The sequence below is a fragment of the Parambassis ranga genome, chromosome 10, assembly GCF_900634625.1.
Source record: "Parambassis ranga chromosome 10, fParRan2.1, whole genome shotgun sequence".
NCBI lineage: Eukaryota > Metazoa > Chordata > Actinopteri > Ambassidae > Parambassis > Parambassis ranga.
In genome coordinates this window covers 10271764-10381827 of record NC_041031.1, presented here as the reverse complement: position 1 = coordinate 10381827, position 110064 = coordinate 10271764, and the positions used below count along the sequence as shown (strand labels likewise).

The following is a 110064-nucleotide window of genomic DNA, read 5'->3' as shown; positions in this document are numbered from 1 at the left end:
TGCGTTAATGTCCCCTGAGGCCGGGGTTGAGCTCAGCCCTGCTCAAACCCCAGCCGAGCCCATCACAGTCAGCCCCTGACCACCACCACCGCCGCCGTCGCGGCCTCTCGCTCCAGCTCCTCCATCCATTATGCAGCCAGTAGTCTCCAGCTGCAGTGCACACATCTCTCTCTGTTCACCCCTACATTTACTTGTCTCACTGCGCCTACTCATTCCCTGTGTCGGGTGTAGTTGTTCACGCGCTTATTCAGACACTCAACCAGCCATGAGCCCTGCAGTCAGTAATCATCCTCGCATTCAGACAGGACACATAAAACTGCCAGCCATGTTCTCTGTTATTGAAGTGATAGACTGAATTAAGTTTTAATTGAATTTAGATACATCTTCATAATTGCTGACAATCATTACACAAGGTATTTACAGTCATTTATGAAATATTACAATTGGAATTTACAGAAACTTTGTACAAAATATGCCTGACTTCAATGCCTGGATAGTGGGGTCCTCATCGTTTCTGGAGAGCAAAACATTGACCCAAAAGTCACTGGTGTCTGGAAGTGCTTTAGTTTCAGCAAGTAGATGCTTTGAGAGTCCATTAAAAAGAAAGAAAAGAGAGAAAAGTCCCAAAAGTAGAGTCAGCAAAGTTGTGAATTGTGTTTTCTGTTTTTTTTCCCTTGGTTAAATTGCTCTTTTTCTTTTGTTTTTTTTTGTTTTTTTTTTAGTTGACTGAATTTAACATTTGTTCTGTGATTCAACTGCAAAAACAACAACAAAGACCCATTTAAATAGAATAAATCCGTAATATTTACACAGTATGTGAGTACTGATTTATAAAAATGAATTATCTCTTTTTCTTTAAACATGATTTATGTTTATCTACATTTTTTTTTCAAAACAGAAACCTAATCACAATGGAACGCATCATACTTCTATCATTCAATTCTACTGATAATGATGATTGTGGATTGCCATATTTATGCAGCAACTGTGGTTGCGATGAAACTCAGCTCATCAGAAAAAGTCCTTACGCCCAGCTTTAAAGCCATTCTCTGCCTCTGATTCTCCTCACAAGATGGCAGAAAGTATGGAGTCAAATGTTCTCCTCAAACAAAAAAAAGAAAAAGGTTACACGTGGTGAAATGGATTCTGTCAGCACAGCAAAAGCAAAACACAAACTTGGCCAAAGCATCCGTGTTCAAAGTTCTGCTCTTTCACCACATAATACGGGACCTTTAATAACAACTGAGGAAGCAGATTTTTTTTTTTGTTCAGCATTGGCATCGTTAAACCCCACGAGGATGAAGAGAGCGCCCGCTGCCGTCCACCAGTTGTCCTCCAGCGATGCTCAAACCGTCCACCCAGGTGGGCCGCCATGCTAAGCCAAAGCTGCGAACTTTAACTGACAGAATAGCCTCAACTAGTAAAACTAAATAATGCTTTGCGCTCCATCGTCAGCGTCATGACTGAGATGCAAATGAAATCAAACAGAAGCATGCTTTTAAAGGATGTTTTTGATATACAGTAATTATAGGAAAATAGACTATCAAGGATGACTCCTTTAAAATCATTTATAAAGCTTTCCTGGATGCAGACAGCTCAGCTACGAAGTAAATAGATACTAAACAAAAGAAATCCTTAAAGTATATGCAAACACAAGCATAAATATTTGATCCACAGAGAGTAAGCTACGAATGACAAATATTAGTGATATATTGAAATTCTGGAACAGGCACCGTTTCTGTCTCTTTAAAACTCTTTTTCGAGTGCTTGTCAGTCAGAGTGCTTTAAGGTGTTTCCCAAATCCGAAAAGAGTCACTGCTGACTGAAGTGTTGGGTGCTGCTGCAGTCCATCTAAAAGTCTCTGCATTCTCCTCACTACAACAAACCAGCTAAAAAAAGTTGGTGCACTGTTCATTTTCCATTCTCTCTTTCTCTCTCTCTCACACACACCATCTCTCTTTCTTGATTTCTCTCACCCCCCCCCCCTTCCCTCCCTCCCCCCACCTTCTTTTTACATGCCTGCCACAAAGCCGGCCACCGGACTCCGCCAGGTTTAATGGACGTAGTAGAGCCAGTAGACCACGTTGAAGAAGGAGAAGACAGTGGGGAAGATCATCCTGGACCACTTGTCAATAGAGTTCACGTCGGACAGGTCTGGGATATTCACCTTGAGCTGGGAGGCCCGTCTCCGTAGGCGTGACTTCTTCTGGGCATGGCGCTCCAGCGCGCTGTGGCCATAGTTCTGGCGGGCCATGGCTGCCCTGCGGTACTGCAGCGTGGAGCTATCATAGGCCAACATGGTGTTGCGGGGGTCTCCGGGGGCTCCCAGGCCCCGGGACAGATCCCCAGCACCACCCATCTCATTCTTCATCTCCAGGGTGGTGAAGAGGATGTTGTCATCAGGGGTCATCTGTGTGAAGGTGCAAAAACAGGTGGAGCCATGAGAAGTTACTGCCAAAGGGAAGTCGCAGCGTGTGCAGCACATGATGTCACTAACAGGGTAAAAATACTGATGAGGTGCTACAATGGGTAATGCAAATGAGTCAAAACTTGTCTTACTTACAGTGAAGAAAAAATTGAAAGCACTAAATAAATTATTGATCATCTGTCAATCAATATCTGAGTGATAATACAAGCACAAGACTATAAAATAACATTCCTTGGAAGAGCACAACGCACTCCACAAAACTAACTCTCATGGAGAAATCTTCATTGTCATCTCAGAATTTCAACCAGGGTGTGGTTAAAATTCTGTCGATTCACAAGACAAACTGAATAAAAAAAGGTAAAGCAAAGGAAAAAAATGTGACAGGAGAAGGTTGAGAGAAATAGTAAAGGACTTTGCAAAGATGGAGGAGAGGCTTAAAGGTTCAGGGGCAGGTCAGAAAAGACGTTGTGGGAAGTGAATTCGGATCAACATTTCTTCATCCATAGCCTGACTTCTGAGGAAAAACATCCCTGTAATCCAATCCCGTCCTGCTCTAAATGTCAGCTTGATGTATTTTGTTGTTTTTGAGTAAGCCATTCATCAGAAATGATTTCTTTCTCTAATCTGACCATCCAGTTTTTGTTCAGGTGCTTCATTTTAAGAGATGAATCAATTGTCTTAGTGATTGTACAGTCGTATCTGAATGAACTAGGATTATCTTAAAAGAAGCTACTGATGTTTTCTTTTCTCTTGCCATGTTTTGTCATTTCCCATTAATCCAGATGTTAAGATTAAATTAATGCCTGCAGAAATCAAACTGCTGAGCCATGTTTGTCAGGAAAATGCATGAAGAGCAAACCAAGAGAGGGAAAAAACACAATGGTGGGAGTGATGATCAAGGTTGCCTTAAAAATCTATAAAAAATCAAAGAAATGCACAAAAACTACAGCATTTTCCTCTGATCTGGTTTGATTCAGATTGATGACATTGTTAGTTTTGACTTTCAAAACCTCCAGTACCTTATTTCTTTGCTCGCCTAGTCCTAATGCGGCATCGTCCACAAAGATGGGATCCCACATCGAGTCATATGCGTCAATTTCCCTCTGTTTCATTCTGGCATACAGAGCATCATCTCTCTGAACTACATTTCCCACCAGCCACTGCAAGCATACAAAATCAGCACTGTTACTTCGGGGGAAATCGTAGCTTGCCACACTCAGAAGGAAAGGGTGTTTTATGTTTTTATGTTGCTGTTGTTCTCGCTAAGTTTAGCAGCTGAATAAAATTTAAAGAGAAGGCTTAGGCACCACAGCCAGTGATTTTTCCGAGGCTCCTTGCCCTTTGGGAGACACAGAAATATGGAGATAAAGTATAAGCCAGTCATTGCTTCTGCATTCACTCTTTCAGATCCTAGTCTGAGTAATAAAGTTGATACACAAGGCTAAACCAGTGAGAAATGGAGAGAGCTAGAGCAGGAGTAAAGAGTGCTGGTAAAGGACATCAAGCATTGATCACAGCATCACATTGACCTTGAGAGGAGAAAAAGTAATTTGCTCCCACAGAAACAAACACACACATTAAACCGACAGCACAGATACCTCTAGAGGAAGTTTCCCCGCACACGCACCTTGTTGGGGTCGGGTCGCAGTTTCTCATTATTGGCCATGGCTGCTTTTTCAGCCGCCTTCTTCTGTCGCTGGGGGCCCTGGCCGAAGAAGATGTAGTTGACGAAGGCGTACTCCAGCAGGGCCAAGAAGACAAATACAAAGCAGCCCATCAGGTACATGTCAATAGCCTTCACGTAGGGGATCTTAGGGAGCGTCTCTCTCAAGTGGGTGTTGATGGTGGTCATGGTCAGCACCGTAGTGATCCCTGGAGATCACATGAGTCACACATTTAGAGAGAACATTTTTACTATCATCTACATTGTAAAATAAGCATTGTATTATATTACCAGCAAGGCAATATCAGTCTGCCTGATACATATAATCCACAACTACTGAGTTAAGATGAAATCTTCCACACATATTCTAGGTCAACTTTGTTTATCATGACTTTTCTCCATCTAAAATACAATGATATTCATATTATCTGCTGAAGTTTACCCACACGTTTATGCAACATGCAATGATATGATGCTAAGAAAGTCTAGGAATAGGACCATGCACATTCTTCTGCAACAATGCTAAGCTAAGATGGTACACAAACACATAACTTTGGCATTGCTGTTAGCACATTAGCTTGTTGCCCTTTTTTCAGCACTTTACTCACTGGAAAACCTGTCATTGGTAGCTGTAGCCTTATTAACAGAGGTTAGCATGCTAAGATGATGAGCTCATCAACATTCCTGAGAGCACATTAGGATGCTGATGTTAGGAGGCATGTTGAATCAATCCCCTCTATAATAAAGTGTGATGTTCTAATTAAGTAACTGCTCGCTATTCAGCGTTATAAAAGGAGCAAACAACTAAATCACAGAGGGAACACAGGTGTTATTGTCCTACATCAACTGTGATCAGGTGCTCATCTTCAAAGAATAATAGTGTGCTCATATGAACATGACCATTCATGTTTAGACTAGCTGTGCTATATATTTATAGAACAAACTAGCCTGAAAGAATGTGAACAAAAAATCTGTGTTTCATAAGACGGTGGGAAATTCCACCTAATCATGTCTCCATATGGACACAGAACAAACTGTAGGCTATATAAAAAGGACCCCATTGCCACCGTAAACATCTGCTATTAGTCACAGCACGATTCACCTGTTTTTTTGACATGCACGCATTGTGTTTGATACATTAGTCATCTGCCTGCACAATCTGCATTTGGTCAGATTCACACGTATTATAAATAACCCAGCAGCCAGCAGTGTCACTGTAGCATGGAGGCTTATCTCTCATTGGCTGCACTCAGCTTGCTGCATGTTCTCAGGATGCTAAGAGCAGGCACATCCTAAAATCATGTTACCCTCTGAACTGGGCCTCCAACCTGCTTGTGTCCCACCTCGGAAAACAAATGGTGTGTGACAAGAACGACACACACACACATAAAGCTCAAAGCCGTTCCCTCAGCTGTGAGCATGCTAATTTGACATTGATGTAAAAAACTTGACGTGTGCTGTAAGGTGCGTTTAAGCAAATGTTGCCACTGTTCAAGCTGCTGTAATTTAGCTGCATTCCAATAATCTGGGATCTCCGGCCAGTGAGAGGCTCCGACAGACAGACAGACAGGCAGAGAGACAGAGACAGCACGCTTCAAGGTCGAGCTGCAGCGCTTCTCGCTCTGCATGAGTCATGCATATAGTCATCTCTGAACAACAGACATTTAGCCGGGCCTATCACACACTGTTATCACACACATGCTTAGAGCTAATGAGAAAAAAAGAGTAAACACAGGCAAAAGAAAGAATCAAAACATCAGGCTTGTTATAGACTGCCTATATCTGATATGTTAAAGGCTCAATGTATGATTATTGGCTCCCCCATGGTCTGCAATCATTTGGCTTTGGGTTATTTCTCGGGGTCACTGTTGAGCAGAGGTGAGGCGATCCTACCCAGGGCCACTCTGGCAGCTGATGCATCGTAGTTGATCCAGAAGGAGACCCAGGATAGGATGGTAATCAGGATGGAAGGCATGTATGTCTGCAGGATGAAGTAACCAATGTTCCTCTTCAGTTTGAAGCTGAGGGACAGGCGGGGGTAGGAACCTGAAGGAGGAAGAGGCAGTGAGAAAGTCAGACAGAAATAGAATTTTTTCAGTTATGCCAACTAAATTTCCCTTGACACTAGGGAGTCTCCTGTAAATGTCAATATGGGTGTTCTTTTCTGGATTTTAATGGTAAAACTCCTAACATAACCAGCTATGAAAATGCTATGCAGGAAACCAGTGACTACAAAGGTTGGTACCTGTTGAGAAGACCACGTTCTTGGAGATGAGTTTGTAGTCAACAATAGAGAACTGCGGCAGCTCTATTCTGTCCACGCCAGACACAGCACCGTCTCCACCTCGCCAGTAAAACTCAATATCATCTGTGGTGTATCCGTCTGCAGAGGAGAGAGACAGGACACTTAGAGACGCATTATCATTATCCAGAAATGGTCTATAATACATCACAGCATTTTGCAGTCAGTCTTTTTTAGGTCTCCACCATTGTAACTATTTCCTTCGTCCCCTACAAAATGTTAAGATCTCCCAGTTACCAAAACACTAAAAAGTTCTCTGCTCCCGTTCTTAACTGCGTCACAAACAAGTTATGTTCACAAATGTAGCTGCATGTTGGCTGATGGACTGCTGTCTTGTGCAGGTTTGTTGTCATAACTTACTTGCATCACCTCTAAAACTACAGCTCCAAGAAAGAAAACTGGTTTTAAAATGTGTTTGTGGGATTTATTTGAATAATAATGTGACATGTTTCTTCCTTCCCTGAAGCTTTGTTGGGTAAAGCAGAAAATTAATTTCTTCATAACTGCATACATAATACATGAATGGGCCCACCGTACAGGTGTTGCAGCAACATAAGAAAATGTCATTGAATATAAAAAGACTAATATGCATTCATGATTTGCAGCCTTCTCTGCTTAAAAATAAAAAAAAGTACAACAGGAATATTTGTTTGTTGCAGAGTGAAGGAAACCAGTGCAGCTGCAGCGAGCGGACGGTCGCAGCCTGTCTGCCTCTGCAGCATCTAAGACAAACAGGGATCAGCCATCTCCCTGCTCCGAGTCCTACTTTGTCTGCCTCACACTCAAAATAGAGGCAGTGACCTATTCAGATATGATGAATAATTAAACTGCAAGGCTTTGATTTTTTAAAAATTAACACAAAATTCTTTGTTGCTATGGTGCTGACATTCAAGGTGATGTTAGTCATGGCACTCACGTTGGGTTGTTATTGGTTGGACGGGCAGCCAGCTTCACCCACAGGCTTTTTTCACAGCAGACATTTTGATTTGTCATAGTAGGAGAAGCACAGGTGTTACTAATAATATCCGCAATGGATTCCTTCTGCATGAACCCGCATGTACACTGCCATCTTTCTTTGCATTATTCATCCCTGTGCTGCTCCTCTACATCCATGATAGTTGAAGCACTTTAAAAAGGGGAAATATGGTTCTACAACTACGACTGAGGTCCTGGGATTAACTCAAAATAAACTATAGCTTGTAATATTTGTACATTTTCTGCACAAATAAGCTGTTTTTGGGAGAGTTTCTGGATACTCAGAATCAGTTCTTTTGGCCTGTTGATACAAAGTGTAGCTTATTGCCATATTTCCTGTCTTCTTGACACTGCAACCTCACTTCTACTTCTAATCACATCCAAGCAACATGGAAATTACTTCTTGTTTTTCTTTCTGCGAGGCTGATTTTTATAGTTTCTTGTTGTCTGTTTTCATTAAGGCCAATAACATGTGCTATAAATCCAACAGCACAATTGTAATGCACATGTCAAATATGAACAGGGTGGAAAGCTGAACTTAAATCTAAAGAGAATAAAAGCAGCCATGTTTAAGTACAAAAAAAACAAGAAGCATAACAATGGCTACACATCAAAATTTGAACTCATGTATTTACAAAGAGCCACAACATGAATAAAAAAAGCATCAAAGGTAACTTGTCTGCTGGCATCATGGATGGTGGCTTCTGCACAAGCAAAACTGGACACACAAATCCAATCTGATTATTTACATTTAGCAGTGTCTTGCTTGATTGTCAGGATAAAATAGTCTGAATCCATAATGTGCTGGATGCTGAAACTGTATACCAGCAGCTTCACTAAGCTCTCAGTTCATATCTGCATTATCATCATAGCTGCTTTGCGCAACCCAGCATTACCCCAGTTAGAGCAGAGTCCATCATGCTGCTGTTTTTAAGTGGAACTCAGTTTAGTTCTGTTGAGCCGTGATGGGTCTGGGATCAGCGGGGTGTCAAGACATTCGGGGAAAGGCAGGTTTGATACGAAGACGTTTATGACCTGTGCGCAATTGGTCGATTAGTTTTTAGCTCCATTTGTTCCAGACCATTGTCCCTGTAGGTTTCTGTAAGGATGTCAGTGTGTTACATCACTGTGTTCACACTGCGCTGTCATATGAGTCTAGCAAGATTGACATGAAGAGATAGAGAGACATATGCATAATGCATATCAGTGTGTGTTGGCTTGGTGTTCGAGGTGTAGGACTCATTTCTCAGTGCAGCCCTGTATGTGAGACCAGTGGCCTGAGCTACAGCTGAGAGCTGCAGATGTAACAGGGATTCGGGGGCTTTAAGACTTGTGTCTGTTAAAAATGCATCAAGTTTATCAAGGGAAGTGAGAGTTCTCTGGGCTCATTAGTCTGAATAAAATAGCATGCTCTGGCATGAAGCGATTCCAGCGTTAAAACCGTTGCCAGTTAATCCATATGAGAGCAGATACTGCCTGGTGATCAAAACTGGAGCGGGGTGTGTGTGTGTGAGTGCATTTAGCATTGGGCTGCCTGAGAGAGAGGAGGAGAAGAAAAGAGCATATGAGTGATGGAGAGAGAGATAAAAAGGCTGGGAGAAAAAAGAAGAGGATGAGGCTGTGCAAAGAAAGGGGATGAGAAATGGAAAGAGAGAGCGATGAGGAGAGAGATGAAGAACATTATAGGAGAGAAGCAGTAGCGATGGGCGGTTCTGACCCACACTTTTTTTTCTGCTACTTAACGCTGCTGGCAAATAGTGTGATCAAAACCGGAAAGACTGAGCTCAACACCACATCCCAGCCCCATAATCCTTTTCTCCAGGGACCCAGATAAAACACGCAGAGGACCTCGCCTTTCTCTCTCATGTTCTTCCTCTCTGCCTCCCTCCCCTGGCTCGAGAGCACTGGATCACGTACAATTACAAACTCTGTGTGAAACAAGCTCTTTGTACTGTACAAACATGCAGGCAGTTTCAGGAGAAATCTGCACATAACATCTCAGCACAGCCCTGAAACACTGGGCCTAATCAGGCTCCTCCATACCTTGGGAAGCCACTGCAGTTGGAGTTGAATTAATTAGGCTGGATGTTATCAGTCACTGAGCCATTAGTGCTGTTCCTCTACTAGATGCATATCTCTTGATATCTCATCAGCCTTTCTCAGCATTTTACATCCACAGTTATCAAGCTTCCCTCTACCTCGGTGCCACTGGGCCGGCACACTGTTTTCAGAGCTGCGTGTGTACGTGGGTTCTGTTTAATTGTACATCCACATGTGGGTGTGAGAGCTGGTTGTCAAGGACAACGGTACTTACAGCTTTCGATCTCCAGGGTGCAGTTCTGCTCATCTAGAGGGTAGCGCCGCAGGTCCATCATGCAGGCGGCAGTCGTGGTGATCCTAGACAACGAGAGGGGTGAAGGATATGGGATTCATTAGAGAAACGCGGACAGCCACGGACAGCTCAGCTCATTTCATTTGACCTTCACCACAGCAGGATGATGACAAACCTGTGCAACCACAGAACACCTGACATAGAATCACAAACTGAGAGGATCAAAAGGAAAATGTCATCAAGTGTACGTATCAAGATAAAGTGTAATTCAGAAGGCTGATATTCTATTATATTTTGGTTTTGAAGTCCTAAAGAGGCATCTTTTGCTGACCCAAAGGTTTGATAATATATCTTACAAAGGCACAAGAGGCCACAATTCAGCCCTGCAGCCTGGTTTACTCTACTTCTAATGCAACTTTTAAGCTTTCAGCATTTTATCCCATTTTTTGCAGTTGTATTATCACAATAATTTACTAAGAAAAGCAAACACAGGCCGTAATTGTGCTGCACAAGTGGCAACCTCCTGGACTGTGAGACAAAGCAAATGTAGACTATTTATAGTTATATGTAGTTCCTCAAATGGCCACTGCAGCCTATCAGCAACTCAGTTCCCATTGACCTCTATGTTAAAAAATCCCAACATCACAGAGGACAAAAACATGTTTATAGTGAGCTCAGAGCTCAAACCTCAAAAATCATTGAGGGTTCCACCATCTTGTGCTATGTTCAAACAGGAAGTGGACGTAACTTCCAATAAAAACAACATTTGTATTGTGACAATACATTGACCACATGTAGTGTAACCATTGTATATTGAATAGATAAGGACATTTATTATTTAGATATTTAAAATATACAATCAGTGCTGCATGTAGTGTGGAACTGGGACACTGGTTAAAAAGGTTTAAAACAAATGCAGGCTTCAACCTCAGGTCACGTAGGCCTGTAATAAAGAGATACTCAGTGCGGGCCAGCCGCGTCCGACAGGTTCACTCAGAGTGACGCACTTCCTGTTATACATGACAAGTTGGCCGGGGCTGAGACGTGCTGGCACCCGACCGTGCCAAAACCCCCAAGGCTGTCTGAGGGAGACCGGACACACAATTCAACTACAAGGACTAACTCCAGCATCCAAGACTTAGGACGTAAGACAAACCACACACTCATGTGCACACACATGCACACTCATGATTGATAGAAAACATGCCAACATCATAGGACCATTAATAATTAATAATTAGCCAGTAAGTGAAGCATTAGTCGTAACTGAGGGTTTTCCTTGTCTTAGCTGGTTACTGTCAGTTTATCAATGTATTGCTTCTGTGATCCATTCAGTCATACATGACAATGAGAACGTCCAGTGAGCTCTCAGATTTGGAACAAACAGGAGAACCTAATGTTGTTTTAAATTTCAAAAAATTTAGTTAACAGATTTAAGAAAATGGAAGAAAGGGTTAATATAAACATATAAATGTATATATAAACATATAAATTTATGTTGCATGGCTGGCCAACAAACCATGAATTACACTGTATGTCAGGAATCATTAAACAGCAGGATGCTAGTCTGTTTCTGTGTAGGTCCAACAAACCTGAATATTTTCTGTCACTATAAATCCAGATATATCACTCTCTCAGGGTATATATAGTCAAATCCTGTAGCTGTTGATGAAAATATATACAGTACAACAAAAAATCTAAATAATTTCAAAGGTATAAGAGACTGCTTTGTCTTTAATAATTAAGACCAAAAGTTTATTTGAATTCTTTCCCATATAAGACATTGCAGATCCCCAGGGCCCAGTCTGGGATTGCATTTTTTCGAGATGCAGAGACTCACAGTCGTCTCTTCATCTCTCTGCCTCCTTTTCCCTGCTCTCTGGGCTCTTATGTAAGAGCCAGTTAGCAGGGCCATGGTGCACTGGGGGGATTAACACAGGAGTCTCATTTCTGTCCTAGTTTACCCCTTTTATGGTCACAACTTACTGTTTCCTTGCCAGGCAGGCACTCATCACTCACCATCTTCACCATCGCTAAATCATCGCGATGGCACAGAGGAAACACAGGGGAGAAGCAGAAATGAGGCCAAAATGGCAGGGGTAAAAATAACAGCCTATTTATAGCCCACCTACATCATCAGCAGAAGTCTCAAAGCTTTTTCGTCTGAGACTCTGCGTCGCTGATCGAGAACCGCATCTGCATCCCCTGGCCGAGCATACCCACCCTAAGACCGAATAAAAAGCTAATGATGAGCGAGGAGGAGAAACGAGTGAGGGTTTCTCTGTAGGATATCCCTCCCCATCGATGCCTCTCCTCCTCCTCTTCCTCCTCTTCGTCATCTCCACTGCTGCAAGAGTCTGCTGTGGACCTCTGCAGCAGCGGCACTCATCATAAAGCCAAGGCATGTTTGCTCTTCATCAACATCAACCCCTCTCTCTCATCCCAACCTGCCGGCGGAGAGGCCGTGCTCTAGCAGATCATGCAGATTCAAACACGCTACATTTGCTCTGCGTCGGAGCTAATAGGACATGGAGTTCTAAAAAAGGCTGTTTTTTTTGCCTGTTCCCTCACAGTTCAGCCCGTGCTCTCTCTCTCTCTCTCTCACTCTCACTCTCACTCTATGTGTGTCTGTGTGTGTGTGGACCCCCCCCCGGGCAGCCTGTGCACCTTTATTCCAAATGACCTTGTTTACGGACATAACACAACCACCACAAATTCCCAGACAGAATCTCATTTCGAGGGAGCATCACAGCATAGGCTCAATGCAGAGGGTGGTTTTCTGCAGGTAGCAAACCTGTGCAACACTATAATTAAACCTGACCTCCTATTACAAACACCCATTATAGTAAACGGTCCTTTCTCTGCTCAGGCACTGCTGGCAGATTTGAAGTTTTCTGCAATCACAACAAATGCTATTTATGTCAAGCATGTCTGACATACAAATGTGTCCATCACTTAGACCATGCTGCCTTAACAGTAACTTCAGACTGGTAACTTCGATGGTGATCTTGTGGATGGTATTGACAGGGAAACAAGGCCGCTTTCTCTCCTCATGGCCGTCATCTCCTGAATGGCAGAGTGGAGCACTCCTCATCTTGACAGAAAACGACGTCAGTCTCCATAGCACAACGGTACGTCCTCTCACAAAAGGATTTACAATATTCACAGGGAGAGGCGGGAGGAGAGTGAAGGGAAGGAGGAGGAGGAGGGAAAATCCTTATAATTTCTCCATTTTGAATGAAGTCTGACCTTCACGTCTCTCTTTCCTTCTCTTCCCTCCCCTCTCAGACTCTCTGTGAATTTGGAGCAACATGCATCAGGAGTCACGCACTGAATGTCTTTCCTCTCTTCCTGCATAAAATGAAAAGCTAAGTTGAGGTTTTTTTTCTTGTGTGTGTGTGTGTGTGTGTGTGTTTGTGTGTTTTGCTCACTGCCTGGGCAGTATCTGTGTTATTGGCTGAGCCTTTTCAGGGGCTGGGTAATTAGATCAGACTGCCTCTCCCCAAGAGTCAAGCCGAGCTCTAAAGTGACAGTTGGGAGCACTGTTGTAATTTTCTGCTCCTCCTGGTAATTGAAGACCAGGATTTGGCAGGATTGGGATGCACTATATATCCAGAGAATAAGGAGTAAACAACACCCTCGCCTTTCCTCCTCCACATGCACCCCAAAAATAACAGTCGCCCACTCACACACTCCCACCCACAGTCACAGATCCAGCACACACACACGCGCATACGCACACACACACACATCTCATGCTTCCAGCAAACTAAACAGCAGTCTAATCTCCTGGTGTTCCCCAGGTACAGAGTAAGCTAATTTCAGATAGTTCAGCACAAATCCATGTTCACCTTTGAGGCCAGTAATATGTTTACTCAAGTGTACAGTGACATATTTACAGAGACAAACAAGCAATGCAATTATTTACTAAAAATGATTTGTTTTCAAGCCAAAGCTAATTCTCCTCACAGCTACACACACACATGAATGAAGCAGGACTGATTCACCCAGGGGTCTTAGATCTGACCATCACTTTATTACTTCACTTTCAGATGTTACTTGGTTAGCCTTAGGCACAAATCTACTTGGTTTGGTTTAAGAAAATTCAAAGATAAAAATATCCCATCTGCATCCAGCTTCTCCACCATTTTCTTGGCAACCATCGTGGCACTGCTCGCCATGAGGGAGAGATACACCTGAAGTTATTTAATGCAATGTGAACCATTTGTTTCAATCTCCTTGAAAGGTCTACCACTCCAGATGTTTTCCTGCTGATGTAATAGGATACATGTGTTATCATCTACAAAAGATATGAACAGTATATAAAATGTGATTAAATTGTATGAAGTGCTTCTATTGTAAGTAGTAAAGGGCTGCTCACATGTTGCACTAATAATGATAAATCTTCAGCTTGATTCATGTTTTATTTCCTTTCACTGTTCTTGTTTAAATTTTCAATCTAAACCAGCACTGCTGACCTTTACACTGATGACAATGATGGAATGAATTCACATCCCGACAGATAACGGGCCGCGCTCTGACAGGAGGCGTGCTCACATACGTCTCGTTTCCCTGCTGAAGTCTGTGCGTCTCCACTCAGCGAGCCGTCTCCTCCACAGCCACTAAAGGCCTACTGTTGCAACCAGCCGGCCCCGTCTCTACAGGTATGTGTCAGTGTGCTCAGAGCGCGCAGGCATCTGGCCGGGCTGACTCTGACAGCAGCTTGTGTCTGGGTTTGCTAGCATCAAATAAAAACCTGGACCAAACCCACGAACCAAATCATGGAGGAGCCGGGAGGCACCGGCACTGACAAGGACAACGCATCTGAGGTAACAAGCACATCTCTCTGCAGCACGCACACCCTCAAATTTTACAGCACTTTTTACAGCTCCACAGTCCTTCATAGCTGTTTGGCTGTTACGCAAAAATATGTGTTAGGCTTATATAATGGAGTCAGAGTGCTTTAAATGACATTTTTCTACTGTTGAAACAAAACGTAGCGATGAATAATCTGGTGCAGTGCAGATATTTAAATTTTTTAAGCAGTCTTTGCGCAAAAAGGGCACCTCAGTCTGAAGAGAGAATAAATACTGCAACATCTTGAATTAGCAACAATAATATCCGTTTTAAACACACACACACACACTAATCACACACACACACTGGCATGAAAAGGGGATGACAGATCAGTGGAGGCACTGGCACAGTGATGGACGGGCTGTGCAGTCAAACGCGCAGCATCAGTACAAATACATTCAGTGTTTGTATTGAACTGCTACATTATTGATTACAAGTTATCAATTATGGATGACAGCCTCCTCAGAGGCATCGCAGTCCAGCACCACAAAGAGACGCCTTGTAGATGGGCTGAACCATTGTACACAATCAGACTCAGTTGGGCTGTTTGTACCACCCTGCTTCATTATTGATTGTAACCAATCAATTATTGATATTGATGATCATCAGGGGACATGAGAGGCTGCAATATGAAGGCTTATTTATTTCCTCCTGTACACATCTGGAGAAGGATGATGTGGCTGCAGAAGTTTTGCTATCAGTCTAAATCACTGATGAATAAAGAAACAAGCAATCAGACAAGCACAAGTGAGTTAACGGTGTAATCAGATTACTTAAGTCACAGAACCCCAGACTTTTGAAATCATCCTAAACCAAAGCAAGCAGCGACTGAAAGAGAGCAGCAGCACGCCACCGACACTTCATGGAAACTCAACTCAAACTGTCCTGGACAAAGTTTGTGGAGGTCTTTGTTGGACTTTCAAATATATAAAAAGATATATATATAATACAACAGCACTTTCTTATCTTTGAAGACTAGATAATCATGTTTTATCATAAAAGTTTTGCTTTTAAATCGTTAAAGTCTGTCTCATATAAAACACCTAATGAGTGTGTGAGCTGTTGAATGGTCCTATACAAACAATCCTGTATTGTCTGGACTGTTATATTGTCTTCCTTTAATAATCAGAATGTACTCCCATGTGTGGCCACATGATAAACCCCCAGAATAATAAAAAGAACAACTTCAACTCTTTCAGTTGGTCTGTGTTGAATTTAGTGGTGAATCTCTTCACAGTTGCCACCCCCCCACCCCACCCCCAATCAAAATTATCATTCAACTCACTCATCAACTCAGGTTCAGTCAAAAACACAAAAGAACTTAGAGTTCATTGAATAGGTTTAGTCAGATATGACTACATCACACCACCCAGGCCTTTTATTATGACATAATGCAGGGCAGCTTACCTGAGACCATAAAGAACCGTCCCGTCAGGGTGGAGCCGGATCATCCTGTTCTTGACTGTGACGCCGTGAACGAAGGACTTCTTGTCATTGAGGAAGTAGGTGTCAGGGACCCACAGCTGGTCGGCCACTCGGTTATCTAGAGTCAGGTTGTAAGCGATCTCAGAGTAGGACAGACGCTTGTCCCGCCACGCTTGCTGGAAGTACATGGTCAAGGTGTAGTCCTGTCAGACAGAGGAAGGAGTGGAAATCAATCATTTTTTCATGAAATCTATTGATTGCAGTGTTCATGTGCAGAATCTGTTTGTTTTCACTGCCAGCTGGGGAGCATCATCCGAACACGGCCGCGCAGACGTGTCACAGCACGCCATGCGGACGCTGCATAGTGAGAAGGTCAGCCAAAAGGTTGTCGGTGGTCTGAAAGGCCACAGCCTGGACTAGGGGCCATAGTGGCCAGGGTTTGGGGGGTTAATATTCAACTATCCTCGCTTAATTTCTGAAGCCATAACCGGAGGGGAACTTTCTCAGCTGGCTGACTATTGTCTCGCACTAAAAATATCTGCTTCCACTCCAACGCATGAAGCCACTTTCTGCTTTGCGGAGACAATGCTCCGCTTAATGCAAGTGCATTTCTGCAGCTGGGATTTCCTCCCTTTTACTGTCTGGTTCTGCATATTAAACAAGCAAGATCCAGGGGAAAGTTTTCCACATTTAACCTTGGTGAGGAGAAAACTGTATTTATATTGTACAGTTTGTTTTTACACGTGCACAGAAATGTGGCAGTAAACTGTACCTCCTCCTCCTCTCCTTCTCTCTCCCTCTCCTTTCTCTGCTTCTCACTCTTTAAAAAAAGACTTACACCCACACAGCCACAGTGAAACACAGCACTGCAGTCGGATCTGCTTGGTTAGTGTGTTGCAGTGCAATCACTGAGTGGGAAAACAAATTAGAAAATGTGGTCCGTGAAACTGGGCCCTTGAGCTTTTACTCCGAGCAGCCAACATCATCATCATCATCATCACTTATCACTGTGTTTCTGTGTTTCTAAGTCCATTGTTTCCTTCATCATCACTCACACTGCAAAGCAAATGGCTCCTTAACTCTTATCATTCATTGCATGCAGTGTGCGTAACCAAAACATTGTGTAAAAAGGGCATCTAAAAATACATGAGCTGCTGCCATGTTGATTTTTTTTCAGGAATGAAAAGTCGAGCGAGGACAGCTGCATCCTTATCCTGTTTTACAAGAGTTCCCACTGAACCTTCCTCTCACACTCGCTCCCTCTCTGTCTCATTATCAGCTTGTCGATCGGATATCTCTATCACCTTTGGGATTGTTAGCTGCTGCCTGTAGGCTCGGTGTGTATACATCACCCACTGGGGCAGCAGCTCCTGCAGTACGTCCCCATCTTTAGCACTGTCCTTTGCCACATAGATGAAGGAGCACAGAAAAAAAACAAGCAGCCAGGACAGAAGAGACTGTGACACCTGCCTGTAGTAACAGGACCGAAGCAGAAATGATTGACTATCATTTTCATTCACTGTGTGGGACTGATCCACCGATTATTAAAATAGGTTGGTGTGTCATTTTTCTATTCGGTCGACTAACTTGTGAAATGACTGATCATTTCAAGGCCCTCCATCTCTCACTAGTTCCTATGTTTCACCATTATGCAGAAAAATCTGATTGTGAATTTATCGGCTGACTGACACTTCTCTCTATTTAACACCTTGAGGATCTTTTTAGATATTTATTTATATTTAGAAGTATATTTCATGCAGATATTTTAACTTATTTCTAATTATAAAATGATAATTATAGTAATCAAAGCACAAGTGTTATTAATATTATTTGATTTATAATTATTATGTGTTTAAAAAAAGAAGAAGCTAGCTGGCCTCTGGCTTTTTTCTTTTCTGCTGTTGAACTAATACCCAGGAGACAGTAAATGCTTGTCGGGTCAAAGCCCCATGACAAATTATTATTTTACTGTCCACATCCAGGTTTCTGTGTGACATACAGTACTGATCAACTCGTTGCGTTTGCGTGGAGAATATTGTCACAAAGGCACCAACAATGCACAGATTAAATAACAAAACAAAAGACAGCAAAATAAGGAGGAATGTACCGGTGGTCCAGAGAAAAGCAGGAAGTCAGTTCAGAATACATGATCCTACAATAATTAATGGCTGTTGATGGGGACCACAACAACACAGCTATGTTTCAGGCTAGCACACCATGTCACGCTCTGCTGTGCTGAAATCATCGTCTTTACTGCAGAACGAACAACGTGCGCGCTGACGAGGTCATTTTCTTCAGGTGTGTCTGATTCTCAGTCATCAGCAGTCAAAACACATCATGCTAAAGCTTATAGTCAGCTACTGCATCATATTTTTTCTGTTCACATCATCGATTAATGTGTTTGATTTTTAAATCTCACCAACACTACCTGTGCATCACCACCTGCTGTGATCATTAATAAAGATCATTCTAACGTTATTATCTCTTATCTCTACAGCACGTCTGCATGTGTGCACTGTCTAATTGTGTATGTTTGGTGGTGGTAACTGTATAGATATTTGACAGAGACCACCTGGGCCTGCTCGCTGCCTCCCGGCTGTGCTGTAAATAAAAAAAAAAAAAAAGGCAGCATAATTACAGCCTCACAGATGGTGCTTGAATTGGACTTCACTTGAGCTTAGAGATGGACACAAAATACAGCTGCCTCTCTTCTCCCTCAGTACAGTCTGAGTTGTTGTTCAAAGAGAAAAATAAATCTGCAGCATAAACTACTGTACTGCAGGGGACCAATTCATGCAAAACAGCAGAGGAGAACATTTTCTCTCTCTCTTTAATAAGACATGTAAAATGTAATTAAGAGCAGACTCTCCTCCTTCACAAAGAGATGCTGGTAAACTCTATTGCAGGTGTCTGAATGATCTCATGCTGGAGAGCTGCTCTGCAAAGTGACCTTCAGCCTCCTCTTCACAAGCCCTCCTCAGAAACTCCATTAACATCTTACCGAGCATCAATGAGGGAGACATCTTGTGGAGAGCACCAACATTTTCTTTTTTTTTTTTAAAGGATGACAGTACTGAATATATAAAAGAGATGAGGATACAAACAAGGCTGGCTAACTTAAAAAACATCAAGGCTGGGAGCTCGCTGACAGTGTCTCGCTGCAGATATGTTTCTGGGCTAACAAACCCCCATTAAGAACCTGACAGAGTGACAAGGAGTACATTTGTGTTTCCCTGGCAAAATCTGACAGACTACGGCTGTTACAAGGCCTCCATTACAACTACATCAGCTGTCACAGGCGACATGGGAGGAAGCTGCACGTAGTCGGGCTTAATGCAATACAACAGGGTTTGTAAATTTAGATTTTGAAGAAACAGCTGACATTATGCAGTCGCTATTATTTTCTAGGAAACAATCTTGCCAGTAATTTTTATTTATTATTCAGGTTTATTTTATGTGCATTTAGTTGCGCAGCTTTCTCCAAAAGCCTTTTAAGACAAAAACATGGTCAAAATGACCCCAAACACAACAGAGTGTGTTACTGAATGACATTTTGGTCGACAAAATCAATATACATTTTTAAAAAATGTGCGTGCAAACAACACAATTTACACTTTTTTATGTAACACACATAATATTCAGTGTTTAATAAATATTATTTACTGCAATAATTAGCTGTGATACTAGAAACACAAAAGAAAGAGAAAACAGACCCCTGAAATGTTCATACGTGCACTTTTCCCTCATCTCCCTGCACGTCACAGCCACAGACAGACACCCACCATACAGAACATGCTCATTTTCACTAAAACTTAGTAAAAGCTGCTGATAACAACAAACTGTGCTACCATGAGACAAACCCACATCTGTGTGTGATAGAGCTTGTCTGCAGACACTGTTCTCCACTCGCTGCCTTCACGTCATCTGGATGAGCTCTCAGTGTTTCTGGTTAAGTTTGAGTTAAATATAAGAGTTCAAACGGGGAGGAGGGAGGGTTAAGTGCATTCTGAATGAGCTGCCAATCATACACATCCTGAGGGAAGTGACAACATGGATGCTTTTATGACTCTCTTTCCAATGGGTCATTTTTCAGCTACTTAGCTCAGTGGAGAAAGTGCCTGACAGAATCATTAAGAAAGCCATCAACATATTAAAGGCTTTTAATGGAGCTGTTTAAAGACAAACAGCTTTTTGCTCCCTGTTCGTGTCGTAATGACTGCAGATTATGACCAATATAAAGTTGGCTTGTAACTTGCAGTGGGACACTACAAGGGTAAGTGCTGATGATTACGCTGCAGATGAGGAAAAACAGCAAGTCACAAATCCATCAGGGATTTAACACAGAATGTAAACAAATAATCACTTTTTAAAGGTTCATCTTCATCATTTTAGCCATGCACCCAGCTTGTATATGAAAGACAGCTGCAGCATTAAGTGTTGTTCTTGTGCTGTAATTATGCTGCTGACCATATTAATCTGTTAGTCTGTGTGTCCACTCAGCATAACTAATGACATCGTTCTGGACAACCTGCGTTCTTCTCGTAAGCTTTTTAGAAAGCTCAGCAGAGCAAACAGAAGAGGCAAATAAAGCTGCAGCAGTGCAGGAAGCAGAGACAAAAAATATTTCCCTAAATAGTTTTTATGAAAACATATATGTGCAGTTTTTGCAAACAGAAACCTCACATCAGAAAACAGATGAGGAATCGCTGATTTTCTCCGTTTAGATTTAGAAACAGATTACAGATTTTTAATATGGCACACAAAAGGTGATGGATTTTTTTCAACATTTTCTGACACCTTATCAGCTTCATCAATCAAAAATGGATGTTTGTGAACACTACATAGAGAGAAGAAGAAGCTAAAACACGAATCCCACGATGTAACTAAACAACACTGCAGCATTTCATAGACTAAAAGGCAGCTGCACCCAGGTTGTAGACAAAATTCTCAATAGCTCATCATCAGCATTCAAAAAAAACAATATGCATAAAAAGGGGGGACAGAGCAACCTTCACCTGCATAATAATTCATAAAACCCTGAAAAAACTCCCTCGAAAAATATGCTTTATTTGCTTTTCCTTGACTTCCCTGGATCTACCAAAAAGAAAAAAGAAAAAGCTGCGTTGTCATGGCAACACTGAGTAAAAATAACACAAGCTTATTTTCCACAAGCTGAAAGTAAAATGGGACAGGATCAGTTTGGACAAACAAGATCAAAATGGTTGCTAATTCACAGACACAAGAAGCAGCATCTCTCACGCGGACGGGCTGCAAACGCTCAGGCCTGCGTTTCCTTCCCTTTGGTCATCGGCTCCACTTATCCGAGGGCAGATCAGCCCCCCCACCCCCCCTCTCAATCTCACGCAAAGAAACCAGTGTTTGTCGGGACAATGATCTTAATAAAGGGAACACTCACGCCCCACTAATTCCTCCATCCCAGAAGCCACTACAGCTGGTTTGTTTAAATCTTTTAATTCACAGGCAGCTAATTAACATTCAGAGAACAGTATTATAGTACAGGCAGTGCTTGTTAACAACCACCAACCTCAGGTATTTTACATGTAATTAACGAGCGGGGAAAAGAAAAGACGATGGATGAAAATACTCATTTACCTCCCTCCTTATTCCTGCCTCGCAGTGCATATACTCAACATATGGATTGCATGCTGAAGACATTATTATGCAGCACTGATGCAATGCTGAGACAACAGACTCAACTTGTATTTAATCAGCTGCACTGGCTGTGTGCAGAACTCTTTTTAATGCACCGTAACCTGGGTTCAGTTCCTGGATCTGTGATTTCAGCAAAAACAAACAGCATTATGCAAATCAGCTGCAGGCCGAGAGGGAGATGATTGATGGAGCAAGGACAGACAGACAGAGAAGAACAGGGGGGGGGGGGGCTCTCAGCCATGATATCATATCTGTGCCATATTTTGCACTAACCTCTGTGAGTCAGCAGAGCCCACCCAGCGAGGATGTGTGGTCACACCTCGGACTCGGAGGACACTTCCCTCTCAAAATAGCACATTTGTAATGTCATGCAGGCGAGGCTGCTACCGCGGTGCTGACTGACCTGCACACTTTTATTGCCCGACAACATGGCTGACCTTTGAGCCTGAACGGGCCAATGCTGTGGGTCACAAACAAAAAAGAATGAATCCACTATGGCATGTATGCATGTGGAGCTGGCCCGTTACATGAGAGTCAGAGAGAAACTACAAATCCCACAACATTCTCAAACGCTGCTCCAACAACCATCATGTCCTTCATGTCAGCGTAGAGCAAAAATGCCACAATGGCTTCAATCAGCCCGACCAAAATGCAGAGTTCATTCTCCACCAGAGGCATTTTTATCTTTAATTAGAGGAGCGAGCAGCTGTATCCTGCACACCACCACCACCACCACCACCACGACAGGCCTGCACACAAGCACTGATTTTAAATCCGGTCATATTTTTTCTACTTCATGCAGCAGATTCCTCCATTTTCCTTCAGGTTCATACACAGCCTTCATTTAGAATCAGGCATAACTGGGCTGGATCATATTCATTATCACACAGTATTTAAGAGAGTTTTGACATTATTAAGAGCCTGCAGAATAAAAACTAAATGTGACTTTGGGTTCATTTTCCATGCTTCTGTGTCATACTGCATGCTGTGTACAGCTGTAGATAGCAGTATTTTAACTATTTCTAGGAGATTTGACTGCTGTAAATACGCCATGATCCGCTCAGGTCAGCAGCTAAAAATGGGCAGGAGAAATTGTGATGATACTAGGCGGACCATTTACGGTTGACACATACCTAAACAGCACCTCTGTGACCCATTTTTCTGTTGCTTCAGACTACTATTAATGTCTCTGCATATTTTTGAAAGTGGAGAGCAAACTTGTTTCTCCAACGTGAAAACCAATCAGTCCTTGTCACCTCAAGTGTCGGATGTATTGTCACACAGAAGCATCTGGGATGTTATCATTGGAAACAGTTTGGAAATCACAGGCACTTACAAAAATACACAGGCCATCTGTCTATCAGGGGCTTCAGCCAATCAGATCACTTCTTGCTTTCGGAAGCATTCCTGTGAATGCTGGTAGTTACACTCCTGCTGCTGATCAGGCACAACCCAATGGCTTGAAGCCCGGCAAGATGGATGATCGTGTGATCTCCTGAGAATCCAGAGTTTTTTACAAGGTCAATTAAGGAATTACAGCAAATTTTTAGGTTTTAATTTAGAGGCATGGAACCAAATTAAAAACCTTCTTAGAAAAACAATTTTGACATTTTTTTAAGGTTGTATATTTAATAACTGTGAGATGGTGTCTAGCATATGCAGATTTTTTTCCAGCCTTAAGGCCGCTGCACAGTGAGGACGGATGGCTTATAGCCACACAGACTCTTGAGTCTGCACTTCCTTTTCTTTGGCTCCCACCAGTGTGAGCAGATATCATTAAAGGAGATGTTGAAACTGATCACCTTCACCTCTCTTCCACCCTGCTCTTCACCAGCTTCCCTACGTGTTGTTTTCTCTCTCAGCACTTTAATCTTAGAAGCAGCTGCCCCTGATGAGGGAACATCAAAGCGGGCCTGCACCAAGCACAGGTCACCAACTCCATCCCTGTGATCACGCCGCACGGTGATATTATTGATTTCTCTAAGATCAGTCTCGTCAACTGCTGTCATCCTCTATTGCACCAAAGAAAGCTGGACATGATAAAGACGGAGGAGGAGGAGATTCAAATGTGTTATATAAGATGCAGGAAGAATTTTTTTAGGTTACAACATGTGGAGGTTTACAAGGACACTGAGGTTTATTTAATTTCTGTCCAAAATCTGTCATGTCAGACGGATGCCTGTTCAGATCCAGCAAAAGAAAGCTCTTCCAAGAAAATGAGAGTGATGAATGCTCCCTCGTAGCCATGGGGAGTTGTATGACGTCAGTCGCCATTCAGTGTTTGTGCACAGTTTTGTGTTTTGTTACAGACTCACATGGATGTATGAAGAAGTGTTTTTTTCCAGATGAATGCTTGCATAGATGCCTAGTTCTTAAGTAAGATAACCCTTTGGAGCTAGGCAGAGGTGGATTACATGGCTGCTGAGCCCAGAGTCACAGCCAGGGATCCAGTCAAAGTGGTGGGAGGAAAGGATGGAGGAGAGAGAGTGCAAAAAAAAAGAGGAAGAGAGAAAGAGAGAGTGCGAAAAAGCCGTTGAGGGGTTTCTATTTCAAATCTCCCCGGACCCCCAAGGCACTTCCGTTCTGGCAGCATCCTCCACCAAAATAAACCATTTCCATCAAAAGAAGAAGGAGCTCTGACCACTCAGTGCTTCTCCTCGACCAAAACAAACTCACATATATCTGCTGAAAGCTCGTTCAGTACCATCAAGCTGTCCGTTCAAAGCCTAACAAGCAAAATTAAGCAGACATCCACTTTAAAAAATGCCTCAGTTAATAATAGAAAACACATCTCCTTCCATGTCCTACTGCCAAACTTGTTTTCCATGCTCTTATATAACATTTCTGTTATGTTGCTCCACAGAGAGGCTGATGTTCTCCTCAAACTGCTGACAATCCCACGAGATAAACCACTCATTTTACACCAGAAACAGAGTGTATTTAATGCACCTCAGCCTCAGTGTCCTGTGTGTTGCGGTGGGTCGGTCTGTCTGTCACACGGATCAATAGGTGGTGCTCTTGCGTGGGCTGAACTTTTCCCCCTGTCCTCTCCATAAGTGCACCATATGAAGTTCATCCGTGTGCAGAAAGAGCTCAAACCCCCCCATCTTGTTCTTTATTTGCAGACCTCTGTGACCATACATTTATTAATAACAAATTTCTGACGTCATCTGACAGTAAAGGAGGAGGTGGGGGGTTCGTTTGTGATTGGTCGCTGAATTAAAAGCCTAAAAAACCCAAATAGTGCCTGTTTAGAGGAGATGAGGGATGCTTTTAAACATTTTGTAACTGCAGCTGTGTGTGTGTGTGTGTGTGTGTGTGTGTGTTTGTCTACGAAAATTACACAACCGAAGCTTGACAACATGAAGCAGCGCAGATATACACTAGCAGCTCCTCCGTGCGCGCAGCCGGGGCTGTGCGTCCGAGTGCGCCAGTGAGTGTGTGTTTTGAATTCAAATGCAGCAACACACCAGAGCTGCAAATGCGGAGACTGAGAAGAGGATGGCGATGATGTACCCAAGTAAAATGTATTCACAAGATGCCTGAATCCCTCTCTCTCTCTCACACACACACACACACACACAGAAGTATTGCAGCCGTGCCAGCAACATTAAGCGAGGGCAAATGATGATAAAGATTCACCTACCATATTGACTTCAGACACCATATCTATGCTGGCTATGTCTATATTCATTCCCACGGCCACTGGCGCACCTGTGAAAGGAAGAGCAGACTTTAAGACGGGAGGAACGATTTATTCCCTCATCATGTAAATTTAACAAATTCGTGACGCGAGCACAGGTTCCTCTCTGCACCTACACAGCAGCATCATGATCCTGAGCAGAAATCCTCACGTCTGACACACAGATGAGCTTAAATGGCGCTAATTTCATTTATTTAGCGGAGTAATCAAACATTGATGAGCGGTATCGATCACGTTAAAAAGCCTCTCATCAAATGAAATATGCAAATCATTTCTCTTAGGCTAATTGGAAAGGCCTATTTGAGTGTGAAGGGATGATTATGTAAATTAAAGCAGATTTTGCGATTCATTAAACATGTATTGCACGTCAGGAGGGGCGTGAAAACATGACATTCCCGTTTTCAATTTTGCTCGTTACCTCCGAAATCTGGCCTCAACCGAATGTCGTATCCTTTCATCAGCCTGTCCACTGTCTCTTTTACCAGTGGCATATTGCTCGGATCTTTGATATCCTTGACGCTGGAGAGAAAAAGGCAGGTGCATCGCAAGAAAATAGCTTATTAACATCACATGCCAGGACACGCTTAAACAGATGGATGACATGCAAGTTAGACAACATAAAGGACATTACCTCTGAGCCCAGACGAAAGTCACCAATAAGGAAAAAGTCAAAATCCCAAAGTGGTTTTTCCTGATCCTCCCCATCGCCACTGTTTTTGAGGTGGTTTCGGGATGCGAGTGAGGAGAGCGCACATCCAACTTACTCCAGACAGTGCAGAGAAGCCAATGAGGGGCGCATGCGTGCAGCCAGCCCAAGATCAAAGAGTGGAGACTGATGATGGTGGATGAGCAGTTTCCATTGCAGTGAAAAATATTAAAGGGACATGTGAATGTGCGTAATGAAGAAACAAGCTTTTGCGCCAGAAGTGAAAAAAAACAATAACAGCAAATGTTAACGTTAGGCTTCTTTTATTCTTTACCTTTAAAACATGGCAGATAAGTTTGTCTATAACCTGACAAGGTCAAGCACTGGGCTGCGCTGTGATGGTCAAGTTAAGTTGAGAGCAAGTTTCTGTGCTGCTGAAAGAGGCTCCACCTCTTACATAGTTTACATACAAACATATTCCCCCAACAGTTATCCATTCTGCATACAAAAATACGTCATCCCCATCTGTGAGTACCATACCCCACTCTTCCCTGCAAAGTCTCCAGAGGATCTGCAGTAGCCTACCTATGGAAAAGCAAAGGGAACACCAGAGTGCAGAAAGGTGGGCTGGACAACACTCTACCCACAATTCATTTTCTCAGGTTTGAGCACATTTTCTGAAGCAGCGAGGAGGGATGCAAGCCCCCCTCTAAACAGTCTTTGATCTTGTTGTAGTGGGAGCTGTGCTTCTGTAGAGGGCAGGCTTCTGAAAGCATTGGTTCACTGTTGCATCACCACCAGTTACAGCCATCATAGATTATATCATCCACATCTTTTTGATGTGTTTCTTGGTTTGTGCGTCTGAACATCATGCATACTGCATGTGTGTGTGTGTGAGGGGTGTCTGTCTCTGGTCTGAGAGCTGTGTGTGTGTGTGTGTGTGTGCTATGGGTAGTAAAGTGATTGAGGCCCGTGAAGGGCAGCTCTTCAGTTACTGATCAGAACACAAGTGGGCAGTGGTCACAGCCTGTGAAATGAATAGGAGAATAAATGAGTTTCTGATTCATTTCCTCTGTCAGATGAAAGCAGAGTGAACGCTGAGACAGAGAGAGAGAGAGAGAGGGAGAGAGAGAGAGAGGGGAGGGTGAGGTGAGGCTGCCTGGATGATGAAGGTCTCTCAAGCTCCACGTGCCCTTTCCCAGGTCTTCTTAGTCCATGTCCCTGCAACACCAGAATACAGCAGAGAAAGCAAGAAAAAAAAAAGTGAGCCGAGCATACAGAAAGCTCTGTTTCCACATTCAGAGACGCTCTCTCTGCAGTATACCGAGCTGTTACTGTGCTGCCTGTCCTCTCTGTGCCTGCTTAAAAAGTGAGCGAGACAAAAGTAGAAGGAATAAATGTGATGCAGCTGTTCTCGTGTCCTCCCATCCCGCGTTTCTCTTTATTCTGCACAACGTTCTAAACAAAACAACCATAAAAATTCTCTGACAGGAACACGAGAAGCATGATGAGCAGATTTGCACTCCCCAGTGTTACATAACAGATCTCTCCCTCTCTCTCTCTCTCTCTCTCTCTCTCTCTGTCTTTTTGCACTGTGCTTCTCTTTCTCCTTCTTGGACATGGAGCTTTGTGTTCTATAAGTGGCTCACTTATAAGCAGGAAATTGAATAGCGACTGTCTTCATGTGGTGAATGTAAAGCTCTGGTTTGTGTTGTCATTAAAGCGACGGTGGGTCTCTTACACAAGAGAGAGAGAGGTTGAGCAGTTACAAAATTCTAACTGAGCATCCAGCCCCTTTTTTGTATTGTAAACCTATAATGATGATGATGATGATGATGATGATGATGATAACAGCCTCAGTGCTGCCGTCAATGCAGCAACAACGCCACCTAACATCATTCTCCTCTTTTTCTTTTTTCGCCTACAACTCCTGAGGCTGTTTCAGCATAAGAAATTATTGATGTCTTTACCGCCTAGATAAAAGTCTTTGATAAGAAATGTGGGTAGTTATTGTTGAATTGAAGCGCATCACAACATCAGAGTGAGGCAGAATCTTTGAGTCAGAAAGTAAGTATGCATATACATTCTCTCTCTACTCTTTGATGATTTTTCTGTAAGTCCCTCTCAGGCTGAACAGCTGTGTCTGCTGCCTCGTCACACGTGACTTAGACATTTGAGATGTAAACATGAAATTGGATTAGAAAGACATCAGAATAATTTTGTTAACAAATTTCATCTGATAATACATCTCCTATTTTTTTATTCCTTCCGATAGCTGCACAAAAATGAGAGGACTATTATGTCTTTACTAATGTTTGGAAAAGAAAGGGAAAATATATGAGTAGTGATTGATAAATCTGTGGCCTGGGGTAAAGTTAGAAGCTACTTTAAGTGTGAGGTTATTTCTGACTCAACATTGTCTCAGAAAATGGACAACATCCGCCTTTGTGCAGTCATCTGCTTCTTCTGTCTCAGTTACTTCTACCCATTAGGACATGATGGCAACACTGGAGGGATGACATGATCCCTCTTAAAGCACGATAAGGAAGTGGGAGAGAGAGAGAGAGAGCGTTGAAGTTGACCCCCTGTGAAGAAAGGCTGGGTATTGTCACCACTGACAAGATACAACTTATCGAATATGTCCGTGCATGTCCACTTGTCACCTCCATGGGTCCTGAGACAGTTACGGGTGAAAAAAAGATTCAGTGTGGGGTGCTGACAGGAGGAGTGCTATTCCACCAAGACAGCACTTCAGCCCACAAGTCCACAGCAGTGATGGCTGCCGTCAGGAATGTGAACTGCCGTATTCACCTGAATCTACACCCTCAGCCATTTTAACAGGGATGATGATGTCATCGCTGTTGTCGACCCACACTAAGAATTCTTCAGGCCACATATTTATCAATCATTGCTATTGTCTTTGTTTTTCATGAGTGTTGTTGATATTAAATGATTTAGAATATCACCACTTATCTTTTAAATACCTGGATTTCTCAGATGACCATGCACAGATAATATATAAGTGTGGGTTGTTACCTTGCACTCTCCATGGTGTCTTTGGCGAGGTAGATATACCAGTAGACGAGGTTGAAGAGGGCAAAGGCCAGAGGGAAGAGGATGCGGGCATACATGTCAATAGGGCTGGTGCCGGCCAGCTGTGGGATTGGAGGAAAAGCTGAGCCCTGCTGGAGGAAAATGGGAAGAGGCGGAGTATCTCCTAGGTCACTACGACACACAGAGTGGTTTCTCCTCTGTTTCAGGCCTTCCTGAGGGTTGCTGTCTGTCTGGTGGGAGGGAGGCAGGGATGATATGATAAAAAGAGGTGAGATGGGGTTAGTGTAGGTTTTGTGGTGATCACTGAAAGTAGAGAAACATCAGAAAAATCTTTTTTCGGTGGGATCTTTTACCCTGAAGATTTATACATGGTAATTTTTACATTCTTTAACATACAGGGCTGCAAGGAATGTTTGTTCCCACCGAAGCTTTTTCTCAATGGTGTGCCAACATCTCTATAAAAATGCAGGTAGTTTGCTGTATGCCTATAGGATGGTTAGGAGATTATACAGAGAAGAGCGCTAGAGTTCTTCTCTGTTCTCACACTGAAGCTATTTTTAAAGCATCTAACCATGAGCTGTACACGTGAGACAGATCCCAGGAGGATGCTGTGGTGGCTTACTGTATTAGCATAAAGCATATAGCCAAAGATGAGAGCCCTACAACAGCACGCATTACTATTTAATGTGTGGTGTGCCCTGAATGGAAGGAATGGGAGCGGCAGGGTGACTTCTCGCAAATGCACAGAAAAAGACCTGATCTGTGGCATGTTTTCTTTTCTGCATCTGAAGCTGCTGGCTCTCTGCTCATCATTAACATGGCTGCAGCAAACTTTCTGCAACACTTCAGGGACTCTGCACCTCCACTCATCATTATTAGTTATGTAGATGCATGAAAAGGTGATGCTGCTGAGCAGACTGTGCAAGTCAACACCTACAAACACACTAAATCAAATAAGATTGTGATATATAGAAAACCAACAATATTCTTTGTTTAGTAGCCTCTTCAGTAGAGCTGTGAGTCCTCCAAGGAAACATGTGAATTGTACAGAAATATATGGAAAATATGTTCAATGGAACAGAAAGGTTGTAAGATCCAGCAGACTGTTAGCTTAGCATAAAGCACTACGCACCATAGCTGTAATATTATAAATAATCATCAAGTCATAACTATAAAACAATGCACCAGCCTCAGAGACATATTGTTTTTCTAGTCTTCTAGTCACACCACAAATTGCTAGCTGACCTGGTTAAAGCAGGTATTAACACTCCACATCAGAACCCTTGAAACAACTGAACAATCTCTAATAAAGATTTTTGTGTTTTATGCTAGTAGTTAGCATCTAGCCTTTAGCTTCCAGCAGAGATGAGTAGTTTATAGCTACATAAAAAGGGCCCTCCTCCATGGATCCTGTCATGTTTCGCAGCATCACGTTGCCACAGGTCAAACAAAACACTAGCCAGGGCCGTTCTGATATGATGCAGTGGTATGTTAATGCTTGGAAGAACCAGCATTAAGGAGGCGTATTCAGCTGGATGCTGGATAACCTTACAAGCTATCTATAAAGCTCCTTTGAAGGGAAAATATGTGCATCATAATTGACATTCTATGTGCAAACTTACTGAAACTGCGTCATCATCATCGTCGCTGCCGGTGGCCAGCACCTCAAGTTTGTCTTGTCTTGCTTTCAGTTTCTTCAGACGGTTGGCCTGCAGCGTGGCGAAGTAGTTCACTGCTGCAAATTCGATGAGAGCCGATGCCACGAAGGCAAAGCACACAGCAATGAACCAATCCATGGCAGTGGCATAGGCTACTTTGGGCAAAGACTGCCTGGCACTGATGCTTAACGTGGTCATGGTGAGAACTGTGGTGATGCCTGAAGGAGAGCCAAGAATTTATGAATCACACATGCAGATGGAGATCATGTCAGAATAATTGGTGTGACAAGGGCCATACCAGCAACTGTGCGAGCAGGAACAGACTCTTTGTTGATCCAAAAAGATACTTGTGACAGGACAACAACCATTATTAGAGGAATATAGGTCTGTATGAGGTAGTATCCCAGCTTCCTCTGGAGGTGGAAATGGACCACCTGCACAGAGTAGTGACCTGCAAGATAAACAGCATGTGTAAAAACAGCAACCCAGAGGGACAGAGCAAGGTAACGCAGCATGAATGCCCTTGCCTGCCCTTGAAATAGAGAAGCTGCTGAAATAAAACACATATATTTAGATACATAGATGCTTTTCAGGCTGCTGACTGTAGGGTAGCATGTGAGAAGCAGGAAGAGAGGAGGGAGGATAGTAGGACAAACGGAAGCGGGAAGGAGCACAGCAGACTTTTGAAATTAGGATAACATCAGGAAGAGGAGGAAGGAGTGAGAGTGAGGTGGGGGCTGCAGGAGAGCATGCAGTGCCACACTGTCTAACACTGCCCTGCTCAGTCTAAACACAGGCATGCAGATATGCACAAATGAAAAACATGCTGCATCATGCACACACACACACTCAAATGTCCTCTCTCTCGCTCTCTGTTTCATAAATCCATCTGTGTTTTGCAGCCTGCCTCTTCCTTTCCCTCTATTCTGGGGATGTGCTGGGTTCACAGCAGGGAAGCACTTCCTCTGGTGAAACAAGAAAATGCACACACACACACACACACTTCTTCATCTTCATCCTTCCTCCACTCTGTGCATCCACTGGGCTTTAAACCCTGTAGTTCTTTTTAAGGCACACCATACGCATTAGGCCTCACCACTTAAGCATCTTAGATGGCTGCTCAAGGAAGTCTTTGCTTTTATATCATCCCACTGCAAGGGGAGTGCTGGACACTAGTGCAGAGTGTGACCTCTTTCTGCTCTACTAAGATTAATCAGCTCAGGAAGATTTTTTAATTAAAGTTTGCCTTTGACAGTAATAGAAGAAAAGAATGATGGCTAATGGTGAGCATTACCTGTGTTTGATTTGAATATCTCACTAGACAAAGTCTGTCCCACAAGATCGTACTGCAGAAGACTCATTGACTCTTTGGGACAGTCGACGGAAGCAATAGGCCCCTTCCTCCAGGTGAACATGATTTCACTGCTGGTATATGCATCTAAACCAAAAAAAAGCAATTAGAAACACACCTGAAACAACTTTAGGATGACTATACTATCATTATGACAGGACATTAGCATTCATCCTGTTTTTGGAACATGCTATACTCACAACTTCCAAACCTGAGAGGACAGGTATGTCCATCCATGGGGAAATCCATTAGCCTCATTGGACACTCTGCACTAATTGTAAGTCTAATAACAACAGAACACACAAATCAGTCTGCTGGGTTATTTTAAAGAGCAAATGCAACACCCGTGCTATCTAAAATCACCTCATAGTGTAGAGGACTGTTCCATTCTGCATGATACGGAAGAGCTTGTTGGGAGTGGTCATGTTGTGGGAAATTGACTTCTTTGAGTTTCTGAAGAAAGTGTCTGGAGTCCAGATCTTGTCCACCATGAGGTTATTTAGTCTCAGGATTTCAGTGGGGCCCTCGAATTTTAGCCGCTCATCCACCCACATCTGACGGAAGAACATGTCCATGGTGTACTCCTGATCCAAGAACATAATGTGTTAGTGGATTCAAAGGACCGGTGTGAAACTGTAGATTTAAATTTAGATCTGTGACCAAATGAAACACACCATTCATCAGCATGCATTATACTGGAGAGAGATATTTCAGCAGAGGATGAGAAGAAATGACGGAGCAATGATGGATGCCACTCATCGCAGATAATCATTAATCAATCCATTCAGCCATTCGCTCTGTCTGACATGTTGTCATATTGATTTAGAGGCCATCAATAATGGCGTTATAGGGCTGGTCAAACAGATTAAAGCTCATTAGATGGTCTCATGGCAGATTGCCCACAAGACTGGTCACTGAAGCACTATAATCTCACACAGTCAGCACAATTGTGGTTCTTTATAGTATCTTACCATCTCCACATCTGAAACAGGTCCAAAGCTGGTAACGAAGATATCGGTTTTCACCTCTGTAACACTCCCTGCAACAGTATTTTACAGCTGTACAGTGTATTTATACAGTAGCACAAAATAGTGTGCGAATTTAATATGTAAGGTTTTAATTTTAAAAATAAGGCTTTATGATGTCAAGTTTAAATTACCTCCAGAACCAGGGCGCAGTCGATTGTCATAACCATCCAGAAGTCTGTCCAAAATGCGAGTGATGTTGTCTGAGTATATCTTTTCATTTCCCCACACACTACCTAGACTGCAGAAAGAAAACACATTAAACTGCCGGCTAACTGTATTTCTGTTTAAGCACAACAACAAGACCCACCTTATAGCGCAGATAAAAGTAACCAAAGTCAATGTTCGGACAGCCATCTTTGGCATCAAGGATCACTTTTCCAGCCAGCCTCTCCAGCAATTCATACCAAAGGATCTTTTTTATGTGCCGTTAAAGTCACTGGCAGATATGCACAGGAGGCACTGAGGTGGGAGCATAATCTAATTAACAGATTAACAAATCCGCTCCATTTTTAGACAAACACTAGTGTAACTAGTCTGGTGTATCTGGTGTAACAAAATAAAGATAATAAAAACCAAAATAAAATGTTGAATCAATACAACACATTTAAATACAGTAGTGGTAAAGATAATGGATAAAACAAAAAGTCTATGCAGTGTTTAATGAGGTTTGCTTTTGTAGTTTGTGCTATGGAACAGCAGGTGGCGCGGCAACCACAGCGGTACAGAAAACCGGAAATGAACCCCACACCGAGAAGAAGAAGAAGAAGTTTAACCGAGAGGCATAAACATCACGGTAAGAGATAATATAAGCATTAAGCACAGTTGTATTTTTTTTTTCAAATACATTTAATGAGTGTTTTAAATTTTCCGTGCATAAATAATAATAGTAAATATTACCGACGTTGGGAATTGTTTGCATAACTTATCTGATAGCTGCAAGTTAAGTTAGCTAACGTTAGCCAACCTGTCAGCCGGTGAGAGGACGCAGCATGTCGGTGCACTTCGAGGAGAAGAGCGGTGTCGTCCCTTGCCAGACACCCTGGGGCTCCTGGTATCAGACCATGGAGGAAGTGTTCATCGAAGTCAATGTGCCCCATGGGACGACTGCGAAGGAAGTCAAGTGCCACTTGGGATCCAGCGACATAGAGCTGCACGTCAAAGGAAAGGAGATATTCAAGGTAATAATGCAGTGACTGGACAGTTCAGCCCGTCTTACAGCCGTGTCACTATCTTTTCTTTTCGTTTATCCAGGGAAAGCTGTATGGTACAACCGTGTCTGACGAGGCCACATGGACATTAGGTCGGTTGTATACCTCTAATTCTTTGACTTTCTACAGACTTTAATGTCCAAAATAATCCAGCTTCAACTGCCTCCTGCTTTTGTGTCTTTCTCTTTAGAAGATAAATGTCTGATCCAGATCATACTTATGAAGACCAACAGAGAGGCAGGGAACTGCTGGTCGTCCCTGCTGGAGGGGGAGTACTGTGCTAACGCCTGGGTCCAGGACCAGATGCAGAGGAAGCTCACACTGGAGAGGTTCCAGCGAGAGGTTAGTTTGATTTATGATCTCCTAATGAGACAGCAGACATGAAGGAGCATCAGCTACAACAACACTGCAGAATTATTAGTCCACTTTGTACCTTTTTTAAACATGAACAACTTTATGAAGGCTTTGTAAGTTTTAACTGATGGTTTTTGTTATAAGTCAATTCTAAACAACACATTTTTGAGCCACCATGCTGGGACACTGGCAACACAAGTCCTTTCTGTCAGTCTCAGGTGTTATATTAACCTCTGGGCAACACAAACACTTTGATCAGTGTTAATGTTCCGATAAATGGCAGCATATCAGCTAATGGTTTATTTTTCATGTTTTTTTTTTGTTAGAATCCTGGGTTTGACTTCAGCGGTGCAGAGATCTCTGGGAACTTTGCTGGTGGGGGTCCAGACTTTTCAAGTTCACAGAAGTGACCAATGATGAGTCGAGTGGTATTTGCTGGCAGCGTTACTGCCAAACTGGCATGCAGAGGACATCGAAAAAGATTTGCCTTCAAAGGAACTGAAACATTGGCGCAGCCTTAAAGACCTTTTGACCACTCTTCTCATCTGGACTGCCTCAGCCTGACAGGACTTACTTGGTTTTAGTCTGTTTTGGCAACTTGCTGTTTTATTATACAGTTTATGGAACTGGTTAATCTGGTTGTAAGAACATTTGAGACATGTTGTCTTTAAATAATGAGAGTGCACACTGCAATAGCTTTTCAATAATCTTTTATTGAAAGGTACAAGTACATAGGTTAAACAGATGGTGTAACTAGCCATTTTGATTTTTTTATTATTTTTCTCACTGTAAGAAACTTCACAGGGAAACTGGCAAAGAAAATGCATTACAGGTTCCAACCTACATCTTCACTGCAATGACCACTTTTTTGTGTTCTTAGCAAAACTGACAACTTAAATCTAGTCATACTTGTGGTGCTTCACTCTGTCACCACAAATGTTAAGAATAAGTGGAAACAACTCATCTGTAACCGTTGATGGTGGTTAGCCATACATGACAGTATCGTCACTCGCCTCACTTCACTGGTACAAACCAGAGCTCCATCGCCATTTCAAAATAAGAAAAAAGAAATCACCTTGGGTAGGAGTGTGCATTCAGGACAGCTTAGCAACCTAGGGTGGGAGTTAAGGATTTTGGGCCCGATTTCTTGGTTCCATTTTTGCTGTTCACAAAATCCTTCTCCCTCCTCTTCCACATGGTGGACTGAGGACCTAGGTGGTACTATACTTATTAGCTTAAAACCAGCAACCCGTTCCAGGAAATGCCAAACATCTTGGTACGGATTTAAACAAGAACATACTGTACACCTGTGCAAGCAACTCAACCAGGAAAGTAAAACTTAGCAGATTGACCCTTCTGACAAAGCATATCTCCCTGTGGGAAAGACAGCATACAGTGGACATGATCAACACATGATGACAGGACAGAAGCAGGAATATGTTTTAGCTTTTCCTTAAAGAAATCCATCAACACTGATGAAGATCTGTAAAGAAAATAAGTGTAGCTGTACATGGGCAACCATACTGCAAATCACCCAAAAGTTACATCTTGTCCAAGAACAAGAATATAACAGGGTGGACAGCTGGAATCATTCCCTGCATGTAAGGTCACCCATATGTACGGCAGGTTTTAAAAAGCTGACTCGGGTATGGTGGGAAGATGAGCGATCTTGTAGTAGCTGTGCTTCAGCTGACGTGCAGTTCTTCCCGAAATAGTCCAGCGAAGTCTCTGGCTGTTTGGCCTGGAGCACTTAGAGGTGGCATATTCAGCCAGGCATTTTCCAGCTAAATCGCGCACACAAATCAGGTCGCCATCTTTGATCTGCAGAGGACAGAAATAGTTCATCAGACAAATGCAGCAACACATTAGCCTCTGCTTACACTATCACTCACAAACATTCCTGTTATAATTATTCTGAAATACTATAATGAAGCAACACATTTTTAATTGAGACATACGTTCAGCTGTTGCTGGAGACTTTTTAGTGCCTCAGATATTTCATCCATGTGCTCAGGGTCATGTTGGTCCTGGGCCTCAAAACACAGGAGAGCCATGGCAAGCAGAGATGGCTGCACAGAAACAGGTACACACATTTGTCTGAGTAAGTATTCTAGAGAGAACAACTATGCAACGTGAAAGCCTTGAATTATCTACCTTTATTTTGGAGAAGACAAATGAGCAGTGACAGGCTTTCAGCTGTGCCTCCAGTCTCTCAAGGCTCAGTATCGTCTTGCTGCAAAAAGAAAATTCTTTTAGTGTCAAAACTGCAAATATGGATGAGAACATTCCTCGCTCAGATTAGACATCAACTTCACTCACTCAACTCAGCCACAAAACATGGAAACAAAATGTGTTTATATATTTTAAGGTACAACAACCACACTAACATTAATGTTTGTTTTTCAAAGTGGTGTCACATGTCTAAAACTCTACACACTGTTAAAACAGCCTGCTGGCCAAAAATATTTTTGGCTAGTGTTATCTTTCAAGTCAAATATGTTGAGTCACAGTTCAGCCCTGCAGGTCGATGTGACCGTCTGTCCTTACCTCTCTCCATCGAGCTGCTCCTGGATGTGACTATGAAAGAGGCGAAGAAAGCGGAGGGCTGTGGGGGCCTTCACCTTCCAGTAGAGTTTCTCCATAATGATCTTCTCCATCCTTATCATGTCAGACACTGTAAAGCGATTCTGACTGATGCGGATGAGGTCGTTGGCCAGAGGCACGTTGTTCTCCTCTTCAGAGGACTTCACGGCGATGTAGAAGCAGCACAAGCCCACACAGGACAGGTGTTTTGGCTGAATCTGTAGGACACAAGAATAAACATTTAGAATTAAACAGAATCGGCATGACAAGACGAAGTCACTGCTGTATTTACTAACCTTCATTACAGAAAGGAATCTGTCCAGCAAGCTGATGGCCAGTGAGAAGGTGTCTGAGCTGAATCCAAAGAACCTGGTCAGAGAGAGTAGGTCCTTCACTTCCAGCTCTCTCAGCCTGGTCGTCATCCTGAGGCCGTTGTCCTGAGAGGATTCAATCAACCTCAAGCCACTCAGCTTTGGTTGGTATCGGCCCTCCAGATCCATCAGGGCCTTCAGCTGGACAGCAAAGGGCTGTGCTACAGGTCCTGTCACTGTGTCAATCATCTGCACACAGACAATACAATCAGACCATTTAAACCCTAGTTCTATTATACAGAGAAAAAAGGTAAATCCCTAGCACCACAACGCTACAAAAACTAAGTATAACAATAGCTATTTAAACTTTCTCTAGAAATGTATAAAAGGTCTTTAGCTTTCATGGGCTAGCCCCCTATACAGACCATTAAAAAGTAAAATCTCACTTACTGAAGAACATTAGACATTTATGTTTACAAGAAATATTTTCTGCGAAATACATGAAGACTTAGTGGATCAGAAAAAAACTCATGTGAATGATAGTCAAAGAGTCATAGTTCAAATTCTAAATCAAACTCGTCAAACAATCCAGGCTCCTTAATTAATGTATTTACCAACAAAAATGATTGAGCATCAAGGCTGTATATTGCTCTGGAGTTCGTGAGACACAGGATACTTTACAAATTTCTAAGTTATCCAGTAACAAGCCTTCCAGCTGTCACTGAACTGGACTCAACTGGACTAGACTTGGAAGGCGAAACACGTCAGAGAAAGTCAGAGAAAACCCGATTGTATCAATACTTTGATTTAAGTTGTTTAAAACTGTGTGATTTACAAACGTGTGAGCCACAGTGTGTTTGAGATATGTTGTTATATAGTTTGGTGATATGAAGCCTCGAGTCTATTAACGGAGCAGGCCTGGGGCAGGACCTGCGTCATGTCGGGACATGTCCCTGCCATACACACAAATGGAGATCTACCACAGAGCCCGGTGACAGTGACACACTGGAGTAAAGGGAAACAGTTTACACCATATAACTACGTTAAATTCTACAAGACACGACTCTGTCAACAGTGTGTCCTTATCACTCAACGACATGAAGAAAAATGACAAACTAATCTTACGCTAACAGCGTAAATGTTAGCTACAGCCGCTAATGCTAGCTGAAGTCCGTTTCCATGTTTGGTGGCGTTATTTATTGTCCGGTGACTGACAGCCACACAACATCGACTTAATGTGTTATATTCCTCAATTCCACTTGTCCAACATGTGGTTACTGTACGTGAAATATTCAAAACCTTGGTTAACTTACCTTGGGTTAGTTACGTTGTCTTGAATGTGATGAAAAATAGCAGTTGGAAAAAAGTCTTCACACGCTTGAAATAAGCGAGTGAAAATAGGTTTAAAACACAAAAAAGTGTAAGTATGAATTTTCGCTTAAGAAAGTTTTAAGCATAGGTTTATTTCTGCCTATGCACACCCCCCTACCCTTGGTGTAAGGCGATGGGGAAAAGGACAGTTTACGCATTAAAGCGGGCATAAAACCAAGCCCTCGATTTAGCAAGCTGAGCGCTCATTGGTCAGCCTCTATGATGTCTCTCATTCTAGGATTCCAATTGGATGTTTTCCCAGGCATTCAGGTATAAGCCCCGCCTCCTCTAGGTTGGAAGACCAATCGTAGGTAAGGAGGCGGAACATGCCTAAAAGTTATTTAGGAGTTTTATGTAGTCTGTAAAATCATATTACTCTGCACTTTATTCTTGGTCCAACAATATGTAACAGAATACATATAATTTATCAACAGTTTTATTTTTTTAGTTAATTGAGGTTAGTTAAATAAATGCAAAAAAGGTGTAGACATATTTTTAATAAAGGCGACAAATAACACCAAAACTGCACATTTTGTAGAAAATTATACATGATCTCTTGAATATGCAATGTTTTATAGACTAGGTGTTACCACACAGTATTTTCCCTTGTGCAGTAATTGAGGCCAACTGGCAGGTTTCTGGAACAATCTGGAAGGAACCTGAACCTCCTAAGACCAGAGCTCACCACAAACAGCTTTGCAGTCTTTGCAATTTTGGTCTTCTCTGTCAAAATGTGCAATTATGGAGAGAGCAATACACAGAAAAGAACTCTTTATTACATCAGGTTTTACAAATCTGCAAGCGGGCCCACACAGACCCTCCATATAGATCGAATGATTCTGAATTTGTATATACATCCAGGGTTTTTGTGTAACAACAGGATATATAGTTTTTGCAGTTTTAACTATGAAATACTAATTTCTATACTTTTTTAAGCACAGTATAAGGGCAGACAAGTTAGTATGACAGGGCACATGGGTATATATATATATATATATATATATATTTATATTTATATATGATGAAAGATAACATTTGTTCTATGATCAATTTAAAGTGCTTCTAAATCATAACATGATTCACAATCCATACAATCTTTAACTGTATCATTACGTCAGTCTATACTCTCTAATTCACAGTGTAAGTTGGCGTCAGTCAGTAACTACAAGCATAACATGGCAGACAAAAAAAAAGTCCAAAAACTAAAACTTTGTAAGGATGAAGTTTAGGAGCCATGCACAAACCATGCTACAGGTTTAAAAGGACAAAGGTTAGCAGTAGACATGGAAGACTTCAGGTTGACTCACTTATCAAGGGATGTTTCATTTCTATAAAACGTTTATTCAACATATTAAAATAACACACTTGATTGTTAGTCTGATGTGGTAGAAAGTCTTCTAATTCAAATTCCTTCCTGAGGTTAAGGAGCACGCAGATGGGAGACTAAAGAAGCTATGAGAAGAAAAGAGAAATTATATCATTTATCTGAACAACTAGCAGTCAGTAAAGTTAGCAGACAAACCTAAAACACATGAGTACTAAATTTTAGTATAAAGCATTTTGTTATTATCCCGTTTGCTGTTATTCACTGAAGGCAAACAACACTGAAGACTAAAAAATGTTATGGTGTGTTATGAAGACTATGGCTGCATAGAATCATACAAATGGCTGATTTGATGAGGAACAATGGATCAGGTGACAGATGAAGTGATGCTCTGTTTTTTCACAACATCATTCTTTATTTGAATAGAAATAAAGGCAAAATATGGTATGCTAATTTCCTGACTCGCTGTAAATTAATAATATTCTTTATAACTTTGTACAGAATAGTGATTAGACAAACTATCTTACCTCAAAATTCCAACGCTTATATATATTATGTTTTTTATATACATTACCCACTGCCTGAGTAACTGCATGTTTAAATGCACACGCACATTTATTGTATATTAATATTATAAATAACATAATACCAAACAGTTCAGTCAGTAAGTGATCTGAAATGTCCTGAACCAGAGACTTTAAATTGATACTACAGATGAACACACATTCATGTCAGAAACATAAAATAACAGGAGCTACAAGTTATCAAAACAGTCCATGGATTTGTTATTATGTGTCTAGCACAGTCAGCATTAGGGACATAGGAATTAAACACACTGAGCAAAGCTACCTTTTTGATCCATAAGTACACAAAGGCTCGTTGCAGCCATCACATTATTCAAGCTCACATAGACGGGCCACACATACAGTGTCAGTAAGAAATGTCAGACATGACAGTCCCTTTTTCCCATGCTGACAGCAGACACATTCCTGGTTTCCCTGGATGTTTGATCCATACATCAACTGAAAGGGGAAAAGAAATGAGACAAAATATGGCAAAAGGAAAAAAATGAAGGGTGTGAAGAATGACAGAAATCAAAAGAATACTATGAAGGAAGGAGAAAGGAAACTATATTTTGACATAGACCATTTATACTTTTGAGGTACAAGTGACCATGTTGACACAAGGGTGAGAGTGGGAGAGGAAGGAGGGGAATCTAACTGATATTCGGCAGATGACGCCCTTGATTTGCATAGTCAGTCACAAGGTATCCACGCTCTAAAGCACACCCTGGTTTTTCACCTGTTTTACTCTAAATGATCCTCTACACAATAAAAATAATGCTGTGTCAAATAAGACATATTGATCAAGAACAAGCAGGGTGATTTTTGACTCTTGCCCCCTGCTGGCCGTTAGACGTAATGCCAGCATAAGGCACTTCTTTGACTTGTTAACATATAATGTTCAAAGATGTGTCAATACCAGTAACTAATAACATGTTTCTTTTCTATCCTAGAAGTCTTTGCATGCCAAATTTAGAGTATTACACATTCTTCAAATTGTATATTTGAGCACATTTTAAGTAATAAATAATAAATGCAGGTACTATTTTTCTGCTAAAAGGATGGGAAAACATCCTTACATATGTTTATGTATTTATGTATGTATGCTTTTATATTATGACCAGCCAGGTGTGGCGTTCCCACATTGTCACCCACACAGGAGGATGTCTAAACTACTATAATCTGCCATTAATGGTGATCCATACCGTGTGTCTGAGTTCTGAGCGTACATAATTCATCATGACATATAATGTTTCCACCTGCAAAAATGATTACAGTTCTATGTGGGATGTCTGTGTATCATCGGTGAGACCATTCGAATGTAAACAGGAGTGCCCCTGCCTGAGATACAGTCTGGCAGGTCAGCCTGCAGAGACATAAGCATCAGGCTGTGTCATGCAAGCTGTGACCCTTCCTACGGTGTCTGGGCACACAGTGTCAGTCTGAATCTGTCCCTGTATCAGTTTCTGAGCCAACATGGCTTCTGGGAAGACATCACTATCTTCATTAATCACATTGTACAGCTCCCCCCTTATCCAATCAACACCACATGGACTGGTTAGGACAGTACACGTCGTTGTACATTACAATACAATGTACATAAAGTGTGACATTTAACAGGTTATCCCTGGATAGCTTTAGACACCTTTAAAAGAACAGCAATATACAAAAGACAACTTACTTCTTCTTGTCTTTGTCCTTCTTGAATGGCTGTGAGCAACCTTGCAGTGCCTGTCCCATCAGTGTCTCAGCTGCAACCTTTCTTCTGTTGAAGGCATTCATCTCTTCTTCCAGCTCTCGTCTTTTCTCCTCCAGATTTTTCTTTTCTTCCTGGTGCATCCGTTTGAGCTGCTCAAACCGCTCATGAAGCTAAAAATAATGAAAGGGATCGATGTGAGATATACTGTATGTATCAACAAGGATTAGGATGGTTTGAATCTTCACCTCTTTTTCTTTTTCCTTCAGCTCAGCTTCTGTCTCCTTGACTTTGTTGACAAACATCTGTCTCATTTCTTCTTCTTTGCGCTGCAGGTCCACAAGGAACTCCTTCCTCTTGGCTTCGTAGGTCTCCTGAAGGCTGAAGATCAAATTTAAGACCATGTTAAGCTCACTTTACTGTGCTGCTACATAACAGTAACACCCAGGAGCCAACAGCAGCAGCAGTTTGTAACGTCATACTTACTGTAGCTGTCTCAGATTGAAGAGTTAATGCTCTGTAACATGGGAGGTAATTGACAAGTTTGTGGCTAATTTTTAGTTTTTTCAGTTTTATCATTTTAGCACATAGTTTTATATCAATTTCCTTTTCTGATTTCCCTTTTCTTTTTCTCATACTAAACGTTTCAATTCTTAATGTGTGCATTAAGAACAGCAGCCTCTCTATCTCTATCTCAAGTCAAAACAAATGTAAGCAGTTATGCGTTTCCCTGGGTTATTTTCTCTGTGGACACAGACATGGTTGATCTGGGTGGGATTAGCATTATGGAGCATGTCACAGTGACCTAACCTACAGTGGAGGAAATAATCTACTATAAATAAAAAAAATCCCTTCCCATCAGTAGAGAACCACAGGATTTAGGTCTTAAACACAAATAAACTGCCGTTAAAGCCAGAGTCTCTTTTTTAGTTTCACTCATGTGAATTGCTAAAATGCATTACATCACTGCTATTCCTAATTTCACCTGAACGACTGGCTGTCAGGGCCTGTGTCCTTGAAGCCCATCTCTTCCAGCTTGCAGCGACGGTACAGCTCATAGTGTCGAGCGTGCGTTTGCTCCCGGAGATCTTCCATGTTGACGCGCAGCAGCATCTCCCTCAGCTTCACAAAATCACAATGGTTTTCATTCTCCACTGAAGAAAAGTAGAACACAACAGTGATCATTTTACCTTTTGCACTTACTGAAAATACTAAAATAACCTATCTTTGCACAAAAAACCAGAGAATCATTTAATCATGTATGTTTATGTGGCTTTTTAGCAGACTCACCCTGCACCGATCCCCAGGGGTAAAGCCTTGCTTTCACCATCTTATTTCCAACCTTAACGTTGTCTAAGCTTCCAACCACAGCAAAGGGTAGATGAGTCTGTAAGACAGAGCTGCTGTTGTCACTCTGCTATTATGTGCCATAATATCTCATACATGATATCACATATGTTTCTCTCTTATGGTGACTCACATTCATGGAAGAGTTGATCTCTGCAACAGCCTCGTCCTCTGTGGGAAACTGATAAATCTGCACTCCATTGCTGACCAGCTCACTCATAACCTTGATCTTTAATTTGTCCAGTTCACTCCTGGATACAGTGTCTGCCTTTGCAATAACAGGGATGACGTTCACCTGAGAGAAGAATCATTAGGATGAGACTGAGGAACAAATAACTGCTGAAACACAAACAAATGTGTCTCTTATCACCTTGCTATCCAGTTTCTTCATTGTGACAAGGTCCAGGGATTTTAGGGAATGTCCAGTGGGAGCGATGAAGTACAGGCAGATGTGGATTCTTGTGTCATGGTAGTTAAACAAGGACCGTTTTATTTTTAACTCCTCTTCAAGATACTTCTCAAACTGGGTGTCAATATACTCAAGAATGGGCTTATAGCTGCAAAGAAACAATAAAGTACTGTTATTTTTCTGTCACACTACTTTTCTTGCTGATTGAGATACATGCTGGTAACAAACCCTGTGTTCTACAGCTTTGCAGCCAAGAATGCTTAATTTAATACTCCCTGCTGGTGGATCACGCCAATGGCTATTGAAAATAGATTGGTTCTACCAGTCATTCCATTATTGGCCCTCTTCCTCCTCCCATTTCACATGCCAATAACAGAATCATTCTCAATTCTACCAACAGAAAATGTATTGGCTTATGTATAGAGAAAGAGGGGAAAACGTTAAAAAATTACATCTAATCCACAGTATAATTAAATGTCCCCAGTGTGCAGCCTGGCCAGCCATCAAAATTCTTCTTCTATTGTATACCATGTCAGGTGTTGGTATAATGGAGCTGGATTTTCAGAGGGCAGTACCAACAGATATAGATCAACTGGACAGACACACAGCCAGTCAGTGAAGCAAAGCATGTGACATAGGCAACCAACCACACTAGTATCAACAAAGAAATCCACAAAGGCATGCAGTGCAGTAGGTATACTGGTGAATGACTGCTGTGGTTTATAAAAAAAACTCTAAGGTGCTATTAGCAATTCTGCAAATATGTTTGAAGGCAAACAGCAAGTGATCATATAAAGCCCACTTTATTTTGATAAACACTGGCTGTAAAAGGGAGGGATTCCAGACACATTGCAGAGAGAGAATGTTCATGAAGAGGATGGGTATAGTTGGTCAGACTGCCCAGAGAGGGTGGTTTACAAATGGGCATGCTCAGTAGAAGCTGACAGCATTTTAATTCTATGCAAAAAAAATCAAACAGACTGTACCTTTCTTCCTTATTGATCTGGTCTCCAAACCCCACAGTGTGCACAACAGTCAGCTTGAGGTTGACATTGCTCTCCTGCAGGTCATAAGTTTGCGGCCGTAGCTGCACCTCTTGCTCATAGTGGCTGGCTTCCTCATTTTCAAATATTGTATTGAAAAGAGTGTTCATCAGTGTTGACTTGCCGATGCCTGTCTCACCTTCAAAAGGAGAGAAAATGACGCAGAAAGAAGATGCAGTGACATATTAATGCTCCAATGCTCCAGTCTAAATGAATGTAATGTTCACAGCATTAACGATTCACCTGTTTTCAGACGTACCTACGCAGAGGATGTTGAAGCAGAATCCCTGTGCAACTGATTTGCTCACTAGCTGATCAGGAAGGCTGTCAAACCCCACATGGCCACCGAGCTCCAGGTTTCGCTTTTCTTCATTCTGAGGTACAACGTTTGGAAACACACACACACACACACAGATACCAACTAATTAGTCATTTAATTGGTGCTACTCTATTCTGGTTAGCTTGGGAATCCACATCAATAGGTGCATTTGTGACGTCAATCCAGTATATCAAATAAGTGAATTATGTCAAACCTGACAGATTGATTCTGATTCTTGGATCACATCTTTCCTGTTTCTGTTAAACAGTGAGAGTGAAACGTCCTTCTGTCACATCCCATCCCTTCATTCTGCTTTTAAGCTTAAAAGCATTCTGTGCAAATGAGGTCATCTCTCTCTTCCACTTAACGGTCCAATCTATAAAAAGGTTCTGACTGAATATCTCCAACCACATTCATCCAGCATTGACACACATGAGAATTACTTTAATAATACAGCACTGATATCACATTAGGTATATTGTAAAGTTTTAGAAAGAGAGGGGGAAGAGAGCAATCACCTAAACTAAGTAACTTCAAGACAGTGATGGTCTATGACAATAAACCATGAACCATCACTTAACAAAGGGTTTGTTTTACTAATGAACAGTGCGTCATGTTACAGTTTTGAAAGTCAGCAAATGGATGTTGGACGATTTTATACATGACTTCTTGCCTTGTCATTTGTAGCATGAACTTATTCTAATAAAATTATTTAGACTTGATCCAGGGTTCTTAGATGTTATGTTGTTGCCTCTGCTCTTCGTGTGCATTGATATATTGCTGAAAATAGACTGTCACTGTATAATATGTATGTTGCTTTGGCTGGATAAGCTGGCATGCTGAGTGGTAGTTCCTCTTATACCAGATTCACCCTGGGATGCTGGCATCTTGAAAAAGGCTCAACATGAAGACTGAGATGTGTTCAATGCAACAATCATCCGTTTCTCTCTCTCACACACACACATACAAAGAGCTCTTTATCTGGATGTTATTTCACAGGGTGGGAGGATATCCAAGCTGCTGGCTGCACTGGTACCCATAACCCCCCTTCCCAGTCAGACACACACATTTAACTCAACAAAGTCTGTCATCCTTTACAGTGCAACATGAGGACAGGGAACCAGACAATAGGCATGTGATGCATTTTGTCACAATTACACTTCTGCTGAACGTTGAGGAGCCACCAGTGCTACTTATGTTTATCCTCTTAACTTAGTCTGCTGCTGCCTGCTGTCCTGTTTTTCATTCAAGTGCTCCTCCCGTGCCGTTAATTCAGCATGCGCACACTGAACACCTGTCAGAGATGCTGACATGATGGTAAACAGTAATGATGCGCGGACTCCATGCTGTTTAAAGCTGGATGCTGAAGTGCGCTCTTTCGTCAAAGGCTGCGCATCTAAACGGGCCGATGAGACGTGCTTTTCATCCGGATAGCTATCTGTGAAATCGTCTTCATCTCGATTCATTACACATAACGAGCGTTCTCATCACCGCAGCGAGCCTGCTGCATTCTCGACACAGCGTCACCCAGATCCTTCAGACACCTGAATCAGCGAGCATGTCTACTCTGAAGACACCCGACCATGAGTCACTGCAGGCCCGCACACACAATAACATCATACTTACTGCGAAAACATCTACCTCATTGGCCGCCATCGTCACAAGTGGCTGCGTGCAGGAATTATCTGTGCTCAGCCAGACCTGCTCTCCACATCACACACAATCCTCTCAATATGGCTACTTGGAGGCAACACCCCCTCGGTGCTGGAGGGCGACATTACAACAGCCTCCGTCCCAAACTCTACCTCTGTGCGAGATGTTATAGTTTAGTTTTTTAAATGAGAAATATTTTAAGATAAGACAAGACTTTTTTTATTAATTTTTTTCCAGGTTATACATTTATTTATTTTTTTCTTACCATTGGCTTTCCCCTGAAAAAAAGCATGAATTACTTTCTTTTTTTACATAAACTATCACTGTTATGCAATAATATAAATGTGAGGATTAGTTAATATATTGCTGTATAACAAGTAACACTTCTGAAAGCATCATGGCAAAAAAATAAGTTTAGACCGAGTAAAACGATTGATAATGCAACGCAGGAGAATACAAGTTTATAGACGAGCTTCCAAGTTCCAAGAACTGGTGTGTGAGGTATCAAACAGTTCAACGAGTCAAAGAACAGGGCTGGCAGAGGTAGAAGGCAAAACATTTGCAAGGATGTGGGAAAAAAAGCTGGTGTAAGATGTGTCTAAATACCCCAGAAGATCTGCCAAGACACTAGTGAATGATTTAGCCAAGCCAGGCATTGAAGTATCAGAAAAGACAGTCAGCAGAGTCCTTCACAGACTCTGAGAAAAACTTCACTTCTGCAGAAAGGACACCTCCGAGCCAGACTGAAGTATCAACATTATTGACTGGCCTGCACAAAGCCCTGACTTAAATCTGTGGAGTTTACTAAAGACCAGGGTCTATGCCAGGGGACCACCAAATCTGGAGGAGCTTATATGAGATTGGCCAAAGAAGAATGGGCTCTAGGATTCCTCAGGAGACGTGCCTCAGACTTCTTAGAAACTACACCAACATAAAAATGCCACCAAAAAACATTAAAAGAACATGATGTGACATTTCATCACACGCATTTTCTTCATGCTCATCAACATCAAATGGTCAAAATCATGAAATAGGAAATATCCACAGATAATGTGGAACCACAGCAACATATGTGTTGCAAGAAAAGCAGTTAAAAGTTGTAATTTAATTAAAGTTAAGTTAAAATAAATTAAAGAAATTACATTTAATCCTATGGACATATATTTTTTTAGATATAACTGTATGTACATGCTTTCAACATATAATGTCCTTAAAACTAACCAGCTACAACACATTATGGTAAATCAGTTTCAATGATGTGTGTAAGCTGAATAAAAAAATATATCTTTATGTTGTAATGCTGCAATATTTATTTGTAAACACATTAAAGGGGTGGTCTTTGTGTGCTTATACTTATCCAAAGTAACAGTGCTATTTTATTTAACAGACCAACAAAGAGCCTGAATGATGAGTGTCATTATAAATGTATTGTCTGGAGAGCGCCGGAAGCTGCAGGTTGGAGAGGGACAGAGAGGGGAGTCGGCAGACACAGAGATTATCCCGCGGGCTTCTCTCAGCTATTCGCAACATCTTTTTCAGATTTTTTTTTTTAAAGATGGCTTTAACGCAAGAAGCTGTTTTGTCTTTTTTACTGGAGCACGGAGGCAAAGTGAAGAACTCGGAGCTGCTCAACAATTTCAGGAGCCACATCAACTGCAGCGATCCCGTGGAAAAGCAGCACAATAGAGATCTGTTCAAGAAGTTGGTGAACAGCGTCGCTGTGGTCAAACAGATCGACGAGGTGAAGTTTGTAGTCGTTAGAAAAAGATACCAGGACTTTGTTAAAGAAGTGGGGTATGATTTGTCGCAGAAGACACACGCGGAGGACAGCTTTTCCAGCCAAAACACGAGCTTTTCGTGCACATCTCCGAATCGAGCCGACTCAGCCAGACTGATGTGCGCAGACATCGAAAACAATAACGTGTGCTACCCATCCAGCATCAATGGCAATTTTTATAGTGAAGTCCAGCAGAAAAACGGGGTGCATTCACGGCACGTTAACAGTGCGGACACAACCACGGTTAAAGTCCTAAATATCTCTGGAGAGCAGGCAAGCGGAGCGGGGAGGTCTGGAGCTGTGTTCGCTGTCATAGCTGTAAAATCCCCACCGAGAGAGTCTGCAGCAGCAGCAGCAGCAGCGCAGGACGGGTTACATTCCCCACTGCATCAACACAAAACGTCACACAAACCAATCCGTAAAGAAACCAAACTTTCCACACACTCATCAAACTTTTCCGCATGCAAGAAAGACGCATTAAGAGAGTCACGGTGCTGGAAAAACAGACAGACAGAGGTCATGCACCCTCCGGTCATGAGGCCCCACAACAAGACCACAAGACAAGCAGATGATGGCAGATACTCTGAGTCTGTGCCTTTGGAGCCTTTAGCTCATGAGTGGCTGGTTAAATGTGCTGCTGGACTGTGGGGACAAGTCCATGCTTTGCTGCTGCGGGACTCCCGCTTAGCACAGAAAAAGGACTTCATGTCAGGCTTCACTGCACTGCACTGGGCTGCCAAGGAGGGCAACACCGAGATGATACAGAAACTCATGGACATCTCCCACAAAAGAGGCATATGTGTGAACATCAACAGCAAAGCACACGGGGGATACACGCCTCTGCACATCGCAGCCATACACGGCCACACTGAAGCAATGCTCCTACTTGTGCAAAGTTATGGGGCCTGCGTGAATGAAAGGGATCATGATGGCAAGAAGGCCTTTCACTATGTGGGAAAAGGTGTGCCGGCTGACATCAGAGCACTTCTGGGAGGAGTGCAGCACAAGGAGAAGACAGAAGAGGACTACAGAGAGCAAACAAAAGGCTTCAACACAATTAGTAAACTGTTTCAGCCTCACACAGGAAAGAAACAAAGAGCAGGAACTAAGTGTGCACCTGACTGGTAAAAGCAACACTGTTTCTACAGAACAATACTATTACAAACACATCTACCATTACTAATGCATTCCTATACCTTAATTAAACATGTGTACTTATTGCAGCAGTACAGTGTATCACTGTTGGATGTGCTATTTATGAATGTAGTTGTTTTTCCTCTTTAGTGGAATTTTATTGTATTTTGGTGGATTTTGTGCCTATATGTAACTTATTTTTCTTACTAATCCCATCTGTGAAACTCATGCATCTATTTCATTACCTTATGTTTACAAGTAACTTCTTAATTCCGGACCTTTAAGTATGAGGAACTATGAATATGGACCACACCTGGGAAACAGCTGCTACCACACCTGTGTGAAACATGTCAGTGTGTTGCTCTTCACTGTAGATTGTATTGAATATGTAACCAGATCATACAATTTTAATTAGGTCAGATACTTGAAGGAAAGTAACTGTTGAGATAGCATTCAGTGCATTGATTAGTATTTTGAAAATGCAATTTCAACTTTTGTGCACAGAGCAGAGTTAATGGAGAACTATGTGGGGTCATTAATGCAAAGCAGAGAGGCAACTATAGTGGAATGTTTCCTTTATCATTTTCATTGTAAACTTGAGGTCATAAAGAATGAGAAAGGCCTCCCTCTGTAGGACAACATGGCCCCATTTCTGGACTGCTGGTGAAGAACAGGCAGGCCCCCAAAAAACTCTAAAGTAATTAGTCTATTTATTCGAACACAAATTCATTCAATCCCTTGGTCATTAATGAATGGAGATTTAGTATCATTTGATTAACATTATTAACAATAACATCATAAATCTGACATAATATTAACAAAATACTTTTTATCTAAAGAAATAAACTTATGCTAAAACATATTAAACTACATTGTATCGCCCTAGTTTTTGTCGTTATGAATAAATGATGGCTTGAACTTTTTTCTTCCTGATCAGACTGACATGAAAACACTTTCTGTGCAGTACAAAAACACTAATGTCATCCTTAACCGACCCAGAGGAAAAAACAATCCCCGATGACATGAACAGAGGAGGAGATCAAACAATGAAGCCTTTGGAAAAAACCATGCCAGAACAATGTCCTTTGTCTAGTTATAGGAAAAAAGAAGCTGCCTGCATTATGACAAAGGACTGCAACACCACAAAAACACATTGCACCGAACTGTGTGTTTTAATCCAAAGCTAGTACAAAAGTACAACATACACAGAAATGTACCACTGAAAGGCCAAATATCAAAGCCTGTCTCAGTCCTCTATCACTTCCCCTTACAAATAGAAATGTAGTGCACATGATAAAACTCTCTGCATGTATAGAACTTAAATGTAAATAACATAGTCTGGTTTATAATAGATTTACATAAGAAGATGTGTAACAATGTGGTCTCGTCAAATACTCTCTGAGCAGATAGGAAGAAGGATTAAGAAGAGAAGTGATAATGGAATAAAACTTTCTGATCTTGTCACTACATGACCTACGACCTAGAAGTCATAACTTCACATGTTCAGGGCTAAAGTTCATCCGTTTACTCCCCATTTGATTTCATTCAGTTTTCATGTAAAGGTTTGCATGGCATCCTAAAATATTGCTTATGGAAAAAAAACTTACATGCAAGTCAAAGACATAGAGATATACTTCCATACAGAATGTACCGGTTGTAGAAATAAAACCAGATATGTGTCATGACTGGACATGGGTCCATCCATGCTGCTTTATTTCTGTTGCTATGTTCAAAGAAAATAGATAACACAGCCCAATGATGAATACTGTTTGTTAGAGTAGAATTTCTGCCCTCTAGTGGCCTTCTTCACTTTGTTTGGTTATTTGAACAAGACCACATCAATATATACATACCACATTCCTCATTATATCGGGAAATTTATGAAACTGTCAATGTATCCTGTTTAAATGAATTCTATATGAATTGAACCCATACAACGTGTAGTTAAATTAGCAGCTACGACCAAATCACCGCTCTAAACATGCTAACTCTTACTCAGCGTTAGCATAGATAATCTTAAACTTAGCTAGCTTTACCTTCAGGACTGGGTCATACAGCTCGCTGTAGTTCAGTGTCAACAACCCAGACTAGCTACTAGTTAGCTTAAGGACTAGGACAAGCATCATATTTCTTTCAGCTCTACTTTCATTTCATTTTTAAAGTTTTATAAAACAAAAACTTTCTTCGTAAAAACTTGCAATAACGGCCTCCAAACCCGGAAGTCAGGTGGAATATCCTTCAAAATAAAAGTTCTAAACACATTCCTTTTTTGTTTGTTAACACTCCAAATAGAGCTGTGCAATAAAAATAAAAAAAAATTCTATATATTACACCAAGTTTACGTAACATTTTGGGGGTTTGTTTGGTTTCAGACACACTCGGATTTTAATACAACCGGAAATTCATTTCAATATCCTGTGTTTACAAAACTAGACCGAACAAATGCTTCCTTATTTGATGAGTGTCAGGGATAGTGTGGTATGTAACTGTATGTCATTAACCATCCACATTCCCTGTTATGATTCTGATATGATCTGAATAAAGACCTAAGCCCTGCGCTGGAGCTCTTTACCTGACAAAGGAATATGAGTGCTGGGGTTGATTGGCACCACCTGCGCGTGTTGATCGGCGGCGGCACGTGCTTGCCTTAGTTGACCTCGAGCTGTAAAGGCAGAGTCTTTCTTACTTTTGACGGGTTTCGCTGTTTATAATGGAAAAACAATCGCTGATGTCAGCCTGTTGTTTTCGCGCTGTTGTGTTACTGCTGCTGGTCACCTGCAGCTCCCCGATACTTAGGTCTTCTGTGGCTGCCTCCAGTGCGCTGCACGGCCCGGGGGACCTCACCTATCCGTACGGCAGCAGCATCTTCTCGCCGCTGCTCAAAGCCCTGTCGGAGCACAGAGGGTCGAGGTGGAACCCGGGCCTGAAGAAGAAAATGAAACCCGAGCCCAGGTACATGAAGTACCTGACGGAGGTTTACAAGAAGTCATCCAGGGTGCAAAGGAGTGTGGACGGGGGTAAAGGCTGCAACACTGTCCGACTGATCAAGCCACAAGATGAGTGTTTCGCACAAAATCATAAAGGTGAGCCAGTGACACACAGACACCATTCACACCTGCTGACAGTGACAGTGAACGGTGCATGGCTGCACAATGCAGTGGGGCTCTGGATTAAGATAGATTAATAATCTACACACTACCATTGCAATCATTGTCACCTAGTTTTAACATACTAAGTCATGTTCAGTGTCAGTGGTCCATTTAGAATCTAAATCTAAATTTAAAACTACTTAAATATGTCAAAGCCTACACGTCTTTTTTGGCCGATTAGTCTTATCAGGAGAGTCATTCTTTGTTTGTGACTCTGAATTGCAATGGTGCCTGATGTTTTCATATATTCTCCTTCAGAAAGTTTTACACTGGATTTGTCCTACAGCCTTGATCAAGTGAGAAGAAAAGAGCAGCTTCTGAAGTCGGCCCTGCTGTACCATTTTGACCGTGACCATTCAGCCCTTGTCAACTCTGTGTGTTACCTGAGCATTAAGGAGGAGGAGCAGTCGAACCAGTGTAAACTGTGTCCTGGGGTTCACCTCATGAACTTCACAGCCAGCATGGACAGAAAGAGTCAGAGGAACTGGATAGAAGTTGACGTAACCTCTTTTCTGCAACCTCTCCTAAAGTTGCAGAAGAATGTACACCTGCTTGTCAACATTACCTGCCCAGACGAACAAAGAGCAAGGGGCAATGAGCACAAAGTCCCGCTGGAGTTGACCCTGAGGTCCCCTCCACTGCTTCTGTATCTCAGTGACACCAGCAAAATAGCCCAAAGAAATGCCAAAGCAGGTCAAAGCCCCTCCAAAGCGTCAAACACATTTCAGAAGCAGATGGTTTTAAAACCAGAGCAGAGAACTGTGAGGAGGAGGAGATGGAAGAGGCAATCTCCAAAGGGCAAACGAAATGATAAAAGCCTGGATATCCACCTCCCTGAGCTTCTTCCGAGCTCTGAATTCCCAACGAGCGACTGCGCCCTGTATGATTTCAGAGTGCGGTTCAGTCAGCTCAAACTGGATCACTGGATAGTTTTTCCACCAAAGTACAACCCCAGGTACTGCAGAGGCATCTGCCCCAGGACCATGGGCTTCATTTACGGCTCGCCTGTCCACACCATGGTGCAAAACATCATCTATGAGAAGCTCGACTCCTCTGTGCCCAGGCCGTCTTGCATCCCATCCCACTACAGTCCCCTCAGTGTCATGATCTTTGAAGAGGACGGCTCCTATGTCTACAAGGAGTTTGAAGACATGGTTGCCACCAGGTGCACGTGTCGCTAAGCAAGTCACCAACATGTCTTTCTTTCTTTCTTGTTTACAGGCTGAATACTATCACCAAAAAAAAGAAACCCCACATTACCACTACTCACGGGTGGACAACTATTCTGACCAGGCTCAGTGATTTCATGAATTTATAAAATTGTTCTGCATGAAAGAAGTTTGATCTGGAGCAGGTGTGTTTACTTAAACAAAGTATTTCATCATAATATAGAAGTGTGACATTTCTGTATTTTTTGTTAAGGCATGACAAAAATGGGTGCCTGTCCTTCAGCTTACTGCTTGCAACATAGAAGAGAATCTAACACACTTAAAGAAGAAAATGAGTGATGTATTGTTTATTTTTAAGTTAGTTTTTGTTAACTTATTTTGGGAGGGTAGTCTGTCATTATTCTTTAATTTAGCACACTGGCCAAATTTTTAAGTAGCCCTGTTCTGGACAAAAAAGAAAAAGAAACGAAAGCAGTCACAAACTCTTATCAAACCTTTTACATATCGTTTTATTCCTGGGGATTACAGGCGGCTATCTAAGTGACAGTTGTCTTCATGATATCCAGAATGAAAGTTGTCAAGGTTTCGGTGTGTATTTATTACTTCTGGTCACTGAGTGACTGCATACGTGTAAACCAACTGCGTGCTTATGTATTTGTACTGGTTGAATGTGACTAAATACATGTCATGTCTATTTATGCAAATTGAATGAATTCACTGTGTGTCTGTGCTCAGCTTAAGAATATTCAAAAGAATGAAAACGTGTAGACATTCTTTGGAAAGTTGGAAGAATAAAAAAAGCATGCATAAATATAGTCTTTATCTGCATACAATAAATATTTAGAGCATAGGCAGGAGCCCTGCCACATTATGCTTTGCATGTATAATTAGTACTAAAGTTCATTTTTTTTTTAAAAAGAGTTGGAAAACAGTACCACATTGCTAAAACCACATTAGATACGTTCCTATACGCACCCCACAATACCTGAAGACCAATGCATATCCTGTGGACTTTAAATAGGAAAAAGAGCCATCTCCTCTCAGCGTCATTGTACTCCGGTCCAACAGGGGGCGGTAAAGCCTTCTGCCTGAATAAAAAGAAGGAGACCGGAACTTCTGTTAGGAAGCGTTGTCCTGACGCAGAACGGTGAGTGTCAATGTCACAAATGTAACGGTGTTTTTATTCTTTTACTGTGTTGTAGAATTCACATTTGTAACGTATCGTTGTATTATGTAATGTGACTGAGCCTCTTTGAGCCTCCTTTGATGAAACCACCCCGTAAAAATGCCGGTTTAAGGGGACGTTTCAAGGTCTGTTTGTACCTTAGCAGCTAGCCTACCGATGCTAGTCGATAAAGCTAACATTTAGCACACTAGCCCTGCTCATCGTTGCTAATTTTATCGACTAAGTTTATCTTATGTCCTTGTTGTGATTTATACATACACACATTATAGGTGATCTGGAACATTCTTGGGTTTTTGCTCTTTGTCGTGTCAATATAAATAACTGCATTAATGGCGTTTTGCGGTCATATATCGGCAGGGTAACAGCTTTAAATGCAGACAAAGGTACTTAATGTACATATATAGTCGCACACACATTGAGTGGCTGGACATCTCCTAGGAGGAGCTGGAGAAGAGGAGTTCTGTGCATCTCTTCTGCTCGCTTTTTTTGCCATTACATCAAACTACATGAAGTGTGGGATGGATGGAAAATAAAGAGGAAGGTTTTATATTGTGTGTCTGTTGGATACATTTTCCAACTAATCAACTAATTGTCTTATTGTTGTTTCAGATCAGCTCTCTGGTGAACATGGGGCGCCACTTTGGAGACTTGGCTAAGATCAGGCACATAATCACATACAGTATATCCCCATTTGAGCAGAGGGCTTTCCCTAACTACTTCTCAAAGGGAATTCCCAATGTGTGGAGACGGTTCAGATCCTCTGTCTTCAAAGTTGCCCCTCGTAAGTTTTTACATTACTGCACAGTAATTTAATTAAGGTTACTTTAAAATAATGTGCTGAATTACTGAACTGGTGGTGCTTATGTGTTCCTTTCTTTTTGCAGCAATGATTGTCATGTACCTGACCTACACCTGGGGCAACAGTGTCCATCAGCAGAGCAAGAGGAAAAATCCTGCAGACTATGAGAATGATGAATAAACTTCTGCCACCTGTCTAAAAGCTCCCCTCTGTTAATTTTGCTTCTGTATGTTTAACCAATAAAGATGAAAAATATTTATGTGAAATCAGTATTGATTGATTCAATTGGTTAATTTGTCTTGTTTACATCTGAATAAGATGAAATGGGGTAATGATAAGTTAGGAGATGAGTTATCTTGATACATGCACGCTTTGATCAATCCTACATGATTATGAAGAAGAAGTTTTAAAGTCAATAACATTTGTGGTAAGTTAGTTTTTTATTGAGTAAAAATAAAAGCAATCTCTTCTGGTGTTGCTACTGTCTTTGAGGGTCCCCTTTGGACAATCCTTGAGACTGGGAGGCAACAAATGACTGTGAGAAGGTCAAAGGAAACATTGTGGTTTAATCTTTTTTTGTGTGCTGTCATAAAGTGTGTACAAGACTCATGATAACCATTATAGACGAATGGTAACTATGAGCATGTACCTGCAGTAGATGATAATGGAGGTAGCTCATGTTAATGGGACTTCCTGGTTCTGCAGTGACGTGTCTGGGCTGTAGATGGCGCGCGCAGAACGTCTCTGCAGTGGATGCTATTGGTCGGTGCGTGGACCGAGAGAAAATTCCTGAACGCTCTCACGCATCAACCGGCGTACCGCATGCTGCCGCTGCTCAGATTCATGGAACAAGAACAAGGGTGGATCACCGTCCGCTGACTGGAAGCCACTGTAGCTGTTGCCGCTGCTGTCATTTTAACGCTGAACTGTATTTCTGCTCTTCCTCTACATTATATTGTGTTAAGTTAGCCTGTAAGGATGTCAGTTGTAGGCTTTGACGTCGGGTTTATGAACTGCTATGTAGCAGTAGCCAGAGCCGGAGGGATTGAAACAGTCGCTAATGAATACAGCGATCGATGTACACCGTAAGTACGATCAGGCAAATCATTGCGTATCGGCCTTGTCTATGTTTCTATTGCTGATAGTGGATATAGACTGTGAATAAATCCACTTTTGATGCATCTTTATAATGAGTGAAGCTAACGTTGCTACCTAGCTTGTTAGCACGCTAATCGATTTCACAACAGGAAACAGCATGTGAGTGCTAAAGCTAATGCTAGTTGAAACGAAATCGTTGTAGTTTAAAGTAGTCCTGGTACCACTCTGCACAATAAATTGTTTCCTGTATAGTCTTAATACCGTAGTATCGTCGAGAATGTGTACAGACACATAATAGTCTTTCCCAGTCAGGTGATGGATGTTTTACTGCAGGCGTGAATGAGCGCATGATGGGAGGAGGCCGGATCCTGGCTGTCAAAACGCCTTGATCATTCCTTTGTACTTCATTTTCAGTCTCATAATTCAGAGGAGAGTCGGATAAAGAAGAAAACAATACATATTTATAATGATTAAAAATCACATATTCTCAAATTGGTCATCATCACCATTTTTATTTCTGCTTTATCTCAACTTTTATGAGGCTGCACCACACAAATATGTGGGTTTGGAATTAGGTTGATTTGTGTTTTCTGTTTGTAGAGCATGTGTTTCTTTTGGACCCCGGAATCGGTCTATTGGTGCAGCTGCAAAAAGCCAGGTATGTTTAAGCTGCATGTTTACTAACCTCTTTCTTGTTACTGAACAGGTTTCTTTGACCTGTTTCTACAGTGCACTTGACATTTGCACCTCCTGTTTGTGTGATAACAGAATTTTTTTTTTTTTTTGGTCCTTTTCTATGATCAACAGGTCGTCACAAACTGCAAGAACACAGTCCAAGGGTTCAAGAGATTTCATGGCAGGGCTTTTTCAGATCCATATGTGCAGTGCCTCAAAAACAGCCTGGTCTATGATATTGCACAGATGCCCACAGGAACAACAGGCATAAAGGTAACAAGGGAATTTTAAATGCTCTATCAAATTAGGTATAACTGTCTGTTTGCCAGAAATTGAGTTTTAAGATCAACTTTCTAAAAAAAACCACAGATGAACAGTAACATTTGTGGTGAACAAATAACAGATTTAATTCAAACTGAGCACCTGATTTGATTGATTTAGCTGATCATCATATTACATTACAGTAATTTTGTACAACATGCTATAGAGGTCATATAGGGTGATGTAATAATGTGACATTTTACTATTAAAGGTGATGTACATGGAGGAGGAGAAGGTGTTCAGCATTGAACAGGTCACTGCCATGCTGCTGACCAAGCTGAAGGAGACGGCCGAGAATGCTCTGAAGAAGCCCGTGGCTGATTGTGTCGTGTCTGTAAGTGTGCAGTCTTTAAAGACATAAAGCCCCTACACACCCTCACAGTTGGCTTCAGCCTGATTAGACCTGTCCTGCCCATGTGCCAAGTTAGCAAGTTACCCTTGGTGACTGGAGAGAGATAATAAATATAGCCTTTAGGTGCAAGATAACATGTATGGAATTGGCCGAGCTCTCCTAGTCACATGACTTTTGATTGTGAATGAGTATAGATGTGCTGTAATTCAGTCACCCTTGGACTGTGGTATGTGACATTGTGACTGTATTCAGTGATATTTTAGATTTTCCCTTCGCAGGCAATATGTTGCTTTGAATAATATTGTTGTTGGCAGTTGCACACTGGCGTTTCCATGTCTTTTATGGGTGTTTCGATGCTATGTAGTAAGTGAAGTACAGCTATAATATGTTGAGATTGATTGCACTGCTAATATCGGTTCACCTTTTCTTTTAAAGCATAATGAAAACATATAGTAATACATCAGCACCGAGGTTACAGAGTTGTACATGTGTACAGGCCTTTAACAAGCCAATACACTGTTCCTTGGTGACAGCACAATATGAATGCTGATTGGCTGAAGTGTTAGCTTGAAACTACTACTACTATGTAGATGTTCTCACTTTAAAGGAGCGGTCTATTTGAAATGTCCTTTTGTTGTACCCAGGTCCCCTGCTACTACACTGATGCTGAGAGGAGATCAGTTGTCGATGCTGCGCAGATTGCTGGACTCAACTGCCTGAGGCTCATGAATGAAACCACTGCAGGTCTGTACATGGTTTTTGTGGGCAGGGCACGGGCAAGAATGAGCATCTTTTGCTTACTTGGGAACACTTGCAGATGCATTCAAAGCGTATTTACTTATTTAACATGTAACATATTTTTCTGCAGTTGCGTTGGCCTATGGAATCTACAAACAGGATCTGCCTGCTCCTGAGGAGAAAGCTAGGAATGTGGTGTTTGTGGACCTGGGCCACTCCGGGTACCAGACATCAGTGTGTGCCTTTAATAAGGGCAAACTCAAAGTGCGTAGCTAAATCAACACAGTGCACATTCTTGATCAGTCTATGATTGGCTTTTTAAAATAGCACAATAATCTCTGGTTCCCTGTTGTTCAGGTCCTTGCTACCGCCTGTGACTCAGAGTTGGGGGGAAAGGACTTTGATGAGGTACTGGTCAAATATTTCTGTGAGGAATTTGGCAAGAAGTACAAGGTTGATGTCAAGTCGAAGCCCAGGGCTCTGGTCAGACTCTTCCAGGAGTGTGAAAAACTGAAAAAACTGATGAGTGCCAACTCCTCTGACCTGCCGCTTAACATCGAGTGCTTCATGAATGACATTGATGTCTCTGGAAAAATGAACAGGTAGATGACTAAAGATCTAATTTTGTAATCTTTATTTATATGTACTATGTGTTACTTCTGAAGCTTAAATGCTCATTTACAACTTTTCTCATCCAAGGGGTCAGTTTGAAGAGATGTGTGCAGATATTTTGCTTCGTGTAGAGCCGCCATTGCAGACTCTGTTGGAACAGGCCAGTAAGTATAATTGTTGAGCAATCTATTTATTATACCATTTTATTTGATATGGTGTGCAAAATGTATTTTAACTGTGTTTTCTTATGATTTTGTTTTTCCTATTAAGAACTGAAAAAGGAAGACATCTATGCTGTTGAGATAGTGGGTGGAGCTTCCAGGATCCCAGCCGTCAAAGAGAGAATCAGCAAATTCTTCGGGAAGGAGTTAAGCACCACACTGAATGCTGACGAAGCAGTGGCCAGAGGATGTGCTCTGCAGGTATGACACACTTGTTTTCAAGCTGGACTCCAAGTCCTGCTTTAGTAAACCAGAAAATAACTACTTGTTAGGCCTGGATAAAACATTTCTGGAAATTTTAAGAAGAAATGTTTTTTTTTATTCTGCCTTTTGCCCTTATTGACGCAATGTTATTTTTCCCCCTACAGTGTGCAATACTCTCTCCGGCCTTCAAAGTCCGTGAATTCTCCATAACAGATGTTGTTCCGTATCCCATCTCTCTCAAGTGGCATTCTGCTGCAGAGGAAGGTGTGAGGTAATAAAAATAACCTTTACTTTCTTTGGTCTCAATTATTAAGTATTAGGGAGATGCTATTTGGACCCAGGTGTCAGAAGCAATGTGTGTCTGGCACTAGCGTATTATAAGAGCAATAAAGAAGTAAGTCTGATCATTTGGATGTGATGTTCATTTCTTGCAGTGATTGTGAAGTATTTCCCAAAAACCACGCAGCACCTTTCTCCAAAGTGCTGACCTTCTACCGGAAGGAGCCTTTCTCTTTGGAGGCTTACTACGGTTTCCCCAATGAGCTGCCTTATCCTGATCCCACTATTGGTAAGAAACTACACCAACCTCGTATCAGACAGAAAGATTTCAAAGCAATATTTTTAAAAAGTCTTGCTGGGAGAAGTTAGACCCACATTTGTCCCAGATTTGTGAATGTGTCCACAGTATCCAGGGACTTGCAACTAAAACAGAGACAGTCGCTTAGTAAACATCTCCTGATTCACAGAGTCTGTTCCATATTTGGGGCTTTGTTTTATTTTATAACCAGGAGACACAGGCATGAATTTCAACAGAGTTGCACTGTGACCAGACATACACTGATTACATCATTTGCCCACCCATCACTGCGAATTTGTGAAATTTGAATTGTGTCCTCAACGCTGAGTCAGGTGACAGACATTACTTTCATAAATTAAGTTATTTAGTTCCTGGAAACTTGACTGAGGACTACAAGAACAACCCATTATTCTATCGATTCAACCCTCGGGCTGGTTAATATGTAATCACACTGCTACAACCTTCAGAAGCAGTTTTGAATCCATTTTTGTAAATACTGTTTTTCCCTTTTGTCCAACAGGTCAGTTTGTCATCCAAAAAGTTGTCCCACAGGCATCTGGTGAGAGCTCCAAGGTCAAGGTCAAGGTGCGCGTGAACATCCATGGCATCTTCAGTGTGTCCAGCGCCTCTCTGGTTGAAGTGCAAAAGTCTGACGAGACAGAGGAACCCATGGAAACGGAACAAGCCAATGACAAAGATGGAGAGGTACAGCAAGGCTAAACATGTGAGAGGATCACTGCATACACTGAAGATAAGATGGCTGCTAACATTCTTATTGTTCCTCAACAGAGCAAGATGCAGACTGATCAGGAAGAGCAGCAGAATCAGGGAGAAGTTCAGAAAGAAAAAGAAGAAAAGACACCAGAAGAGATGGAGGTAAGCTGCTCCATTTGTGTGTTTGAGCTTTATTAGGAGTAACATAGCCTGCAGTACGTACTCTCTCAGGCCAATTCCTAATGCTGTAATTGTGTATGTCTTGAAATAGACTACAACAGAAGAGGGTAAAGGTGAGAAGAAGTCCGACCAGCCCCCACAAGCCAAAAAGCCCAAAGTCAAAACTAAAGTGCTGGAGCTTCCAATTGAAAACAGTCCACAATGGCAGCTAGCAGACGACATGCTGAATCTCTTTGTAGAAAACGAGGTAACGGAACTGAATTTGCCACATGCTGGAATTACTACATCTATCAGCTTTGATGTTTAGTGGTTACAGTTGCTGTTTGCACTCTCTTCAGGGTAAGATGATTATGCAGGACAAGCTGGAGAAGGAGAGGAATGACGCCAAGAATAATGTGGAGGAGTACGTGTACGACATGCGGGACAAACTGCACGGGATCCTGGAGAAGTTTGTCAGTGAATCTGTGAGTAAACAACCACGTGTATCAAAGGTGTAAAGCTAGCTTTTTTTCTTTTCTTTTTTTACATTTTGTGAAATTACTTCTGTATTTTCAGGACCGCGATGCTTTGTCATTAAAACTGGAGGACACTGAAAACTGGCTGTATGAAGATGGAGAGGACCAACCCAAACAGGTGTACCTTGACAAGCTGGCAGAGTTAAAGGTAATTATTGCTTTCAACATTTTTTCCTTTGTCATTGATTTGTTGATGTATTATTATGTCTCTAACCACCGTTTGTACTGTGTGCTCTGCAGAAACTTGGCCAGCCTATCCAGGAGAGGTATACAGAGGCTGAACAGAGACCCAAAGCGTTTGAGGAGCTGGGGAAACAAATTCAGCAGTACATGAAATTTGTTGAAGCCTACAAAATGAAGGTGAAAGGACTTTGAAGGCATCATCAATCAGTCAATAAAAGTCTGACTGTCTGCAGTTATTGTTAACCCTGCATTTTCTGCTTCTCTTTAATTCCCAGGATGAGCAGTATGACCATTTAGATGAGGCAGATGTCACCAAAGTGGATAAACTGACCGTTGAAACGATGATGTGGATGAACAGTGCCATGAACCAGCAGAGCAAGCAGAGCCTGACAGTGGACCCTTCTTTCAAAGTCAAAGACATCAAAGAAAAAACAAGGGTATGTGTTTTGTTGGCCATTGTACGTGTCTCGTGACAGCTAGTGGGAAATCGGCCCCAAATATCATGACCTTACCTCATGTTGTATTCATTGTGTCTCCATTTACAGGAGCTGTTCTCAGCCTGTAACCTCATCGTGACCAAGCCCAAGCCCAAGGTAGAGCTTCCCAAGGAGGAAACGCCTGCGGAGCAGAATGGGCCTGTCAATGGACAGGAGAAACCCCAGGAGGAAACTGCAGACAAGGGAACGAAGGAGAACACAGGCAATCCCACCTCAGAATCTACAGAAAACAAGCCTGACATGGACCTTGATTAAAGCAGCCAAACCCCTCCTCAAGCAAAGCCGAACAGGAGCTAATTGTTTCAGACTGAGATGCAGCCTGGCTGTATATCAGAGCCAGTGAAGTGTTTCATGAACTGCACTCCACAGTGAAAAAGCAAGCGCGGTGTTAAAAGCTCACCGAGTTCTGCTCCTGGTGGTGTCTCTGTCTGATGACATAGCATGCCCTCTCTCTTTCTGGATGAAATAAATCAAAAGCCAGCTGCAATAATTCTGTTTGACAGTGAGCGCTGTACACATAATGGTATTTATTTCTGTTGTGTGCTCTGTAAGTGTTCTGGTCTGTGTCACAATATGGTTTTAATAAAGGTATTGAAAATTACCTGTGGTGTTTATTACCTATAAATGTTTTATTACTTTTAAGAATAATTGGAGACGGTGTCACACATACAGTCTGGATATGCACCCAGCTCAGTTGGGTCTATATGCAATTTAAAGTTATATTATACATAATTAGTTATTAACAGGTTTTCCTGTGTTTAGATCTACCATCATTTATGGTGTCAGGGGCTACATGGTTGGGTAAAATAGAGTGTAACAGGAATGTTATATTTTTGTACACCAACAAGGAAGTTGGCATCTTCTGGGTTTCCTTGACAAAGAGTCAATGTTGATCACCAGCTGCATACTCTTCAAACTCACATACACATTATTATTGCAGTTTCACAACGCAAACACTAGGGGGCACATCAACCTGAAATAGTCCAACCAGGACTAAAAAACAGGCATATCATTATTTAAAGTTTATTAGATTAAGTTCTGATAGTAGCGTCGGTTTTAAAAACTTTGTTTTATTTTTTTTTTCAGTGTCGAATGCACATCTGATGATAACTTTCAAATGAAGTGCAACCTCTGTTTTACATGATGTGGTAAATAATAATCGAATCTATTTAAATTATATTAAATTATCAAAAATGCAGTAGAGGGTGCACTCGGCATAGCCCAACCAATCACAATCACTCAATCTCCTATTTCCGATGGTGTCTTGAACACAGCGTCAGCTCCAGCTGACGTCACCTCTGCGTGGTGAGAGAGTGAGCGCTGTTTGCATGGGTCACATGATCCGTCCGGATCCTGTCTGCTCCGACTACAGACTGCAGCTATCCTGAGGCAGAGGAGCAGTCTTTGTGTGTGTTTTCCAGGACAGTAACAGTGTGTTTTTTAGCACAGCGGTGAGTATACAGGCTTTTGTTAGCTCGTTCAGCCTCAGGCGTTCCCAGAGGTCCAGTTTTATTGTTGTGGGATGATAGCTTGATGAGTCTAAAGTCTGACTTGAGGTGTGTTTTCTCCAGAGTTGCTTCGAGGCTGCAGACATTCGTGTGAAATCCGCGTTTGTGTTTTTCTCCAGTAAAATGAAGCTGATCATTCTGAACGACTACGACCAGGTCAGCGAATGGGCTGCAAAGTACATCAGAAACAGGATCCTGCTGTTCAGACCTGGACCCGACAGATACTTCACCCTGGGGCTGCCCACAGGTAAGGCAAAGATGCACTAGTGTATCATCATCATCATCATCATCATCATTATTATTAGTTATATGTTGGTTTTTGTTTGTATGTTTTTATTTGTTTTTTCCCAGATTTCACTTCACATTCAAAATGAGTAGTTACCGCTGTAGTAAAAGTACAATGTGACCTGTGCATAGAAATGAATGAAGTACTGTACTAGTTTATAAATATAAATAATGTCTCAGAAACAGCGTAGTTGGTCTTTATTCTCTTTTTGCTTGTCTCCAGGAAGCACTCCTTTAGGTTGCTACAAGAAGCTTATTGAGTACTACAAGAATGGAGAAATCTCATTTCAGTATGTGAAGACTTTCAACATGGATGAATATGTAGGTTAGTCTTTATACCTTTTTAAAAAATATCTCGGCATAAACATTGTAGAATTCTTGAAAGCTGTGAAAATAATCGTAAATTCCCTTTATAGGGCTTCCCAGAGATCACCCAGAGAGCTACCATTCCTTCATGTGGAATAACTTTTTTAAGCACGTAGACATAAAGGCAGAGAACACTCACATCCTGGATGGCAACGCCGCCGACCTGCAAGCAGAGTGTGAAGCCTTTGAGGAGAAGATAACTGCTGCCGGAGGAATCGAGCTGTTTGTCGGAGGTCAGAGAGAGAGTTGTAAATGATTTCATGAATTCATGGTTCATTTAAACAAAAGTGCATTCAAAACCTCCACCTCCTGTTCATTGTTAGGTATCGGACCTGATGGCCACATTGCCTTTAATGAGCCTGGTTCAAGCCTGGTGTCTAGGACCAGGGTGAAGACCCTGGCCAAGGACACTATCATGGCTAACGCCCGATTCTTTGATGGAGATCTCTCAAAGGTGCCCACCATGGCTCTGACTGTTGGAGTGGGCACTGTCATGGATGCCAAAGAGGTTAGTGTGTCTTTTTTGGCGTGTTTATGTGCATTTTACTTTACAGAGTTAAACTAAGTGCTCAGTCACACATTGCTGTTCCTCTCAGGTCATGATTCTCATCACTGGAGCACACAAGGCGTTCGCACTGTACAAAGCTATCGAGGAAGGTGTGAATCACATGTGGACGGTGTCAGCGTTCCAGCAGCACCGGCAGACCGTGTTTGTATGTGATGAAGATGCCACACTGGAACTGCGGGTTAAAACTGTTAAATACTTCAAAGGTGAGACTGAATGCACGCAGCTCATAACCTGAGCTAAATATGTGTACAATAGGCCTGAATCAGAATCAGAAATACTTTATTAATTCAAATAAAACAAGCTGCTCTTTTCACAGGGATGATGTATGTGCACAACAAACTGGTGGAGCAGCTACCTCCACAGCTGAAGAACAACTGAGGAGATCATGAGGCATTCTCAGAAATCCACTTTCTAATAATGATTCCGGGTTTGTAGTGGAGATCAAGCAGAGCTTGGAGTTACCCACACATACTTTTTCCTGAGATGATTAAGTGCTGTTACTGCACAGGCTGTCGGGTTTTCGTACAGCCGTCTTTGTAATTTGCTCTTTGTAATAAAGTGAGTTTAATTTTTCTATGTTGATGTGGTTTCAGTCTCCAGTCACATGACAACACGGAACAAATCGTGTTGCCTTCAAGTGCATCTCGTAAACTTTTGAAGTTGGAAGGGAAAATGATTACATAGGCTACCTAATTACAGCATTGGCATTCCTGCACTTTACTAGAATATATTGCTGTTTACAACTTGTACTTTTACAAAATAACATTTGTAGCATTAAACATTTGCTTCACTTTAAAAAATGAAATGCAAAATCTATGAAGAACAGCATGACACTGTGTACACATGTGGCTAATGCTAAGTAATACAATTCTTCATGAACAGCCAGTCACCTATTCGAGTCTGTTTTTTAAGCACAGCCGCATTCAAGTCGCATTTCTGCTGGTAACTAAATAAAGCTGATGCCTCTGTGATTCTGAATAAATTTGCCCAGAGCCTAAACTACTTGCAAGAACATTGCAAAGTTTCCGACTGCACCTGAAGGCAGCATCAGCGCTGCTACTGAAGTCTGTTGAGGGAGAAGGAAGGAGATGGCCGACTAGGAGGCAACCTTATGGTAGTTGGCCTGCGAAATTAATTTTAAACATATTTTTACCGCTGAAGCAGGAAGAGGACGTTTTAAATATTCGGTTCCTCTTCTACAATGGCAGAACAAAACAGTAACGTCAGATATCAAGAGGTAGGTAACAGGTTGTCGACTCGCTAAAACGTAGCTAACAGCTAGCTGCTGCTCAGTCAGCTAATACTAGTCAACATTAGCCTGTCACTGAGTGGAAAACAACAAGCTAATCCGACATTTGTTTTACGGGCGGGGCGGAGGTGGCGATAAATATCACATGAACCTAAATGTATCGCACGTATAATCACATATATTTGTTAGTTAAAACAGCGGTGAGTTCGGTTTGTTTAGCCGCTAGTTACTCGCAACGTTAGCTAGTCCTGTGCAGCTGTCCAGCCTTGATCAGGTCTACCTGACCGTTCATACCACTGACCTGACCTGTCCTGCCTGTGAGACCTAAAGTCCAGATATAGATCAAGACCATAATACTAATGCTAAGGTGCAGCTTGCACCGCTATAATTATATGCACATGTGCAAAAACTGTGACTTTAAATTAATTTGGAACATATTTAGAAGTTACTGTTCATGATGTATGTTCTTGTCCTTTTACTAGTGCCTAGCACATGAAGGAAACTACTCTCACACTGATGTCACAACCTTGTAAATCCAATGTTTATATAATTTTGTCTCTTAATATAATCTAGTATATGTCATGTATTAACAATATTGCTCCCTTAGTCAAGTGTCTGCTTCTCACATTATATATATTATAATTAACACATCTTCAGGGAAAACACTGGAGTTTGACCCAGGTTATGTTGTCGTTTATTACAATTTCATCAGCTGGTGAATGAGGAGGAGCCAGCTCAGCCTTCCCAGGAGGGTTCTGCCCAGGACGCACCACCTCCCTACAGCAGCATCGCTGCAGCAAATGCAGGTTAGGGAGCTCCACAGCTTTGACTTCCAAGTCTGTTTTTAATAATTTAAATGCATCACAGAGGCACTGCATGTGAAATATCAATCAAAAAGTAAAGGTATGCAAAAAGGTTTGCATACAAATGCAGTGGTATTATCCTTGCAAAGTACATAGAAAGTCCATTCCTGCAAAAACCACTGCCTTTGCAGATTATTTTGATGTTTGTGATATAATGCTAAATACCTCAGATCCTATGAGCTATTGTAGCTCTGCATAATAATACATTTAATCATCAGATAAATATTTAAAGCAAGATATTGCAAGGATTAGGAGTTGATGTTGTTTCATATAAATACTTTTTTTACATGAATAAGTGTCCTCTTGTCTGATTTATCTTACACTGTTAGGCATAGTCTTATATTGTGGAGCAGAGTAGCTTCTGGGCGAGCATGTTTCTAATCTCGCCTCTTAAGAGGGTAAAGGTCAACATGTTGTGTAAGTGGGTGCAGCCTTGAGCTCTTCTATTGATCTGTTTCACTGCTGTTAGTGTTTCAACTACACAAAGGAGGGTTACTGGATGGCAGCCAAACACCCCAGATAGAGGTCTTGGCTTGTATGTTGAGAACATAAACAGTAATGGACACTTATACAGCTAATGTCTTTCTTCCGTTGTAACTCATTCCTCTCTGTGTGGGTTTTTTTTTTAAATCTCAGCTGCTGCTGTTCTTTTTTGAAGGAAGTGGAGGGAGATATTTGTCAGCAGTCTTGTAAAACTTGTGACAGCTGGTAAAGCATTGAAAAACAGCTACTTTCACTTCTGCTCTTAACTGTCTTCAGTTACAGCTTTAACTTTATCCTTAGCCAAAATGTTTCAAATGCTTTATCTTTAGCAAAAAAATGCTCTGAAACAAAAACAAATTAGAAAAGAGAACCGGAAAGACCAGCAGCAGAGTGCTCTGCATATTACGCTGTCAGTCTGAGAAGATGTGAAATCTGCATAGTTTGAAAGCGTCCTTCATCTTTAATAATATGCATTAGGAGAATGACCTCTCTCCTTGTATATAGAGTAATTTTCTTGTTACGTCCACAGCTTTCTTTGAATACAAGGAAGATGGAGGACGACTTCCCAACCCTCCATCCTACAGTGTTGCCACCACTTTGCCCTCCTATGATGAAGCTGAGAGAAGCAAAGCGGAGGCTGCCATCCCCCTGGTCACTGGAAGAGTCACGGTACCTGTCACATTCTTACCATTGACTCAAAGTCATGTGTAACACATTAAAGCGAATAGAGAATACAAGTTTTTTTTTTTTTTTATTTCTGCATCTTTATGTTTTGCAGGAGGAAGATTTTGTGGCCAGAGATGACTTTGAAGATGCTGACCAGCTGCGAATAGGGAATGATGGCATCTTCATGCTCACCTTCTTCAGTAAGTCACAGTTCAACATCTCCTCAGCCATAATAAGAGTAAACCTGTTTTTCTGGGGACACAGAATGTGAACACATTATAATTATGTTATTAATCACTTTCAACAGTGGCATTCCTCTTCAACTGGATTGGCTTCTTCTTGTCGTTCTGTTTGACCACGTCTGCTGCCGGGCGATATGGGGCCATCTCAGGCTTTGGCCTGTCCCTAATCAAATGGGTGCTCATTGTCAGGGTAAGAGCTCCTCACTGAATATGGAGCTTAACCCCTTCAACCATTGTGTTACTGTAATATGCTTCAACATGAGGACTAAATTAATTGAGTGTTTGGAATCAGTGTGCAGCTCTTTACAGCCAATATCTTATCGATCAATATCTGTCTGTGCAGTTTTCTACCTATTTCCCTGGTTATTTTGATGGCCAGTACTGGCTGTGGTGGGTGTTCCTGGCACTGGGTGAGTGAGCAACATTATATAAATAAAGCAGCATATTCCTCCTGGCTCATTATCCTCTGTTGGATGATCGTTCCTTTAACCATCATTTCTTTGTATTCCAGGCTTCATGCTGTTCATTAGAGGCTTCGTTAACTACTCCAGAGTGCGCAAACTGGCCGATCCCACTTACGCCACTCTTCCTCGAACAAGAGTACTCTTCATCTATTAGAGGTAAGATGCAGTTTAGTTATGGTCACCTTGTAAGGCAGGTGTCACACTGGAGACTCCAGTTATAATAAAGGATGAGACAAAGGCAAATCTGTCAGGGTCATCATCACTTCTTTTGAGTCTTTATCATACCGATTCATGGCTCAGTGCTGAATGTTCAGCTAAGGCCACTCATACTGTCTTCTAACAAAATGTCTACACAGTACATATCGAATTATTCCATACAAGGACACAGGGAGTCGGAGCCTGTCCCAGCTGTAATTAGGTGACCTGAACAGGCTGTCAGTCTATCAAAGAGATAGACAATCATTCACACTCACACCTACAGCTAATTTATATAATCAACCTTCACATTCACATGTTTTAACTGTGTGAGGAAGCCGAGGCACTTGCAGTAATAATGTGCTGGATTTTAGTAATTACAGTTAACATAAAAATCCAGACAAATGCACTTCCTAGGAAAGCTCTTCGGTCTTGGCCGTGGTGAAGAGTTTGGAATCTGGATTGATTGATATCTTCTGTGGACAGGTGTCTTATATACAGGTAACGAGAGGGCAGCTCCTTACCTGTATAAATACACCTGGGAGACAGAAGTCTGGCTGAATGACATAGGATCAAATACTTATTTCATTCATGAAAATGAGAATTAATTCATAACTTGTTTGAAATGCATTTTTCCGGATTGTTTGTCGTTCTCTCTATCACTGTTCAAATAAACCTACCATTGAAATTATAGACTGATTATTAACTGTACCTCACAGCAGAACATCTGCTTCACATTGGACACTAGAATTTGCTATTTTTTGATAGGTTATGTTGTAACTTGCATTATTATTGAGACATCTAAAGAGTTTCATGCTCACCACGAGACACTCTCAAACACATCAGTCTGCATTGCTAGGTCCTGTAAGTCACCTCAGCATAATAAGGGTATGCAGATAAAATACTGTTAGCTGGGTCTCCACATGACATCTACTTACACAGATAGTAACTGACATTTATAATGCCTTAAGTTAGAACTGACGTGTGGTATAATTCTTAATGTGATTTGTATCCTTCCTTGACAAACCTGCAGGGTGTGAAAGGACTGCACACGAAGGAGCAAAGTTTCAGATTAAAGCGAAGACACTTCAACAGGAATCGGCCAGACAAGTTCTAGATGAAGACAAGTCAAGGCGGTAAAATATTCAGGAATTATATCACTTGTTTTGTTTTGTTTTGAAACATTATTAATGGAAAATGGTAATAGTCCCTCAGTGTACTCATTAGTGGCAAATGTTAAGTGCTATTTACATCTGTCTGTAATGTATAAGTAATGCCTTATATCATTTGATGGTAGCGTCCAAGCATGTGTCTGCCCTTTGAGGTCAATAGATAAGGAGAGTGTCATACTGGTGACGCCTGAAGCTAGCAGGTATATTAATTAGTATGACACTCTGTAGAGCTGCCATAGCATGCAACACCTTCTGTAATCACCTAGGTCACATCATTGTTCTATTACACACCACACATACAAAGCAAGCTTACATTAGTGCTAACATACATATGTCACTTACTCACATGTTGGCTTTAAAGCAGCGTTGCCCTTTTTTTATATATATATATATATATATATATATATATATATATATATATAAACATAGTCAGGAGGGAGCAGCGTCCTCAGCTGCAGCTTGTCTTTTCATTAAGGGCATTCTCATAGTAGAGTAGCTTGCATGTGATCCAGGACTTTGAGGTTCTGGTTTTACCTGTTAAATGTTCTGTTTTACATGTAATCAGGTGAAACTAGCCAGCCTGGAAACAAAGTTACAGATATGATCTTAGAAGAATTAGCAGACGAGCAGTGAAAGGACACTGAATTTCTGGACTGTGATGAAGAATCTATGCCCATTTGGCCACCTTATGTTGGTTCATGTCTTTCAAAACAGATTTACATCTCAAGTCTTGGCTTTTTGTGCTCCAGCTGACACATTTGGATCCAATTTTCTAAGAGCATAAAAACAACTTAACTTTCATTTCCAGCTGGGTTTTTGCCTTAAGATTTAATTGACAGATGATGATTTGTTTTTATTTTTTAATTGTTCACTTCATATGGTGTAAAAAGTTGGCTATCTATCATGTAGGTATCAATTATATCAAAGAATGTTGTAAGCTGGTGCACTTTGAGAAACATAACCAAGAAAACCAAGGAGTTCTGTCACAGACATACAAAACAAGGAGGAGGTGCATGACGGTGTTTTTATTTTAATATCTGAATCATAGGTTAACCTCATACTTCTGCCATGGCTTTGATTACAGACCAATTATGCTTATTTCTGTGTGACGTAGAGCTGCAACCTTTGGAGGTTTTGTTGTCATGAAACTGTACAGAAAATGTTTAGTGTTAAATAAATGTCACTTTCAATGCATCTCGCCTTTACTTACTTTTGTATTGCATTCACTTAATATACAACATACACACAAACATATTTTTATTAGGGCTGTGTTCAACAAAAGAAAGTCTTGTCGAGACTGAACATAGGAGTTTAACTTTGCGGAATGACGCTTGGATGATGGGCTTAACATCCTGCTGGTCTGGGCATATCTGAAGGATGCTGCCGTTGCTGCCTACAGTTACAAAACTATTTATTAGACTAAAACACTGAAATATGTCAATGGTGATACGTTTATATGCTCAAACACAAAGTAGCTTTCCGTTTTTAGCTGATGTTTGTTCAATACTCTGTTCACAAGTGAACCCTTCACTCATGCAGGATGCAAACTGCACTAGACTTTTTTCCCAATTATCTATTTTTATGAAATGCTGCTACACTGCCGATCTTTGACATGGTAGAGGAGGACTGACTGTAAATGACAAGGTCAAAATTAAATATATAATCAGTAAACCACCGGGCCTGGTACTCGGCCCGGTGGTTTACTCGGCCTGGTGGTTTACAGTCTATCTTGGGGGGGGGGGGGGTGTTACCTCTGAAAATACCCCCATTAGCACTTGCTACTTTCCTCCTGATGAAACCAGAACATATCGACTAATAAATCAACCAGTCTGGGAGATTACAGCCCTAGTTTTTATATGTATACTGTATAAATACTAAATGATTTTCTGCATGGTTTACACCATGTACACAGTGGCGGCTCCTAGTGGCAGGAAAGTGGAACTATTGAAAACAGATTTCCCATTTCAACTCATGAACAGCTGGTTAATGTGCGCTCACAGCACATGACTGGTTCATTTTCATTCATGATTGTTAGTCATTTTATGAGAATCATGATACTAACACTATAAAGTCACATTAAAAGTTACACCCTCTAGCTTATAATGTCCCATAAGTAAACTATGTAGATAACTAAATGTATTTTTCATTGTATTATGAACATTATCTAATACAATAAATCATCTTGAATGCCCCTGTAGCCTTCAAACCTATTAAGTAACCTAGTGTAGTGTTCTTTTGTGTCTTTTGTGCAAAAAGAAAGAACGTGAAGTCCAGTGTTACACATAAAGCAGCAGCAGCTGAGCAGCACTTTTTCTACTGAGGTATCACTCTGTGTGTATTTGTTGTAGTGTGTCAGTCCAGGGACTCATCTGTCCGTCTGGGGATGAAGAAGACGGCCTTCTGCCCGATGTGTGTTCTCGGGCCCAGTTTAGGCTTTCCATTCTTTTTCAGACCCACGTACCACTTCCTATCCTGATACTTCTGTGGCTGATATGTGTTGTAGTGGTTCTCCTCCAGTCTCTCCAGGAAGTAACATTCATCATTTACTGTGGGCTGAAACACACACAAGCTGACTGCAGGTTTTGAGATTAAAAGTGTAAAAATGCAAGATGAATTATGAACACATAGCTGTCATCCACTTTGACCCGATAAATGATCAGCTGTGTGGACACTCACTGAGCTGTACAGACGGCCTTCATCGCTCATGGCCAGGTATCTGCTGGCTTCTGTTCCCTGGATGACCACGACACCTCTGTCTACAGATCTGAGCTTTAACACAGCTGAAAGGAGAAAAGATAGGAAGTAACATGGTAACAAGGAAACCCCATAAATAACCACAAATCTGAGATCAGCCTCCATAGGCTCCAGCTTCATAATGCAAATGAGGGAGATGTATAGAAAATAAATATATTAAATATCCTTTAAAATACTTGTTTGTAAGTTAAACTGTTAGCACCTAGCTCCCACATTTCATTTAAAGGAGGAGTTTACATGGCGCATGACACTTGGGACATGACACACCTGCAGTACAGGAAGTGGACGCACCACGGCCTGCAGACCTGGCTGTAAAAATGTGTGCCGCACCCGGCATTTCTTACTGTGAACGTCCCCGTCCTCCCTCTGGCCCTGCACCGTCCCATCGGGAAGGATCTGAAGGTGATGTCCGCCATTCATGCAGTACAGCCGAGTCCGCCGCCGGTAGTCCTGCAACAGCAGCGGGCTGCCATCCCGAGCGTGACCCTGCAGTGAGGACCCCTCTTCATCCGCCATCCTGCAGGGACTGTCCGCGCTGTGACTCAGCAGGTGGTCTCGCAGAGAGGGATGGTTTTCCTGGCTGATCAGCGGGCTGCTCTGTCCCCCCGCAGTGGTCAGGTGTTTACATGATCGTGCACGAGCGCAGAGACCACACAGCTCGATGCGCGGCCCCGACTCCTGGCCTCAGACCCCTGCTGGTGTGTTGTAACACCGCCTCTGTGCTTTCAAACTTTCCTTTGCAAATACACAGCAGCTTCTTTCGGCTTTTTTTCTTAAATTAATTAATTCTATTAATTATATCGATTTTATATATATTAAAATATTTCAACAAAATGTTTAGAAGGTTTTTAAAACATGGCTTGAAATCAATACTTGTGTAAAAAAGGTGTACAAGTTAATATGTTTGTGCCTGTCTGCTTAAAGAACACACTGTAACTCCAAGTCAGTCACTCCTAACTCCAGTTAGGATCAACACTGATCGTGGATCAGTTTCAGCGGCTGTTGTGCAAATGGAACAGACAACAGGTGGAAATTAGAGGCAACAATCAAGACAGCCCCTATAAAGGAGAGGTTCTGCTGAGTGTGGTTCCAAATCCAGACCTCCATGGGTTAATCATTTTTATGTTATTTTGTTCTCAACGTATTCCACTAATGAATCAGGATTTTCCCCTGGAATATTTCATTCGTTGAGATCTGGTTGTGTTATTTTATTTTTTGAGCAGTGTATGAATTACATACATTTAAAAAATAAAAATGACAACATGATTAATAAACTGGAGACGAATACGCAACTGAAACACACGCATTCAATTTTTATTTATAAAAAATGTTTGGTGTACCTATTAGTAGCTTATGTTTTTTTCTTAAGTTTCTCTGTGAGGAACATCATTCCTGCTATTGTGCCTTTTTGTTATTCTTTTAAAATGATGTTACACATTGTTTTTTTGTGCTGTCATTTTTCCATTTGTGACCCCTCTCAACTTCAGATAAGCCAATCAGGATCAATCATTTTAAAGCAACATGATCAAGTGATGGATCCCAACAGTCAATAAAACAGGGTGTCATAATGGAAAATCATATTTATTTGATGAACATGTGCTTGCTGTGATGATGCAAAGTGTCTTACAACAAGCTTACCGTGTCCACTGTTCAGAATCACTGAGTTAATATCATGGCAAACATCAGCTTACAGTTCCTCGTGTTTTTTTTTTTGTTTTTTTTTTTAAGTACCACACAAAGACATACGCTTTGACCTTTAATCAAAGGAGGGAAAGATCAACAGGAGTCACACTACAGAGGAGAAATAATACAGAGGGTAGGTACTGAAAAACTATTATCTTGAGACAAATACACCATTTTTTTATAATGGATTATATGTACATATTAAACTTGTTAAGCAAAAACAAAGCTTTTTTCTGTTTTTTAGAGAAAGTATTTACCAGTGAAACATGATCCGCCCTTGATAGTTCTCAAAAGTTAATGTCTGCATAATGTTTTATACAAAATAGATTTTCAAACAATATTTGGGTAGTGCAAATCTTTTTTTTTTTTTAGATTCAAGCTGGTTGATTACTTTCACAAACAGTTTGTGTGTGAAACAAAACATCCTATCCTATTCACAGTATTACACAATTTGACCAAAGCCACTAAAGAGTAAAAAATGGGTGTTTAATAAAAACTAACAGCTGTACATTTGTCATCTCAGAGCTCCTCTCACTGACATGATGTTGAATTTCTATTTTGCTTTGGTTCAAAAAGTTGAAGCGAGGCAACCGGACTTGTAGAGTCGCCTATGTCCAAGTTGCCTGGCTTCAACCTCTTGAATGAATATGACCTGGAGATGACTGAGAATCTTCATCGACATATTTTGCTTTGGTCACCTTGTAGTCAAACATCAAATAGGTTTTGTGCAGTCTTGAGTAGACTGGTTACTGTTTCCTGAATATCCAGAGAATCTGGCCTGCAGAGATAATAATATGAATCTCCTGTATGTAAATAGCTTATATCAAAAACAAAACAACAAAAACACACATTATGCTGTGTGAAGGTGATAGATTATCCGTCCTTTCTATTGCATATTCAGAGTCCTCCTCAAAAATGTACAAGAGAGTAAACACAATACATTTTTGAGTGAGAAGAGGCAAGTGTGCGATTTATATATATATATATTTATATATATATATATATAGATAGATAGATAGATAACATTATATACCTGTTTAAATGAAAAGCAGCAGCAGAGATTTGGATACACTGAATGTGAAAGTAACCCATGAGTAGCCCCTGTGCAGGGAGCAAGGATGCTTTTTATGTATTTCTTAATGAACCTTAAAGAAAAATCTGTGGTTTGATGTTGGTGGCAGCAGATTCCTCAAACTTTCCTCAACATCCCTCAACCGTTCCTGACAAGCAAACACAGGAAAACACACAGACACACCAACTGTTTTTTGGTTCGACTAAACATGGACACACTGTGTGAATCGGACAACCTGAGCAAGGGAGAAGTTTAACATGTAAGGACAAGTGCTTTTATATTCGCTGTTGGGATACATCTTCTCTCCTTTATCAATACTAGTTGGCTCCATGTAGATGCTCACCTGTCAGAGTATTCAAACTGACAGCTGTCAGTAGCATTTCTTTTTTTTTTTTTTAAACTACATGAATTCATTTTTAACATTCAACAGGGGAAACCTGCATTAGATTTAACACAAGCAACATGTTAAGAAGCCGAGCAGACGAACCATTTACACCGCACAGAAGGAAGAGGGATACTGACAGATGTGTTATGAATAAAGCTCAGAGACAAACATGAGTTCTTAAAATGGTGACGAACTCTCCCCTTAGACATATTTCTAAGCTTCAAGGCTTCCACCTTTGATACGAATACTGACTAAACTTCAGCGCCACTAAAAACAACAACAGAACAGAGAGTTTGGCACTGAAATAGTTCCCAGAGAACCGGCCTCCCCACAGTCAGCAACACTAAGGGTCTCACTGTGACAGGGCTCTATGAGGTGACTGAAGCTAAGTGCTTTCAAATGCTGGGGCTTGACTAACTAAAAGACAATCAAATATACGTGCAAAAATACTAAAGTCCACACACATCACGACGAGGTCTACAGGGAGGGGAGGGAGATGGTGGGGGGGGGGGGGGGGTATCAGCAGCTGTGGGAGGTGTACAGGTTGATGACTCTGCCAATGCCTCATCCAAAGTGCTGTCCAGCACACACACACACACACACACACACACACACACACACACACTTCTAAAGGAGCAGTCTGACATTTTGAGAAATACTATTTTTCACTTGCATGCTCAGAGTTTTATGAGGGCACAAATACTAAAAGAATCCTCGTCCTTACAGTGTCACTGCACTGACAGCAACCCACAGAAAAGTCAGTCACGAGAGCATTCTAAACCAAAAGGCTCAAAGTATCACACCAGCTTCAACACAAAAATCCACAACTTTTGGAAATATGCCATATATCAGAATTCAATTTTCTTTCTTACACAGAATACAATTTGCTTTTTTGTAATATTTTTTGTACTTTCCACCTTCCACCTGACTGTGTCAGGGAAACATCCACTGATGAGGTTGCTGTCACGGATACTAATTTACTTACTAAGATTGATAAACAAAGTTTACAACAACTGAGAAATTGTATAAATGAAACTATATTGTAACTTTTTTAAACCCAATGAACCATCTTGAGGCTGCTCCGTACAATAGAAGGTACAGAAATACTCTGGGACCACTTAGCTTAGCTTTAGCACAAAGACAGGACATGGAAATATACATTCCTCCCTTTTCACATGTTAACTGATTAGCTTTAGCTGTGCTTACAACTCACGTGTATATGTTACACTAAGCTAACCGTCTGCCAGCTTCTGTGTGACGGGGATATCATTCCTCTCGACTTTTGGCAAAAAAAGAGTATTTCCCAAAATGTTAAAGTACTTCTTTAGCAACAAGACTAGGCAACACAAAACAGCTGTTTTCTGAGTAAGAATATCTGTATACTGTAGAAAAGGATCAGCAGCAGAATCATGACTGCATTTTTACCTTTAAAACTTAAAATGTGGCGGACGGGTATTTTACAACCAGTTTGAACCAGGTGAAAAAATTAGTAATCATGATGAACTAAAAACACAATATTGCAAACAAATGGAATATGCCCTCTCACGTTTGATTGGCAGACGCAGGTAATTATCTCTTTCCACTAACAGGCTACTGGGGCAAAAGCGTGGACTGAACTGGAGACAAAATAAGGGACTGTTTTCTCTAACTTCCATCTTACGTCACGCAAAAAAAAGACTGGTACACTATAACAGTCTTTCTTCACAGTCTTTTAAAGCAGAGTACAAAGTGCTCAAGCAGCACTTAAGGAGTTCTGTGAGTGTGAGGGACATCGCATGAAAGGAAGCAGGCTTTGAATCAAAGGATGGACGAGCTGCCACTTCTAAAGATAAACACAGCCATTGAGGAAAAAAAAGGAAACTTACAACTGCGTGTAATATATAAAAAAAAAGTACAATCAACAATGATTAACTATGGTAGGAAGAGATGGCTATGATGATATTTGAAGCAAAAAAGGCACATGTTTAGTTCCCTTTTATAATAGACATGTGTAAACCTGGAAGAGGTCAGCTTGTGGGAGAAATCATCGTTTGTCTGGTGGACGTTCGTTCCACAGAATTGTTTTGTATGTCCAAAGTTAAAGCAACAAAAGATGCTTATTTAAATGAGTAAAAAACAGATTTCCCCCCATGTGGTGGAAAAAAAACATTTTCTTACAACCTCCTATAAAAACTAAGAGTGGAACTTACAGTCTAAAAGCCTACTTAAGAGCATGTTATTAAGCTTTGTTACCTCCTTCCAGGTAACGACGACCTGGAAAACTGTATAAACTGTTATAATTTGAAAATGTAGAAAATACTATCAGAACCTGTACATAGATATTTGTTCTATCTATTTTAGATATCGTTCTGAATGTGAAGGTAAAACCTGAGACGACACTGGTGTTAGCCTATTTCTCTTTGCGATTATCTTACAAACATTTCCTACGTACTCATTATTACACACTACAACAACACAAAACCTCTTGTGCTCGCCGTCTGGCTCAAATTCTTCCTCTCCGTCCAGACTCGGAAGCCTCTACCTAAGGTTGCATACTCGCTTCCACGAAAATCATTCACTCCTCCTCACCCCGGATCCTAGATCCTTCTATTGTCAGGAGCTGGGGAGGTTGGTTGAGTTGGGTTGGGGGGTGGTGAGGTGAGGTGATGTTGGTGGGGGGTTTTTAAGGCATTGTGTCTGTTACAGGGTGAGAGAGACCAGTCATCTCTGATGGAAGAGGAGAGGTTTGACGCTCCCAGCCTTGAATTTTGGTAACTGGTTGCTGATGATCTCTGCCAGCATCTCCGGGAACTCCACACTCAGGGATTTATTCACAAAGGTGTAGAAGCAGAAGTTGAGCAATCCACCCACCATCTGCAGAACAGATGAGATTCAGGCTAAAGATGCAATCGTGTTTAATATTATACACCATTTCCATTGGCCTAAATGACTTCTGTGACATTACATTTTATATAAAGAATCAAAAGAGCTAAAGACAGCAATCTACTTCAAATTAAGGAGACTGAGAGACTTTGCTACAGGAAAATTTCCCATTTGAATTGATTATAAAACAACATGATGTAGTATGTTTAATAAAGCTGCATGTGGACTGGTATTTGTATTGGTCCCTAAAAGTACATAAAGACATTAACATGTAAAGTGAAATTGTCCAGACTTTAGGAAAAAAATGTGTGCTTCAGAGAGGCCTAAACAATCCAACAAATATCATATAAATGCTACATACTTATCTTACAGAACATTGTCATGGCTGCCATTAGGGTTCTTTTAACAGAAACCTTATACTAGCAGACTTGAAGTAAATCTTGTAGTACAACAGATGAAATCACAAAATAATCTTTTAATTATTCAAAGAGTATTCATGTGCATCACTTTTTGTTGTAGTAGATTTCTTTTATTGTCTAATTGCAGCTTCAGACAACACATGCTCTGTATAATGCTCGTCCATTACCTTTCCTTGAAGCTATGCAAATGTTTCAAACTAACCAATTCATCAGATTATTCACAGACAGCAGCTCTGCAGCAGACTGCAGCAGGGCTATCAATCTGTGTTGAATTCTGCTCAGAATTCTATCACTGTGTGCTGGAGTCTCTGTACCTCATGCATGGAGTCCAGCAGCTTGGTGAGCTGGTAGAAACGCTGCCAGTTTTGGCTGGAGTTCTGCTCACGCTTCACAATGGCTTTGCCCAGCTCCTTGATGTACGACATCCGAATCTCATCAAACACGGCCTGGCTCTTCAGGCCGTCCTTTGGCACTGTGGGGGAGGACAAACTCAATATCAGCACCTGCTTATACAAATCAGTACAATTTTTTTTCCACACATCCAGAAAGGGCGTCCACTTTTCCATCCACCTTTTTGGCACCGGGGCGGTAACACTCCAGCATAACAACACAACAAATTGTGGTGTCCTTCCAGACTCAAACAGTATTTGATATGTGGTATCTGCATGAAAGTTAATCAACTGGTAAAGTGCTGTGACGTGATGGATTGTCCCTTGAATCCATCACCATCAAGTCTTAGTAACACTAGACAGTATTGGATTAAAAAAAATGACTTTTGTAGTGATTGCATTAACACAGCCCCACCATCAATGTGCAATACTGTTAGGCAGTGGGTATGAGAGGTAAAAGTCTGACCTGTGCTGAGCAGCAGCAGGACCTTCATGCACAGGTACTCATCATGGGAAACCTGCAGCCGGACAAACTCGCTGGAAATCTTCAGCATCTGCTCACACTGGTCGGTCATGTAGGGCAGCTTCATCCGCTCCCTGGTGGGTCAGACATAAACAGTTCAAAAGGTTTGTTTCTCCTGATTTTTAGGTCAGCTTGTGTAAATGTAATCAGCTTGTGTCAGAACATGACACAGTTCTCCATATTTCTTTTTCATTGTACTTTCCTCAGAAATTACATTGTGTAGTTTGTTAATGTAGAAGGTTGTAAAACCACTAAAATAACTGGCACTTGTCTGACTGACAAAAAAAATCTCTTGTATAAGAAAAATAATAAATACACTTCAAGCTTGCGATTCTGAAAATATAAAAAGGCCTAAACTGTAGAAGCCTTGCTGACAGCTCACTGAAATTTGAGTGGAGTCATAAGAAGGATGAAACACTGATTACAGATGACAGCTGACAGTTTTTGTTTCTTTGGATATACAACACGTGGCGGGGAGCTGCACGCATACAGACTGCTACCAACAGTACATGTAAAATCATGCAAGATCCTCCTTTTACAGTGATTTTAAACTGCTCAGTTTTACTCTTGGGTATCAAATCAGACTAAACATCACATACTCATTGATCACGAGATCTGGAGCGAAGCAGAGCATGTTGCCATTGCACTGTTGGTAAGATCTCCAGCCCAAACTGAAAGACATGAGGAAGAGCCAGGAGCACTGCAGCAGAGTCATCTGGTCATCAAGGTGCAGGTTCCTAAAACCTGAGAGAAGGAACACAGCAGATTACTGACACATACAGTCCTGAGTAGTGTGAGATGTGAAGAAAGTGAGGGAGGGTTTTACACAGTATCAATAAAATAAAATATCTTGTCTTAAAATGAAAAGTCCACACAATATCTAAAACACCAGAAAGACAACTTAAATCATTAACTCAGCTTTGTGCAGGGTACACAGATGTAAGCAGAGACATAGTGGACCACAGAGGGATATCTGTGATCAGCTCAATGTTATGCATGTGCAATGTAAACCAACCTGGCAGAGCCTTGGCCCACTTGACGGCAGAGATGACCTGTCGGCCACCGAGCCTGTTGAGGGTGGTCAGGAGGCGGGTGGAGGTGTCGGGCACGGTGCTATCATAGCCGGCATAGATGGTGTCCGGCTCTATGGCCTTTAGCAGAGACAGCATTGTGGGGACAAGTTGAGGCATGCACTTGGGTACAAGGGAGCATGCCTCAATTGGTGGAGAAGGCATTGCCTCAGGTGGGTTGCTAGGCTGGCTGCCCTTTAAACGATTCAACTTCTTGGTCTTACGAGCTACAAAAGAGAAAACATGAACAAACATGTGAGGAAGAGTTAGGTCACACCTCAAGAGAAAAGAGACTAAAGAGCACCCTGTTTGGTATTATCAGCGCAGATGATACGTACCTTCCAGGTTCATGCCTGCCATCAGACATTTGCGGAAACGGCAGGCAGGGCAGTTCTTCCTCCTGATCTTGTCTATTATGCAGTCATTCCTCCCAGCACACAGGTAATTATGCTGCCCTGAGGCACCCAGAAGAGGAAGATTAGTTTACACTACACGGTGAACATTTGTTAAGCTTTGTAGTCTTGCTACAAACTTTGCATTCTAAGGGCTAAATAAATAAATAAATAATCAATCCAGTCTTATAGCATAGTACCTTCCACTGCTCTCTTGAAGAACACTTTGCAGCTGCCACAGGTGAGAACACCGTAGTGGCAGCCTGAAGCCTCGTCAGAGCAGACCAAACAGATTTTATGAGCCCCACTCTTTCCCTGTGGAGCAGATGTAGCGGTGCCCCCTTCCTGCCTGGAGGTAGAACTGGAAGACAGAGCACAGAAATACAATGTAATAATTCCACCATCAGGGTAAATGTGTACTTGTGCTTATTTTTCCCTACCCTAGCAGCCCAACATCATGAGTACAGAAGAGTCCCACTCCACCCGTTTGAGCGTTTAAAGCCTAAATTATTTCAGTTATCCATGGTCAGTTCAGTGGTTACCAGTAAACAGCCATTCTTCCAATGGTTGAACCACAGACCCAGTCAACACTGGTTAGAGGTGCACTTTTTCAACACTGCCACTAGAGGACATCAGGCTCTGCTGCATCAACACACCAAAGGTCTACACCCCCTTTCTAACCCAGTGGCCACAGCAACAACAACGCCCACACAGAGAGGATATTGAGCCTCAGACATGCAATAACTCTGTCTGTCACTCTGTGTGTACACAAAAATACGTGATAAGAGCAGCTATAAACTGTTGCTTATGCAGATTTTTGCTGGAGATCCGAATTCACTGAAATTATACAACATGAAGACATTAGCATGAATGCAGGGCAGGTCCCTACTGCAGGTTCATTACTACCTCTTGTTTTGGCTGGGGAATGTGTATGTAACAATGTACAGACTAAACACTCCCCTCAAGTTGTATTTATAGAATGCACAGCAAATCAAGAACTCCCGAAACCACTGCCTAACAACATGCCTGTGTCAATCACAGCTCAACCCTGCACCATGCAGCTTAAAGTTTCCCTGCAGAGTTAAACACATTTTTCCTCTAAGAAACAAGATGAGCTGTGGTTGCGTTAGGTGAGGAGCAGTGCCTAAACAGAGTGCGGACACGCAGAGGAACAGGACTCAATTTTTGCATTAATATTGAAACTATACGTATATAGATGTACCCACAATATCAGCAAAAGAGTGGAGAGCCGTGTAGACGCTAGCAAAAAAAAAAAAGAGTACACCTGCATTCACACATCAGCTGAATCAGACATTCCCCAGACTGAGTACTCGTGAACCAGCAGGTTAAAGACCGGTTAATGTCTGATGCGTCTGACTCAGACATTTGCGTTAACACATATAGCCACACCGGTTAAAGTCTGGACAATGTCCAAAGAGCACTGCATGTATAAAAAGAGTCTGTATGCACACACAAAAGTGAATCAAGCCCCAGAAAGAGGGTGTGGTGACCAGAAGGGTGGGCGGAGGAGGGTAATAATCACAGAGCGATGATGATGATGATGATGATGTCAGAGGGTGTGGATGGGTGACCAATTTGTCCTTCACTTCCACACTGGGTTAGTGTTAGTGGGACAGCTTTACCACAAAGCTTTAGACTACTGGTTCAATCCAATTACTGTCACCACTGTGTTTCTGACAACAACAAGTAAGCTTAAAACGAAGTCACTGCTGTCCTGTATTGTCTCAAATCTGGAGTCAGCTGACTCAACTTAAAACAGCACCATAACACATACTTCAAATCTGTCTTTGTGGATCGTCAGACACAAACCACTTATAACTGCACGGCAATGTGGGGAGACCAAATTTCCTCTTTCTGAAACCATCTGTTGAAGTGTGCGCTCGGTATCAACAGGAAGCTCTTACATTCCCTTCAAGTTTACTATCGGTCAAAGCTTAGTTACAGCAGAAATGCAGAGACACACCAAGATGGGCCTCGGCTTCAGCAAGAGCAGTGCTGAGAAAGTTAACAGTGCATATCTCTGGGAGTGTGATCAATCAGACTGGATATTAATGAGGTATAGCACACCACACTGTCCCAATGCCCTGTTTAACAATACATAATCCCCTTTCAGCCGTGAGTGTCACGAGTAGCTTAGCAGGCCCCTACTCTATATACCCCCACGTGTTTGTCAATTCAGATAAGCAGCTCTTAAGGCCTCTCTGCTGCAATGCCCTGCTGTTGAGGTGCCTTTATTCCATTTCGACAAAAACATTGCAATTACCTAATCACAGTCAAAAATTCAGAACAATAATTATGATTAATTATAATTATGCTGAATGCCTGTAGCTAACATGTGCATGGGCTAGTTCGCTATTAAAACAGCTACCAGTATCAACACTGCACAACCATATCCTCATCTTTAACAATAATCTGTGAGCGTGATAAGGAGAGCAGGGAAAAAGCATAAGGAAGTACTCCTTCCCCGAGGTAAGAGCCACCAAAATAGAAAGGGGAACTGGTCTGCACGCTCTGAATCATCACATGCAGAACAACAGAGCCTCTATGAGAGTGGAGAGACGAGATTTTACTGGGCTGGACTTCTCTAAAAATAACGGTGATCCAATAATAAGAGTAGGTCTTTACATTTGTACAAAATCTTCACTCATAAGCCATGCTGTCACAGCAAATAAAAAGAAAGGAGACAGAGCACCATCTGGAACAGCGCTACGTCGTCACCAACTTTTTTTATGGCCACTGCATCAGTTCGTTTAACAGACCATTAGGACTAACATGTGATACTCTGGATGGTCCCTCAGTGTCACTGTCAGCAAAGAGCCCTTGTCTCTTCATTCATGCAGTATTGACAAACCAGTTTCGATAACAATGACATTCTGTAGCCCAAAGCAGCAGCTACTGTTTGGCTTCAAAAACCAGGAAGAAACTACACCTAGCTCATGAGGAAAAAATGAACCCAAAGGATTTGTGTTTCCAAATGAATTTCCATTATAGAACCGTTAGTGGCTGTGCGTAGGTGTGAAGTGGCTTCCTGGCCTGTAGAAAGAGTTGAAGGCTGGCTGCTGCTACTGTATGCATAACTGAAATACCTTTAATAATAACGGGCTACTACTGGATGTGGGAGGAACCTACTCCCAAAGTTTGTCTTTGCTGAGTCGGCAATTGTGCAAGAAAGTCAGAAGAGAAGGAACAATGCACAGACTCAGCCATGTATGTCCTCTTAACCTCATTATGGGGAGTTTCTGTAAAGGTACTTGGTGTCAAAACAACAAAATGTAAGTACAGAAAAAGCAGAGCAGTGTTACAGAGGAATGCAGAAATAATGTGAGTGACTGGAATGGCATTTGATCTGGTGCATTCACTCGGCACCAGATGTGGGGAGGCGGGAGTGAAAGTAGGTCAGAAGAGTGAGAGCTTCACGGTACAGTTCTATGGTCCGCCTTCCTGCCTGCTACAGAGCTCATGACACACCCACATATACACACATGCGCAAAACCTACACACTCATACATAATACATAAAGCTGAAAGGCAAACGTCACGTACAAATAGACGCTGCATCACAAAAAGTGATTTACAGCAGCTGAAAGCTTCTGCTGATAGTCAAGGTCTCTGCCCTTGGTTGCAGGAAACAAAAACAAGGGATGGACAGAGTGAGTGAGACAAAAATGCAAGAGAAAGCAGAAAGGCCACGGAGACGAGGGGCGTGCCAGAGCCAGACTGTACACTGAATTGCGACTTCAACTGAAGATTACCCTCTAAAATAGAGCCAAATCCCAAGAGCTTAGAATATTCACAGGCTGCACATAGGCTTTATATAAATACATATAACTATATATATATAAATGAAGCATAGACTATAAACTACCCTTGTATCCAACCAGACACCAAACCACAGCTGATACATGACAGCTGTGACCGACACCATATTTACTTCAACAGCACCACTTCCTAAATCCTTGAATCAAGGCTCATCATTCAATGAGATGGTTTTATAAGGCTCCATTTTCTGAACTGAGACAGACTAATTACCTGACGAATATCCCGTTCTACTGTTATGCACACTTAGTCATTAGAAAACTCACACATTCAACAGGTCTCTACAAAGTGTTGCAGCCATTGCAGCTGTCAAACACAGCCCCAAGGGAAAGAATCATCCCACATTCATTATAAACGGCACAGCCTGAAGTGATCCCAGAGATAAAGGTAGTAAGTTGGTGCACAATTTGAAGAAACCATATGTGCAGATGATGAATGCTGTGACAAAGAAAAAGCAACAAAAACCTTTGGCTTAGAGGAGTACATCTTGAAGTTTAATTCACCAGTATTGCCCCACATTCGAATCTTACTGCTTTAGACCACTTTAGATCATGGCACAGGTACTGCTTCATGCATCCTGGTCCTGACTACGCAGCAGGCTCAGAGTCGGCAGGTAGATTTACTTCTTGTGAAATATCATCAGTACAGGTTATTATCCAGCAGCACATTACTTTTTGAACCCATATGATCTGGCTCTGTAAGAGGTAGTGTGCAAGACTGTTAGTCATAGTGACATCACGTGACTTTATATGGCCATACTTTAATAGTTTTTTTATTAATACCTACAACACAATTGAGATGCATGTAATATGTTGGGTATTGATTGGAAAATGGATTATTCTCTTATTAATGTATATGAAGACAGTGTTGGTCTCAGTAGATCTTATTAGCATGATTTTATGGGCTTTATGGGTCAAACACAGCGAAAGAGGAAGTGTCATTACTAAAAACAAAGGTTATAAAAACAGGTCTATTCAATAAAGTTGTTTTTAATCTCTCAAAAGAATTTTTCGTCCATTCAATGCACGGAGATCTTTTCATTGCAGCTCAGAATAAACATGTAACACCAACATGTACAGACCAGTTATCATACAATGAGAGCGAGTATATATGCCAAAACGAGAACACGGCGAAGCATTTCTCAGGGTGAAGCATTCTTTACTGTGTGTGAGTCAGACCATAAAACCAAGCCTGACTGTAAAACTGAACAAAACAAGATATAGTAATTTGAAGCTAAACGTGTTATCAGTACCTGCATGTCTAACTAATGTTAGTTAAAGGAATTCTGGTCAAATTCTGGGGCTATGATGGGTTAGCTGCTTGCCTTGCCAGTAGCAAGGTTGCATGAAAGGTCTGAGGAGATACTAATATGATGTCGGACAGCCTCAGATCCACCAAGCCCAGCTTTCAGGTAATTTCAAGCCAGTAAATGTCACACAGGTTGGGTGAAACACTTAGTAAACAGAGACACACAAAGAGCAATGCTCAACTCACACATTGTTAAGCCGTTGACAGCCACACACCCAACACAAAACTCACACTACATGCAAAGACATAATAGTCCTACTATGTTTAAGCACACACGCCTCAACAGATCACAAAGACAGGGAGATTAAAGCCTTGTGTGAAATGAATATGAGGTGTATCCCGTGTCTCTACCCATCTGTTCCTGGCCACCTTGCAATTAGACAACTGTCAAACACTTTTAAACATGGCACCAAAGTTATTTGCACAAATAATACAAACACATCTGTGCCCTCGTTGACGTGAAGCACTTCTGCGTGCCAATCTTTGAGCTGATCACTCCCTGTCTGATACTGAATCAGACAGGCGTGAATGCAAAAGAGAGACAAACAAGAAAGCCTCTAAGATGGTTGTGTCTGTCACACCACTGTTCACAACTTGGCCCCATAGCCACATTCACAGCTGAACCCATAAATTCTACAGGGGCAGCAAAGTAATAACTGTACAAAAGACACTTTGTGGGGCCGTGTGTAGTACAAAACACTGGGACACTGAATGGAATCTCTGTGGAAGTGAATCACAGCAGAAATCACAGAGACAAGAACAAAGTATGGAAGCAGAAGCTTTTCGTCCGTCAACACAGAAGTAATTTAATCCTACAGTATTGGATTAATCATTCTCTAAGTGCCACACTAAACTCATCCAAATTGTTGAATGAACCGTCTCTGCTGCTTCTTGGGGACACATCTGCTCTGAGTGCAGACAGTGTAGATCTCTAGTTCAGTGATGGCACAACGTAGCTAGAAGATACGCCACAAAAACAACCTCATGAAGCCCCATTTAGACGCTCAATGTGTTGCTACAGAGGAAACCAAAAGAAATACCAGGTTGAAATCTTAATAAAATGAGAAGTAACACTGTTAATCGTGCTGTGGAACTGGGACTTGCCATAAAAACAGGCAATAATGCTTGGGCTTGTCCACTCAGGGAAGAAAAAAGCTTGACTGTCTGACTTGGATAAACGTGGAATTCCCCTGGCTTCTCTTTAACAGCACATCCTTTCTCCAGATCTGAGTGCTTACTGCTTATCCTGCAGCCACGTCCTGTGGAGTCCACAAGCCAATCTCACAAAGCAGGATTAGTGGGTTAACTCTAGGTAATTTTTGTCAGGAGAAGGATGGCTTCATAAAACTGCCATAATTTAAGCATATTACATCCTTGAAAATATATGTAATTTCTCAATAATTCATTTCTTCATCAATTATTCTGCATTGTGACTACTGACACCAGACATGACAGGTTGTTCGCATGTAAACTCATACACTGGAATATCCTGGGCAAAAACCAACAACTGATAAAGAGATTTTGTAAGATCAGTTATCTAGAATTTGCCAGTGTCGATCTGTAGAACCAGATAACAAACCTTGTATTTATAGCTGCAAACAACCTGTTAAGAGCTAAAAATTCTTTTGAGTGCTGATTAGTATTTTAGTTAAAAGACAAAAATGATAAAAATGTGTATGTTTTTAAAAAAGGCCCAAACCTCCCCTCAGCGGCATTTAATATAGTTACTCAATGTGTTGTTAAGGTCTGCCAATACTTCTTACCTTGTGAAGGTGGTAGAGAAGGTTGAAAAAATGTCGCTGGCCCTGTTGTCCCCTACACCCTGGCCTCTGTTCCAGGCCCCACCGATGGTCGTCACTGGGAGATACAGGCTGGACATTGGCTTTTGATCTTTCTGCTGCTGAGCATCATTATTTCTGGGGTTTACTCCAAAGTGGAAGCTCTGTCCTCCTGAGGTGCTTACCCCACAGATGGATATGGGGTTGGTGCTGGACACGTTTGTGGAGGATGTGCTGTTCATCTGGCAGCAATTGTCACTCACAGACATCCTCTCCTGTTTGATTACACCCGGAGTGCAGAGCTGAATGGAGTCGCCATCTTTCTCTTTTTTCACCAATGTAGACAATGTGGTAGTGGGGGTTAAGGAAGCTGGTGTGGATACACTGGAGCTGGACTGATCTGGACTAGCAATGTTGTTGCCATTGAGAGCAACAGAGACAGCACCAGCGGTGCTACTGTTCTCAGCCCCAGCAGCCTTCATATCCCTCTCTGAATTAACATCTGCAAGCAAAGAATCATCTGCAAGAGTGGACAGGAAGGCATCATCCCCAACATAAAAATCAGAGGGAGACCCCATGAGGTCAAAATCCTGAAGCAAATCCAGTGTATTATCACTGAACAATTTCTGGTTCACGTCTGCATCTTTCCCAATGTGCTCAAAGGGATGATCAAGGTCAATCGAGTCCTGCTCTCCTTTATCCATGGAGAAATCCTCTGTTTTCATATGGAAGAAGCTGGGATCTGATCCCCCAATAAGTGAATCCATGGAGGACTGGTTAATGCCTGCTGTACCGCCCTCCAACTGGGGCAATTTAGTAGTGGACGTCTGCGTCTGAAGTAACTGCTGCAGTCTCTGATCTTTGGTCAGGCCCCTGGCCTCTGAACTTTCTAACAAGGTGCCTACAGTGGCAGTGACAGAGGCGGTGGTGAGCTTCTCAGGAAGGGGGGTGCTGCTGCTGCTGAGGCCGTTAGGCACCTGTCCTGGCTGCATCAATGGATTTGATGGAAGAACAACAGAGGTTGCAGAGGCGATGGACATGGCACTGTGAGGAGCCACTTTCAACAGACCTCCCTCCTCCGGGCTTTCGGTGTAGACCAGTTTGCTTAAATGGTCATCTCTTCTGAATGTTATCTTCTTCATGCCACCTTTATCCATCTGTTTATTATGAGAGGAAAGAGACAGAGGGCGTTCAAAGACAGTGCATAGAAACCCATTTCAAACGCGCCAACTAACACTAGAGCTGCTAAAACGTGCACAGTGTAATAAAATGTGCAGTGGTTTAGGTTTTGCACCTACAGAAAAGTGGCAAATGTATAAGACGTCAGAAAGTTGACGAACATGCCCCTTGCTTCATAATTAGCAATGCTCAAGATAACCAGCTAACGTTAGCTATTCCTACGAGCAATCTGTGCACGCATATAAACACCTTATTAACACACTGTGGCGGAACCCACCTAACACTGGATCGATCACATATTACATACAGTGATTGGTAAAGTTCAACGAATATGCACTATGCTCGTGTTAGCTTTATGCTAACTGTTGGCATGCTAGTTAGCACTGTGAATAACATTTTGAATGTCGTTGACACTAACGTTAGCCTGCTAGCTAACATAGCTCTTAAAACAACATATTTAGTATTAAATGCACGATGCTGCTGTGCTCGTGTTCGGGTAACAAATCACATCAAATAGGAGGAACGTCTCATATTTACCCTTCAAATGACTGGTAGCTGATATGTGTCCACAGGTCGTCTGTCAACATTGTTTTGGTTGAAAGTGGCAGTTCACAACACGCTGACTGACTCAGTTAACGTTACTCTTCAGCCGAGGTATCGTTGCTACATGGCTACATAAAACGACAAACACGCCAAGCTGCGTGTTTAATTTGAGTTTTCAGCTCCCCTGTTCGCTCTAGCTGTAAATTGTCATGCAAGATGTTGAACTGGCCATGCTATGGTGATTTGTAGCTAGCCATTAGGAAACTAGGCGCTAACCTCCAGGAAAAAACATACAAAATGGAGAACAGAGACAGCCCCGTGGCCGACCTGTTTACAGCGTGCAGCGCTGCCCCCTGCTGGTCACGTTGGTGAACTGAAGCTAGATTACACATTTTAAAACTTGAAGATTTATGAGGAATGTTGCGGAAAAATTGATTAAAATTGAATAAAAGTAACCAACTACCAGTTACATCGTCTGTTATTTCCTAAAGAATAACAACAGAACATGGGGTGCATCCAGAGACCATAATGGATACACAGTGCGTTGGTATATCTCCTCTTAAAGGACTGTTCATGCAGCTGCCCTGCATGGTGCCCCTTTCTTGTTTGTTGTTAGACACAGGAGAGAGGACGGCAAGACTTTCTCCAAAACATTAGAGGAAAAAAAGTTGTTATTGGTACATAGACCACAAAGTAATGGCACAATGAGGACCGGGCTTTAAGCACTGCCACACACAGATTACAGAACTCTGTCCATCCAGCTGTGTGTGTAAATATGAATATATCACAACACTCATTTATATGCACACCCAGGCATGATGCAACACAGGAGCTAAAAAAACAGGCAACAACATATCTTGCTATTAAGTAATAACGTGTTATTCTACACTACATGTCTATAATGTTAATAAATTAAATTTTTTTTAATTAAATATATGAGACTACTTTACTATATATTGGGCAGAGATTCAGTTGTGCTGTTCTCTGTAGTGCACTGCCCTCTATAGGCAGTAAATAAGCCTCAATGTCACTGAAGGAGCTGCATCAGTGAACAATGAATTAAACACACCTCACAATTATGAAGAACATTTACTACATTCTTAATGAAGTATTTGAAGATTTATTCAGGAAGAAGATACAGATGAATGCTATTTACCATATCGATGTATATATCCTATCAGTAACTATTAGTTTGCAACAACAGACAGGCAGAAAACTGCAAAATATATGCAAAACATTTCTTCAAAATCATGACAGCTCACACTCCTGCCTCTCTTATCTGGAAATATGAGTGGATGAGAGAGTGAGACAAGAGGAAACAGGGCAAGGCAGGCTATATGTTCACAGGGATAACAGCTCTTCAGAGAGGTTTGGACCTCTGCTTTCAAGGCTGTGCATTATACAGTTTTCCATGTACGGTACACACATTGACTATCAGTACATTTCTCCACCACAGGAATCGTTTTTGCAGGTAAAACAAAAATCAGGTGAAGGTTTGTTAAGTTTTAGAACATCTGAAGGTTATGTTCTGTGCATTCCTTGTAAGATTACCTTCCTGAATATGTCAAGGCACACCACAGAGAGCTCGCAGAACCCACAGCTGCCGATTTTATGTTACAGGACATACAGATTCTTTACTTGACTCTCTCAGCTGGAGTCATATTGTCTTTCATTGTTCATGCTGAAGTTGCATGAAATCCAAGCCCTTCCAAATCAAACCTGAGAGCTGTGCATGAACAGGAAATAAAGTGAGGACAGGAGGCAGGGAAATTGGCTCTAATGGGGAGGAAGAGTGAGATGAATGAGAATAAGACACACGGTAATAGCACACATAGGCAGAGAGCATCAGCCATAAACAACTCACAGCAAGTCCACCAGCAGCTGTACAACTCTAATATGTGAATGTAGGAATACAGTGTGAGGTCCAGTTCAGCATTAAGCCCACATAATCTACACAACACTACAATATCATTCATAATGTAAGCACATCAAAACCTCACATCACAGGAATAAAAACAGATCAGTATTCTAACTGTAGCTCTAAATCCCCACTGTTTGAATCCCACTCAGTCCCCTGCGGCTGCTTAGCAACCCCTCTCCAGCACAATATAGTCTGAATTAACAGGGTAAAGCGTGACCGCTGCCTCCTCAAAACCACGAGTCAAGGGTGCGCTCCCATCATCGACGCCTTCTCTCTGCTCTGGAATAAAAGCCTGTGATTTATTTTCTATTATTTTATTAAGGTGGCTTCAAGCACCAAACTAAAACAACAACAAGCAAACAAACGAGCAGAACAAACTATCTGAAACATGTGTGCAGGTGTTGGTGCAAGTCCATCTGATGCCAAGGTCCCCTCATATTCAGGCGGATCACAACACACAGTTTCTGACCTACATGAAGATAAGGGTCAAGCACCATCAAACCTCCAATATCACTTTATCAGAACTGGATTTTCCACTTGGCTTCAGTGCAGTATTCTGGTGAGTACTGAACAAGCCCTGAGCAACAATATGGCTGAATGTCCCAGACTTCTAATCCAGAAAAGGTGAAATAATTCAGTGATGAGCCTTCCCCTTCATGATTTCTGAAGAAATAAAATGCTGGCAAAGAGCATGCTCCTAATGGGGTCCAAAGTGCTTTACACTGATGCATTATGTTCAAAACGCAACATAATTCATATTAATTAATAAGACACTAATTATTTCATTCGTTTTTTAATTTTGGGGAAGGATGGAGCCTCGAGCAGCAGTGATGGTCGAGATCTGCAGAAATAGGAATCCACTGGGTCAAATCGATGAGGGAGAGATCAATTTTCATATTCAGTGTTGTTCTGGGTGAAAGAAGGGACAGTGGTGCCTAAAGGCAGAGTGCAACTGCCATTTTTATATTTGTGTAACCTATTGATTTTTTTTATGATACTGGACAGAGGAGAATTTGAGACCACCAGCTCCATTCAGATGTCACAGCTGGTGGTGCGTTTTTGAGCGAGACACTCGTGGCACCTAACCCCTCACCAGTCTCTCCCGGGATAACCGCGTCAGCTAAAAGCGTTAAATGTAAATGCGAAAGCCTCTGTGAAGACTCAGAAGGGATTAAAACCCGCGACGTTAAAACTGCATTAGACCCGAATCCTCGTCGCCAGCTGCACATCACCCGTGGTCAGATCAGAATTTCATGAAAAACTGCCACGGACGCAGCCCGATCCTCTGTAAATGTCATTTTCCTTTAAGATGATGTAAGGCATTACTTCATGGGATGATTTCTCTCTCTCTCTCTCTCCCTCTCTCTTGCACAGCTTGGAGCAACATTATCTTAAACCTTCTGTCCAGCCGTTTCCGCACTCAGCAGTTTGGAGAGGTGGGTGCGCGCAGGAGTCCCGCTTCCATCCTCCTCTCTGTGAGCAACCTCAGAGCGTGTACCAGGATCTCAGATCTCAGGAGCGACGCTGAGCAGCAGAATGTCAAGATTCTTGCATAGTTATTAGTTTATCTTAGACTTATGTGATTGAACTGCGAGCCAGGCACCAAGGGGGTGACGCGTTCCGCTGAAAACTTGAAGCTTTTACTTTTTTTGATGGTGAGAAGATTCAGAGTGTAGTGAGAATTAAAATCTCATTGAAGTCCCACAGATGACCCATCGCGGTGGATGTATGTAACATGATGCTGGTAATGTTAATCGATTATGTCCAAAAAAGGATGCACCGTGGGCAGGCACATTTACGCATGGGGTCAAAGGATGTACTGTAGACACGCCTCGAGACTGGTTTGTCATGAGACACTGGATGCGAGGACTGCAGCTTGATTCAAGACTGTGCTTCGGGTCTGAGAGCATCAGCATCATGGAGCTACACCCCACACCCTGAACTTCTGTGTTTGCGCGCCGTGCTCGAGACTCGGACAGACTCTGGAGAGGTAAAAAAAATGGCATTGAGCGAAAACTGCAAAACGCAGCCTGCAAAAGAGCAAGGCTCAGTGCAGAATCCTCCATCGGATGTAATTGAGCTAAATGTGGGTGGGCAGGTGTATTACACACGTTATGCCACCCTGACAGGCTTTCCTAATTCCTTACTTGGGAAGCTGTTCTCTAACAAGAAGGGGTCTTCAAATGACTTGTCCCGGGACCTCAGAGGACGCTACTTTATTGACAGAGATGGCTTTCTTTTTCGTTATGTATTGGATTACCTTAGAGACAAGCAAGTTGTTCTCCCTGATCACTTTCCTGAGAGAGGCCGGTTGAAAAGAGAGGCGGAATACTTCCAGCTGCCTGAACTGGTCAAACTTTTGTCATCCGAGGATTCGAAACTCTTCCCAGACGACTTGTGCTACAGTGATTACGACGATGTGTCCCAGGGCAGTGAGCGGTTTTATCCCTCTTACTCCTTTGACAGGAGGTACGGCTACATCACGGTGGCGTTTAGGGGAGTTTGTGCCGCTGGAGGCAGAGAAAGCCTAACTGATGGAAAAGCCAAAAAGTTACCGAGAATATTCATCAGCGGCAGAATTGGCTTAGCTAAAGAGGTGTTTGGAGACGCCCTGAATGAGAACAGGGATACGGACAGACCACCGGATCGATACAGCTGCAGGTTTTACCTCAAGTTCAGGCACCTGGAGAGAGCTTTTGACATGCTGTCAGAGAGCGGCTTTCACATCGTGGCCTGCAATTCGTCCCTGACCGCGTCCTCCATCGGTCATTACGCGGATGACAAAGTCTGGTCCAATTACGCACAGTACATCTTCTACCGTGAGTGAAGGTTTATTCACATCCTGTTCTTTTAAAAGTGACATATAGTAACATGGAGGCATTTTAAACCCAATGATAACTCAAACACTTGCAAAGTAACAAGTACAGGTGCATCTCCAAGAAAAGGAAGAAAATGACACACCCAAGTCTGCATGCACACACATGCATGCAAGTGTGTGCATGCATGTGACGCATTGTGCACCATAAACATAGTTTTCATCATTAAATGGCAAAAAAGTTTATCATGCGTAATTTCCCATTCCTATTTTACCATCCTCCGGAAGAGAAAGTAGTATCCGTTTGCGCGCACCACCAGGAGGCATGGTCGAGTTGTTCTTTATCCCTCCTAAATCTTTGCATCCCTGCTCAAACTTGTGTTTCGGGTCCGAGATAACAGGCATACTTGCCCACGGGCCTCAGGGGAGTTGAGTCACAATGCTGCTATACACTTCAAGTACACATGCGTCATGCGTAAACACGGCTTACTGCTCAGATTCTGCCAGCCGCTGGGTTATGAATAATACAGCACCAGTGGGCAGCAAAAACACACATGAATGCTGCTTCTCTGTTCTCTTGAATTAGCTTTTCACTTGGAAACCAAGTGTGTTCATCAGCCAATAACTTAATTAGCTGCAAATATGGCTCATTCCTCTAGCAGAGGGAGGGGTTGGGCCATATGGCCAATTAAAAAGCACTTTGATAATAATTTTGAATGGCTCCTTCTAGAAGAGATGGGAAAACCCACTAGGTCAAGGTTGGAGGTGCAAGAGGGTGGACCGAGGAAGACATGACATATGGTTTGGTAATGGCAATGCAGGGTAATTATAACAGAAGGGTCTGTAAGTAGGTTTTTCCTTAGTCATTGAACGCTCGGAAGCACAGCATATGGTCTAGGTGTTCACTCCCTTCCCCATTAACAGACACTGCTCCAGGGCAAAGTCACGGGACAGGAGGAGGAGGAGGAGGAGGATGAGAAGGTGGGAGACGGTAAGAGTCTCAAAAGGAAAGAAGCTGCAGAGTAAAAAGAGCACAGAGAGGAAAAGAGGGATGGAATTTAAGGAAGCAAGCTTAAAGGAAGTGAAAAGAGAGGCAAGCAGATGGAGGAGAAAGCAGCTGAGCAGGAGGGATGAGGGAGTAAAAGTTGCATGAGACCTGGCCATGGGGAGAAAGAACTGAAGCAGAAAGAAGAGGAGGGAGCAGAAGCAAAAATAGATTAAAGTAAGGATCATGCAGGAAAGTTCATCGAGTCCGGGGAGCGCAGAGGAGAAAAAAAAACTGGGGTGGTAAGATGCAGAAAGTGAGACTGCATTTTTATTGTATGGGTGCAGCAGACAAGGTGAGGAAAAGGAAGCACACGCATATATATCTCAAGCATGAGGAGATGGCAGCCCATCGAGATGATGGATAGACACATCACAAGCAGACAGGCGTGAGAGCCTTTGCTTCACAGCGGCACAGCGGCCCGCATTCACTTTCTAAACTAATACTGTAACCTGATTCTGAATGTGGGACAGTGGCTGGCCTAGGGCAGGTAGTCCTAAACTAAAAATGCATGTAGACAAGTGCACCTTTGGGGATAGACCCAAAACAGATGTGTTTTTGTTGTTTTCAGCAAAATCACCCCCCCCCCCCAAAACAAAAACACAGGAGCGTAAAAAGAGAAGGAATGAGGCTTGTTAGAGTATAAAAAGAGCAATCCAGCAAACTGAGAGGCTTTCTCCAGCCTGTCAGTTCCTTAGCATCATCCATGTTGTTCTTCTGTTCAGTTGGTTTCTGCAGCTTTACTGTCTGCTCAGTGTGGATGTTCAAACATCGGGTATCATCTGTACAGGGAACTCTTCCCCCCTTGATAAGATAAGATAAGATAAGATAAGATAAGATTTTATTGATCCCGGAGGAAAATATTTTGCCAGAGGTTTCAGGTCATGTTGATGTTAAGACTCTTCCTTTCAGTGCTGCCTATACATGCTGTGGATTTCTCCACAGAATAAAACAAATTATACATCCAGCAAAAGGTCAGTCTCTTCAGGAGGTCACAGTGTCTGAGCATTCATCATGAACAGGAGCTTTTGCATCTGATGGCCATGATGAATAATTCACATTTAACCAAGCACTGCTTGCTCACCTTCCAAATAAACAACTAAACAAGACAGTTACATCCAAACAAATTGCCAGTATACATCAGAGCGGCCGGAAGAACCACAGTCAGCTGCTGGGGATCACCTACTTGCAAAATCACTGTGGAAATGGTAGAAAAGAGAGATTTTAAAGGAAAAAAATACATTACTGTATCTGTATGTTGTCTGCATGCCTCCACTTATCAGCCAAGCAGTTTACATTTATGTCTATTCAGACTCATGCAGTGGGACACAAGTGGATCTTTGGTGTTTTTAGATTTAAAATGTCCTTATGTCATCATTTTATCATTTGTACTGTAATGAGCATATGAGTTCGGCCACAGTGACCACTGACCTGTGACTAATATACAGTCAGTTCATCCCTGAGTCCAGCTGAATGTTGTCATTCTGAGATATTGTGTGTGTTATGTACAAACGGAACAGATATGAGGCCACATCAACCTGTGACCTCCTGCCTCCTGATTCTAAACAGACCATGCAATGAAGATTTGTATCCAAATATGGGAAGAAACACCCTTCCTGTGTTACCTGCTAAAATATTAACAGTAAAAAAAGAGAAGTTGCATTATTATTTGTATTTAAAATATGTAAAGGATGAAAATAGTTATTGTCTTAGTCGAGCAAATCTACAGTTGGTCTCTCTGTATGTTAGGGGTGTTTGCTTATTCCACTGGCAGTTACAGCATTATAGCTGTAGCGATTAATAACTCTAACCTTCCAGCTGGTGTTTGAGAATAGTCTCCTTATTACTAACAACCTCTAGGGAAAGAGGAGTGTGTGCTGCTGGCTAATTAAAAAACAATCTGTGATCCCCAAAATATATCAGCTCAAAGAATAGATTAAATAATTAACCTATTTTAAATCTAATCTAAACTTCCTGATCACTCAGTCAGTGCATTGATGAAAACTAGCTGCCATGCCTTGGACAACATAAAACATCATAACCTGCTTTGACTGCTTCCACATCTCAGTGGCAGAACAAATCACCATTGAACACTGAGGCTGCTAACAGCGGAGACACTTCCATCTCTGCTGCTCTGAAGGAGCTGTGCCTAGTCAAAATGGGAGACATGTACAGTAAAGATGGAGAATGATTAGACTTGCCAGGTGAGCTCTGTTAATATAACTGTGCAGTCTTCATTTGGGCTGCGAATGAGATGATGTGTGGCCATAATGGCTCCTGAACAATGGCCACAAAGTGGCAGGGAGAGAGGAAGAAAGTAATCAATTGCATGGGTGTAATGGAGGCAGAGATTGGGCCGTCCCTGAGCTCCCGCGGAGCCTGGTTGGAGCCTGGATGGATTGGCAATGCCTACAAGAGATGGATGGTGTTCCCATGAATAACTCGTCTTAAAGAGCACCTAGGCAGAAAAATGGCTGGAAGTAAGGCGAGGTGTATGTGCTTGTGCCAGCTATTTTCTTTCCTCTCCCGATGGTAGCAGAACATTGTGCACTATATTAATTCAAGTACACAATCTGGGCTACCTTGGGAGTAAACCTGAGTTTATTGAAAGGCTGTAGATGCAAAAAAATGAACCAGTCTTTAAAGCAGCAGCACTGAAACACTGCTACACGTTTTACTACAAGGTTTATAGTAATTTTATAACTTTCGTCTTGTAGACAGATAAATGTATGAGACAAAACGATCATGATCAATCATTTGATCATTTTTAAAATGGCACTTAAGAACTACATAAAATAAACAAATCCATGCAACAAATCTCACAATGTCTGCACACACTTACTGAATATCTTAATATCTTAAAAAAATACAAACTAAAACAGGGTCAGTTCTTAAGATTTAGTTTAAAAGTGTCCAAAAATGCACAAAAAGTTCTATTCCTTGAAAAAAAAGAAAGACATTATTGCTATGTATGATAGCTGTGTATTATTATTATTACTTTAGGTTTACACTGATGTTAGCACGGCTAACTGGTATAAGCACATGCCCATACAGGTTGTCAGTGAGGCGAGGCAGTCAACAAATGAGACCCTTAACAAAATGATGGCTGACCCTCTTAGTGACATTGTGAAAGCAGGATTAACAAGACGGCTGAATTTCTTGTTAGCCTAGCATCTTGCTAGGGAATCTTGCAGTTCTGCTTCCACACACACACAGCAGTGCGTCTTATGATGTTCCCTCTGTCTGGTATTACTGCACTCTGAGAAAAGCTGTTTTCCCCTCTAATAAATGAAGGTAAAGCAGTAAGTTATACATGTAGATAAAGGGACATACATACAAATGAAAGGTCGTATGTATACTGCCTGTAATACGTATGTATTTTGGATCACGATTATTATTTCTGTCCCTGGTTCTCCTGTATGGGTGGCAGGATAACTGGAATAACGAGTCTGACATCTAACACCTTAATGAGCCCTCCTGAGACCCTTAATGGCCGCCAGGATGTGAAACTCTTCACATTATGGGCAGGACCGGGTGCTTTCTGAAGACAGTGGGATCCCCTGTGTTGGCAGGAGGAGATATTTGTAGATTACATTATGGTTTTTTTCACAGTGCATAGCAGCAAGTGAACTCTTGGTATATAGTACTGAGTGCTTGCACTCTGTGTTATTTTCTGAAACGTCACTCTCTGACTTGTAACCAGCTTGACAGGGTGAGGGACCACAATTGGCCTTCTTTTTTTCTGTCTCCTCTTGAGGCATCATTTAGGTGATGACAAGAGCTGTGCATACACTTGGGACACCTTCTCGCATTCCTCCAGTCTCATCTTGCTTCATCAGTGCTTGGGTAGAGGAGGGGCGTGGCTTTGGGTCAGGGGACAGGCCTACAGGGAGAGGCTGATAGACATTTCAATCTGCCAGTGTTGCTTGTTCATCTCCCTGTCAGGGAGACACTCAGCGGACAGCCACCCTCTGACTCGGGAGGAGACTGCACCGCTTGTCATTAACAATCAGCCAGTGAGGCTGTCACTGCCCTCATGGAAAGCAGATAATGTGGGCCAGAGCCGTCTGTGAGAAACCAGAAGAGGGGCTCGGTGTCCTTGAATTAGGTCACGCTTGTTGGGGCTGTGACTTTATCTGACACTCAGTGTGGCTGCTGATGATAGTTGTTTCAGGAGAGTTGGCTGGCTGGATGCAGGTAATTAATATTGACAAATTCAAATGTATGCAGATATTACACACATTATTATACCTGGCAAGAAGGTGGCTGGAACCATCAGTTACAGGCTGGACACAAACTGCTGAAGTGAGACTTTCGCAGCAAATAAGACAATCTTGTTGAAATGGATTTCCCTCTCTCTCTGGAAGGACGGTCACTGCGTTTGCAAGTCAAGCCTTTTTTCTGCTGCAAGGACACGCTGGCCTAATTTGTGAGCTAACAAGCATGTAAACGAAACTCCTCCTGAAGCAGTGGAACATCAAAAATATTTGCGTAACTAGATGCGGGAGCAGGAGACCATAGGAACGTGTCTTTGGCGGCAAACATTTCTAGAAAAAAGTGCACAAATTAAATTGTAAAAAAAAAAAAGGACAAACAAGCACATCGAAAATATGAAATTATGGAAGATTGTCCTCTTATTTCTGTTTTGCTGAAAATGTTATTGTGCAGCATGATAACTCATACTGTTCAGTCTCACAGGGTCATGCTCTGTTTGGGCAAATAACAGGCAGTAATGAAAGAGAATGAAGCGGACGCGTTTGTTTCAAAAACGTAGACTCATGTTTTCCGACTCACTCGGACAGCAGATTGTTGTTTTCTGTTTGGAACTTATCTCCATTCATTCAGATTGAGGGCACAGTTCACATCGGCTTTGGCTGACAATAGGTATTAAGTTGTGTTTACATGCCAGCAATGTGAAATCGCTGAGTGATGAGTCTGTTTTGTTCATTGTTATTTATATTTTTTGGCCCTCAACCTCCAGCAGATGATTGAGCAGAGCCTCTCTCGGACATCAGGACTGAAGCTCTGTCGTTAAAGCATCATCAGACACCTTTGATGAGTCAGAAGCACAGAAAAAAAACACACAACAGACCCACTAATGTCTGGCAAGAAACCCACTGACATTTTGTATCGGAGTCTGTCTGCCTTCAGTCTGCAGCCTGTCCTACTTCTCTGCCATTTAGAAACTTGTATACTTGCAGTCGAATCTCCATAAAACCGACCTCTGTGTGGCAGGAGGACAAACATCCCTGCTTTCATTTGAGTAGTTTGAGGATACCCCGTGATGTGACACGCCTGTGTGCCTCTGTGCTCTGTGAAGAGCTTCAGCTCCCTCTCTCTGTGTTATTTATGAGAAGTGCAGACACAGCCTGCCTCTGCTCTGAAGACCGGCCCATGGTCTTTTTAATGTGGCTGGAATATGATCTCTTAGACGGGGTGTATAGATCTCAGAAAGAAAACACATTAAAATCAATGGCTTCCCTGAAGAGAGACTGTACTGTATTGTATACGCCCACTTGTTTAAATGTTCCTGAGAATGACTGTGTTTCCTGACAAGGCTCTTAGTTGTTTCCTGTCATTAAAGACACACAGATTGTATTTTGCATACATGTCCACGGCAGGTGCTTCTCAGCTTCTCAGTCTGTCAGAGGCCTTAATACAATTCATTCTCCTGCATGGGTTGAAATTTTCATGCTGCTATTATTGGGTGTTGGCTACTTTCCTAAAGGGGTTGCCCCTCTGGACTACAGCATCCATCCATTTAGAAACAATACTCAGCCTCCTCCCTCTTGATCCTCGTCTGCATCCCTTTCCCCACTGCTGCTGGATTCAGCAAGATTCATTTTCTGTGGAGGGAAATTGGTGCACTGATTGGCCTCTTTACTCATGGATTAGCCATTAAAAAGCTGTTAGCCACTCTCTCTCTATCAGCTCAATGCAATCATCACACCAGAGATAAGGTCATTATTACAGTCTGCGCAGAGAGGTTAAAATCCCCCTTGAACTCTGTTCGGTTTAAATTAGTGCACGCGCTGGAAGGAGGTAATGGACAAATGATTGCTCCCTCTGAGATATCATAGTCTGTTTCATCTCATTGGAAAAGCCATTAAGAGGTTTTTCTATGAGTTTATCTCCCATATACTGTTGTTTACATACAGTTCAACACTGCATATTTCGACCTGTTAGTAGAGCCACAGTTCATTGTTATTTTTGGAAATTAAAGACAGCTCCAGTGCTTACTGTCTTTACTTGAACACTTCACAAGCCAGCGGGCAGGACTGTACAGTATTTCTGCTCCATAATTAGCCGTGTAGGAGGATGTGAGATGAGGCAGGAAGAAGGTACAGGAGGAAAAACTGCTCAAATCTTTTTGCTCATCCAAACTTCGTGACAGGAGATCAGGACACCTCCAGGGTCTGCAGGTACCACTAAACCACTACACTCTTCACTGACCCGACTCTTTAACCAGCCGAGATAAACTGTGCTCTGGGGTTTACCCTGCCTGACCTCCAGAGGTATAAAACCTGTTCCCTGACTTATTTAACTTAGTGATCTAAACACCAAAATAATACACCACCTTCTTGGCAGCCAGGTTTCACTGCTTAATAGGAAACTGTGACGGCAAAAACAGATTGCTTTGGCTCCAAGACAGACTTTGCCTTAGGAAATGGGAAAGGTCTTTTAGGGAGCTGTACTGAGCTGCATGGAGCTCTGGGGTTCTCCTTATCAGAGGAAGCAATATGCACAGCCCACCAGCTCTTTGAGATTCAGCAATTAAATGTCAAAGCCAATAACTCACATGTTCTTACAGCTGTACCGCCCCCCAAATACCCACAGACACACACTCACACACTTATCTGATATTCGTTTGAAGATATTTGTATAACACTGAAACTGCTGTGTAGGCATTTGTCAGCGTTTGCTTGATCACTACCACTGTTTCTTTTGATTAGAGCTGGAATCTGTTACTTTAAGAGAGCTAGGATCATCTTACAGGGTGTTTTCTGTGTGTTTTTTCTAGGTGGCCCCTCCCGGTGGTCGTCTTCTCACTGCGACTGCTGCTGCAAGAGTCACAAAAGCGAGCGTGAGGGAGAGAGCGGCACTTCCTTTAATGACCTCTCCACTTCCTGCTCCGAGAGCCAGTCAGAGGCCAGCTCCCCTCAAGGAACTGTGATCTGCGGCCCCGTGAGCCGACGGTCCAACATCCAGACACTGGACCGCCCCATGCCTAAAGGACCAGTTCACATGCTGCAGCAGGCCGAGATGCGCCGCAAAACTGACATGATGAGAGTGAGAACCTTTGGGGTCCGGGAACGAGAGGCCGCCAAGAGGAAAGCAAACAAGGAGAAGATGACTCCAGAGCAGGAGATGGAGAAATGTATCCAGGACTTCAGACGCATTAGGATTCCAGATCGCTTTCCTGAGAGAAAGTATATGTGGCAATCAGAGCTCCTGAGAAAGTACCATCTCTGATTATGAGTGTGAAGAAGAGAAAGACAGATGGTACTGTAGTATCATGTCACCGTCAGAGTATTATAAACCGCATAGGCAAAACACTGCACCCTCTCTAGGACACATACTGTACTAGGAAAACAAACTGAGGCCACTTCTCCTGCCAGGATAACTAGCAAAGCACACACAGTACCAGGCAGTGTGAGCTGATGATTTGTAAAGTCTGCACAGTGTTGTGTGTATGATATGCACATGTGTAAATCAGGTTAATCCTGTTGGGGCTTACATCACACTCCCTGTTCTTACTCCACAGAGCTGAGACATGGGCGTACAATATCACTAACAACAAAGCAACCTCAGGGGCAACATTGTTTCAGTTTGTCAACCAATCACATCCCGTATGGCCCACAATGCTGTTTTTTTTTTTTTTTTAAATGGATGTACCCAGATGGTGCTGTGAGTTCGCAACGAAATATCACCATACGTCACTGAAAACACATATACTTATAGTATGCTTCAATAACAGCACTGCATGTCATTTCACCCTTAGCATAATTATGCAATATCAAACGAGAAAAGTTTCAACTCACTGTTTTCTGTGATGGGTAAAAAAATGGTGTGTCATGACTGAGACCAAGTGAGGAAAGCACTGCCTAGATCTGTTTGCCATTGTAAAACTTTTTGTCTGATGTTGTCCTCATGTGTTGGATAGATTATGTTGTGTAGGTAGCTATATAATGCCAATGGATATCAATCTAATCCTTGATTGTAAGTGTGCAAAAAAAGAAAATAAATGGGTTAGAATTGTATTGAATCATAGTGGAGCCTCTCATGACCTTCCATTGTTAAAGCAGCCCCATAAAAAAATTTAACTAAAGTGGCCAGAGGCACATCAGAGACAGCACAGACCACTGATCGGACAATTCCCCACATTACATGTGGAAACTTCCAGGCCTCAAATGGTTGTTTGAGGGTCTGTTACCATACACCCTTATGTAAAATGTCCAACTTTACACAGAAACAAATGTCTTAAGGGTTAAGTTTGGTAATGTCAAGTGTCAACCTCCGCGGCCGAGACACAAAGCCAACAGGGAAGTGTTAAAAATTGCAGTTCACACTGCAGCAGCTAGGGGCTGGTTCTAAAAGTGAGTCAATCCCCATAGACTTCAATGTTAAAAGGTCCAAGTCTACAGCAGAAATAAACATGTTTACAGCCAAAGTCAAACAAATGATTCTGGTCTCTATTCATAACTTCTCTTTGTACAGGGGGTAACTTTCAATTCTAATAAACATAAACATTATACATACATATATATGGCCTTGACATTGTGATGACAGGAACACATACCCATGTTTCTACAGTTACAGATGACCTATGAATTTTATAAACGAAGATTAACTGAGATGAAACACAAAACTGTAGCCATCGCTACCCACACACAGCTCTAGCTTCATTTAAGAAGTGAAATAGATCCCTTCTTGTTGACATTTTAATGTGTGCTTCATCCTCCTGAGAGGAACTCAAGGAAAGGGGGGAAGAGAACCACAGAGAGCACTATTTTTAGCAAGCAGATTTCTGCAGTGTTCCCACAACACATCCGCGAGGAGCGAGGCTGGGGGACTGTATCACTGCAACCCCAAAAAAAGGCCTGTGTGATGATAGATGAAGACCTGCGTCTCTCTTGGGGGCAGCGAGTGTCCTCCAACACAAGTTCCAAGGAAAAAAGCTTTGTTAGGGCTAGTGGATTTTGCTCTGTGCACACAACTGCACGTGAGAATAACAAGGAAAAACATATATTCTGTGTGTGGACTGTAGCTGCTACACCACTAACGGTGAAACCTATAATCCTATAATCTGCCTACATCTATAATCTTAAAGCTTAAAAGCTTCCATTTAGCTAGCATCAGATACAGGTGAGGATGTGAATACTTAAATACTGCAACAAAGAGTAAAATAGCACAAACCTGGAAAGAGACTGTAACATGACAAGATGGCTCTCCCTGTCCTTCACTCTGCACCTGGGCCCACATCCTCTCACCAACCATCCAACACGAACACCACATGAAATCTCTCCTTCTGAAACTCAATGCACTTTTCCCCTCGTCTTTCAAAACAGGATCCGCTTCGGCTGACATTTCACCTCATGCAATCTGAATCCTAACTCCTCAATGCAAAAATCAATCAATCTTCTTTTTGCATATCAAATATACACAACATCAGAGCGCAGCCTGGCCTGGCCTGGCACAGGTGACCTTGCTGACCTATCCCACGGAAATCACCTGAACAGAGCTGCTACCACTCTCCTTTCCTTACAGATCAATAGCCTCAGATCCTGGGTGCAGGCCTTTCTAAGTCTTTATAGATGGTCGATAACCAACATCCTCTTCGAGGATGCAAACTAACATTAAATCTTCAATCAGGAAAACATCACTGCCACCGCTAAATGCCCTCAATTATCTGGCAGGACTGCCTGCAGGACCTGCATTATGCACAGCAGCTTTCTTTAGCACGAGACAATTCTGACGGTGTGATTACAGCCTTTGTATTAGAAAATTACCGCAAAGCCTGAGTGGGTGAATTACCCTGATTATCAGATATTAGGCGACCAGAAAAGACCATGGGAATAGAAGCATGATGCAAAACCATGCAAACAAGATTTCTCTTTTCCATACAATGACTACATGTATTATATGAGGGTTGGAAGGGACTGTCATTCTCTTTCCTTTTATAAATCTGAGGCCATAACTGAACTGAAAATTTAACTAAAGTGGCCAGAGGCACATCAGAGACAGCACAGACCACTGATCGGACAATTCCCCACATTACATGTGGAAACTTCCAGGCCTCAAATGGTTGTTTGAGGGTCTGTTACCATACACCCTTATGTAAAATGTCCAACTTTACACAGAAACAAATGTCTTAAGGGTTAAGTTTGGTAATGTCAAGTGTCAACCTCCGCGGCCGAGACACAAAGCCAACAGGGAAGTGTTAAAAATTGCAGTTCACACTGCAGCAGCTAGGGGCTGGTTCTAAAAGTGAGTCAATCCCCATAGACTTCAATGTTAAAAGGTCCAAGTCTACAGCAGAAATAAACATGTTTACAGCCAAAGTCAAACAAATGAATAAAAAAATGAAAAAAATAACTGCAAAACAGGCAGAAGATCATTTGTGACAAGCTTGGCATCTGGAACTATAATTATGCAGTTTATACCTTTCGTCTGAAAAACAAAAAGGCGGGGGCTCAGTTGTATATGCACAAATGTATTTCTATAAATAAGCAAGATCAACATGTTTTCTGCTCACTCATCTAATTTTAAATGACTGACATCTCCTAATTTTATAAACACTGGGGAAGTGAATGGAAATGTTTTACTGGGATCCTTGTGATCTTCCTCCTCCTGAGGTTCACATCTTCATTTGCATATTTTTCTCCATTGTGACTGCAGTAAAGGGTTTTCCTGGGATTGTGCCACAGTGCATGCAACAAGGAAGATAATTATTATGTGCAAATGCTTTGAGCATACTGCAGCTGTTCAAATTTTTTTATGATTTATTTGTATATATTTATTTATATATTGTTGGTATTGTTTAGGTAAAACAATCCACATCCACCACTCTGGGGTCCAGGTTTCCACCTCACTGTTGTATCAAATATTTTTTTTTTTAAAAAAAGAGGCTTTATGACTGCTAACAGGGTCAATTTTTCTTTTCAAGCTGCACCGTGCTGTGAGCTGTGATTATACTAAACCTACATACTGTACTGTGCACGTTCGTGTGGAGCCTGCAGGGACATAGTTAGAGAAATGGGAGCCAATTTACAGCTCCGGAGTACATTTGAGGTCTCACTCTGGCCTGATTCTGCCAGCTCCAATGTGTGGAAATACCAATGGAACAGCTTACAAATGAATGCAGGGGAAGTAGTGACAAAATGATGGTGAATGTCATCACCATAGCATGCATCAGAAAATTGGGAGCGCTCCCCTGAATGGTGGAAATTCCAGAGTTAGAATGCAATAAAAAGAGAGAGGAAGGCACAAATCTGAGCCAAATCTGTAAGCCGTTGCTACCATTTCATCTCATTCCCACTTCACCCTTAGCAAAAACTCATGCGCAGGCATACATTACTTCAGCATCAACATAATATGCTCAGCATTAAAGCACCTTGCAGGGAGAGTTAAAGGGACAGCTAACCTAAAGGACAAGTCATTGTGCTATCAAGTCATGGATAAGTTTTATTTAAGATATTGGACTAATGTTAATTCCAGTCCAACACACACACACACACACACACATATATATATATGTATATATATATATATATATATATATATATGTGTGTGTGTGTGTGTGTGTGTTGGACTGGAATTAACATTAGTCCAATATCTACAATATAGGTTGTTTGTGTGTGGGTGTATACATATATATATATATATATATATATATATATATATATATATATATATATATATATATATATATATATATATATGTATACACCCACACACAAACAACCTATGGGATGCTGACTAGTGTGAAAATAAGAACTGCAGGCCTGGAGACAGACTGTATTGCTGTTTCTGAACAGACACTCAGGATCAAAACTGTCTGTCAGATTAGGCCCATACACCCACATCCGATACACAGAAACCGCTGCATACACACACACACATAGTGACAGGTGTCAGTCAATAATGCTAACCTCAGCAGACACTGAGTCCACTATGAGTCTACATTTGCACATCTTTGGCGCCTGAACTCGTTGCTGTGGCGCCAGTCCTGAGGTTAAACATCACACGCAGTCATTCACTTCCTCAGACAGGCAACATCAGCCTTACAGCTGTTACCTGTATTATCTACACATTCCAAACCCCTGTGGAATCCATTCAGCCCTCTACGATGCAGAAAATCACAGATCTAAATCCAGGTGCTAAGGTCCTAATGAAACAAAAGATCCAGGGGTTCTTAGTGAAGGTGGAGAGCAAAGAGCGATGCAAGTACCTGCACATCCAGGCTCACCTGAGCTCCCCCCTGGGACACAGAGTCCAGCAGGCTGGGGAGAAAAATGAGGCTGCTGTCGAAAAAGCCAGACCGCTGCCTTGTTATGAGGTCAGTCAAGTGAACTTGAAGCTCCGCAGCATTGATGCAGGTGTACTTAGTGTTTTTTTTTTTAAAAACATTTCCTCTTGGCAAATATGTGGA

General features: G+C 41.9%; 14 protein-coding genes across 20 annotated transcripts; 8 read left to right on the top strand and 6 right to left on the bottom strand.

Annotated features, from left to right (window-relative positions):
* Positions 1–2026: 2026 nt before the first annotated feature.
* On the bottom strand, positions 2027–26122 carry gabrb2a (gamma-aminobutyric acid type A receptor subunit beta2a). 2 transcript variants are annotated; one of them, XM_028415504.1, is made up of 10 exons: positions 25990–26122; positions 25777–25877; positions 25302–25369; positions 15965–16185; positions 9683–9765; positions 6337–6474; positions 5985–6137; positions 4056–4300; positions 3448–3588; positions 2027–2410 (listed from the first exon to the last, which is right to left on the bottom strand). In XM_028415504.1, the coding sequence occupies exons 1-10, from the start codon at positions 26061–26063 to the stop codon at positions 2054–2056; spliced, it is 1581 nt and encodes a 526-aa protein (XP_028271305.1). In that variant the 5' UTR covers positions 26064–26122; the 3' UTR covers positions 2027–2053. The 2 variants fall into 2 exon arrangements, with proteins under 2 accessions (XP_028271305.1, XP_028271306.1); XM_028415505.1 differs by lacking the exon at positions 3448–3588 and having other exon boundaries at positions 2054–2410.
* Positions 26123–27212: 1090 nt separating this feature from the next.
* gabra6a (gamma-aminobutyric acid type A receptor subunit alpha6a) lies at positions 27213–33449 on the bottom strand. Its single transcript, XM_028416936.1, has 10 exons — positions 33403–33449; positions 33227–33333; positions 33039–33106; positions 32431–32651; positions 32268–32350; positions 32011–32154; positions 31015–31167; positions 30681–30934; positions 29041–29288; positions 27213–27225 (listed from the first exon to the last, which is right to left on the bottom strand). The coding sequence occupies exons 1-10, from the start codon at positions 33447–33449 to the stop codon at positions 27213–27215; spliced, it is 1338 nt and encodes a 445-aa protein (XP_028272737.1).
* A 369-nt stretch (positions 33450–33818) lies between these two features.
* Positions 33819–35502, top strand: nudcd2 (NudC domain containing 2). Of its 2 annotated transcripts, none has more exons than XM_028416459.1 (5): positions 33819–33888; positions 34067–34273; positions 34347–34395; positions 34494–34645; positions 34984–35502. In XM_028416459.1, the coding sequence occupies exons 2-5, from the start codon at positions 34085–34087 to the stop codon at positions 35065–35067; spliced, it is 474 nt and encodes a 157-aa protein (XP_028272260.1). In that variant the 5' UTR covers positions 33819–33888; positions 34067–34084; the 3' UTR covers positions 35068–35502. The 2 variants fall into 2 exon arrangements, with proteins under 2 accessions (XP_028272260.1, XP_028272261.1); XM_028416460.1 differs by having other exon boundaries at positions 33821–33888; positions 34029–34273.
* On the bottom strand, positions 35406–39074 carry ccng1 (cyclin G1). Its single transcript, XM_028416458.1, has 6 exons — positions 38865–39074; positions 37537–37800; positions 37205–37458; positions 36812–36890; positions 36616–36726; positions 35406–36478 (listed from the first exon to the last, which is right to left on the bottom strand). Exons 2-6 carry the CDS (start codon positions 37798–37800, stop codon positions 36287–36289), a joined length of 900 nt encoding a protein of 299 aa, XP_028272259.1. The 5' UTR covers positions 38865–39074; the 3' UTR covers positions 35406–36286.
* A 998-nt stretch (positions 39075–40072) lies between these two features.
* On the bottom strand, positions 40073–52301 carry LOC114442190 (septin-8-A-like). Of its 4 annotated transcripts, none has more exons than XM_028415546.1 (10): positions 52224–52301; positions 45564–45678; positions 45248–45443; positions 44223–44409; positions 43986–44147; positions 43796–43892; positions 43491–43659; positions 42754–42886; positions 42491–42678; positions 40073–40374 (listed from the first exon to the last, which is right to left on the bottom strand). In XM_028415546.1, the coding sequence occupies exons 3-10, from the start codon at positions 45412–45414 to the stop codon at positions 40320–40322; spliced, it is 1158 nt and encodes a 385-aa protein (XP_028271347.1). In that variant the 5' UTR covers positions 45415–45443; positions 45564–45678; positions 52224–52301; the 3' UTR covers positions 40073–40319. The 4 variants fall into 4 exon arrangements, with proteins under 4 accessions (XP_028271347.1, XP_028271345.1, XP_028271346.1 ...); XM_028415544.1 differs by lacking the exon at positions 52224–52301 and adding an exon at positions 47250–47352; XM_028415545.1 differs by lacking the exon at positions 52224–52301 and adding an exon at positions 47265–47329.
* On the top strand, positions 48832–50181 carry sowahab (sosondowah ankyrin repeat domain family member Ab). Its single transcript, XM_028415543.1, has one exon. It carries the CDS (start codon positions 48832–48834, stop codon positions 50179–50181), a length of 1350 nt encoding a protein of 449 aa, XP_028271344.1.
* A 596-nt stretch (positions 52302–52897) lies between the features above and the next one.
* On the top strand, positions 52898–54650 carry gdf9 (growth differentiation factor 9). Its single transcript, XM_028415548.1, has 2 exons — positions 52898–53270; positions 53595–54650. The coding sequence occupies exons 1-2, from the start codon at positions 52898–52900 to the stop codon at positions 54515–54517; spliced, it is 1296 nt and encodes a 431-aa protein (XP_028271349.1). The 3' UTR covers positions 54518–54650.
* A 920-nt stretch (positions 54651–55570) lies between these two features.
* Positions 55571–56756, top strand: uqcrq (ubiquinol-cytochrome c reductase, complex III subunit VII). Its single transcript, XM_028416526.1, has 3 exons — positions 55571–55652; positions 56301–56472; positions 56576–56756. The coding sequence occupies exons 2-3, from the start codon at positions 56319–56321 to the stop codon at positions 56668–56670; spliced, it is 249 nt and encodes an 82-aa protein (XP_028272327.1). The 5' UTR covers positions 55571–55652; positions 56301–56318; the 3' UTR covers positions 56671–56756.
* A 511-nt stretch (positions 56757–57267) lies between these two features.
* Positions 57268–63978, top strand: hspa4b (heat shock protein 4b). The gene is made up of 19 exons (XM_028415643.1): positions 57268–57575; positions 58189–58246; positions 58396–58536; positions 58796–58918; positions 59581–59680; positions 59805–59938; positions 60032–60276; positions 60374–60450; positions 60557–60708; positions 60876–60982; positions 61146–61279; positions 61809–61993; positions 62078–62164; positions 62274–62429; positions 62521–62646; positions 62738–62845; positions 62938–63057; positions 63156–63317; positions 63426–63978. The coding sequence occupies exons 1-19, from the start codon at positions 57469–57471 to the stop codon at positions 63630–63632; spliced, it is 2529 nt and encodes an 842-aa protein (XP_028271444.1). The 5' UTR covers positions 57268–57468; the 3' UTR covers positions 63633–63978.
* Positions 63979–64686: 708 nt separating this feature from the next.
* On the top strand, positions 64687–66680 carry gnpda1 (glucosamine-6-phosphate deaminase 1). Of its 2 annotated transcripts, none has more exons than XM_028415648.1 (7): positions 64687–64828; positions 64949–65132; positions 65394–65495; positions 65587–65769; positions 65860–66044; positions 66133–66307; positions 66421–66680. In XM_028415648.1, the coding sequence occupies exons 2-7, from the start codon at positions 65009–65011 to the stop codon at positions 66480–66482; spliced, it is 831 nt and encodes a 276-aa protein (XP_028271449.1). In that variant the 5' UTR covers positions 64687–64828; positions 64949–65008; the 3' UTR covers positions 66483–66680. The 2 variants fall into 2 exon arrangements, with proteins under 2 accessions (XP_028271449.1, XP_028271448.1); XM_028415647.1 differs by having other exon boundaries at positions 64693–64828; positions 65005–65132.
* Positions 66681–67151: 471 nt separating this feature from the next.
* Positions 67152–71457, top strand: ndfip1 (Nedd4 family interacting protein 1). The gene is made up of 8 exons (XM_028415649.1): positions 67152–67341; positions 68066–68159; positions 69229–69368; positions 69478–69565; positions 69673–69797; positions 69951–70017; positions 70119–70227; positions 71300–71457. Exons 1-7 carry the CDS (start codon positions 67306–67308, stop codon positions 70223–70225), a joined length of 657 nt encoding a protein of 218 aa, XP_028271450.1. The 5' UTR covers positions 67152–67305; the 3' UTR covers positions 70226–70227; positions 71300–71457.
* A 1396-nt stretch (positions 71458–72853) lies between these two features.
* Positions 72854–74824, bottom strand: fgf1a (fibroblast growth factor 1a). Its single transcript, XM_028415650.1, has 3 exons — positions 74537–74824; positions 74115–74218; positions 72854–73991 (listed from the first exon to the last, which is right to left on the bottom strand). Exons 1-3 carry the CDS (start codon positions 74706–74708, stop codon positions 73791–73793), a joined length of 477 nt encoding a protein of 158 aa, XP_028271451.1. The 5' UTR covers positions 74709–74824; the 3' UTR covers positions 72854–73790.
* A 933-nt stretch (positions 74825–75757) lies between these two features.
* nr3c1 (nuclear receptor subfamily 3, group C, member 1 (glucocorticoid receptor)) lies at positions 75758–91906 on the bottom strand. The gene is made up of 9 exons (XM_028415644.1): positions 91626–91906; positions 89895–91066; positions 83188–83348; positions 82934–83050; positions 82541–82822; positions 82125–82269; positions 81469–81599; positions 80928–81085; positions 75758–80185 (listed from the first exon to the last, which is right to left on the bottom strand). The coding sequence occupies exons 2-9, from the start codon at positions 91064–91066 to the stop codon at positions 80033–80035; spliced, it is 2319 nt and encodes a 772-aa protein (XP_028271445.1). The 5' UTR covers positions 91626–91906; the 3' UTR covers positions 75758–80032.
* A 3614-nt stretch (positions 91907–95520) lies between these two features.
* kctd16a (potassium channel tetramerization domain containing 16a) lies at positions 95521–105403 on the top strand. Its single transcript, XM_028415645.1, has 2 exons — positions 95521–96371; positions 104434–105403. Exons 1-2 carry the CDS (start codon positions 95552–95554, stop codon positions 104883–104885), a joined length of 1272 nt encoding a protein of 423 aa, XP_028271446.1. The 5' UTR covers positions 95521–95551; the 3' UTR covers positions 104886–105403.
* The last annotated feature ends 4661 nt before the right edge of the window (positions 105404–110064 follow it).

What these genes read in the sequence shown, in the direction of transcription:
- gabrb2a (XM_028415504.1), bottom strand. Translation starts at nt 26,063, where the DNA reads ATGGGGAGGATCAGGAAAAACCACTTTGGGATTTTGACTTTTTCCTTA. An exon ending in TGGTGTCTGAAGTCAATATG is followed by an intron (nt 16,186 to 25,301) that starts GTAGGTGAATCT and finishes TCTGTCTGACAG; the next exon opens with GACTACACCTTGACCATGTA. An exon ending in ACGGTTCTTTATGGTCTCAG is followed by an intron (nt 9,766 to 15,964) that starts GTAAGCTGCCCT and finishes CTCGTTGTCTAG; the next exon opens with GATCACCACGACTGCCGCCT.
- ccng1 (XM_028416458.1), bottom strand. Translation starts at nt 37,800, where the DNA reads ATGATTGACACAGTGACAGGACCTGTAGCACAGCCCTTTGCTGTCCAG. An exon ending in TTGTCTTCTCCAAAATAAAG is followed by an intron (nt 36,727 to 36,811) that starts GTAGATAATTCA and finishes GTTTCTGTGCAG; the next exon opens with CCATCTCTGCTTGCCATGGC. An exon ending in GTCTCCAGCAACAGCTGAAC is followed by an intron (nt 36,479 to 36,615) that starts GTATGTCTCAAT and finishes TGTCCTCTGCAG; the next exon opens with ATCAAAGATGGCGACCTGAT.
- hspa4b (XM_028415643.1), top strand. Translation starts at nt 57,469, where the DNA reads ATGTCAGTTGTAGGCTTTGACGTCGGGTTTATGAACTGCTATGTAGCA. An exon ending in CCAGAGGATGTGCTCTGCAG is followed by an intron (nt 60,709 to 60,875) that starts GTATGACACACT and finishes TTCCCCCTACAG; the next exon opens with TGTGCAATACTCTCTCCGGC. An exon ending in AGAAGTTTGTCAGTGAATCT is followed by an intron (nt 62,647 to 62,737) that starts GTGAGTAAACAA and finishes CTGTATTTTCAG; the next exon opens with GACCGCGATGCTTTGTCATT.
- nudcd2 (XM_028416459.1), top strand. Translation starts at nt 34,085, where the DNA reads ATGTCGGTGCACTTCGAGGAGAAGAGCGGTGTCGTCCCTTGCCAGACA. An exon ending in CGAGGCCACATGGACATTAG is followed by an intron (nt 34,396 to 34,493) that starts GTCGGTTGTATA and finishes CTTTCTCTTTAG; the next exon opens with AAGATAAATGTCTGATCCAG. An exon ending in TGGAGAGGTTCCAGCGAGAG is followed by an intron (nt 34,646 to 34,983) that starts GTTAGTTTGATT and finishes TTTTTTTGTTAG; the next exon opens with AATCCTGGGTTTGACTTCAG.
- LOC114442190 (XM_028415544.1), bottom strand. Translation starts at nt 47,279, where the DNA reads ATGGCGGCCAATGAGGTAGATGTTTTCGCA. An exon ending in CCCCTGGGGATCGGTGCAGG is followed by an intron (nt 43,660 to 43,795) that starts GTGAGTCTGCTA and finishes ACTTTTCTTCAG; the next exon opens with TGGAGAATGAAAACCATTGT. An exon ending in CCTGACAGCCAGTCGTTCAG is followed by an intron (nt 42,887 to 43,490) that starts GTGAAATTAGGA and finishes TTTGATCTTCAG; the next exon opens with CCTTCAGGAGACCTACGAAG.
- sowahab (XM_028415543.1), top strand. Translation starts at nt 48,832, where the DNA reads ATGGCTTTAACGCAAGAAGCTGTTTTGTCTTTTTTACTGGAGCACGGA.
- ndfip1 (XM_028415649.1), top strand. Translation starts at nt 67,306, where the DNA reads ATGGCAGAACAAAACAGTAACGTCAGATATCAAGAG. An exon ending in CTTCATGCTCACCTTCTTCA is followed by an intron (nt 69,566 to 69,672) that starts GTAAGTCACAGT and finishes CACTTTCAACAG; the next exon opens with TGGCATTCCTCTTCAACTGG. An exon ending in AATGGGTGCTCATTGTCAGG is followed by an intron (nt 69,798 to 69,950) that starts GTAAGAGCTCCT and finishes CTGTCTGTGCAG; the next exon opens with TTTTCTACCTATTTCCCTGG.
- fgf1a (XM_028415650.1), bottom strand. Translation starts at nt 74,708, where the DNA reads ATGGCGGATGAAGAGGGGTCCTCACTGCAGGGTCACGCTCGGGATGGC. An exon ending in GGAGGACGGGGACGTTCACA is followed by an intron (nt 74,219 to 74,536) that starts GTAAGAAATGCC and finishes TTCTCCTTTCAG; the next exon opens with CTGTGTTAAAGCTCAGATCT. An exon ending in AAGGCCGTCTGTACAGCTCA is followed by an intron (nt 73,992 to 74,114) that starts GTGAGTGTCCAC and finishes TGTGTGTTTCAG; the next exon opens with CCCACAGTAAATGATGAATG.
- gdf9 (XM_028415548.1), top strand. Translation starts at nt 52,898, where the DNA reads ATGGAAAAACAATCGCTGATGTCAGCCTGTTGTTTTCGCGCTGTTGTG. An exon ending in TTTCGCACAAAATCATAAAG is followed by an intron (nt 53,271 to 53,594) that starts GTGAGCCAGTGA and finishes ATTCTCCTTCAG; the next exon opens with AAAGTTTTACACTGGATTTG.
- kctd16a (XM_028415645.1), top strand. Translation starts at nt 95,552, where the DNA reads ATGGCATTGAGCGAAAACTGCAAAACGCAGCCTGCAAAAGAGCAAGGC. An exon ending in CGCACAGTACATCTTCTACC is followed by an intron (nt 96,372 to 104,433) that starts GTGAGTGAAGGT and finishes TGTTTTTTCTAG; the next exon opens with GTGGCCCCTCCCGGTGGTCG.
- gabra6a (XM_028416936.1), bottom strand. Translation starts at nt 33,449, where the DNA reads ATGGCTGTCCGAACATTGACTTTGGTTACTTTTATCTGCGCTATAAG. An exon ending in TCCTCTCAGGTTTGGAAGTT is followed by an intron (nt 32,155 to 32,267) that starts GTGAGTATAGCA and finishes TTTTTGGTTTAG; the next exon opens with ATGCATATACCAGCAGTGAA. An exon ending in TCCTGCTCGCACAGTTGCTG is followed by an intron (nt 30,935 to 31,014) that starts GTATGGCCCTTG and finishes GCTCTCCTTCAG; the next exon opens with GCATCACCACAGTTCTCACC.
- nr3c1 (XM_028415644.1), bottom strand. Translation starts at nt 91,066, where the DNA reads ATGGATAAAGGTGGCATGAAGAAGATAACATTCAGAAGAGATGACCAT. An exon ending in GTGGGCCAAGGCTCTGCCAG is followed by an intron (nt 82,270 to 82,540) that starts GTTGGTTTACAT and finishes TCCTTCTCTCAG; the next exon opens with GTTTTAGGAACCTGCACCTT. An exon ending in CCAGATCTCGTGATCAATGA is followed by an intron (nt 81,600 to 82,124) that starts GTATGTGATGTT and finishes CTGACCCACCAG; the next exon opens with GGAGCGGATGAAGCTGCCCT.
- gnpda1 (XM_028415648.1), top strand. Translation starts at nt 65,009, where the DNA reads ATGAAGCTGATCATTCTGAACGACTACGACCAGGTCAGCGAATGGGCT. An exon ending in CACCCTGGGGCTGCCCACAG is followed by an intron (nt 65,133 to 65,393) that starts GTAAGGCAAAGA and finishes GCTTGTCTCCAG; the next exon opens with GAAGCACTCCTTTAGGTTGC. An exon ending in CTGTCATGGATGCCAAAGAG is followed by an intron (nt 66,045 to 66,132) that starts GTTAGTGTGTCT and finishes TGTTCCTCTCAG; the next exon opens with GTCATGATTCTCATCACTGG.
- uqcrq (XM_028416526.1), top strand. Translation starts at nt 56,319, where the DNA reads ATGGGGCGCCACTTTGGAGACTTGGCTAAGATCAGGCACATAATCACA. An exon ending in TGTCTTCAAAGTTGCCCCTC is followed by an intron (nt 56,473 to 56,575) that starts GTAAGTTTTTAC and finishes TTCTTTTTGCAG; the next exon opens with CAATGATTGTCATGTACCTG.